The 117,217-nt window shown below is 37.1% G+C and overlaps 2 protein-coding genes across 3 annotated transcripts; both read left to right on the top strand.

The window, feature by feature from the left end:
* The first annotated feature begins 31,487 nt into the window (after window positions 1-31,487).
* LOC122142446 lies at window positions 31,488-54,375 on the top strand. Its single transcript, XM_042753214.1, has 3 exons — window positions 31,488-31,690; window positions 47,656-47,864; window positions 53,777-54,375. The coding sequence occupies exons 1-3, from the start codon at window positions 31,505-31,507 to the stop codon at window positions 54,060-54,062; spliced, it is 681 nt and encodes a 226-aa protein (XP_042609148.1). The 5' UTR covers window positions 31,488-31,504; the 3' UTR covers window positions 54,063-54,375.
* A 7,516-nt stretch (window positions 54,376-61,891) lies between these two features.
* On the top strand, window positions 61,892-93,095 carry LOC122142358 (cytosolic sulfotransferase 1-like). Of its 2 annotated transcripts, none has more exons than XR_006158565.1 (2): window positions 61,892-62,417; window positions 93,030-93,095. XR_006158565.1 is itself a non-coding variant. In XM_042752773.1 (2 exons), exons 1-2 carry the CDS (start codon window positions 62,234-62,236, stop codon window positions 66,011-66,013), a joined length of 345 nt encoding a protein of 114 aa, XP_042608707.1. In that variant the 5' UTR covers window positions 62,050-62,233; the 3' UTR covers window positions 66,014-67,234. The 2 variants fall into 2 exon arrangements, 1 of the variants encoding a protein (XP_042608707.1); XM_042752773.1 differs by lacking the exon at window positions 93,030-93,095 and adding an exon at window positions 65,853-67,234 and having other exon boundaries at window positions 62,050-62,417.
* Window positions 93,096-117,217: the final 24,122 nt, after the last annotated feature.

Genomic DNA, 117,217 nt, shown 5'->3' on the forward strand with positions numbered 1-117,217 from the left:
TTGACTGATTCGTTATTAGTGTTTCAGTAACACTTAAAAAGTTTACTTACTACTCCGCCCCAAAAGTAAATTTTGATAATTTATTACTTGCCCCCATGTCGTTCCGAGCCGTAAAAGCTTTTGCAAAACAATTTAAGAAATTTGGATGAAAACCGGGAAGCTCGTGACTGGTCCCAATGACTGCCCAGGTAAATTAATTCAATTCAAGTTTATTTGTATAGCACTTTTTACGATACAAATCATTTGCAAAGCAACTTTACAGAAAATTAAGTTTCTCTAACAAATATTTAGTAGTATGCTTATCAGTGATGACTGTCAGTTTATGTGCATACGGCAGAATCCCACTGTTTCACGAAAATCGCAATAAAAAGAGCGGAACAAACAGACGATTAACACTATTACACAGCAATTGATGCAATCAAACTTATAGCAAAATTGGTAGTTCTGTAAATGTTGTGCTCTGGTGTAGCATCCCAATCTTAGGTCCTCTGAGGGGTTGGCATCATCTTCTTCTTCAGGTGTTCTGTGATCCAGACTGGTCGGCCTGTGTACTTCCTAGCAAAACAGAGAAACAAATCGAGACATGGAAATTAGGGTAGCTGCTTTTTCCAGCCAAGTAAAATTAATTATGTTTAACCCAAGCTAAAGAATAATAATGTCCATTTGATCAGAGTATAACTGCAGGTCCAAAATTTGTAGATGCATTTTTTTTATTTGAATGCTTGGCCCAAAGAGGTGTGTGTGTTTTAATCTAGATTTAAACAGAGAAAGTGTGTTCTGAAGCCCGAACATTATCAGGAAGGGGCGGATTCGCCAGAGTTGTGGGAGGGCCAGATGCGAAAAAGCTCTACCTCCTTTAGTCAGGGAACTACACTTACTTTTTTCCACTGGTGGCACTTGTGCTACTAACTTTTTTTCAGTTACTGGCGCAAAACATGATTTGGCGCACAAATTATTTATAATAATTACTGGATAATATGAACATATGATGAAACTGTATTGCATACAGATGTGCTTTGTTTTACTTGCCATCTTTTAAACCACATGCCTTGTTCTATTTCTTACAGTACACACAGTGCATTGCTCCGTCTTGTAGCTGGGGTTAGAGGGGCCCTGGTGCAGGGTGTAACAGTGGGCCCTGTTTAAAAAATGGTTTAATTTGTACTGGTAGGTTCATTCTATTTATTTATTTGTGCTATATATACACAATGTTTACATTTAAGTTTGTTTTTGTTAATTTAAAATAGCACTGCATATTCTTCAATACATGTAAAATAAAATACACAATCAAACCAAAATGTATTCAGACACCTTCACCTTATCACAGTTTATTTGCTATAGTTTAGAAATTGGTAATACAATATGACAATAACTCAGAGTTAAACTGTGTCAGAACACAAAAATTCCTTTGATGAATGTTGGATAACTTTGATAAAAAGATATGTAATGGAATCAACCAAAACTTCAGGCAACTGTCAGTATGACAATATTTACACGACTATCAATACTTTGTTGAACAGTTACCAAGCAAGCAATGGTTCAGTCTGTGGTGTGAAAAGGTTGCATTAGCAATTAAAGTGAGAAGAAACACTTAAGTCAAAAACATGGTCAGGAGATCCCTAAATATTTTTTTTTTTTTTAATCATTTCATTGGTATGTCTACAGTATGAATAATTTTTGGGTATAATATTTCACAGATCACTGTATTTTGCCATACTCACTTACATAAATGAACTAGTGCCCTGCACACCACTAGTATAAAAACAATATAATCGAATCTATCTGATTTTTTGGATTGACTTTGATAAATTCTTGTTAACCTAGTAATTCAGTCAAGAGCAGTGAGTGATTTACTTTTCATTTTCATACATTAAAGACTCTGACAGCAGAGCTAGGTAAATTAGGCGCGGTCACCTTAAGAGACAAACGCATCCATTATAATGATACACATCCGATTTTTTTTGCAACTCTTTTCACTTTCATCTTAAGACAAACCACAGACTTTTTCGAACACACTTTTCCAAGACGGGTATTTCGACATATTTTTGTGTATGTATTTGTTGTCGGGACATAAGCAAGAAGACTTTGAGAGACGGCGTCTCTGCTTGCTCCCTGAACACCAGAACAACCGCGGTGGCTGAATTGAGCTCTTTCGCTTTTTCGCTCTTTTTTTTTTTCTGTTTATTTAAACTGCGATTTGTATTTGTTCGTTCAGGGTGCAGGAGGATGCGAACGTCCTGAGGAGAGCTCGGTTCAGTGTTGCTGTTCGCGGAGACCGCGGCTCCTCTCTCGTGCGCACCGACACAGCGCGAGTAACCACTGCTCAGTTCAGCTTTCCCCAGCATCGCGGGGCTGAAGCCAACTTATGTTGAATGCTCGGAGCACGTTATAAACGTATTTTTTTTCATGTTTTTCAATAAATGCTCATATTAAATCATAGCATAACCACATAAGTAGGTACAAAAACAATCAGTGATACATTTGCGATGCTAGAAAAATTTGGGTCGCAATGGCATTTCAAAAGGTCGCATATACAACCATTTTGGTCGCAGTGTAGTTCCCTGCCTTTAGTGGACTTTGCTATGCTAGGTACTATCAAAAGTCCAGCGTTTTGTGACCTTAGGGAGTGTGATGGATTGTAGCGTGGTAGAAGACTTGTTAGGTACACAGGAGCTAAACCATTAAGGGCCTTATAAGTAATAATATTTTGTAACTGATACGGAACTTAATAGGTAGCCAGTGCAGAGACTGTAAAATGGGGTAATATGATCATATTTTCTTGACCTGGTAAGGACTCTAGCTGCTGCATTTTTGGACTGCCTGTAGCTTGTTTTATTGAGGATGCAGGACAACCACCCAGCAGTGCATTACAATAGTCCAGTCTAGAGGTCATGAATGCATGAACTAGCTTTTCTGCATCAGAAACAGGTAACATGTTTCGTAGCTTGGCAATGTTTCTAAGATGGAAGAATGCTATTTTTGTAACATGGGAAATATGTTTTTCAAGAACAGACAGTTACTGTCTAATATAACACCCAGATTTTTGACAGTAAGGAAGTAACAGTACATCTGTTCTAATTGCAAATTGTAATCTACGAAGAGATTCTGTGTAATTTTTTTTTGGGTCCAATAAGTAATATCTCTGTCTTATCTGAATTTAATAGAAAAATTATTGGGTCATCCAATCTTTTACTTTTTTAACACAATCTGTTAGCTTAGATAATTTTGAAGTTTCACCTGGTCTCGTTGAGATATATAGTTGAGTATCATCAGCATAACAGTGGAAACTAATCCCGTATTTTCTAATGATATTACCAAGGGGCACATGTTTATACTGAAAAATAGCAGAGGACCTAGGTCAGATCCTTGTGGCACTCCATATTTTAACTGGTGATAAATGAGATGACTCCCCATTAAAATAAACAAAGTGGTAGCGATCGGACAGGTAGGATCTAAACCATCTTAAAGCCTACCCTTGAATACCTGTATAGTTTTGTAATCGATCTATGAGTATATTGTGATCTATGGTGTCGAACGCAGCACTAAGATCAAGTAAAACTAGCAATGAGATGCAGCCTTGGTCTGATGTAGAAGCAAGTCATTTTGTAATTTTAACAAGTGGAGTTTTTCTGTGCTATGATGGGGCCTGAAACCCGACTGAAATTCTTCATAGAGATCATTTTTTAGCAGGAATGAGCACAATTGAGCAGACACAACTTTTTCTAAAATTTTAGACATAAATGGAAGATTTGAAATGGGTCTGTAATGTGCCAGTTCACTAGGATCTAGTTGTGGTTTCTTAATAAGAGGCTTAATAACCGCCAGCTTGAATGGTTTTGGAACGTGACCTAAAGATAACGACGAGTTAATAATATTGAGAACGCGTTTTTTTTCTGCTACAGTTAACAACTCTTTCAGTAATTTAGTGGGTACAGGATCTAATAAACATGTTGTTGGTTTAGATGCAGTGATAAGTTTATTTAGCTCTTCCTGTCCTACAGTTGTAAAGCACTGCAGTTTATCTTTGGGTGTGATGGATAAAACTAAAGTATTAGATGCTGTAGAATCTACATTTGTTATTGTATTTCTGATGTTATATTTTTATCAGTGAAGAATTCATAAAGTCATTACTATTTAACTGTGAGGGAATATTTAGATCGGGTGGCGTCTGGTTATTTGTTAATCTAGCCACTGTGTTAAATAAAAACCTTGGATTGTTTTGGTTGTTTTCTATGAATTTGTGGATATGCTCGACCCTGGCAGTTTTTAGAGCCTGTCTATAGCTAGACATACTGTTTTTCCACGCAATTCTAAAAACTTCCAAGTTAGTTTTTCTCCTTTTGTGCTTAAGACTACGAGTTTCTTTCTTGAGAGAGTGGGTATTACTGTTGTACCATGGCACAGTACGTTTTTCTCTAACCTTTTTCAGTTTGATGTGGGCAACAGCTTCTAATGTATTTAGAGAAGACAGTGCCCATGTGGGCCAGTCCATTTTGTCTAGTTCATGTGTATTTATGGGTACACAGAGCAGTTGAGATAAATCAGGCAGGTTATTTGCGAATCTGTCTTTGGTGGCTGGAACAATAGTTCTGCCCAGATGATAACGCAAAGCCATATAGTTATTATCATCAATACGCAGAATGCACGATACAAGGAAATGGTCAGTAACATCATCACTTTGAGGTACGATATCTATATCAGTAAGATCGATTCCATGCAATATAATTAATTCTAGTGTATGATTAAAACGATGAGTTGGACCGGTGACATTTTGCTTTACTCCAAAACAGTTTAATAAGTCAGTAAAAACAAGTCCTAATGCATCATTTGTATTATCAACGTGAATGTTAAAATCTCCGAAAATTAGTGCTTTATCAACGGTAACCAACAGGTCTGAGAGGAAATCTCCAAATTCTTTTAGGAATTCTGTATACGGCCTTGGTGGTCTATACACAGTAGCCAGGGCAAGAGATACGATAGATTTCTTTTGCATATCTGACAGTGTAACATTAAGCAGAAGTATTTCGAATGATTTAAACCTGTATCCTGTTTTCTGGGTAACACTGAGCATATCACAGTATATTGTTGCAACGCGTCCCCCACGACCAGTCTGACGGGGCTCATGTTTATAACAGTAGTTTGGTGGAGTAGACTCATTAAGACCAATATAATCATTTGGTTTTAACCAGTTTTCAGGTCAAGCAGAGTACATCAAAACTATTATCTGTGATCATTTCATTTACAATAACTGCTTTGGGTGTGAGTGATCTAATGTTTATGAGCCCAAACTTTAGAAATAGTTTTTGTTCATTTATTGTACGTTTTTCTTGTTTAATCACGATAAGATTTTTTCTTGATCCTACATTAAATTTATATTTTGACCTCCCTATTCGGGGAACAGACACAGTCTTAATAGACTGGATAGCGCACGTACTTCTACAGGGTTCCAAACTGCGACTAAAACAGTCGCATTTGCGACCATAAATATTAATTTGCGAGTGACGTTTTTGCTGAGGTCGCCACTGGCGACTACCCGCCGAAATCTCCTCAGGATTTTAACGCTAAAAAAGTTTTCTCAGGCAGATGATTTGCTTCATTCTAGCAGCGCCCCCGTCTGTGATAAAACGAAACTCGGGCCGAAGGTTATACACACAACTAAACCGAGTGTGGACCTGCCGCGTGTACAACAGCTTTCAGCCGAGATCGGTCCATAGAGAAAAGCCGTCTGTCAGCCAGAAGTGTTTTGTAGAGTCTGCGCGGCTCTGGCCCATTATCTTCTCACCGATGCCGAGACTGAACCGACAGAGACGCATTTCAGCCAGAATCAGCCCGAGTGTTATTGCTATCTGGGTATATAATTACATGTTATAACTTAAAAATCTGAATGTAATGCCTTTTTTCCTAATTGTTTTGCGATCAAATCTTTTGTTATGTTCACGTATTAAACTTAGACGATGCGCATCAAAGTTTTAGTGGAAAAAGAGAGTTTCAGACAGTCCTGATCTCTGCCGCACATCAGTGCTGACGCACACAGTCTGATAAACGCAGCTCCGCTGTGCAGCAAGAGAGAAATGACGGAGACGTAAGAAAGTGCAGAAAATACAGCGTCTATTTCGTGCACAACTTGAACAAACTAGAACAGGTAAAGCTGCCAGCTGTGTGGATATTGGCAATATCGTTAACAATTCTCGTTTATAATAATTACTAATATGGCTTCCTTAAACAAGATCTTGGTCTGTGTTCTTTTAATGCGTGAACTTCATTACTTGAAGTGCAACTGCCGTCCAGTAATCGCAAAAAGCTCTGTGCTTTGTAACTTTTTAATAAAAAGTACCAGCTTTAAAATTATTCCGAATTCATAACGAAATTCAAACAATACAGTTTTGGCGCTCCTTAATGGGGCAGGCGCGGTCGCTTTAGCGCCTCAGTTCAAGGGCAAATGGACCCATTTAATCTTTCTCTTTACTAATATAGTACATAGTGAACATGAATTGACATCAAAAGGTAGGCTATTTTATAAGAGAGCCTACAGTACAACTTACTGAAATGTCTCATGTAGGAGGAGCCCAAGCTACACTCAGTGGCCAAGTGATGCTTATGATCCATGATACTGGAACAGACTCTGTGTAATGAACAATTCTTTGTGACTGTAGGTTTCAAGCTGGAAAAGTCATTTAGTTCCCACTTTAAGTGAACCTTAGTTTCCAGGTCATCTACAAGATGGATTAAAATGCTGATAAAGTCAAGAAAAGATGAGTCATAAACACATGACAGTATGATTGAAATGTTGAAATGTAAATAAATAAATAATAATAATCGTAAAATAAATAAAACACGTTTATTCTGTGGCACCTAAAAAAATAATTTGGCTCCTAAGTTTTTTTCTTATAGGAGCCAATGGCTCCTTACTCGATTTTTTTGTTTGGAGCCCTGCTTCTAACATTTAAGCGGTTAGAACAAAAGCCATCATAGCAGTTATTTGAGAATTGGCTTACTAGTCAAATGGAGTGTAGAGTCCTGGAGATGTTGTTCGAGAGGAGATCCGCTCCGACTCTGCTGGGGTGCAGGCCATCAGCGCGAAAAAGCCTAGGACGCTCCCAGAAAAGATTCCAATTATTAACAAAGAGCAGTTTCTGTTCTTTACACCATGACAATAACCATTCATTTAGAGCAAAAAGTCTACTGAACCTTTCGTGTCCTCGTCGATACGTGGGCAGTGGTCCTGACACGATGATCGTCGCCACGGTCGTCGTGCTGTGAACCGTCTCGATCAGTCTCCTGATCACTCTTCAGCGTCTCCTTCTGCCGCTGCGTGGTGTCGTTAACCCCGGTATGAAGCACGACTGCTCTGGGGCTCTCGTCGGCCTTCAGGATCGCGGGTATCTGCGCAGAAACATCAAGAACACGAGCACCAGGGAAACAGTGAGTGTGCACTTTACCTTCGGCTAACGTAGCAAGGACGTGTCGGACGATGGAGTCTCCGACGATCACAGCATCGCGTTCCATCTCGCGGAGGGGAGCGAAGCGGTTCCGTGTGGAGATCTCAAAGACCGGAGGGGGAGAAGTCGTCACCCAGGGCCTGGCTTGCGTCATCCGCTGCGGATGCACCCAGGGTCCGTGGTGTCCTGGCGCCGGAGTGAAGGACTGGGCAGATCGCGTCCTGGGTGCACTGGGCCTGTGCAGAGAAACACACGGGGTAGAGGTGGTGGGACTGTTAGTAGCACACTGCATACTTACCCTGGACTTGTGAGCATCAGCCCGGGAGGTTTCCAGCGCATCTCTCCGCTCTCTCAGCTGGGCCTGCCTCTGCTCCAGGACCCGAATCTGCTTCTTCATGGCCTCCAGCTCGAGCTGCACCGAATGCAGCTTGAACGTGTCATCACCTGCACTCAAAGGTAGACATACATCCGCCATTAAAGCAAGTAACAGTGAGTAAAGCAATTGTAATCTGTGTGAATAGAGTATTAGCAATGCACGCGGGTTTAGCGACAACCATGCTGGTGATGCTAATGGGCTATAAGCTACTAGCGGACTCGGGAAATCAAAATAAAACTAGTGATAAGGCGCTCTGATTGTTTTTGTTGTAGAATACGATAGAGGATATATTCACACGTTTCACGGTATCACGGTATTGTTGTTACAGCTCTGAAATGTGTTATTTTTAAATGACTGGGTAAAAAAAAGAATTTTTTTCCTGTTGGACACAATATATTTTGTTTTTGAGCAACATACAGAATATTCGAAACAGTGGAATTAGTTTATTTTTTGCTTTGATTTGTTTCCTAAAAAGAAAAAAATTAAGACTGACACCTTTATTTAACCTAAATCTGTAATTAAGGACAGTTATTTAATTTTAGTTATATAATTCATATACATAGCATTTATATCATTTCATATCATTTAGTTATATAATAATAATCATACACATAATTAGATTTAATAATAACCCAGATTGAAGCAAAAACAGAATGTTCTGACAAGCTTTGTGAAATTATACCACGTAAACTTTTCAGAAGCTCCCCTCAGAAACTCATTCATATAAACCCCCAAATCAATATTCACTATAAATATTCTGCCTGCTACAGTATTTTTCTCTGTGCGTCCATCTTCAGCGTCTCTGGTCTGTGTTAACGGGCGTTAACGGACTTCATATTTTCACATAAATGACATTTTGGAAAATGATTGCATTGCAGTTTGTGCAAGTCCAGAACAGTCAGTGTTACTCTCTACACTGCACTCAGTCTGAGGGATTCCTACTCTTTCAGTCATCGAGGAGACATGGAAAACCGCGCATACCGCAGGAACGATATAATGAAAAATATTAATGGTTTTGAAACCGTGACATTTTCATGCCTAGTGTCTCATTTGAACAGCTAAACAGTCCCTAAACAGCTTATACTACTGTCTCAGCTATTAAAATAGTTCAGTTTTGGATGTAATATCAAAGTGATTATTTTATTTATTTATTTATTTATTTTTTTTAAGTTAAAATATAAAAAAGAAAAACGCATTTTTCATCTTTTTGAAATATGAAATATGTTTGAGTTTTTTTTTTTTTTTTAAAGTAACGACCAAGGGGCCAGTGCTAGACAGTGAGCCTATGTTTGATCAATTTAGCCTTCTCAAATCATCACAATTTGCCTAAAATAAAACCTATAGATATAAAACAGTTCAAGCATATAACAATGTTTAAATGTTAGACCCAGTTAACTGTGCGCTATATCCAATAGTTTGTGCGGAGGCACTTCAGGACATGGAGACGCCAGCGTGATCACTTGCATTTTTTCAGTGGATACGCCATCATTTTTGCACATAAAGGTAAAAGTAATACATAATTCGTAACTGCAAAGGGTCTTTTATTTGTGTGCACTCACAATATCAACAAAACTTTGTGCTTTTATAAAATAAAGAAAACAATCACCATGCGCTTTCTGCATCTCATCTTTAACAGGAGTACAAAAATTAACCGAAACTCAGTGAAAACATGCCTCACAGACGTGATAAATATATCTATAGAAAGCTCTAAATGATTACTTAACGAAATAAAACAAGTCAAAAAAAAAACTTTCATTATAATCATAATCCATAAAGATGCACTTCTCTCAAAAGGCGCGTCTAATAAGATGGCGAGTCAGGATCAGCAACTTCATCCTTGCAACACAGACTCAGAAAACACTAGTTTATTGGTAAATAATTCAAATATCTCCTTACTATTTCCCCCTGTCATATTTATGGTAATTACTTTTGATGGTACTTTGCGGCAACCTTGAGCCTATTGCGTGTATTTGCACAGAGAACTGTTCAGCTGCGCTGCTGCTGGTGGGACAATAAACACTGTCGAGTCGCTCTTGACAGTCGCGGTAGCACGGTCTCGTGTTGTTTCCACCAGCGCAGCAAATTTTTTTTTCATCACTAATTAATGGATGTCTAAAATATAAAAGTAAGGAGAAGTCTAAAACAGGCGGGAGGCCCGGCCCGCGTCTAAACTATGACGTGAAAATTATCCCGAAGCCCGGCTCGAGGGGCGTAAAAAAGTTGGGGTCCGTCGGGCTCGGGCTGAAATGCCGGCTTCTAGTGTCTGTTGTTGAACCACAAGGAGACTTTTTTTTTCCTTGAACGGCTGGTCGCACTGGTGCGACTGCTGATTTTTTTTTTTTAGTCGCACCATTGAGAAATTAGGTCACGTGCGTCCAAATAAGGTCGCACTCTAGAGCCCTGAATAATAATAATTTTATATTATTATTCCTATGACAGTAAAAGCCATATATTGTAAAACAATTGCACTGTGTAATAAATGTTTTAATTTTTTTTTTTTTTTTTTTTTTTTTTTTTTTTTTTTAGGTATATTATTTTACCTAACTATACTGTAGGGAAATTGCAATACTTTTGTCCTTATTTCTACACTTGCAAGCAGGGCCTAAAACTAACTTTCACATCTGCCAGTGGCTGTTGACTTGAGAAAATTTACCAGTCATAAATATTTTTCCTTGCCATGAATCTGTTTTTGCAACTACTACAACAACTAAACATATTTAATAAAACAAAATAAAAAGCCATTTGAAATTAGAACAAACCACTGCATTTTAATCACGATACAAATAAAGACACAAAGATACAACCTGCATGAAACAAAAACAGGCTGAATGACTAGGCAAATTCACTCTCTGACAGCAGGTGGCGCTTATGGATCAGCAATGATAAGGGGGGAAAAATGCCATCAAAACTTTTAAGTCAGTTCCTTTGAGAAATACATTCATATAAACCCCCACCCCAATATTTACATTTTTCTTCCGAACAGTGAGCTTGCTGTGCCTGTACAGTATTTTCTCTGTGCATCTGTTAATTTTAGGCCATGCTTGCAAGAGATAAGCCCTTGAGCTTTTATTTTGGTGGAAACTTCAGTTGGAACTTTTATTTTGGTGGAAAACTCCAGCTTCTGTGAAAACAGGTTTACAAACATTACAGTATTTCATTAAATTAGTAAAGATTTGCCCATTGAAATGTTGAAAATTATGCAAATGTGCAAATTATGCATAACTGGTGGCCATTGCATTCCCAAACGGGCTAAACTCAGCACATTCAATAATGGAGTTCACTGCATTTACTGTGAATGGAGCCGCACTGAGACGCAGAAAATACAGAATCACGAGCTGATCGCGTGTGCTGCGCAATGTGCGCTCTTCACTTTGAAACAAGCAGCAACAGACTTGATAAGTCATAATAAGCTTTCGGTTTTAATTTGTTTTACGAATACTTGCCAAAGCAATGGCATGACACACAACATTAAATAACTTATGTTATAAGTATAAATATATCTTCGGTTTATTATGAAACTGTGGCGGGACAGATTAGACCCTCACAGCCTAGTTAATGAATGGGAAACACTGTCATAATTTAATGCTTGATTGACTGATTAAAAAGCTGTGTACAGGGTATATTTATTATGTATATATAAATACACACACATAAATTATATATTTAGAAAATATTTACATTTATATACATTTATATATTTATATTCTTATATTTTATATTATATATAAATATATTTAATATATAAACATAACATATTCTTCTTAAATATATACATGCATGTGTGTGTATTTATATATACATAATAAATATACACAGTATACACACATATATTATGTAAACAAAACTTTTATTTTGGATGTGATTAATCATTTGACAGCCCTAATATATATATATATATGTGTGTGTGTGTGTGTGTGTGTGTGTGTGTGTGTGTATATGTGTGAGTGTGTATGTATGTATGTATGTATGTATGTGTGTAAATCAGTCTGGCGAGCAAACTATAGAATTTACTAGCCAATGGCGATTTTATTGCCAAGGTGTGCATAGAGGGTTGTACAAACTAGGGCTGTGCAGTTAATCAAAATCGAATTGCAATCGCGATTAGAGACGTTGCGACGTCTGCCCCCCGTTTTTTGTATAATATTGTCATACGGTTGCTGTTCCAGTGAATAACGGTTTCCAATTCATTAGGTAAATTAGCTTATACACATATACTTGTACACTTTGTTTGACAATACATTTTTGCTTGTTGTGCCTTTGCTTGAGTACTTGGCTTCAATATTCAGATTTGCCAAAGTTTCATAGTTTAGCTTTTGTCAGTTAACCCTTTCTTGATCCCTTAACTATTCTGATCTTAAAAATTTGGTCAGTTAGCCATTCCCTGATTCATTTACATCACTATTTCGATTCTTGATTTCACAGTGCAGTTATGGTCAGATACGGTTACGGTTCATTCAGTAACATCACCATTGTGATCTGTGAAAACTTTCACAGTTCAGTACGGGTCAGCTGACCCTTCTCGGGGTCACTAACATCACTATTCTGATCTGTGAAAACTTTCACAGTTCAGTTTGGGTCAGCTGACCTTCCCAGGGTCACTAACATACCTATTCTGATCTGTGAAAACTTTCACAGTTCAGTTTGGGTCAGCTAACCCTTTCCTGAGCCACTAACTTAACTAATCTGATCTGTGAAAACTTTCACAATTAAGTATGGGTCAGCTGACCCATCCCAGGGTCACTAACATCACTATTCTGATCTGTGAAAACCTTCACAGTTCAGTTTGGTTTAGCTAACCCTTCCCAGGGTCACTAACATTACTATTCTGATCTGTGAAAACTTTCATAGTTCACTACAGGTCAGCTGACCCTTCCCTGGGTAATGTACATCACTATTCTGATCTGTTAAAACTTTCACAGTTAACCCTCTGAGGTCTAGGGTGTTTTGGGGGCCTGGAGAAGTTTTGACACCCCCTTTTTTTCAGTTGCTTATAAATAGATACATTGCTAAAGTCTGAAAACACTGTATTAAGTACAAACTGGACTACAATAATATGTAAATAGCATTTATGTACATGATTGTGTTTTTGAGAAAACAGCGTTTATGCATGGTTAGGAAAAAACTAAAATTTTGAAGTCACTGAAATAAGGTCATAAAACACCTAGAGAACATTTGTTCACAAGACTGTCAAACCTGGAGCTTGTAGCCTAGAATTTTTGCTTTAAAATTATGTGAAAATCATCTTGTTTACTCACTCACAGAAAACAATAGATTAATTTAAAATTTCTAAGACACTTTTTGTTTCAAAAGGGCATATGCGAGTAGGCGTCTACTATCATGAATATTTGTGTGATTCACACCTGAGAAGACAAAGACCCACATAATGAGCTGCATAATGAGCCGTTCAGTCAAGTATGTGACCGAGAGGGAAGAGTTACAAGAAAGAATGTGAGGACAAAATAAATGTATATATTTTCAGGTTTGTAGTATATTTAGAATATATTTAATTATCCCACAAAATAACTTGATTCACTTGCGAGGGCAGTTAAACAGTTTATTAGGAACAATCAAAGCTGACTTTCAAATCTGAATTTTTAGCATCATTACTCCAATCACACAATCTTTCAGAAATCATTCTAATATTCATATATTCTAAACAAAAAATCATTTATTATAAATATTATTATATTTTTTTTAATTAATTGAAAGAACAGCATCGTTTGTAACATGGTTATTGTATTTATCATCACTTGTGTGCTAAATAAAGTTTATATATATATATATATATATATATATATATATATATATATATATATATATATATATATATATATATATATATATATATATATATAAGGCCTGGGACGGTATTGAATTTTTCTTACCGCGGTTGAAAAGCAATAAATTCCCGCGGTATTGCGGTAAACCGCAACCCGCAAACCCCATTGCATGTTTATTTTCCATATTTTTACCTTCAGATTAGGCTACAGTCGTCGTCATCAAACAATCACTTAAACTATAACGACTTTTGCGCACACAGAGGCTAAGCAATTGAGCATAAGGAACACGTTTATTTAACATTTATTATTTCACATTTAGAATAAGAACATTTAGAACAGAAATTATGTCTGAAAAAAAAGTGCTGGCAAAACGAAAGGCGCTATGGTTTACATCCCGGCCTTCATATTTTTTGCTAGAAAAACTAGCATGTTCACTTTGTCAGGTTTAAGGGAGGCCCTGAAAGACGTAACGACGTTACCTGCAGCACTGAACACACGTTCTGAGGGAATGCTTGTAGCGCAAATGGTCATATATTTTCGGGCTACTTTGGAAAGCAGAGGGAATCGGACACTATTGTCCCGCCACCAGACAAGAGGGTCTGCGTGGGAATCCAGGGCTTCCTCCTGCAAATACCTTCTGATCTCTGTGTCTACACGAATTCTCTTGGGGGTCAGAGTAGATGTTTTTTCTTTTTTTTCCCCAAGTCAGTCAGCCAGATTCGTTTTTTTTTATTACTTATATAATATATGAATTATATTTAATATGATTTATATTTTATATTACATATTTGTACATGTTTCGCTATATTAATATTTATATAGATATTACGTGTGCGCTTTTTTGTCTCAGTGGTTAATGAAGGCTATTTAACGAAGGCATATAGAGTAATATAAATATGTAGACATATAGGCTAAATTAATATAAATATTTAAAAATCTATAATATATATAAATATTATTTATATTATATATTTTTACATATTTATATTTATTTAGCCTATATCTCGTGTGCGCTTTGGTCTCAGTGTGGTTCAAGGCTATAATTTAACGAATGCTATTTAATTTAACAAAGTGTCGCTACTCACAATATTGTGGTTGTTTTTTACTTATAAATAAGATAAATATAAATAATATTTATAAATAAGATAAATATAAATAATATTTATAAGTTAAAAAAACAATGACGGTATTGTGAGCAGCGACACTTTGTTAAATTAAATAGCATTCGTTAAATTATAGCCTTGAACCACACTGAGACCAAAGCGCACACGAGATATAGGCAAAGTTAATATAAATATGTAAAAATATATAATATAAATAATATTTATATATATTATAGATTTTTAAATATTTATATTAATTTAGCCTATATGTCTACATATTTATATATTATACATATAAATGCCATGTTTCGATGAAATAGTAGCTTAAATGCGCAATTGTCGGCTGCGCAACCACGTGAGAGACTTGTGTTAAGCAGAATAAGCACGTGCAATTAAAAACTGAGGTCCTGCGTTTTTGGCTTTCTCATGAGTCATCCGCCTGTATTTTATGCTTTAGTAAAATGAAATGAAATTCAATATATAGGCTACAAGACATTACACAGGTACTCTAGGCCTAATAGTCAATAGTCAGTTTTTTTTGTGCAGTGATGACGGTTACAGGTTTAGACCCGCGGTAGGCGTCATGTGACCGCGGTAATGCGGTAACCGTCCCAGGCCTAAAATATATATATATATATATATATATATATATATATATATATATATATATATATATATATATATATATATATATATATTTATATATATATATATATATACTGACTCCCAGCTTTTAAATGGTATAGTGTATATTGTTACACTTGGAGTAAGACTGGAGTAATGATGCTGAAAATTTAGCTTTGATCACAGGAATAAATTCAATTTTAAAATATATTCAAATAGAAAGCAGTTATTTTAAATAGAAAAAAATATTTCACAATATTACTGCTTTAGCAAATGCAACTTTCTGTATTTTGGATAAAATAAATGCAGGCTCATGTGTCATGTTAAAATATATAAATGAACATCACATACCTGCCATTTCCAAAATGTATATTGTTTATGTGCTTTGAAGGACATACTTTTTTGAAGAGACTTTGAAGAGATGGGAGTGTGTGCCTCGCTTGGTCTTAGCAGTGTTCCAGGTTCCTGAGTGTGCTGCTTATTTGCATTGGCTCGCTTTGCAACAGTTTATTTATCTGAAATAAAAAAGTAAGCATGCTTTTTACGCAAATAAACTGCATTATTAACATTATTGTGATGGTCACTGATACTATTAGTAATTTATAGAAAAAAAGAACACAATTACCACATAGCACATTTATTGTCAGTGATATTTGCAGCTTACTTGATACACTTTATTTATTCTTTTTTTTTATTTAAATTTTTTTTTTTTATTGCAAACACCAATGACAGGTATAACACATTAAAAATATTTACACCAGAGCTGTCTATGTTATAGAACATAAAAAAAAAAAAAAAAAAAACATCCTGGCATCGTGACACATTGAGATGATGTAAATGAAACTTCATAATGTTTCACCTGATTATACATTTAGTCAGGAATTATAGTTTGGAAAAAGTCTAACTAGTAAAATGTGTACAAGTTATATGAAAACTAATACAATAATAATAATAAAAAAGACTTACTCATGTTTATCTCTGCTGGGTCAAGCCGCTTCGTTCTTCTTTCTGAGGAAATCCAAATCTTATTCCTCTCAGCAGTCTTATTGAGGTGAATTATGTCTTATTCCTCTCAGCGCAAAGCGAACAGTAACATTTAAAAAAAGTGAAGTACAGTCTCGCTGCTTTGTTTGCTCTGATGAGGGCGGTTACCCGCCGCGAGCTTCACATGGATGCCTATAATAACAATAGCACGCTCGGTGCGTGGGCGTGGTTGCATTAAATATAATGAAGGGAGACGTGAAAGACGGACATCGCGTTGTTTTCATGTGGATTACTTTATCACAGAATATTTGTTTTTGGTAGCACTTGCTTAGTTTAAAAGTAGACATGTCAAGCTTATAGATATCTCTCTCATGTCTCTGTGTTGAGTATTCACTGAGTTACAGTTAATTTTAATGACTCGTTTCTAAATGAAGATCACTGCAGACCAAGGCTGCAGACAGCCCACTCTGTTTGTTTTCTTTATTTTATAAATGCACAAAGTTTTGTTGTTATCATGTGTGTATACAAATAAAAGTAGACCCTTTACAGATTAGTTTGATGTATTGCTTTTATCAGTATGATCAAAACTGAAAGTGTAATTTAAGTTATTTTCGGTCTTATCATGAGAATTTGCCTCAAAACACGTATCCGCGTTAGCCGACTTCAGAGGGTTAAGTATGGGTCAGCTGACCCATCCCAGGGTCAATAACATTACTATTCTGATCTGTGAAATCTTTCACAGTTCAGTTTGGGTTAGCCAACCCTTCCCAGGGTCACTAACATCACTATTCTGATCTGTAAAAACTTTCACAGTTCCCTACGGGTCAGCTGACCCTTCCCTGGGTAATGTACATCACTATTTTGATCTGTTAAAACTTTCACATTTAGTTTGGGTCAGCTGACCCTTCCCAGGGTCACTAACATCACTATTCTGATCTGTGAAAACTTTCACAGTTCACTACGGGTCAGCTGACCCTTTCCTGGGTCATGTACATCACTATTCTTATCTGTGAAAACTTTCACAGTTAACCCTCTGAAGTCGATTAACGCGTATACGCGTTATGAGGCATTTTCTCCTGATAACCCCGAAAAGAACTTAAATTACACTTTCAGTTTTGATCGTACAGATAAGAGCAATACATCAATTGAATCTGTAAAGGGCCTACTTTTTTTGTATACAGACATAATAACAACAAAACTTTGTGCATTTATAAAATAAAGAAAACACACAAGGTGTGCTGTCTGCAGCCTTTGTCTGTGCTGATCTTCATTTACAAATGTGTCATTAAAATGAACTGTAACTCAGTGAATACTCAACGAAGAGACATGAGAGAGATATCTATAGAAAGCCTGACATGTCTACTTTTAAACTAAGCAAGTGCTGCCGAAAACAAATATTCTGTGATAAAGTAATCCATATGAAAACAACGCGATGTCCGTTTTTCATGTCTCCCTTCATTATCTTCTAATGCGACCACGCCCCCGCGCTGAACGCGCTTTTGAGATGATGTTTCACTGAAGCGCGCGGCTTGAATATGCCCACACAACAGAAGACGCAGTGAGATTGTTCAAGTTTTTTTTTATTTTACTGTTTGCTTCGCGATGAGAGGAATAAGTCATAATTCACCCCAAAAAGATGTGATGTGGTTGAGGATTTGAGATTTGGATTTCCTCAGAAAAAAGAATGAAGCACTTTATCCAGCAGAGATCATAAACATGAGTAAGTCTCTTTTTATTTATTTATATACTTGTACTAGTTTTCACATAACGTGTAAACATTTTACTAGTTAGACTTTTTCCAAACTATAATTCCTGACTAAATGTATAATCAAGTGAAATATTATGAAGTTTCAATAACAATATACACTACTATACAATTCAAAAGCTTGATATAAATAATATAAATGTAACAAATAAATGTAACTTTAACAAATGTAACAAACAATGCTGTTCTTTCAATTTATCCCCCCTAAAAAACGAAAAAAAAAAAATTCTCAGCTCTTTTAAACATTATTAATAATAATAATAATAATAATAACAATAAATGTTTTTTGTAGAAAATAAGATTGTTAAAAGGATTTCTGAAGGATTGTGTGACTGGAGTAATGATTCAAAAAATTCAGTTTGAAAGTCAGCTTTGATTGTTCCTAATAAACTGTTTAACTGCACTCACAAGTGAATATTAAATTATGTTGTGGGACAGTTAAATCTATTCTAAATAAACTACAAACATAAATTGTATACATTTATTTGGTCCTCACATTCTTTCTTGTAACTCTTCCCCTCTCAGTCACACAGCTGACTGAAAGGCTCATTATGCAGCTCATTATGTGTGTCTTTGTCTTCTCAGGTGTGAATCACAATGATATTCATGATAGTTGATGCCTACTCGCATATGACTTTTACCAACAAAAAGTGTCTTAGAAAATTTAAATCAATACATTGTTTTCTGTGAGGGAGTAAACAAGATGATTTTCACATAATTTTGAAAGAAAAATTCTAGGCTACAAGCTCGAGTTCTCAAAAGTCCCGGGAACCAATGTTCTGTATGTGTTTTATTGCCTTATTCAAGTGATTTTACATTTTTAGTTTTTCACTAACCACGCATAACATTTTTTTTTCTCAAAGACACAATCATGTACATACATGCTGCTTACATATTATTATAGCCCAGTTTGTGCTGATTACAGTGAGATGAGACTTTAGCCATTTAGATATTTATAAGAAACTGAAAAAAGCACAAATGTCAGGGCATGACAAAACTTCTCCAGGCCCCAAAAATACCCTTAGACTCCAGAGGATTAAGTTTGGGTCAGCTGATCCTTCCCTGAGCCTCTAACTTAACTATTCTGATCTGTGAAAACTTTCACAGTTCACTACGGGTCAGCTGACCCTTCCCAGGATCACTAACATCACTAATCTAAACTGTGAAAACTTTCATATGTCTGTTTTGGTCAGCTGACCCTTCGCTGGGTCACTGACGTCACTGACATCACTGTTCTGATCTGTAAAAACTTCACAGTTAAGTATTGGTCAGCTGAGGTGGTAATATCCTGTTATGGGGTGTTTCACTGCAGCATGGACTGGAGCACTTGTCAGAATAGAAAAAATATGGATGGGGAAAAATACTGTCAAATTCTTTTGGAAAATCTGCTGCCTTCTGCCAGAAAGTTGTCAACGGGAAGAAGCTTTACCTTCCAACATGACAATGACCCAAAGCACACAGCATATACGGGCACCTTAAATGTGCAAAATAAAAATATAAAATGATCATAGTAATAACAATAATAATAATTAAATCTACAGCAATATATGCACGTGTGTGTGTGTGTGTATATATATATATATGTGTATGTAATTACAAAATTAAATTGTATTACAGAAGCTTAGAAAAATATTTACAAAACATAATGACATAAATTAACGCCGGCAGAACTTTTACACTTCACAGAAGAATAGCTACTCTTTATGGCCACGATAAATCAGAAAAATGAAGAAGATCAATTGCCTGTGCGTTGAAACAATTGTGCTCAACATTTTGTCCTATGCGCAAATGCACTGATGTACACTGATGCACACACAAATCATAAGTTATGACTGAAAATATATGCATATATATTAACATCGATATATATAAAAAAAAAAAAAAGTTTTCACAGATCCTCCGGCCTCGCGCGCGCACTCTCAGTCTTCAAACTGTCTTGCTTTCCCTCCCTCCTTCGCGCATATTAATCTAAATTGATATTACCATCAAAATCAATTGAGAATTGACACGATGATAGGTCGGAAGACCGAAGTTTCACGTGAAGCATTCAGAGATTTTTTTTCCCTGAATTATCGCTGGGTGTGAACTGTACTAAAATAACGTTGCCTTATCTTCTCTGAAAAGCGCACATCAAACTCACATAAACCACACTTTAAATAAAATAAAAAAACAAAACCAATCAAGAAATGAAATCTTTTCTGACACAAAACAAATCCTATGCCATAACCAAAATACAATCACAATCACACTCGCCCTCGCAATCCACCTTTTTCCTCAACGCTGAAGTAAGTCTATGGGTGAGACTTCCGTTTCATTAGCCGCTATAGGTAAATAACGAGGAGAATAACCACGTGCAGTAAACGGTAAAACTGTTTGCAGTACAAACCAGTGTGTTCTTAATTAAGATAACAGGTTAAAATAATATGATAGGACACATCAATTGTCAATATCAAGCAGCAAAACGAACTGTTTTATACAGCTAAAAATAGCTGGACGCAAATGAGACTTTTCTTTCTTCAGTGGAAAAGAAATTAAGTTTTTTGAGGAAAACATTTCAGGATTTTTTCTTCATGTAATGGACTTCAATGGCAACCAACTCAGTTGGTTGCTATTGTTTCCTCAAAAAACTTAATTTCATTTCCACTGAAGAAAGAAAGACATTGATATCTTGGATGTCATTGGGGGTGAGTAAATGATTAGGAAATTTTCATTTTGAGGTGAACTAATCCTTTAAGTTTAAAATAAAAATGTTTAAATGTAATATATTTTTCTCCTGGTCCTTATTTTAAATAGGTCATAAAAATATCAATAATTATCTATATCGACCGATATAAAACACTTATATCGTGATACAGTTTTCAGCCATATCGCCCAGCCCTAGATGTTACTGACTCGGTGAAACCGTTATCTGACCATAACTGCACTGTGAAATGTTTTCACAAATCGAAATAGTGATGTAAATGAATCAGGGAATGGTTAACTGATCAAATTTTTAAGATCAGAATAGTTAAGGGATCAAGAAAGGGGTAACTGATAAAAGCTAAACTATGAAACTTTGGCAAATCTGAATATTGAAGCCAACTACTCAAGCAAAGGCACAACAACCAAAACTTTATTGTCAAACAAAGTGTACAAGTATATGTGTGTATAAGCTAATTTACCTAATGAATTGGAAACCGTTATTCACTGGAACAGTAACCGTATGACAATATTATACAAAAAACGGGGGGCAGGGCAAGAGAAACACGGCCATGTGATAAAATGCTATTGTGAAAGTTTTCACAAATCAAGCTCGACCTAAAACAATGTTTTTGTTTTCCAGCAGTCTGCATGTTTATTGGTAATAGACGTTAAACATGAATAACGCCTTTCTTTCACATTCCTTACTGGCGGACTTACCATGGGGTTTACGGACAAGAGCTTTGCTGTGAAAAAATTCAAAGATCAAGCTGGTGAAGTTGACATCGGTTTCATTCCTCAAAGTGTCCAACTTTTGGAGCTATAGGCATTATAAAATTAAGAGTCGCTACGAAAAAATAACCCTGATTTTGGCCCTAAGGACAGCATCACCTGAATTCACAAATCATAGAGAATGATATTCAGTATATACATGTCTATGACAGCGCACTGCGTATTTATAGCCAAAAGAAATCTGAATATCAAACCGCAAACTGTCTTTACTGCGGTGCGTCACCGGACATATCAAGAGCTCCCTTATCGGTTCTGCTTTCAGTACTGGAGAATAAAAGATACATTCTTAGATGTTTTTATTAGTACATATACGTTATCTTGCACATTTTATCTCCCTAACAGATTCTAATTTGAAAGAAGTTTATAATGCATGTTCGCTATTCCCAAACCAGAAGACCGCACACACAGCCTGTGTCTCTGAATGCTTCTCATACTCGCTCCTCTCTGCTGTGTCTCACGGAGGAGCATTTAAACTCGTCGCACACACGCAGCCTCGTAATGCTTGGTTATACTCACGCGCGGTTCCACACCACACATTTCCACGAGTGCATCTGGCAAAAAAGATGAGGTTGATGCACGCGCGCTACCTGTGTCAACTCGAGCCTGGTTTGGCATTTAAAACAAGTGTAAATTCAGTCTAACTGCTTTGCTAATTTCACTTGGATGAAATGAAACATTCAGCATACTTGTTCTTAAAATCCCAAATGCTTAAAAATGAATAAATCAGCCTAAGTAACCTACGTGATGGATTCTATTTGTGGAATGTAATCTGTCAGATGGAAAACAATAGAACAACGGTAATTCCTATTGGAATAATGCCCAAAACACGCTAAAAATTTATTTTGTAATTGTTTTAATGGAAACCATAAGAATTTCTGTGATGTTTTTTTTTTTTTTTTTTTTTTCAGCAGGGTAACGATACTGCGCTGCATACTATTGACAATATTAAACTGAAGCTTGACTTTGTAAAATTAAAATCGCAAATCAAATCGCAATATCTGTCAAAAAAATCACAATTAGATATTTTCCCCAAACTGCAAAGCCCTAGTACAAACCGAACCATGAGTAAGATGAACCATTCCACCTCTAATCTGTTCTTATTATATTTGCTTCAGGGAAAAAAAATTATAAATGCTAATTTGTATTCTGTATTTTTTTCTGTTGTGGAAACATTTATGTTGTGTTTTAGGTTCATATGAGCAGAGCATTTAGTTACATCATAGTCACAACAACATGGCGTTTTCTTAAATATTTTATATTGTGCATCAGAGCTTATATTTTGCATCATATATAAGTATTTTTGAGGATATTGCTTTTACTTGACTATATTTACATATGTGATCTTGAAGGAATCCAAAAGATGTACTGAATTAAGTTAACATTAAACAATTCTTAACACTGTTAAACAATGTTAACATTTAACAATGCTAAAATATTTTAGGATTTAAAATTATTGCAAAGTTTAATCCTGTAAAGTATTGCAGTTAGTCTGTTGGCAGCATTAGGCATATCAATGAAAGACTAAATGTGCATTCAAACTGTTTATTCAGTTAAAACTTATAGGTTTGAGCAAAATTTTCTGTTGTAATTAGGGATCGACCGATATGCATTTTTCAGGGCCGATGCCGATACCGATTATTACAGATCAAGGAGACCGATAACCGATATTTTGAACCGATATGTGTCTAGTGTAAAAATGAAAATTAATGTCAAAATTAAGAATAAAAAGGCCTCTGACAAAGACTCTCTTTAAATTATTTTAACACATCTTTAATTCTGAGAACTGTTCATAATAACAGCATTAATATTAATAATAACAACAAACATAAAGTAGTGCTGGGAGCATCCATCAGCAGCATTCTGTAAACTAAGTAAAACTTGCATCCATCAGCAGCATCCTATAAAACAAAGTAAAACTTAAAGCAAATTTAAACAGCAACAAATGAACAAATAATGGAAAATAAATGTAATCTCTCTCTCTCTCTCTCTCTCTCTATATATATATAATGTATGTGTGTGTGTGTGTGTTATATTTAGCATTTTATTTGCAACCCAGAATTGCATTAAAATCACACACAACCCATATTGTAATAGTGTTTTTTTTTTTTTTTTTTTGATGTGTAAAATGTTTGTTTGACTGTTTATCACGGCGATACAAACTAGGAAGTATACAGGACAGCGTCATCCAGAAACGTGCAATGTGAGATTATTGACAATTTACGTTATTAGCATAGGGTTATTGGCAGGGTGCGATTTGTGAAATAAACAGAGGGGGGGATGCTTTTGAAAAATTTTATGAAATGTTTTTAGTACGACGGAAAATTGTATTTAGTGTGATCTCAGTTTAATAAAAAACATTGTAAGCCTACGTTAGGCCTATTAATTGTAATGATTTAATGTCCACGGTTATTCAAACAACAAATTACATCGAGAAAGCGAGCAAAGAACACAATGGAGCTTTTCGAAACTCCGAATCAGTTAAACCCATTGCATCGCAAAATGATTCACTGTTTCGATGCGCTTCAATCGGATCGCGTATCGCGAATCATTTGATTCAGATCTGGACGTCAGAGCGGGTTTGTATGATGTTTTCATCCCCACCGGGGATAAAAGTTATTCAGCAGAGGCAGGGATGCATAGACCAGAAGGGGGGAAATCCCCCCCATCCCCCCCGGCAAATCGTTATTAGTTATTAGTCAAATGAGAGAGCGCGGCCGCGGAGATAACTAAATCAGGAATAGGGAGCTCGCGTCGCGTCAGGGCGTCAGAGCTCGCGCTTGATGCCCTTTCAGCTCTTCAAAATTGCATAATGGTAATTCTGAATCTGTATGATAAATTATTTTGCAATCATGTTAGAATAAAGCAATATTTTTCCAAATATGCGCAATTTTTTTTACTAAGAGCCCTAACGGAACGGACGCTGTTCAGTGAAGCAACACAAAAAAAAAAAAACCGCAGCAGACGTGAGTGAATTCATTCGTGTTGATAATCTATTCACAATACAACGTTAAGTTGGCCGAATGGTGAGAGAAGTAGGTTTTAGTTTCACTATCTCAGCACTGATGTGATGATCCGTTAAAGCATATCACTGCAATGACGGACACTGACCGGGAATTCACAGTATAAATAACTGAACGGGGCTTGTCATCATAAATCGATTATATTTAGGTGTTTTGCAACTTCAGTGTAGTGATTTATTGAAACTTCAGGAACGTTTACTGCATTCTTACCTTCGAGAGATAACTTATTGAAGTGTGATGATGATCACTGAAGCAGCTCCTCCTGTGCTTTCGGTGTGAGAGCGGAACATTTTCCAGCCGCGCCCAGCCGTATTGATTGGCCAGCTCGTGACTCCCAACAAATCAGACGGACGATGGGCGGGGCTTAGTCTAGGCCACAGAGCGGTCGCGCTCTGACTGAGGTGGCTGAATCAGTGCCAGATCGCGCATTTCAAAATAAAATGGTTTTATTATCGGCAAATCGTTTTTGAAAATGGCCGATGCCGATAACAATAAAAATGCTTAATATCGGCGCCGATAATCGGCCACGCATAAAATCTCTACACCCATATTTAAAAACACAACACAAAACACAATACTTCAAAATTTTAATCCTTGAATAAAATAACTAAAAACTTTTTTTCATTAAATACCTTAATTTTATGAAGCTACAATACTATTTTTGTGCACAAAGAAAACAAAAATAATGACTTTATTCACCGATTTCTTCTCTTCCATGTCAGACTTCGACACTTTCACGGAGTTGCCAGTGTTGCCATGGCAATAAATTAATTTATAGCTTTGCAATGCTTTGACAAACCATAATTCTTTTGATAACTTTTCGTCATGATAGTCTGGACATGCCAAGTTTTGTGTGAATCAGCCTAGAACAAGTCAAGTCACCTTTATTTATATAGCTCTTTACACAATGCAAATTGTGTCAAAGCAGCTTTACAGTGTTAAACAGGAAAAAAGACTATAGAATGCAAAACGAATTTCAGTTCTGCTGTAAAGCAGCTCTAAAAAGACAAAAGTAAACAATACATTTTTTCAGTTAAAGTCTATTCATTTTTGATTCAGTAATGTCATCAGCCAGCTCAGTTCAGTTCTCTTCAAATAGTGTTTGTCCATTGAAGAATAGATTATCATAAAAATAAAGGCAGGCATACACGGTGCGATTTTGAAGGTCGGAACGTCGTGAGCCCTGGCACGTCACGATTGAGTTTACCCGAAAATCGTACGAAGGCAGTCACAAATGAAACGAATTTACTGCGATTTTACATACTCTGATGTAAGCATTACATTTCGTGCCATACTCGACATTAACGCCAGACAAGTAACATGATTCAAACATCAAAAACGTTAATCAAAAATAACTATGTAAACACCAAAACGCAAGTGTTATTCTGATTTTATTACATTTACAGTAAGTGGCGAATAGTGGATATAGCGACTGTATATAATGCATATACTGACAGAATAAGGTAGCGCTGCTGAGGAGAGGCTCACGCAGCCTCTCCAGGAGAAATCAAAACGCGCAAAGAAATTCAGCATCCTGAGGTAAAAATTCAAAATGGAAAGTTTTTTTTATATTTAAAATACAGTTAGTTAGGCAACATCACACAACGTTTTCACCATTAGACCTGTTTAATAGTTCTGTAAAACAGTTCAATAAGCAAATACAATAAATATTAGGTCACTTACATTTTAGGCGCGAAAACACAGTGCATCAAACAGCAACCAGCCAATTCATTGCTGATTGATTCTGTGTTTTGAACGAGATGGTTGACTCAGTTTCATTAGCCCATTTATGAACATCTGATGAATCTGCCATTTGAACAAATCATTTGAATGAACAACTCAATGACTCGGTCATTAAACGCTCACTACTGGCAAAAACAGATGAGAATATTGCTTAAGAATAAATCATGTTTGCAAAAAAAAAAAAAAAAAAAGAAACAAAGATGAAGGACATGGCTGAAAAGCAGAGAAAAGCATGGACTTTCTGTTCTTCATAAACAACTCGAGGTAAGTAGGCTACTTCTGAAGCTGAAAGGCAAATTTGGCACAATTCGGAATAACCAATAAAAAATAGAGCTGTATAATTAAACTAAAATTACTATATAGACTATTTATATACATAATGTCAATATTACATAATATCAACTTCAGATGGATCTCCAAATCGTCTCGTTCAACCACACATACCCCACAAATTTAAATGACAGCGACCGGGTTTTTTGTTTTTTTTTTGACATGTTTGAAAATTATCAGGAGGTCGGGAGGTGCTCGTGACGTTCTCGGATCGGCCCGTAATTATTGTCACATGGTATGAGCCGCGACCATGCAAGCATCTGCAATTTTCTCCCAAGAGAAAAAAAAAAACGCCTGAGAGCTCATACGACAGCAAAAATCGCACCGTGTACACCTGCCTTAAGACTTATTTTTGATCAGACTTAAAGCAAAGATTCAGATAAAACATACATTTGATTCTATCACACACAGTTGCAGAGCTCTTAGCTAAAATGTGGCACTATAATTTTCACAAAATGTGGTATGTTTATGTTCACACAATGTATGAATGAAAAGGTAGGCCATTCCGATTTAACGTTATAAGCTGCTACAACTTGATTGGCTGCTGGCGGCCATGTTTTTTCATGTCGCTGAGTCATAATAGAGGACATGGTGGTACATCCACTAAAGCAGCTGCTTACCAATTTTTCTATGTTTCTGGATCATACCGTTGAAGAGTTAGTGTTTTTTTTTTAGTTGTAGCGTGCCCTATTGGAGTAATTTGTTTAAATTTGGTATTCGTCCACTGTTAATTTTGTCAGCGAAAAGTATGAACAAAAAAGTTTGTTGACATTGAAAACATTGTTGACATTTTCCCATGACTTAAGTGAGATGACAATAAGGTCAATAAATGATAAACTGTAACTATATCAGCATGTAAAATTGTTGATGATAAAAGTCAAGACTAAAATGTATTTAAAAAATTAAAAACAAACCTATGCCAAAATTTATTTTCATTTATGTCTGAAAAAAGGAGACAAAATATTCAAATAAATTTCTCAAATGACAACATTTTTTTTAATTCTAATGTTGGGGAAAAAAAAAGTTTAACTATTATGCAGCATGACTAAAATGATCAGACATTTAGTCAACTAAAACTTGACAAAACAAAAACAGGACAAGGTTGACTAAATATGATAATAGCTAAAAAGTACATCTGAGACCAGGATTAAGAGTAATACTAATTTAAAAGACTAAGACTAAATTAAAAATGGCTGACAAAATTAACACTAGTCCACAGAATGTCCTGTGGTGTGATGGATGGTTCATTAAGTTTGCATTTTGCATTCAGCAGGTACTGGTCAATGCATATAAATATATATTATATATTTAATTAACTAATATCTTAGAAATATATTGATTTGCCATTGGCAAATTAAAAATTATTTTTACATAACTTTTCATCTCGCGATGATGCCTGCCAAGTTGTGTGCTAATCAGATCAACAGCCAAGGAGGAGTTTGAAAAAGTATATTTTTCAAATAATTCAAAATGGCAGAAAGGAGAGCGAGAATCAGGGATTCATATTTTGAAACTAGCATTTATGGTTGTGGAGATTAAAACCCAACAGTGACACAGAACACAACAGTGCTGCTTATAGCACTACCTAGGGTCAGACTGATGTTTGTCTATTCACCGGAGTAGTCGATGGGATTTCTGACCATCCCACCAAGTTTGGTATTTCTACGGATTACAATCTCTGGCGCCCAGATGGTTTAGTCCTGGGCGAACACTGACAGTGGGGCTCTGCAGTATCTCAGTTACACAGTTCATTTTCAGTACAAAAGTCTGCAGACATATAGTTCTCATCTATCCATACAGCTTTCGCTCTGATAGTTATATGCTCTGCCCAACAGGAGGTTGACCATTTTGGAGTTTATGAAAATTGCATGCAAATTCACAGGTCCGTTTTGCATCTGAAAACCCGAGATCTGACCTGAGCAGGATTGTGTCCAAAACTTTGATGATTATCTCTGACACAGCTCAGGTCTGATGTTAATTATTTAGTTATGTTAATAAATTAAAATAAATGTGCTTTTACTGAATGGACCCAAGAAGACCCGAATTCTTTTAAAATATGCCAATTTTCAATTATTCCTTTTGGATATTTAACAATATTTTATTATTTAAAAGAAAAAAATATTTATAATTCTTTAAGACAATGTTATCCCCCTTCTTCTCTGTCCATTATCCATGCTTCTGTGTGTAAAATTCTAAGCCCTCCAGGAAATTGGTGTACCTTTCACATAACCTGCACTATGCAATACTCAAGGCATTCAAGAGAATGAGTCTCAATATTAACATAAATATAAATTTTGAGATGCAACATAAAGCTTATGAGCGGTTTATCTATTTGGAATTGCTTACCCAAGTGGAAAAATTATATACTGTAGCCAAATATCAATTACCAGTTTGATGCCAAACAAATCAACTAAATCAAACCAACAAAAAAAAAAAATGTGTATATAAATACAGTGCCTTGCGAAAGTATTCGGCCCCCTTGAACTTTGCGACCTTTTGCCACATTTCAGGCTTCAAACATAAAGATATGAAACTGTAATTTTTTGTGAAGAATCAACAACAAGTGGGACACAATCATGAAGTGGAACGAAATTTATTGGATATTTCAAACTTTTTAACATAAAAAAAAATGAAAAATTGGGTGTGCAAAATTATTCAGCCCCTTAAGTCAATACTTTGTAGCGCCACCTTTTGCTGCGATTACAGCTGTAAGTCGCTTGGGGTATGTCTCTATCAGTTTTGCACATCGAGAGACTGAAATTTTTGCCCATTCCTCCTTGCAAAACAGCTCCGAGCTCAGTTAGGTTGGATGGAGAGCATTTGTGAACAGCAAGTTTTCAGTTCTTTCCACAGATTCTCGATTGGATTCAGGTCTGGACTTTGACTTGGCCATTCTAACACCTGGATATGTTTTATTTGGAACCATTCCATTGTAGATTTTGCTTTATGTTTTGGATCAGTCTTGTTGGAAGACAAATCTCCGTCCCAGTCTCAGGTCTTTTGCAGACTCCATCAGGTTTTCTTCCAGAATGGTCCTGTATTTGGCTCCATCCATCTTCCATCAATTTTAACCATCTTTCCTGTCCCTGCTGAAGAAAAGCAGGCCCAAACCATGATGCTGCCACCACCATGTTTGACAGTGGGGATGGTGTGTTCAGGGTGATGCAGCTATGTTGCTTTTACGCCAAACATAACGTTTTGCATTGTTGCCAAAAAGTTCGATTTGGTTTCATCTGACCCAGAGCACCTTCTTCTCCACATGTTTGGTGTGTCTCCCAGGTGGCTTGTGGCAAACTTTAAACGACACTTTTTATGGATATCTTTAAGAAATGGCTTTCTTCTTGCCACTCTCCATAAAGGCCAGATTTGTGCAGTATACGACTGATTGTTGTCCTATGGACAGAGTCTCCCACCTCAGCTGTAGATCTCTGCAGTTCATCCAGAGTGATCATGGGCCTCTTGGCTGCATCTCTGATCAGTCTTCTCCTTGTATGAGCTGAAAGTTTAGAGGGACGGCCAGGTCTTGGTAGATTTGGCAGTGGTCTGATACTCCTTCCATTTCAATATTATCGCTTGCACAGTGCTCCTTGGGATGTTTAAAGCTTGGGAAATCTTTTTGTATCCAAATCCGGGCTTTAAAACTTCTCCACAACAGTATCTCGGACCTGCCTGGTGTGTTCCTTGTTCTTCATGATGCTCTCTGCGCTTTAAACTGACCTCTGAGACTATCACAGTGCAGGTGCATTTATACGGAGGACTTGATTCCACACAGGTGGATTCTATTTATCATCATTAGTCATTTAGGTCAACACTGGATCATTCAGAGATCCTCACTGAACTTCTGGAGAGAGTTTGCTGCACTGAAAGTAAAGGGGCGAAATAATATTGCACGCCCAATTTTTCAATTTTTTATTTGTTAAAGTTTGAAATATCCAGTAAATTTCGTTCCACTTCATGATTGTGTCCCACTTGTTGTTGATTCTTCACAAAAAATTACAGTTTCATATCTTTATGTTTGAAGCCTGAAATGTGGCAAAAGGTCGCAAAGTTCAAGGGGCCGAATACTTTCGCAGGCAACTATATATATATATATATATATATATATATATATATATAATATATATATATATATATATATATATATATATATATATAATTTTTCTCTTCTTTTTTTTTCCTCTCATACAAAATAATTTGTGAAAATCCACAGAAAGCATATTTGTGTATAGCTAAAATGTATAGCTAACCTAAATGTTACAAAGAAAAATCAGAGAATGAATTTCATTGAAGATGGGCATACTGTTAAATTACACGTGCTGTGGTGTTTCTTGTTGCCTCTGATTTTGGTTTCTGACATAACCGTGTTTGAAAACATGACCACTTGCCACTGCAATCCAGGCTGTGTAGATGTTGCTGCTTTTACTTTGTCAGGTTTGAAAAAACTGCCATCAGTTGGACTCTGGTCTAATTTTATTGGGTCTGTGTCGGATCATTTTATTTATTTATTTATTTTATTCATTTACGAACCTCGAGTTTGGGTAGGAAGTGATTTAGGGCGACTTAGGGCAGGTACATATTTTAGGACCCAAGAAGACCCCTAGCATGCAGTGAACTTTGAAATAGTGGATTCATCATCGTCCTAGTAGATTTATGTGTTCGTCACCAAACAGATTTTTGATATATAAAATGGTTTAGCTATGGCGAGACAATAATTTTATGACAAAAAAGGGAAACATGAAATGTTATACTGTTTGCATACATTAAAATTAAACACAATCTGTATTAAGTTTTTGCCAAAAAACAGAAAAACTGAAATTATTTATTTAGTCAATTAGTTCAGCCCTATGTTGCTAGCATTTGATGGTGTAAATGTGTGTTTCAGCACTTTCAGAAGACATGCAATATATGCTACGGCTAATGCTAAACCCAGAGACCTGCAAAAGAGCTACAGCACAGCAGTTGCTCTCTCTGCCCTCTGTGTGTAAACGCAAGTGGAGACGACAGCTTTCCCTCTGCATCATTGAGAGCTTTCTGTCCTTATTCCACTGGAGTCAGGTAAGAATCACATTTATTATTCTGGGTTATTTGCTCCATAATAAGCTCAGTGACATGCTGTCCGTTACCACCAAAAATAGTTTCAACTCAAAAAAGTAGTAATGTACATATAGTATATAGTGAAAGTGTACTGGATAGTTTAAAAACTCCAGTGTAGTTTTTGTTGAAGCACTTACATAAAAAAATTATTAAAATGTTTCTGAGCTGTAAAGTTGTCCAAATCATGCTTTTCTGGGCAGATGAACATCTGATAAGGTGTTAAAGGGATAGTTCACCCAAAAATGAAAATTTGATGTTTATCTGCTTACTCCCAGGGCATCCAAGATGAAGGTGACTTTGTATCCTCAGTAGAACACAAATAATGATTTTGGAACTTCAGCCGTTGCAGTCTCTCAGTCATACAATGCTTGGCAATGGTAACATAATCTGTGAGAGTAAAAAAAAAAACATGCACAGACAAATCCAAATTAAACCCTGCGGCTCGTGATGATACATTGATGTGTAAAGACACAAAACGATCAGTCTGTGCAAGAAACTGAACAGTATTTATATATATATATTTTTTTTTTTTTTTTTACCTCTGATTCACACAATGTCCGAACTGTTACAACTCTTGTGAACATGCTTCACAGCAGCAGGCGTCTGAGGCATCCTCTTCTTCTTGCTTGCTTTATGGCGGATCACAGACTTATAAGTGCATTACCGCACCTATCTCTCAAGTGGACCATTGACATTCCTAATTGAGATTGTAGATAGAGTGTTAATGGTCCATTTGAGAAATAGGTGGCGGTAAGGCAAATTTTCTATTTATATAGTTTTGTTTATTTCGGTACGCTTTGCAAATTTTAACACAAATGACAATAAAGAGTCAAGGTTTAACATTTGTGTCCTCTGTGTGCAACGCCGTACTACACAGACATTAGTAATCAAACACATAGAGCATCGTAACAGACCAAATTAATAGATCACAAATCACCTACTCCATTGGTTTCCAAACCAAAGAACTTAAACTGACAAGAAGTGAAAGCCAATAGAACATTCCATTGCAACAGCAGCGCCCAGCAGCAGCCCTACTCTTTCGCCGTTTTGGGGTGAAATTGACTCGGCACTCCACTAGATTCTAGCTGTCGCTATGGCAAATATCAACTGCCTTGTTTAAAAAAACGTACATTAAAGCTGAAATACAGCCTGAACGATGACAACAATAACGTTCAATCACTAGACTAGTGATCATCAAATCCCTTTAACAGTTTATTTTACAATAATTTATTTTAAAGTCTTCCCTTTTTTCACAAAACATTTTGCTCTCTAGAAACCATGTCAGTTTTGGTTGAAGATATTTTAATTTCAATTGTTAACATTATAAACACTGATTTAATACTGACATATGAAATTAAATTAAAGAAAGAAAAATTATGAATGTTGGACAATAAATATATAACAGGAATATAACAGCTGGACAGTAAACTGTTTTTGCAGTATTGTATTATAGTAATGTCCGTAAAAGGAAGACTGTAAACTATATATATATATATATATATATATATATATATATATATATATATATATATATATATATATCAGAGATGTGATTTTTCCGTAGAAAAGAAACATCACGGGCAGAATGGTCCTAAGAGCGCTGCATGAGCTTGTGGCGCCATCTGCAGGACAGTTCAAAGCATTCAAATGATTCAAAGTGCCAAACGCGAGCAGAATAAGAACTGAAATGTTTTACTTGACCTGGTGACTTTTTATGAATGTCGGTGAGAATTTGAGATTGGTAGTGCTTAGGGGTGTAAATCGGATGGTTCGTCACGATACAATTCGATATCGATTCTCATACCCAGTGATACGATATTTGCCGATACCTCTAAAAATTCTACGATACGATTACGATTTGATTCGATACAGAAGTATATCGATATTTTGATATTATACATCTATTTTAAACAACCATCTACATTTTTATTAACTCACAAATGCAACCAAAATATATAAAATGTACATTTATCTGAAATTTTCACATTGTGTACCTCAATTGGGACATTCACAATAAAAAAATAGGCCTACACATTTTTTTTTTTTTTTTTAATAATAAATAAAAAAAATAAATAAAAAAAAAAAAAAAAAAACAATTCCGGCTGCTACTATGGGCTCAGTGCTAAAAATCTTTTCTACAGGTAACCAAATAATGAGAAATAGCAGAAAATAAATACAATACAACAAAGACAAGTTCAATAAACTTTAAAACAGTTAAATAAACTGCTTTTCAGGTTTTCAGCTCAGTCTAAAATACATTTTAAGGTATGGTAATGTAGTAATCAAATGTAAAATAACTGCATAGTCTTCACTGTATAAATTAAATATAGATGAATCATTTTTGATTTTACAAAGTTTATTTAGTCAGGAGCAGTGAGCACCTGTATTTTTCTTTGACAGCATTAGATTTATTATTAGTTTGCTTTCACTTTAAGAACCAAGCACAGATGTGTGCGCTGAAAACTTCTCGCACAGCGCTCGACTGTTCCACAAACAATCCCGAGCATTGTGTGCCTTTGAGCAGTCCTAATACCGAGTCTTGATCCCTGACTTTGAGCGAGAATGTACGCGTTGGCGGTAATGCATAGACGGACATTATGTGAAAATCTGGAAAGTGCCAAATAAGGTGCCTATTTATATTACAGATATCGATATTTTACGTGTGGCATCGATGCATCGTATCGTCAGACATTGTATCGATGTATCAATCCATATCAATGAATCATTACACCCCTAGTAGTGCTGTCATAAAATTCACAACGGTTGTGTTGTAATTATATAATAGGCTGTAGTGTGACGCGGTACGTGTCTGCTGTTACAGTACTGTTTTTAGTTGTGATTCACTGTTAGTGCTGCGCTTGGCTTGAGCCGCTTTTATTTGCATTTGGGAATGCAACATTCATCATTAGAAACATTTATTAATCTGTTGTTGTTTACAAAGAAGTTTCAGTGTCACATAATCCTTCAGAAATCATTCTAATATGCTGATTTGCTACTCAAGAAACATTTCTCATTATTATAAATGTTAGAAAAGGTTTTGCTGCTTAATATTTTGTGGAAACAATGATACCACTCAAACATTTGTATAAGATGTAAAAAAGAGAGAAATTAATAATTTTATTCATCATGCATGAAAGTGACAAAGTGAGTGAAGACATTTAAAATGATTTCTATTTAATAAATGCATTAAAAATTGAATTATTCAAATTTGAATTTTTTCAAATAAATGCTGTTCATTCAAATTCATATTCATCATAAAATCCTGAAAAATAAAGTGCATCATCATTTCCACACAAAATATGAAGCAGCACAATTGTTTTCAACATTGATAATAATCAGAAATGTTTCTTGAGAGTAAAATAAATTGTAATGATTTCTATAACGATGAAGAATATTCTGCTTTGCATCACAGGAATAACATTTTTTTTTTTCTCTCTCACTTTATTTTGATCAAATAAATTCAGCCTTGATGAGCAGAAGTTATTTCAAAATCATTGTTGTTTCCAAATTTTGGGCAGATACTTTAATAATAATAATAATTCTATATACTTTACTATAATATATTATAGTACTTTATTATAATATATTATTATATTGTTGTCATGATTACTAAATGCTGCTTTTGTTTTTTACAGGGCAGTATGTATTTTTACAATATAAGATATATTTTTTTAATAATAAGTGCTTGGGGCATGGTCAGATTTTCCTTCTTTTTTGTCTCTAGCTGATCACATGCACATGTACAATATACAGATGGTAGACAACCAAAATGGGTACTACCGCCGCGCGTACCTAACTGCAAGCCAGTCGCATGTTAAATTCATTCGCGAAACTACCGCCAGGTGGCGCAAAGGGACGGATTGCGAACTGAATGTAATTGTAAAATGAGATAAAAGGAGGAGGTAAAACAACAATAACATTTTGATATAACATTGTACCATCTTTAAAAACCATTAAAAAATGTACAGTGAGTTAATTTCAAAATGTAGGATAGTCTTAGGCTAAATTAAAAAAATTAAAAGAAGACCTTTACACAAAGGATCTTATGCTTGCTATTGTTATTAAACAGTCATTAAATATAAGGCCTATATATACGGATAAAAAGCTAAATGTTTTCATTTCGGTTCATTCTTGGTTTAAAAAAAATCCTTCAGGTTCCATTTGCAGATCGAAATGAGAACGGTCCAGCATTTAGCATTAATTATTATTAAATCTGTTATTATTCTTGATTTTTCAAACTGCTAACACTTTGCATTTTTGAATTATGCCTTTACTGTGTGACCAAAAATTGAGTATTTTCTGTTTCAGCTGTTTGATCGCGCTGGTGCCTCACGCACATTCATTGTAAACAGTAGCCGTTCACCGTACCATTCGCCGCGAGCAGCGGTCCACTTTGGCATATTTTTGCTAATTATGAATTATTATTATTTATTTTTTTCGTTGATACTGAAACATGCGTGAACTACAAAGCCTGTTTCACCTAATGAATAATAGTTAAGCTTGAAATAGGCAACATCACGAATATGGAAACGTATGGATTTCTCCCAAATGAGAGCCCAACCTTACCTTATGGTTCACTTTAAATTATTATTCATTTATTTTTTTTGTTTGTTTATAGCTAAGCCTATATTATTATATACTGCAATTTAATTTATCCATTAGAATTCAATATTTTAAATTCTTGTTCTATTCTGATAAATTTGTTAAATTTAAAGGATTTGTTGTAAAGTGAAGGGAACTAAAAATATCCTGTTGGCACATTATAACATTATTAGGCCAGCCATTATTATTTCTGAATGTAATAAAATGCAACTTATACATTACTTATATATATATTTTTTTCCTCTCACAAACTTAATTTATTTTTAGCCTGTTTAAAAATAAATAAATAAATAAAAAATGCAGCAAACGAAAATAGGCGATTAATCGGTTAAAATTTGTTGCTGTGGGTTAACAGTAATTATAATTATTATATAGTTAGGAACAGAGTCTGGGCCTAATCTAGGCTATCCAGGGTTTTTTATTTTTTTATTTTTATTGTATCTGAAAATGACTTTGTGCAGCACATTCACTTCGCACGCTCAACCTGCCTCGCGCGTTGCTCAGCTGTGGACGATTTCATAATGTTTAATATAAAGGTTGATGTCCCATTTTATACAGGAATTGCTCATTTAAAAAAAAAAAAAAAATCGAATTATATTGTTAGTCTAAATGAACTTGTTAACAATATAATTAGAACTAGCCTATTTAACATGCACTGTGACATTTTACCCTTTTTACTTATAAACTCCTTGAGATTTTAAAGTCTGTTTAATAGTATTGAAGTTCAAGTTTAAAAAAAAAAAGGATTAATATGCAAAATGTCAATATTCTCATATATTAGGCCTATATTTTAATTTATATTTAAGGATCCTTTAATAAAACAACATGCATTTTTGTTATTCGTTACCTGTCCTTTATTTCGACAGACAACTTCTTGGGAAAATATATTTGTCTGTACACTGATTAAGAAATTGTTGCGTGTTTTATAAATTATTTTCTTTATTTTAGTAAAACGTGAGGCACTGTATAATTTCGTTCCTATTATTTAGGCCTCATTAAAACAAGAAACGAATAAATTAAACCTGCACGATTTAGCTAAATCATTGAATGTCTAAAGAATGGACGGATTAATAAAACGTTCTCATTTTTAAACTCAAGTTCTCTCATTATAATCAACAAAATACACACGATGTATATAAGAGCTTCATTAATTGACAACTTCAGTGATTTTAAAGGGAGCCTTCTTTACTTGCTTTCATATAATTTAAGTAAAAAAATTAAATTGCAGCCGCATTTAAATGCAGGTGTGTAAATTTGTCTGCTTGCAAGATTTGCGCGGCGCGAGTCATGCTGAGTGCACGCGCAGCATTTATTCTTATTTGTTTTATCTTCATTACAACTCTTGTTTTGTTTTATTTTGGATAATTGCATGTAAAAAATAATTTACGTTGTAATGCATATGCAAAATGTGAATAATTATTCATATTCAAGTGTTTGTATGATAATTATTAATGCGCATGCAGGACAGGGAGGCGCCCTCTAGATCACTTGAATTTTTTCCTGATAATGAATAAACTTAAAATTGTGGTGTCTCACATACATGAGAAATATATCAGCAGAAAGCTTGAAATGTTTTTTTAAACGAATCAATTCAGAACGAAAGCATTATGTAATCTGTGAAGGTTGTATTTCTCTTTAAAGGCGAGTCCATGTGGATAAAGTCAGCACTGTGAATTTCATCTTGCAGTCGACAAGAAAAAAAATAATGTTTATTAATAAATAATTAAAATGTCTCCTTTTTTACAATTATTGGGCTACTTCTGCCTGTGCTTTGTGGCAAACTTAATGCATGTGCTTGAGCGCAGAATATATTAAGGCTCATTATGGATTATAGATGTAAATTTAATATAAACCTGCGATTAGTTGAATAATGACAAATGAACGGCTAGTAACTAGAAAAATCTTACGTGGGGGGCAGACCTATTAAATACCCTCTAGACATCTCTGTTAAAGCTTTTAAAGCATTTTATACGTGTTTGCATAAATTCTTCTTTCAGAACGGTCTGCAGTGGAGAGATGCTTTAACACTGTTTTTTCCTCTGAAACAGAAAAACGAAAATTTAAATAAAATTGATATTTTATGTTTTGAGAATGGCCAACCCTTCTCTGCAGATATTGTTGCTTCTGGTTTGTGCATTGTAAATACGCTACAAAAAAAATAATAATAATAATAATTATAATAATAATGTTTCCAAAAACTCCAAAAATGTTTTTGTCATGTCTGTAACGCATGTGTATTCCCAAATCTAAAAAAGCCTATAAAACATCATAGATGGATCATACTGATGTCTGGACTCTGTTTGGGATTTAGAAAAACATAAAGAGAATTCTGTGAGAATTTATATTTCATAGTCTAAAAAAATATTGTTTAGACGAAACAAAATAAAATTAACGCAACAGTTTGCGAATTTATTTTATTTATTTATTTATTTATTTATTTATTTATTTATTTATTTATTTATTTGAGTTAAGGCAACTACCTCTGAAATTAAGTTATAATAACCAATAAACTATATTGCGCTATACAGTAGTCAACATTTGAAGTGGATCAAAATCTTTCTTCAAAGTTGCCCTAAAACCAAAATGACGAGGCAATCGTCATATCTAAACCTGTTCTGCAAGTTTGATACCCTCATAAGACACTGTGCATATGAAAGACCAAGAGATTCACACCTTTATCTCGACCCCCACAAGCTATACAGAACTACCCCCCAACCCCCTCCAGCTGAACTGAATTTGGTCTGTTTTTTGGCTGTGAAGAACGGTGTGTTGTCATGTTACTGGGGTGAAACATGCCTGCACTCACAGCAGACCTACACTTTTGATTCATTATTTTCCCGCAGCCCATATTATAATTAACACTAGACCAAAATAATTACAAATTATCAATTGATAATTAATCATTATTTTACGAAAATCATTGCTATTTGTGAACGTGGCGTTTGCGGAAGGCTTTAAGACCAAGCGGAGTCCTCCGTCAGCTTCACAGCTCCGGGACTCGCGCTTCACAGCAGCAGTCCGCAAGTTTTGATTTAACTAAATCAATTTGAGCGAATACAACTTACTGATCATGAGCCCAACATTTAGCAAGACAGAAAAACATTCAGTCTACCTGAAGGAAGATGTATTTCATTGTAAGTTAATGCTGTTATATAGAGAGTTAAAATGGAGAGAGAAAGAGAGAGAGAGAGAGAGAGAGAGAGAGAGAGAGAGAGAGAAACCGTGTTGGCTATTCCTAAACTTGGACCTCATTATATTGAAGTACAAATCCAAACACCAGAAGCAACCTACACTCTCTCAGTGTTCTTTCATTGAAAAGTATGTTTTTGTTTATTCACAGGCTATATGGTTGAAATAATATTTTAGTTCAAAACTTTAAGTGCCATTGTTTTAAAAAAAAATGCTTTATTGGCTAACGTTTCACAGACCTTCAGTTGTTATGCTTTAAAATCCCATAACATTTGTAATTTCACAGTATTTTCACCTCCTAAATCACTAACCTTTAAAGTCACAATTCTATAAACGACAAAATTACTCATACCTAATTCACTTTTTTATTTTTTTATTTATTTATTTAATTAATTATTTTATTTTTTTATTTATTTATTTTTTATAATTGTAGCCTACATAAATAGGTGAAGCAAAACAAATATGAATAATATTTGGATCGTCCCTTATTTTTTCTCTTATTTTCTTAAAGAATAAACACTTATTATCTACAAGAATAAACATGATAACATATTATTAATTCATAGAAATAATTTAAGCAGTTAAAACCTGATAACATATTATTAATTCATAGAAATAATTTAAGCAATTAAAACCTGATAACATATTATCAATTCATAGAAATAATTTAAGCAATTAAAACCTTTTTTTTTTAAACTTGAACTTCAATACTATTAAACTGACTTTAAAATCTCAAAGAGTTTATAAGTTAAAAAGGGTAAAATGTCACAGTGCATGTTAAATAGTTCTAATTATATTGTTAACAAGTTCATTTAGACTAACAATATAATTAGATTTTTTTTTTTTTTTTTTAAATGAACAATTCCTGCATAAAATGGGACATCAACCTTTATATTAAACATTTTGAAATCGTCCACAGCTGAGCAACGCGCGAGGCAGGTTGAGCGTGCGAAGTGAATGTGCTGCACAAAGTCATTTTCAGATGCAATGAAAATAAATTAAAATAAAATACCCTGGATAGCCTAGATTAGGCCCAGACTCTGTTCCTAAGTATATAATAATTATAATTACTGTTAACCCACAGTAACAAATTTTAATGTATAAAATGCTTTAAAAGCTTTAACAGAGATGTCTAGAGGGTATTTAATAGGTCTGCCCCCCACGTAAGATTTTTCTAGTTACTAGTCCTTCATTTGTCATTATTCAACTAATCAGAGGTTTATATTAAATTTACATCTATAATCTATAATGAACCTTAATATATTCTGCGCTCAAGCACATGCATTAAGTTTGCCACAAAGCACAGGCAGAAGTAGCCCAATAATTGTAAAAAAGGAGACATTTTAATTATTTATTGATAAACAAATGTTTTCTTGTCGGCTGCAAGATGAAATTCACAGTGCTGACTTTATCCACATGGACGCGCCTTTAAAGAGAAATACAACCTTCACAGATTACATAATGCTTTCGTTTTGAATTGATTCGTTTGAAAGACATTTAAAGCTTTCTGTAGATATATTTCTCATGTATGTGAGACACCACAATTTTAAGTGATCTAGAGGGCGCCTCCCTGTCCTGCATGCGCATTAATAATTTTCGCACAAACACTTGAATATGAATAATAATTCACATTTTGCATATGCATTACAACGTAAATTATTTTTTACATGCAATTATCCAAAATAAAACCAAACAAGATTTGTAATGAAGATAAAACAAATAAGAATAAATGCTGCGCGTGCACTCAGCATGACTCGCGCTGCGCAAATCTTGCAAGCAGACAAATTTACACACCCGCATTTAAATGCGGCTGCAATTTTATTTTTTTACTTAAATTATATGAAAGCAAGTAAAGAAGGCTCCCTTTAAAATCACTGAAGTTGTCAATTAATGAAGCTCTTATTTACATTGTGTGTATTTTGTTGATTATAATGAGAGAACTTGAGTTTAAAAATGAGAACGTTTTATTAATCCGTCTATTCTTTAGACTTTCAATGATTTAGCTAAATCGTGCAGGTTTAATTTATTCATTTCTTGTTTTAATTAGGCTTCAATAATGGGAATGAAATTATACAGTGCCTCACGTTTTACTAAAACAAAGAAAATAATTTATAAAACACGCAACAATTTCTTAATCAGTGTACAGACAAATATATTTTCCCAAGAAGTTGTCTGTCAAAATAAAGGACAGGTAACGAATAACAAAAATGCATGTTGTTTTATTAAAGGAATTTTAAAATATAAATTAAAATATAGGCCTAATATATGAGAATATTGACATTTTGCATATAAATCCATGTAGCCAAGCTGACTAAAATAGGCTACCACTTTTAAAGCTCTGATGCAAAGTAAACCACAATTTATTTTGAATAATATAACACATAATTCATATTATATAAATAATACTGCACACCTATTAAATGTGTCAAATCTAAAATATGGTGTAATACTTTGTAGCTTAGAGAAAATATAAGCACAGGCACAGGCTTGACATTTATCCTGCTTGAATTCTAGTTCAAGCAGAGTTCTAAGAATTGCACATAACTTCATAATTACCAAACTTTCATCTGTGAATATTAAATGTTTTAACTATAGTGTTTTTCTTTCATTTTCCCTGACTGCAGCCGTCAAATGTAACACATCAGCGAGGCAAAGCTGTCGTCTATTTGCGAAAATGTGCTTTGATGCGCTTGTTTGAAAACTTGTAATTAAAGTGCCACTCAGCGGTCAAAAGCTGCAAATGCACTTTGCAGACGCCGCGGCGGCGGTACGAGCGGCGGTAGAAGCAACGTTTTGGATGTCCACCTACTGTATATTTCAGACCTAGTGGAGTAATAGTACGTAATAATATAGTAAGTAATTGTAAATGTATAAGGTTGCATAAGCTTATTACTTAGTGTCATATCCACATAAATCATTATTATGGTTTCTATGGCTAGGACCTGCAGTTCCTACAAGGATTTAAGTTAACTACTAGACTTAAAATCATTTAAGTTAACAGGTGCATAAAACAGCACTACGTCCCACTAGTGTTGTCACGGTACCGAAATTTCAGTATTCGGTACCGATACCAGTGAAAATCCACGGTTCTCGGTACCAATTCCGGTACCAAAGCAAAACACAAAAATATGCTAATAAAAAAAAAAAAACTTTTTATCACTAAAAATAAAACCAATGCCATTCTTTATACTTATTTACAATTGTGTTTAAAGTTTTTCTACAAGTAATATAATTATGAAAAACAGTAAACAAGTTTCATCCAAATTTAATTTGTCTTTTAATTAATGAGATTTAAACACATTTTATTTTTTGTTAAAAAAAGGGATTTGCTATTAAAATTAAAACATGAAAGAAATATTGTGTGATTTATTTCTTTAAAAAAAAAATTATAAATTTTTTCAACAGTAGTAGCAGTATCACATACATTCTACTAAATAATTGCAATATTACTAGCACAATGCCTTTATGTAAAAATTTTATTTTGACGGGTTGCAGTGTTTCCCACAGCCTTACACCCTAATTTTGGCGGCACTCCCCCGCCCCCATAATATACATATATATGCAAATTCATTTTCTGCCAGCAGGAGGTGCTTTAAGAGCAGTAGAGATACAGGATTCTCCGGTAACGCTGAGCTCACAAACGCTGCCTTGTCAAGCATTACATGCAAAATGAAATCGAAAATTTTCTAAATACAGTCGGTTTCCTTCTGAAATACAGTGATATAAAAACACCCAAATCGGTTTTTGATTTTTAAACGTGCAGTGCTCATGTTTATTCAGTGAAGTTAAAGCCTTTTGGAAAATCTATTTGTGGCGGTCAGTTTTGATATTGTAATAAATCAATGTGTGGGAAACCCTGGGTTGCAAGTGAATACCTTTAAATTGACACTGGTTTTACTCAAATGAAATGGTAAAATGCTTGTGAAGTGACTCAGAACAGTTCTTGTGATGTTTTTACGTCATGCGCTTCAGTCTATGTAGTAAACAAACCCGCACGTCTCTGCCATTCATTCATTCATTCATTCATTCATTCATTCATTCACACAAAGATGCGCAGAACATGCAGGATTCATATTTCAACCAACTTTTGCGCTTAACATTTACAGATACTGGTCCATATGGAGATTTGATTTGATTAATTTATGCTAACTTTGACAAATTCCGTGACTGTCCATATTAAAATGTAAGTTTAATTTTCATGACTGGATTTTAAGATTCCGTCCGCGTTTTCTGCTTCGCGGAAATCATAGCGCTGTATGCGTCAAGAACCGGGTTGACCGGGTACTCTGTACCACCGGTTCTTAAAGAAACCTGGTACCGTGACATTTTCATTTTTTTAGTACCGACTTGGTACCGAAGTACCGGGTCTTTTGACAACACTACGTCCCAAAAAAAAACAAAGAAAATATTTGCATCTGTCACACCAATTACCTTTCACAGTCTATTGCAAAACAATTAAATCCAATATTCTTACTGTCATACTGATAGTTTTTGCAGTGGATTGCCCAACATTGCATTCTTTTATTCCACTTTGACTTCACTTTCGTTATTATTCTGTCTATTTCTGTCTATCTGTCCTGTTATTCAGTTGGAATTTTCACCCCAAAATGGCGGCCGCGCTACCGAAGTGCCACCTAGTGGCTGTTACCCAAAAAGCATCAGAGTTTTGCCTCTTTGTCTTCTGTACTCTTTGCCCAAACTGGGGGGCGTGGCAAGTCTGAGGGATAGTGTACAGTCAGCAGATTATTTTGCAAAAGAAACCTCTGCAGGGTGATAAAGACTACATTGCGTAATTGTCCTGCTTATCATGCGGTAACTTGTCTGTTAAGTAAATAATTGAACGCAAAATATTGATTTGACATTTTAATTACCTCAACATGACTCACAGTACCCGCTTGAGCGCCCCTTTATCAGTTGTAGCAGTTGTGGTTGTATCAATAACAGACCACTAGATGGCGCGATTGAAGAATCAGAATTGTATGGCAGGGAGCCATGTAGAAATACAGTATAAATGAACGATGCATGGTTCTGCTCTAAGCATGTAAGTTACAAGTTTGTGAAAGGACTTCCAGTGCCAGGTAAATGTAAAGCAGATTATGAATATACTTAAGATTCACAAATATGGGGAAAACCGTCATGAAGCAGCTCTCTGACGGACTGGCAAGGATCGATCAAAGCCAACTCCCTGGGAAGTATAAGGTCTGGTGCTACCAGTTTACACTCTACAGGAGGGTAATGTGGCCCCTGAAAATGAGGTGAGAGATTCCCTCATCAACCATAAGTAAGATGGATGGAAAAGCCAACTCATTCATCCGAAAGTGGTTGGGGTTGCCACGGTGCCTATCTGAAACCGGTCTCTCTGGAAAAAAACATGCTGCAGCTGCCACTACAGTCCATACAGTTGGGCTACATGCAGGAAAAGACCAGGTTGGTTCTCGAGCTGAGGGAGTCCACAGACGAGTCAGTGAGGAACGCAAATGTTAAGGTTACTACCGGCCGCAAGTGGAATGCCCAAACTGAGGTCGATCAAGCTGACAGTCGACTACAACACCGGGAGATCATGGGCAGAGTTCAGGCAGGAAGAGCAGGGCTAGGATGGGGAGAGACGCCATGCTTTTGTTCCAAGTCCAATCGCAAGCAAAGGAAGGAGATGGTGGTAGCAGAGGTGACGAGGATGGAGGAAGATCGCTACAAAATCAAGGCCGTGTCGCAGGGTCGACAAGGAAGCTGGACAACCTGGGAGGGAATCATGAACCAGAACATCAGTTGGTCAGACGTGTGGAAGATCCCACAGGCAAGACTTAGCTTCCTCATCCGTTCAACCTACGACACGCTTCCCTGCCCTCGGAACCTCCAACAGTGGTTTGGGAATGAAGAATCCTGTGTACTCTGCAATGCCCCCAACGCAAGTCTCCAGCACATTTTGTCAGGCTGTAAGATCGTTCTCTCACAGGGACGCTACAGATGGCGCCACGATCAGGTCCTGAGAAAGCTAGCCGAAGTACTGGAGGAGTGTCGACAGGATAGCAAACAACCACCACCAGCAGAGGATCCCACCATCTTTGTGTCGGAAGGAGGGGTAAGGAGAAGCAACAGATCAAGAGAAACAGCAAGGCCCTTCTCCCCCAACCAGGAGTGGAATATGAGGGTCGACCTGGACAGGCAGCTCCGGTTCCCAACGGAGATAACCACCACCTCTCCGGCCAGACATAGTGGTGTGGTCAACCAAGGCAAGATCGATACACCTCATTGAGTTTACTGTACCACTGGAGGAGGGAAATCGAGTCAGCCTTCGAACGGAAGAAGGCCAGGTACTCAGAACTCGCTGCTGAGTGCCGGGAGGCTGGCTGGAAGACGAAACATCTACCCAGTGGAGGGTCGGATGCCGAGGTTTCCTTGGGTTGTCAACCATACGCCTCTTGAGGGAAGCAGGAGTGAACGGAGGGAGGTTAAGGAGGGCAACAAGGGATCTGGCAGAGGAGGCAGAGAAAGGTAGCTTTTAGCTCTGTCTGAGGAGGAAAGAAAGGTGTTGGGGGAAGAACACCTAACCCCAGACAACAGCTGCAGGGGGGGTGACAGGGAGACGTCCCTGTCACTGCTCCACCACCAGGAGATGTTCCAGAATTAAAGGAGCGAAATGTTAGTGAATGGTGGTTTCTGCAGCTGACCCATAAGCACTGGAGGAGGTGCGACAGGCAGCAATGCCCAGCAGGTGGTAACATCTTCCTATGCAATTACTACTTAAGATTCACAAATATCAAAACAATGTGTCTACACCAGACGCGAGCAGTCCGATGTGACCCAACAAATCATGACAGTAAACTGATGCCCCATTCTACGTATTTCTGATGAACTCCCAGTGCTCTGACACAAAGGACCATTTCAAATATTCAAATATAAGAGAATTGTGAAAAAAATTATTTCCTCAAAAATATTAAGCAGCACAAACGTTTAAAAAACATTGATAATAATCAGAAATGGTTACTGAGCAGCAAATCAACATATTAGAATGATTTCTGATGGATCATGTGACACTGAAGACTGGAGTAATGATGCTCAAAAATTCAGCTTTGATCACAGGAATACAGTAGCCTATGTGTTAAAACATTCAAATTATTTATTCAAATTAATTTAATTCATACAGGCCTACCTCATGTTGCACGTTTGCACTTTTTGAGAAAAGCAATGGCACAATAATAAAAAAAAATAAAAAAAAACCTTTTCAGGTCAATCCCTCACTTTTTCTAGTTATATAAGGTTAAAATATTTTGCCTTTAATTTTTTTTCCTCATATCGCAATATAATATCGATATCACCTGGACAGTGTAAAATATCGTGATATGAATTTTAGCTCATATCCCCCACCCCTAGTCAGGTTCTATTACATTCATTTCCCAGTGGATTCTACATTATTATGAACTGAAATTAATGCACTTGTTTCAGTTTGGCAAACAGTTTGTTTTAGCAGCAAGAAAGCCACTGTAAACGTAAAAGATTTCACCATGCATGCGCATGACAGAGCGCAACATAAATATGTATTTCTAATTTTATATAATTCTATTACAAGGTAAATTGAAGTCCAACATCAAATATATAATTGAAAATTAGCAGGAAATTGGATTATACCTCATGTCACCCTTAAATGAGCCTGAATCTTAGATTGGCCACCCTTTTCAAAAAAATCTAGACATGCCACTGTCTACAATTTATTTGATTTATCTGTGAATTAATCAACGTATTATTTACATTACATTATAATTTACATCATCCAGTCAGCCAGTGCTTTTGAAAAAATTATGGGATATTATAAAGTATTCTTTCAACGTGTATATCTTTTGACCGTTCTTTCTAAACTTTTTGATACTTATAAAGTGTGGTCATTTTGTATTTTAACTCATTTTTATTTGGTACTGTAGTCTTTCCTCTATACACTTCAATTGTAAAGTGAGTCAGTTAGTTTTTTATTATTGTTGTTGTTGTTTTATGTTTTTTAAATTATTTTCCTATTAGAAAATATATCAACCCTTTGTGTCATTGGATTAATTTAGTGGAAAATTATTCACAAGAGATTGTTTGTACAATGTGTGAACAGACCTTAAGAGCTCATTGAAGTATGTTTTGTTTTCCTCCAACAGTCCCTGCTTACAGCCGGATGGAATTTCATATCCTCTCTCAATCTGTTGTTTACCTCTGTTTATGAGACCTCATCAACCGGTACTCCTCCAAGAGAGAGGTGGGAGAGGGATGCAGACATAAGTAACATTTACTCCGACTCAGAAAGCCCCATTCCTGACTATGTGTTCCCTCCAGACGATCCTGAACACTCTCCTACATTCACCCACAGGTACAATGCACGCAAATGACACACTGTACATTTCTAAATTCTGGGTTAAAGTTTGTATTTGCATATTTGCCGTATCCCTGTCATTGAGTGGATGAAAGCAACACACAAGATATATGTTCTAGCATTCCGTATCCATGTATATTATCAGCTGTATTATAAAGTTTTTTTATTAACTGATTTATTAGACTATAAAAGAATTAAACACTCCATAACACTTTTCTTCACTCCAATTCACATTTTCTATCACCATTTGCCATTTTATCCTCAAACACTGAAACAACTTTATATTCCATGGGTTATAATAACTCCTGAGTTTTGCTCCATATGATGCGATTTCAAATTTTCCTTTCTCTTTGGAGTGTTACAAGCTCTTGGTGCATAAAGAAGATCTGTAAAGTTGCAAAGACTAAAGTCTCAAATAATATCCTCAAATCCAAAGAGATATTCTTTATGAAAGTTAAGAGTCAACCACACCCTCCTAAAACGGCTCATTCTAACATGCCCCCACGTCTACGTCACGATTTGGGAAGATTTACATAACGCCGCCCAAATGTTCATGCAAAGAAAGAAGGGGTAACTTTTATTCTCGCTGTTGCCGCCGGCACCATGTTGTGGAGACGCTGTGTGTTTCATTGTGAAAGTGAAATAACTTTGTCTGGCCTTCCAAAAGAGGACACAACTAGAAATCAGTGGTTAAGTTGCATTTACAAAACTGTTCCAAAACAGTTCAACCCAAATATTCAGATGTGTGCAGTGCATTTTACAGAGGACGAGGACTATTTCCTGAAAGAGTAGCCTACAATGCCAGTGTCTGTTTCTATAAAGTGGGGCCGTTCCAACTTTGCAAGGACAGTCTGGTGCTTCTCAGCCTGCAAGTACATTTAAATATTTAAAGAATTTGCCACTGATGATTCAAACGCGAGTTTTGAGCAGTGTAGAGTAGCGCTTATTGTTTGTCATTTTTCTGATCGCAAATGCAGACATGGTTTTATGTTTACACAGCGCAATACACAACACAGTGCATAAAAAAAAAAAAAAAAAACAGTATAAGTCATTATAATTATTAATTATGTGCTCACTGGATGCTACAAATGCCTTGTTTGTAATGGGTTTTATTGGTTTTGTCTCGTCGCGCCGGGGTACTCGGCATAACAGTATGTTAAGGGGCGTAACATTTCCATCACATGCTTGAGGAATTCGGCCAATCACAATGCACTGGATAGCTGGCCAATCAGCATACACCTCACTTTTCAGAACGATGAGCTTTGTAAAAATTGACACGTTTCACAGAGGCAGGGCATAGAGGAGCAACAATAACGTACAGTGTCGAAAATATTTTTTTTTTTAACCTTAAACAGCATAAACATATTGCATTACGCCAAATACACAAAATAATGTTATTTATAGCAATGTCATATGACCCCTTTAAAAATTCTAACAGTACATTAATTTTATTTATATATTTTTTTTAAACCAGATCCCCTCCGAACACATTTGTCTAGTATATAAAACCATTTAATGTACAGTAGATCTATGTCTGATGTCTGATATTGTTACCCAAAACCAGTTATCACTGCATTTTGTCTGGAATCCACCACATTCATTAACTGTTTCCTAAGAGCCACTCAGAGGCAGGGTAAGAGCAGGAAATAGGAGACAAAGTAATGGAAACCATGAGCAGATTTAATAAATAATCTTAGTTGTGTCTCTTTCAATGCAACACAAATAGCAGACTTTACCAAACTGCTTCATAACATCATCCCTGAAAAAAAAAAAAAAAAAAAATATATATATATATATATATATATATATAGTATATATATATATATATATATATATATATATATATATATATATATAAATATATATATGAAAATATAAATACAAAAAACATAATATGAATGTTTCATTTAATCCAAGTTAAATTAGCAAGCAGTTAGACTAAATTTTCATTTGCTTTAAACGCGGAGCCAGGCGCGAGTCGATGCAAGTTGCGCGTGTGCGTCAAGCCTCATCCATACTGCCAGATGCGCTCGTGGAGATTTGCGGTGCAGGGCCGTGCGCAAATATAACCGAGCATTATGAAACAGGATGTGTAAGAGCGGCAAATGTGAACGGCTCGTCCGTGACGCGGGATTCGCACTGCGTGAGAAAGAGAGGAGCGAGTATGAGTAGCATTCAGAGACATAGGCTGTGTGTGCGGTCTTCAGAATTGGGAATAGCAAGCATGCATTATAAACTTATTTCAAATTAATCTGTTGGGGAGATAAAATGTGTGAGATAACGTACATGTACAAACAAAACATCTAAGAATGTATCTTTTATTTTCCAGTACTGAAAACAGAACCGAAAGGGAGCTCGATATGCATTGTGAAGCAGCTCTTGCAAATTACCTTTTTTGTTCGTTGTCTGTCGTTTTGAAGCTTAAGTTACATAACGTTTTTCTTTAGTTTTAATTTGCCTAACTATTGATCTGACCCTGTAGACGCCATAATCCCACTCTCTCTCTCTCCTTCTTTCTGTTTGTTTTTTTTTTTAAATGGTGGGCATTTACGTAGTTGGCTAGAGCAGTGCTGATTGGGGAGAACGGAGGTGCGCTCACTCTATAGGTTAGTAAGACTATCACTCAAGGCTGGCAGTCATGCATATGCTCTGGTACAGAGTAATATCACATCCACATCGCAGGCTTTTGCAATTAGAAAACCGCAACGTCTCAAATCGCGATTGCGATTCGATTTCGATTAATCGCATCGCACAGCCCTATATCTAATGCAATAAAGCCACTTACTCTCTCTTTCTCTCTCTCTCTCTCTCGCTCCAAATTAAAGCAGTTCACAATGAAAGCATTTTGTTGCTATTTATTTTATATGAATTATATATATTGTATCCTAAATAGGGGTTGAATGACTTCAGATTTTTTAAGTCGACATTTATGTGATGAAAGTTGAGTCTCTAGGGCTCATCAAGTTGACATGGTCTCCGCTGACATTCAGGGCTGTAGAGGTCATCTCTAGGTGGTGATCCACCATCTGGTCTGAATATGGACTGGATCTGGGTGGCTACAGTGACCATCTGGTCTGGAAACAAACTGGATCTGGGTGGAAACAGTGACCTCGAAATAAGAGTGAAACAGACTAATATTAGTGTAGATTCCATTCTTCTTAACAATGTAACGAGTACATAGGGTTTTATGGGAAGTGTACCCGGTTTCAGTTGACCTAATTAATGCAGCCTAAAAATCCTTTATAGAAATGTGATAGTGTGTAATGTACATGCAAGGTTAAAGAGTTGGGTCTTTAATCTAGATTTAAACTTGACAGAGTGTGTCTGACTCCCGAAATGGCCAGAGTTTTGAAATCATTACAGTAATCTAAAGCATTACAATAATCTAACCTTGAGGTCATGAATGCATAAATTAACATTTCTGCATTTGACATTGAGAGCATAGGTTAGTTTTGCAAATTGGTATGTTTCGTCGGGCCGCAAAGAAATATAGAGCTGAGTATCATCAACACAGCAGTGAAAGCTAACACTATGTTTCCTGTTGATATCTCCCAAGGGTAACATGTAAAGTGGGAAAAGCAGCAGTCCTAGTACTGAGCCTTGTTGTACTCCATACTGTACTTGTGATCTATATGATACTTCTTCATTCACTGCTACGAATTGATGACAGTCAGATAAGAAAGATATAAACCATGCCAATGCAATTCCACTAATGTCAACATAATTTTGTAGTCTACTCAAAAGAATGTTGTGGTCGATAGTGTCAAAAATTTTTCTGTTCTGTTCAGAGAGTTTGTTCATCTAGCTTTCTGTAACAGGCCAGTGGTTGCTTTCTTAAGCTGCAAATGCAGATTGTTTTTCTTCAATATCAAATGCTTTCCCTAGTAAAAAAGTAATATATTTAAAATACATTTTTCATACTAAGTAGTTCAAATCTATTTACATATTTACTGATGTATTGCTTGAGACTTACTAATATAAAAGTTATAATTAAACTTTATTTGGAGTACTACTTGTGCACAATGCACATTTCTTAATATTAAGGCTAAAATGTGTTTTAATGTCACTACTGATGAGAATTGTATGATATTTGTCTTTATGTCGGTCTTTAAATGCAAGATATTTAAAGTGTACCTGAAGTATACTTCCAATAGTTCTACTTTAGCACAATCAAATATATTTCAGTGTCTTTAGTTGGACTTCATCACTGCTTCCACAGAATTAAAGTGCATAAAGTACAAAATTAGTTGTTACAATGTAGGTATATCAGTTTAGTATACTAAAAGTACAGTTGCAGGGTATTTTTATCAAGTACATAAATATGTAAATGTATTTAGTATGTTCTTAGCATGATATAAATATATTTCAAATCATTTTATTATATTTATTTTTCACTAGTGTAATTACTGATGTACAATCTATTTAAATTCTAAAATACTTTTTTCCTACAATCAGATTAGGAGAAGAGAACTGGTTTTACACAGGAGGAAAACTGATCATTTGAATTAGTTTATGGAGGTACTACAGGCTTTAAAATGCAAAGACCTCAGAATCCAAAATATAATATAGACGTTATTTTTACTTTATAATTATAACAGCAAGCAACAAAATGGCAATGCACCAGCAATCACCACCCTAGAAACGTCACAACAATCACAAAGCCAACACCCTTGGTACTAAATCAAAATAATTTCAAATCTTTCTGTCAGACTGTAATTTCGCAAATAGCGGAAATGAATCAGTGCTGTCGCGTCCTTCTCTCTCTCTCTCCTCTCTCTCTCTCTCTCTCTCTCTCTCTCTCTCTCTCTCTCTCTCTCTCTCTCTCTCTCTCTCTCTCTCTCTCTCTCTCTCTCTCTCTCTCTCTCTCTCTCTCTCTCTCTCTCTCTCTCTCTCTCTCTCTCTCTCTCTCTCTCTCTCTCTCTCTCTCTCACACACACACACACTTCCTTGTGTAGCTGTATGCAGGCTAGGCCAGTGGTTCTTAATCCTGGTCCTGGGGACCCTCACTCTGTACATTTTGTGTCTCCCTTATCTGATACACTAAGTTCAGTTCATGGAGCTCTCTCCTAACAAGCTGATGATCTCAATCAGGTGAGTCAAATAAGGGAAACATTGAAAATGTGCAGAGTGGGGGGCAGTCCTCAGTACCAGGATTAAGAACCACTGGGCTAGGCTATTGTGCAATGAAAATAACCCATAGCACCATCTAGTGTCCAAGTTGTATGTTTTCACATTTCGGCACACAATAGGCCAAAGTAGTAGAATGTACATAAATAAATAATACTTGTTGTTGTTAAAACACATCAATAAGCAGCATTACTATTCAGGAAAGACATTTATACCTTGTTTGTGTGGGGGACACTAAAGGACCTGGATGATGGATAGGGTGGTGCTGGCCCAAAAAAAGGTTGAGAATTACTGGTCTATATTTAGAATGTAAAATGGTTTGTGAAATATTACAGATTTTCAAATATATCAGATTATCAAAAATAAATCAGTTTAGGTGAATACAGTGATGCTTTGATTGGTGGAATTTTCTATACACTGCAGGGTCATAGAAAAATGTGATCAGGGAAAATGTGCTGTCATTTTATTCTACAGTCAGTGCAGTCATTTACAATAATTTATAATAGCTTTATGATTACTTTCATACAAAATAAGTCACATTCCCAGAAATGCTTGATATAGTATCCTTGAGGCTTTTTATGCTGATGGAATCCTTGATTCTGGTGTTCATAAAAAAGTGGAACCATGCACCTTAGCAACCAATTGCATCACTGTTATCAGTACTATACAGCATGCTAAGATCATGGTGGTGAGTTTTGCACAGACTAGCTTCACCCACATTTTCTTCAGAAAATGCAAAAATCAACTTTCTACATTTTTGATCTTCTGTTTTCTTTGTACAGTGTCCAGGAATGCATATCTGTTGGCAGTACTTCTACGCCACTGCCAAACACGCAGATCAATGACACACACACATCATTGCACAGCAAGTACACGCACTCTCCCTCCAGAATCCATTCCAGCAGCAGCTTGAGCCCGATTCATCACAGCTCCCAGCACAGTATCACAGACTCACCCTGCAGCCGAGAGAGAAGCTGGATCATTGCTGAACTGTCTGATAAAAGTAACTTTGAGCCGAAGAACTTGCTTAGTCTTTTTGATGAGGCCACCCTAGAAAGCAAGCCTTGAGTTGTGAATGCAACACTCTTATTAGTATATAGCCAATGTCTAATTTTAAATTGCCATCTAACCTTTTGTAAGGTAACGTTCCTTTATGTGGGGAAACATTTAAAGTCATTTAAACCTGGTTTGATTATAGGTTTTCTTGTTGTTTTTGTTTTTTTGCTGGTGCAAGTGTGACATAGTTTGCCAAGACTTGAGATACATGTATATCTTTGAGAAAATTATATCCTGTGTAAATTGTACAGAAATTTTGCAACATGTTTTTCAACAACTTGTTCAATGATTTGACACTCAATTAAAAGGCTGTATGGAAAAAGCATCAACACACCACTCCTAAGTTACTCTTTGCTATAATAAGTTTTATTGGTATTCGGCCGGGTTCACTACAGACAAGCAGATCAAATTTATATGATTCATAGACTTAAATTACTCTTTTCTTTTCTTTTTTTCCAATTCAAGTTTTCAAATATATTCCAAATAAAAGTTGCAGAATAACTTGCTCTTCCTGTGAAAGGCACACTGCTCTAACTTTAATATTTAGACTGTAAAATCTATCAACTTAATGTTACAATTAAAAGGAAAGTTTTTCAGATAAATAATTAGAGGGGAGAACTCAGAAGTAAAGAAGAATTAAATAAAATAATAAACAAACTAACTAAAATTTGAGCAAATACTCAAGCTCGGACAACAGCAATATGCATTTGGAGAAAAAAATGGCAAATTTATCCTATATTTTACCAGGATTAATCCCATTGAGATAAAAAAAACAAAAAAAATCTCTTCTACCAGGGAGTCCTGGCCAAAATTGCAGCACACAAAGGTTCACACACAAATATTTCAAGACAATACAAAAAAGTCCTGTCCAGCACTCAAAACGAACAAAATATATAAATGTTAAGTAAAACAAGAACATGATTCTTTCAAATAAGACACCAAAAGGTTTCTAAAAATATTTTAAGATGGGGGCATGTCTAGCATCAAAATACTCTGCATTTCATTCCATAATCTAGGTGCATAACAAGAAAAGGCAGTTTTACCAAACTCAGAGTATGATCTAGGCACAGTTAAAAGTAAGTTAAAGGACAATCTAGTTTTATAACTACCAGAACAATAAGATAAGAGACTGGATACGGTGACTTGGCAACACAATTAAAAGCAGCAAACTGAAAAAAAAAAATCAATCATTACATCTATTACAAATCAATCAGGCAATATAACTCAAAATGCCTCTGAAATTATTTATTTTGGTTATATTACTCAAAACTCTATACTACAGACCAGAATGCATCATTGGAAAAAGTGGAATCTTTGCTGTGGGATGTAACCATGCTGCAGGTATCACAAATGCAATCAGAACAATTAGAAAAACCGTTATGCGTTCAAGAAACACAAAAGCACTTTATCACATACCAAATAAAGGATCACCTTGTCCAGACAGTTTCCCAGCATAGTTCTACAAACAATTTTGTACATTGCTTTCACTCCTATTCTTTAAATTTATCTGTGAAATTTATGAAAAAAACTATACCTCAACATATAAATACTGCTCTTCTCTCATTACAAAACCAAACAGGCATTACAGCCAATGTTTCAGCTACTGTACAGTACCATTAGTTAATGTTGACTTGAAAATCATCAGCAAAGTAATGGCAGGTAGACTGGAATCTGTGAATCTTGTTACACCCCGATCAAACTAGAACAGTTCCTTTAACACAAACAGAACACCATTTTTCATTTTATTTCTAGATGCAGACAAATGCTTTTGATAGGGTAGAAAGGTCCTGGGCCATTTATACAATAAAGGCCTGTTCATGACGTTTAATCTTATTCAGTCAAAATACAATTTACCATATCATACTTTGAATATATACAGTTAAATGATGACATAAAAAAACATTAAAAAAAAAAAAAAAAACTTGTTCTGGTACTCTGAATTTTTTTTTTTATTATTATTCTCCCAAATACCCCACTATTAAATATTTAAAACCAAATAAAATAATTCACAAAAATATACATTCTTAATCTACAGAAAATTACAGAGTCACTTCAATTCAACAATGAGCTAACAACATAGGTACAGATCAAAATATTATCTGCCAAGAAGTTTGCAGCTACAGTATGTTTGTTCTGTCTTGCAATACCAAAATTCAAATGATTCAATACAGGATTATCCATAGAACACACAATACAACATACTGTACAATAAACTTCAGTGCATGGGTTACATAAAAAAAGATCATATCAATCAGTTAATCAATAAATGAATAAATGTGTCCACTTGTTCAATACTTTTTGTTGGAGGTCATAAGCAGGCTGTCAGACATTCTTTGGTTGTTACGCCCCATTTAGGGTAAAAGCGTAACATGAAAGAGAGTATGACACAGTAGAGTTCTTTTTGAAAAGCGAATGAGCAATATTTCAATGAGTATAACAATGATACAATACAATTAGGGAATTTAGCTTTGGGAGCCGACAAGGCCAAAATGACAAACAAAAACAGCTAATTCTTATATACCTCTACCTGCCCTAGTTCACAAAAGAAAATACAATTACTTCCATAGCTCCCTATCCAAAAACAATAAATAAAGGTTCCAACAAAAATGGCGTCGGACTCCCTACATCCCCAAAAGACTGTGTACAATTATTTACATTTATGAGAGCTAACAGATCCAAACAGGTGCAATCCAGAATAAGTCAATGAATGTGCGGTAGTTAGCAAACTAACAAACAAACAATCAATTTCTCACAGGCAAACACTCAAATGAACACACACAGGTACTATCACAGTCTTACTAGCACGGTATGAAACTAACTAGCAAATTCAAGCAGGGCAAACACAGTGAGTGAGCACAAGGATGATGTAGGAAGTGATGAAGGAGGTTTTAATAGGTAGCTAGGAGTCAGCTGACCAAACAGGGCATGACACCAATCAGACTGCAGGAGCCAATCAGTTTTCTTCCAGTACAGAAGACACACAAACACCTCCCAAAACAAAAGAAAACACAGAAATAGAACATTGGGGACGTAACAACCCCATACACAAGAATAAACAGGTTTCATGTTTAAGGACAAGTTCTTGACAGAGAATCAACAATAACATTATCCTTGCCTTTCTTATACTTGATGTGCAAGTACTGAAATTACGGTAGAAATTTTTCTGACGAAGTGAAACTTCTTTACAGTAGCATGGCAAAATTCACATTTGGTGAGGTTTAGAGTTAAATTAGGTTCTTGAAATCTAGTAAACACTTCTGAATGTCTTTACTGTCTTCAAATGACTTTATCAGGTCTCTGAATAATGCGCAACATCAAATATATTCCAAATAAAAACATTTCTGATGTAGTGAAATTTCTGTAGTATCCAGCCATGCCCGGGAAGCGTTGGAGTTCTCTCTTTGTCTGAGGTATGGGACAGTTAACAATGACAATGACTTTTGGCTTCTATTGGTCGTACATTACCCTGACTGACTTCCTTTCCTAAATGCCTAACAGTAGCATGGCAAAATTCACATTTGGCGAGGTTTAGGGTTAAATTAGCTTCTTGAAATCTAGTAAACACTTCTTGTAAATGTCTTTATTGTCTTCAAATGAGTTGATCAGGTCTCTGAGTAACACACAACATCCTCAAAATAGGCTTCACAATTATTCATATTGGACAGCACTTTACACATCAAACGCTGAAATGTTGCTGGAGCAATTTTAAGTCTGAAAGCTAATACCTTATACTATAGGAAGGCATCTGGAGTAGCAAATGCCGAAATCTCAGAGGCACGTAAATCTGTAAGTGACACTTGCCAATAAACCTTAAGTTAGTCTAACTTGGTAACAAACTTCTCCCAATTCTGTCAATACAATCTAATATTTTTGGAAGCAAATAGGAATCTGCTTTGGTGATCTGGTTAACCTTTCTGTAGTCTGTGCAGAAGCATGAGGACCCATCAGATTTAGGAACCATCGAGCACAGTGAGCACCAGGGACTAGAGCTACGCACAGCTAAACCATGATTCACAAGGTAGCCTGTTTCCTATTTCATTAACTCAAGTTTTACAAGGTTTACGCAATATACATTTTGCTTAATTGGACGATGATCAGGCAACATCAATATCATGCTTTAATACAGAAGTTACAGTTGACACGTCTGAGAAAAATTGAGAAAATTTTCCAATTAACTGTAACAACTCATTTTGAGATGACTCGGGTAAATGGGAGAGATTTGAACTTAAAGTTGCAAGGGTTACTAGATTTTTGTAAGCGAGCACCGGATGTGGCAGCACTGTCCCAACTAAGACCATCCACATATGGACAATCAGTAGACGAAAAACTACTTTCACAGGAACTGCTATAGTAGGAGAAGTTGAGGCACATCAGGCATTCTCAGAGTCTATGATTTCATGTTTAAGTGGCAAACACGAGACTTTCTCTGCCTCTCAGGAGTTTGTACAACTTAATCTGTATCAATTAGTTTCTCTTCTATTTCATATGGGCCTGCAAACTTTGCTTGCAGTGAGGCACCTGACAAAGGCAATAACACAAGCACTTTATCATCAACCTCAAATTAATGTTTGACAGACTTTTTGTCAAAATTATCCTTTATTTTGGACTGTGATGTGACGCCTTTTTAAAATTGTTTTCTATTGGCAGTGAGCATCTTGCATGCTGTTTATGTGCCCCGGGCACTTCGCGTTTTTGCAGGAGCACTCTGAAATTGAAAAAAAAGTAATTCTGAGCAGAAAAGCGCACAACGTCATTCGCGTTTCTTCCATTGTCCAATCAAATGAATGGAAAGGCGGGCCTTCCTTTATGCTGATGAAAGTTTGCAGTTGCTTGGACACTGCAATGATGGAGGAGAAACTTGTGGCTGTCACGGGTTACCCGGAGCTGTACATTTTTTTTTTTAAGTTTCTGCTAATATGACAGTTTAACAGCAAACTAGAGAGCGGGCTCGCACTACATGGACAGGACAGCTGCGGTGCGCCTCACGTTTTCAGACCTGAAAAACGAGTTCTGTTTGACCGGGGCCTAAAAAGGTCTTAAATTGGAACAAAGTCTTAATAATAATAATAATAATAATAATAATATCTTTCTCAATATTTTTAGTTAGTTTTTTTTTTTTTTTGCAATACAAATATCCTTAAATCAAGTTACATTTGAGATGCAAACTGAAGATATTAAGTTGTCAGCTCCAATAGCCTCATGGGCAGCGCACTGGGCATCCCGTGTTTGAGTCCAGGCTCACGGTCCTTTCCCAATCCTAACACCTCACCCCAACAAAAACACACAATTTTTTTTTTTTTTTTTTTTTTAAGAAGATATGAAGTCTTGTTTTGTAAGAAATTTATAAAATGAAGTGAGCTTATGCTTAAAACAAGAACAAATATTTGTTAATTATAATTATAATTATTCATCAAGTTTTTTCACACACCCTCCTCTCTCCTCTTAGCTCCCCTACATTATTATATAGTCCAAAACTTAATTGTCAATTTTCTAACACTTTACCCAATGTGTTGTGTGGGCTAAGTTTAAGGATGGTGTTTAGGGTGGACTGTCATGGTTTTATCATAATTTTGGACTTCAGTTATATCTGATCAAATGCGCATTATTATTCTTTAGCTTGGGTTAAACTAATTAATTTTACTTGGCTGGAACAGCAGCTACGCTAATTATGGGCCCTATCATACACCCAGTGCAATGCGACGCAAGGTGCAGCGCAAGTGTGTTTGCTAGTTTCAGTCCGGCGCCGTTCGCATTTTCCCATCCAGCGTCACGTCGTTTAATTAGCAAATTAATTTGCGCCCATTTGTGCGCCCATGGGCGTGCTGGTCTAAAAAAGTGGTGTGTTCAGGTGCATTTAAGGAGCTGAAAATAGACTGCAGCATAGACCAACTCAAACCTGGTCTAAAGTCTGGCGCAATGTTTTTTCTTTGTTATTTAATTAAAGAGCGTGTTAGTATAGGCAGGTCCACAACGCGCGTACGCGCTGCTCACAAAAAAAAGCCAAACACAAAAAAACACAAACAATAAAAATATTAAAAATTAAATGATTGCAATCCACAAAAAACAATTCAATGCAAATTAAATATAAAAATGCCTACATGTCATAATGGATAGTCATCGCATGTATCAGAATTAGGCTCGCACACGAGCAGCTCCGTTTCATCTAGGAGACGCGTTCTGTCTTTGCGCTTGGCAAATTCCACCGTGTAAATAGCAAATCTATCATGGCACGAGCACAACTGGAACTTAAAGGGAATGGAAGATGAGACACTGATTGGTTTATTGCACGTTACGCCCAAAAAACACCCATTAGTCATTAAGAGAATAGGGACAACCCGTTTAGACCATGCGCCCGGGCGCGCCAACCGTTTTTTCGTCGTTAAAATAGCAAAAGTGGATTTGGACATGCCCTGAGTGCACTTTGCGTTTAGATCGTTAAAATAGGGCCCAATGTCTCTATTTGTTTCTCTGTTGTGACACAGGATTTACATAAGCTCCAGTCTGGATCCAGAACACCTGAGAAGAGATGATGCCAGCCCCTCAGAGGACCTCAGATGATGCTAACCCAGAGACAACATACAGAACTACCAAATTTTGCTATAAGTTTGATTGCATAATTGCTGTTAATAGTGTTAATCGTCTGTTTGTTTACGTCTTTTATTGATTTTTCTGAACATTTTTGCCGTATGCACATAAACTGACAGTCACCACTGATAAGCTACTCCTAAATATTGTAGAAACTTAATTTTCTGTAAAGTTGCTTTAAAATGATTTTTATCGTAAAATGCGCTATACAAATAAACTTGAATTGAAAACTTGAATTGAATTATCAAGTCAGATAAAGTGTTAAACGCTCCAAATATTGAAGCCAATGTTCTACTAATGTTAAACAAATAGTTCACAAATGAAAATTACTGGACTGGGCATCATTACACTTTCAAGGTATGGACAAACAAACAAAACTGTTCTGCAAAAGAAAGTCATACAGGTTTGGAACATAAGGGTAAATGATGACATAATTTTAATTTTTGGGTGAACTATCTTTTTAACATGGTAATTCTCTGATAGCAGTAGGCTAGTGGATGTGTATATATTCAGAAGTATCTCATTAGGTAAAAGATGTTCATATGATTGTAGCTAATAAATTACTAGATGATACAAAGTCCAAAGGTTAGAAAATATAACATTTTTGTTGTTGTTTTTCTCAAAATGGGCAAGTCTAATGAATGAGTTTGTACAATATGTGTTTATGGTTGGTCTTGTTGGTTTCCTGTGAGGCTAAACTTTGAGGGCAATTTAACTTTTTTGACATTCCTCATAGCTAGTATCTGCTTAGCTCATAACTTAAACCTGCAGTACAAAGTTGACCCATGCCAGATGAGGGAGTGTCTGTAAGTGGACAGACACTCTTGATTTGCAGAGGGTATTTTCAAGTTTGTTAATATCGATCAGGACATTAAAACACCATAATTCCTTATTAGCCATGTGTGTCTCATAGTAGGAACATTATAATAATACAGCTGTGCATAATTCAAAAGGGAAATTATGTGAAATACTGCAAAAAAACAAAAAAAAAAACGTGTATATATACACGCCTATGGCCCAAGATATGCTGGGATAGGCTCTAGCATGGCCCCATAGGCATACATGGGATAAGCAGTTATAGAAAATGGTTGGATGGATGGATAACAAACAAGAAATATTTAGCGCTCACTAAATGACAGACACGTTTTTAAATCTGAAACGCATCCTGAATTTTTTTTTACTCACCACATTTTACTGAATATTAACTGCTTAGTTCAGTATACACAGAAATGTAGTTTTCTAAATGGTCACATAAATCAAGTATGATGAAAAAATGATCATGCTGAACTAATTTGGGCATTTCTTGCTAAGTTTTAACTGATTCTGATATTTTTAAGAGGAAATCTGATCTGTCCACTTTTTCCATTTAAAGTGATACTTGTCAGACACTCCCTTGCACTTAAGTTAAGATAACATCGCTGAAAGTTTGGAATTTAGCCCCGGCTGTCCATGAGTTATATAAGTGCTCTGCACCTCAGGAACTCATTACAGTAACACCCAAAGCAGAGTAGATAGAAATATAGCGACACAGTTAGAAAAAGGCTGAGAGAGGACACTGAAAAGAATAGGAGGATATTCCAGAGGACGTTTGTGTGGTGATGGAAAAGGAGCAGCTGAGCTATGAAGAAGCCATTAGGAGGGCAGGTGATGCTATTCATCGTTTTCCTCTAATAGATGTCCAGGGTGTCCCTCTCATGAGCACCATTGCTGAAACCTGGAAATCAGTTTCAGAATTCTGTCCTGACCCATCAGACCTACTCATCTCTACTTATCCCAAAGCAGGTAAAATACAGATTAAAAATAACTTGCTAATCATCCTAAGGTCAAGTGTTTTTTTTCATGTGCAGTTACTGTGTGACCAGACTACACTGTACAATGGAATGTTTACTTTGCACACCCTCTTGTGTTTGAGCAATAGATTTAAAGGAACAGTCCACCCAAAATTAAAATTCTGTCATTATTTACTCACTCTCATTGTGAATGACTTTCATCTCTTATTGGAATACAAATTTAAGTATCTGTTTTAGATTGGCTGATTATTTGTCCTGGCATACTGTAGCATCACATGAAAAACTAATGTTAAGTATGTTTTGTTGTGCATTTAATGTGAACATGATCGCATCACTTTAATATTAAGGATAAAACTATATCTGAATGTTGTCATGTCTCTAGTTCTGGTGATCTGTTGATGCTTAAACCATTTGGGGTAATGTTATCAACAGGGAGGTCTGCTGGAACTCACAGTCAGGGGTAATTTCCTGTGTTGTCTTTAGATGCTTTGGTTAAGCATTCATCTCTCAGGCTGTGTTTAAGGGCAACACATTTAAGGACTTCCCACTGAATGCTTAAAATACAACGTATGCCTGCCTTAGTTAGACTGGGTGGCTATTAAGTGAAATGTACTTATCTTAATAATTTTCTTTTCTTTCATAGCAAAACTAATCTCTATTGGGCAGACAATTTGGCCACCTTAGCAAAAACATTTCTTATACTAGACCTATACAGTGTACACACAAAAAGTTGTTATATCATGCAATTGCAACTTGTAACTTTAAGGTGCTATTTCTATTTTATTTGATCTTTAATGTAAGTAATATTTAATCATAGAGTCACCCAGAATAGTTCAACAAAATAAAAAATTAATCAATTAAACAGATAGTTTATGAAAAACAAGGTGTGTGTCATTGTGTACTGTCAATTACTGGCTACAGTACTGGCTTAAAGTATGTTATATTATGAAATTAAAGCATTTAAATTAAGATCTACTAAAAAAAAAATTAAAGAAGCATTTTATAGTAATCTAAACCTCTATGAAATACACATACACAGAATATATTTTAACTTAGTTATTTTGAATTTGTGCCCTACAATTTAGGAGGTGGGGGGGGGGGGTTAACATGTTAATTATGCGGTGGAGCATTGATGACTTATTTTTGCATAAAGAATGAAAATTTTATCACAAATCATAAATCATCATAAAATTGCATTTTTTATACAACACTTTATACAGTTCAGATTGTCAAAACTATATTAATATTAAAAATGTTAATGTTGCACAATTCATCAGTTTCTTCCTCGCCGAAAGGGAGTGCTTGCATGTTGGTTTCTGAAAGGAGTAGGTGGAACTTTGGGCACATAGCCAAGCTGGGTTCTCAGAACAACATGAGTGTCTGCAGGACCAAACTCTATGTTGTGTATTGCATTTCAAACATTGTACATTTTGTCCTTATAAAAGAGGTAAAAGTTGAGTAAAAGATGAGCAGTGCGTCCACACGCAGCGGCTTCTCTCTCTCCCTTCAGAACGGTGATTTCGTGTTTTTTCAATAATATGTAAATAGCATGTATGTACATGGTTGTGTTTTTGAGAAAACAACGTTAATCTGTGATTAGTGGAAAACTAAAATTTTGAAGTCACTGAAATAAGGTCATAAAACACCTAGAGAACATTTGTTCACAAGACTGTCAAACATGGACCTTGTAGCCTAGAATTTTTGCATTAAAATTTAAAAATTATCTTGTTTACTCGCTCAAAGAAAACAGTAGATTGATTTAAATTTTCTAAGATACTTTTTGTTTCGAAAGGGCATATGCGAGTAGGCGTGATTGACCATGAATATTAGTGTGATTCACACCTGAGAAGACAAAGGCTCAGCTGCATAATGAGCTGCATAATGAGCCTTTCAACCAGGTATGTGACCAAGAGGGAAGAGTTACAATAAAGAATGTTAGGACAAAATTAATGTATATATTTTCATGTTTGTAGTTTATTTAGAATATATTTAATTATCCCACAAAATAACTTGAGATTCACTTGCGAGTACAGTTAAACAATTTATTAGGAACAAGCTGACTTTCAAAGCTGAATTTTTAGCATCATTACTCCAGTCACACGATCCTTCAGAGATCATTCTAACATTCTGATTTGCTACTAAAAAAAATTGTTATTATTATTATATAATTTTTTGATTAATTGAAAGAACAGCAGCGTTTGTAACATGATTATTGTATTTATCATCACTTGTGTGCTAAATAAAAGTTTTAATTTCTACATATACTGACTCCCAGCTTTTGAATTGTATAGTGTATATTGTTACACTTGGAGTAAGACTGGAGTAATGATGCTGAAAATTTAGCTTTGATCACAGGAATAAATTAAATTTTAAAATATTTTCAAATAGAAAGCAGTTGTTTAAAATATCAAAGATATTTCACAAGCAAATGCAACTTTCTGTATTTTGGATCAAATAAATGCAGGCTTGGTCAGCAGAAGAGAATTCTTTACAAAAACATTAAAAATCTTACTGTTCAAAAGTTTTGACTGGTATTGTGTCATGTTGAAATATATAAATGAACATCACATACCTGGGACATACCTCATATTACTTTTATATCGTAAAAAAAAAAAAAAAAACATTCCTGGCATCGTGAAACATTGAGATGATGTTTCACTTGATTATACATTTAGTCAGGAATTATATTTTGGAAAAAGTCTAACTAGTAAAATGTGTACAAGTTATATGAAAACTAATAGAAGTGGATTAATAATAAAAAAGACTTACTCGTGTTTATAATCTCTGCTGGTTTAAGCTACTTCATTCTTCTTTCTGAGGTAATCCAAATCTTATTCCTCCCAGCACATCTTCTTGAGGTGAATTATGTACCGGTTTCATTCCTCTCAGCGCGAAGCGAACAGTAAAAAAAAAAAAAAACTCAAAGAACAGTCTCACTGTTTTGTTTGCTGTCATGTAGGCGGTTACCCGCTGCAAGCTTCACATTATCTATTAAAATATCAATAGCACGTTCAGCGCGTGGGCAGGGTCGCATTAGATATAATGAAGGGAGACGTGAAAGACTGGATATAGCGTTGTTTTCATATGTATTCTGGACTTTATCACAGAATTTTTTTTTTTTCGATAAGACTTGCTTAGTTTAAAAGTAGACATGTCAAGCTTTCTATAGATATCTCTCTCATGTCTCTGTGTTAAGTATTTGCTGAGTTACATTTTATTGACGCATTTCTAAATGAAGATCACGCAGAACCAAGACGGCAGACAGCGCACTCTGTTGTTTTCTTTATTTTATAAATGCACAAAGTTTTGTTGTTATTATGTGTGTATACAAATAAAAGTAGACCCTTTACAGATTCGATTGATGTATTGCTCTTATCTGTACTATCAAAACTGAAAGTGTAATTTAAGTTTGTTTCGGGGTTATCAGGAGAAGATGCCACAAAACGCGTATCCGCATACAGTCATGAGTTTCTGCTGGATGTCGGCAGAACCACAGCTGCGGGATCTCGGTCTGCTCCGGAAGCCTACACCATCACCGACCCCCACTACTGCATCTTGCCCACAGCGGAGTCGCCACAAGTGGCGTGAGAGGAAGCAGAAGAGGGGTAAGTGTGGAGGTATCCGGGCTAGGCTAACATTTTTGTGTTCACGGAACCATGGTTCAGCAACAGTGTTCCAGACTGCGCTATTCTTCTTGATCAGTTGACATGCTATCGAGCGGACAGTGCTCTCGTCGCGGGAGGTAAAACCCACGGCGGCGGGCTTTGTGTTTACATCAATGATGCGTGATGCCGCGATGCTGTTGTGGTCTGCAAACACTGCTTACCCATGGTGGAGTTATTAATTGTGCCCATTCTATCTACTGAGGGAATATACAGCCATACTGCACGTTGCTGTATACATCCCTCCCAGCTCCAACAACAACAACAGACGTGAGGCACTAAATGAACTGTACCAGCACATCAGTGAGCAGCAGACAGACAGCCCTCCCTGATGCTTTTCTCATGATAGCTGGGGATTTCAACCATGCAGACTTAAAGGGTGTTCCCAAAAATACACAAACACATTAACTTTCCAACACGAGTTAAAAACATTTTGGACTTTGTTAACACCACACAGAGAAGAGCATACAAGGCCCTCCCCACATCGGTGCCGCAGACCACATCACTGTCATGCTAATGCCTGCATACAGACCGCTCATTAAAGTCACCAAACCAGTTCACAAGCAAATTCAAGTGTGGCCGAAAGGGTCGTCAGAAGCTCTTCAAGACTGTTTTGACACCACTGACTGGAATATATTTAAGCAGGGGCCACATACAACAACACTACAGACCTCCAAGAGTACTCAGAGATGGTCACTGCCGACATCACCAAGCGTATTGATGATGTAATAGTCACAAAGACCATCACTGTCAGGGCCAGCCAGAAGCCGTGGATTAAAGGGGAGGTCTACAGACTCCTGAAGACGTGGAACACTGACTTTAGAGCTGGAGATGAGGTGAGCCCGAGGACAGCTAGGGCCATCCTATCCCGCGGCATCAGAGAGGCTAAGAGACAGTACTCCAGGAGGATAGACCATCGTTTCAGCGACAGCAGAGACACTCTGAGCCTGTGGCAGGGGATACAGACCATTACGGACTACAAACCCCCACCGCGGACAGCAACAACTCCCTGCTGAACGAGTAGAACACCTTCTTCGCTCCCTTTGAGGAACAAAACAGCACCACTGCACAGAAGACTTCACCTCCTCCCGGTGACCAGGTGATGCCGCTGACCCCAGACAGCGTGAGGAGATCCTTCAGCAGAATCAATGCATGCAAAGCTCCAAGTCCTGACAACATTCCTGGGCATGTACTGAGAGACTGTGCAGCGGAACTCACTGATGTCTTCACAGATATTTTCAACATCTCACTTAGTCAGGCTGTTGTTCCCACATGTTTCAAAGATACCACCATCATTCCAGTCCCGAAGAAGCCGTCTCCTTCCTGCTTCAATGACTACCATCCAGTTGCACTTACTCCTATTCTCATTATTTAACTTTATTTTTATTTTTCCTTATTGTTTTACATGCCCTTATTTGTATAGTTGTATTTTATATTTAATCTGTATCTTTCTGTATTTTTAGGCTCTACTGTTAGTGTTATCTGTATGCACCATGGGTCTGAGAATAACGCAATTTTAATTCTCTGTATGTATGTACTGTACATGTGGAAGAATTGACAATAAAGCAGACTTGACTTGACTTGACTTGATTTATGAAACCCCGTACTGGCACATTCGCTGTATGGGCAGAATGTCACCTGTATACCAGTGAACAGATAGTATAGTTGCGTTGTACGAGCCTTGTGTCAGTGTCGTCGTTTAATGCAGTACACGTTCATCTAATGAAGATGTAACAAAACTGGTGACAAGGATAAATGCTCTCATATCTTCTGCGAAACTCCTAGATGTAGTATTACTCAGCTAACAACGGCTGCATGTGATTGCGCGCGTTCGTTGTAAGCTAACAGGCAAAACAAATGCGAAGCCAATCGCACTGGCAGAATAGCGCAAACAGAGAAAAGAGACGACGGCTGCACATCACAAGCATGACACAATCCGGCGCGGGAGGAAAGAGTTGGCTACAAAAGAGTAAGTGGAAAAATACACTGACAAACAGACCAAAATGGCAGGTCTAGTGGGACAAATCGGACCATATGATGAAACTGTCAAGCAGTGGAGCTCTTATACTGAGCGGTTTGATTATTTTGTCAAAGCTAATGGAATAAGAGATGAGGTTTTAGTACCAACATTCCTCAGTGTAATGGGCAGCAAGACGTATAATCAAATGTGCAGCCTGGTCTAGCCCAATAAGTCTGGTGATTGCTTATTTAAGGACATTGCAGCATTGCTCCAAGAACAGTATGCACCAAAACCCCTCATCATTGCTGAAAGATTTCGGTTTCATAAACACAATCAGTTAAACGGAGAATCGATTGTACAATTAGTTGCCATATTGAAGTGATTGTCGGAACACTGCAGATTTGGCACAGCACTCAACTAAACAATTAGAGACAGATTCTTCTGTAGACTGCATAGTGAGGCAATTCAAAAACGATTCCTATGCGAAAGTAATCTTACATTAGAGCGAGTAATAGAAATCAGTGTATCCATGGAAATGGCAGCGAAAGAGGCGCAAGAGTTAAGCGTATCCAGTCAAGCTCACAAAGTATAAAGTGAGAAAATAAAACAGGATGGCAAGAAAGCATGTTACTGCTGTGGAAAGAATGGTCATCCGACACAGAAATGCTGGTACAAAGACAAAGACTGCAGAAACTGTGGAAGAAAAGGTCACATTGAACTTGCATGTCAAAACAAAAAGCTGACTGTAATTGAGAAAGTAAATCCAACTAAACATGTGGAACCAAGGAAAGGTTATATAGCAAATTAGCTCAAAAGGGAAATGTATATATTAAAGGGGTCATAAGGGGTCATCATTACAATTATTTATATGAGCTGCCAGTAGTAACTGTAGCAGAATTAAATTGCCATCATCTAATCTGTTCATCCAGCGAATATTTAGTGTAATTTCATATCAACTCTAAGAAAGGATATTTTCATGGCCACAGTAAACAACTCTCTTACAGTAGCCTAATAATGCATTAGAGCATGTAGCAAGGATCAAAATCGTAAAGGGACATTAATTTGTGAGGCAGAATCAGAAACTCATGTAATTTGTGTAAAGAGTTTTATTAACTAAACACTAACACAAACTTGTCTAACAAACAAACAAGCAATCACTCATACATGGAAAAGGGCAAATGAGACTTAATGGATGAAACCATCAGGAAAACCAGAGAATGAAGCTATGAAAAGACTCAGTTAACCACCTGAGTAAAACCATCAGCACCATTTATAACGGGGTCTATAGCTCATACTAAACCTCTTTTTCGCTTAGTTAAATGTACGATACTTGCATTGCCTTGCTCGTTGACGAGTGTCCAGATGCAGTCTCGGATGAAAGTTTTGATGGTTTCAAGGTTTTGGACTTGCGATCATATTCTTCCAGGTTTGAAGAGTGATGAATTCCAAAGATGTTCTGACTTAATGGTGATTGGGAGTTTCTTCCCAGTGGAAAGTGAAAAAGAACTAAGAGAGACATCTGCTGAGATCCTTGGATCTTTGGTGAATGGAAAGTCAAGGCCGATGCCTGGAAGGAACTTAGGGGTTGCAGAAGTGTTCTAGCTCACATCCTCCTCTTCCCAGAATCTAACAGAACCGCAGACTGAAGGCGGGTCACTGATGTGAGGCCTTTAAAATTTGAGAATATTCACACCTCTTAGGATGGAGAGTTTTACAGCCCTTTGTCTGAGAGCATGGTATTTTGCATATGGAACTCGATTAGGTGTTGATGAGAAATTACTAAAGATTCTTAGAACACTAATATATTGGCTATGTACCAATATATTATATACACTCTCATTTAGATCATCAGAAGACATATTCATAGATACTAAACATGGTAAGATTACATATAGGTAAGATTACATGAACGAGTGGTTCTATCATAAGTATGCATTAAACAGTATACAATATAAAAGACAATATACAAGAACAGTAACAACATACACAATGACCTGAAATATATGTGTGTTCATTCAAAGAAAGGTTTTCATATGAATTTATTAGAGAAGAGTCCATTGTGCTGTGCATTATGTGTCTTCCCTATGGAAAATTTAGTGAGAGGGAGAACTCTCAACATGCCCTTAGGTTGTAAAGGCCCAAGTTGCCATGGTATCTAGGGGCCTGGTGTCATTCCCAGACATGCTGGCACACAGTATGTTTATTGGGTGAGGCGTCTGTGATTATTTGTTAATCTAATGAATAATTGATTTGTTAAATCTAATGAACAGATGTGTCTGATTGGTCCAAATGCTACAGTTGTGCCAGGAATACTAAAAAGAAATGTGTAAATCAAGTGGAATATACAGAGGTACAAGAGAATGAATCCGATGAAAATGAGTTCTCACATGTTATGTCTGTGTCTTCAAATTCTGATGGCTACTGTGTAATGCCACGGCTGGATGGGGAGGCCGTCCCTATGCAAGTGGACACAGGTGCAGCTGTATTGCTTGTGGCAGAGTCAACTTGTCTAGAGAAGTGGCCACACCTCTGTCCCAGGGAAGCGAACCTGACCCTGAAATCATACACAGGAGAGCTTGTACCTCTTTCAGAGGTTGTGGATTGGACTGCAGAGCTGAGCAAACAGAAGGTAAAATTACCACTGTATATTGTGAAAGGTAGTAGTCACACAGCTCTAATGGGCCGAGCATGGCTAGAGAAAATAAAGTTAAACTGGCAGGAAGGCGACTTAGTAGCGAAAGAGTCTACTAGTTTGCAAAACATCCCAAGGAAGCATGCAGAGGTGTTCGGAGATGAACTGGGGAACATGAAAGATATTACGGTAAAGCTGGCCATTAAAACTGACAGTAAACCTAAGTGCCTAAAAGCGCGCCATGATCCTTATGCAATAAAGCCAAAGGTGGAAACAGAACTAAATCGCCTGGAGAAAACTGGAGTACTTAAATACTCAACACAGAGACATGAGAGATAGAGCTAAAGAAAGCTTGACATGTCTACTTTTAAACTGAGCTTATCGAAAACAAATATTCTGTGATAAAGTAATCCATTTGAATACAACGCAATGTCCAGTCTTTCACGTCTCCCTTCATTATATCTAATGCGCCCACACGCCGAGCGCGCTATCGATATTACAATTGTCTACGTGAAGCTCACGCCAGGTAAACGCCAACTTCACAGCAAACAAAGCAGCGAGACTGTAGATATAAGATATAAAAGTAATATGAGGTATGTGCCAGGTATGTGATGTTCATGTATATATTTCAACATGACACAATACCAGTCAAAACTTTTGAACAGTAAGATTTTTAATGCTTTTGTAAAGAATTATCTTCTGCTGACCAAGCCTGCATTTATTTGATCCAAAATACAGAAAGCTGCATTTGCTAAAGCAGTAATATTGTGAAATATTTTTTACATAGCTATTTTACATAACTGCTTTCTATTTGAATATATTTAAAAATTTAATTTATTGCTGTGATCAAAGATAAAATTTCAGCATCATTACTCCAGTCTTACTCCAAGTGAAACAGTATACACTATACCATTCAAAAGCTGGGAGTCAGTGTATATATAGAAATCAAAACTTTTATTTAGCACACAAGTGATTATAAATACAATAATCATGTTACAAACGATGCTGTTCTTTCAAGTAATCAAAAAAAGATATAATAATAATAATAATAAATGTTTTTTTTTTGAGTAGCAAATCATATAATGATGCTAAAAATTCAGCTTTGAATGTCAGCTTTGATTGTTCCTAATAAACTGTTTAACTTGCACTCGCAAGTGAATCTCAGGTTATTTTGTGGGATAATTAAATATATTCTAAATAAACTACAAACATAAAAATATATACATTTATTTTGTCCTCACATTCTTTATTGTAACTCTTCCCTCTTGGTCACACACCTGGCTGAAAGGCTCATTATGCAGCTTATTATGTGGGCCTTTGTCTTCTCAGGTGTGAATCACACAAATATTCATGGTCAATCACGCCTATTCACTTATGCCCTTTCGAAACAAAAAGTGTCTTACTTTTTTGTGCAGTGGCACAAACCGAGCAAGCCAAAACAAAACTGTGAATGTCACGAGCCATGCGTGGCCACCAGAATCGTTGCTTGACCAAAAAAATAGTTCGATTAACTCCTGGATGACAAGCCACGTTGGAACAATGCCCCCACTGAATGACGTCTGACCGTAATCCCTCCGGCACAAATAAGCGATTCGGTGGGCACCCGGGCGGAGGCGTTACCCCTTCTAAGGCCGTCTTGACCTTCGATTCGACCTCCCATGTGAGTGTGGAGTCGGAAGAGTCAGGTTTGATGTTTTTGGAACCCGGGTGCGGGCGTTTCGGAACGGTCAAAAATACGCGATAAAGAGTCAGGTTTGATGTTTTTGGAACCTGGGTGGTACGAGAGAGAAAAATCAAAACGACCGAAAAAAAGTGCCCACCGAACCTGCCTGGAGTTCAATCTTTTAGCGGTTCTGATATATTCTAGGTTCTTGTGATCGGTCCAGACAATAAAAGGTACCCCCGACCCTTCTAACCAGTGACGCCACTCTTCCAACGCTAACTTGACTGCCAACAACTCCCTATTACCAATGTCGTAGTTACGTTCGGCAGGCGATAAACGACGGGACAAAAACGCGCAGGGATGCATCTTGTCGTCTGTGGGAGAACGCTGGGACAGCACTGCTCCTACCCCCCACCTCTGATGCATCGACCTCCACCACGAACTGACGTAATGGATCAGGGGCTATAAGAATGGGGGCTGAAACGAAACGGCCTTTCAGTTTAGCAAACACAGCCTCAGCTGTGTCTGACCACCTGAACGTCGTTCTGGGGGAGGTCAAGGCAGTCAGAGGCGCGACTAGTTGGCTGAAGTTGCGAATAAAACGCCGGTAGAAGTTGGCAAATCCCAGAAACCTCTGTAGGGCCTTACGGGAATCTGGGCTTGGCCACTCCACCACAGCCTTAACCTTCTCAGGGTCCATCCGTATTCCCTCAGACGAAACGATGTACCCCTAGGAAAGGAACAGACTGTGCATGAAAAACGCATTTCTCCGCCTTGACAAAAAGCCCATTCTCTAGCAACCTCTGAAGTACTCGCCTGACATGTTGAACGTGTTCCTGGAGAGACAAAGAAAAAAATCTATATGTCATCCAGGTAAACATATATGAACTGATCTACCATGTCTCTCAACACATCATTGACGAGTGCCTGGAAGACCGCTGGGGAGTTGGAAAGCCCGAACGGCATAACCAAATATTCAAAGTGCCCCCTGGGGGTGTTGAACGCGGTCTTCCATTCATCCCCCTTCCGGATGCGAACCAAATGATATGCATTACGTAAATCCAATTTTGTGAAGATTGATGCTCCCTGCAACCTCTCGAAAGCTGAAGACATCAACGGCAAAGGATAAGTATTCTTGACCATGATGCTGTTCAACCCCTGGTAATCAATACAAGGTCGCAGAGAACCATCCTTCTTACCCACAAAAAAGAATCCCGCCCCCGCTGGAGAAGAGGAAGGCCGGATGAACTCGGTTGCTAGAGAATCAGAAATATATTTCTCCATAGCCTCCCTTTCTGGAACAGAAAGTGAATATAACTTGCCCTTAGGCGGAGACGTACCTGGCAGTAAGTCTATAGCACAGTCATAGAGACGATGCGGAGGAAGAGAAGCAGCCCGGGACTTACTGAACACTTCCTTCAGGTCGAGATACTCCGGTGGCACGTTGGACAGATTCACTGACTCCTCCTGCAACACAGAACAAGAAACAGACGGAACAGCAGACGAAAGACATGAGGCATAACATGGATTACTCCAGCTGGACACAGAGTTCTGACCCCACTCTATCCTGGGTCCGTGTTTAGCCAACCACGGATGACCCAGGACAATGGGGGCGTGAGGTGACCGGGTGAGGTAGAGTGAGGTCCTCTCCGTGTGGTTACCCGAGGTAATGAGTGTGATGAGTCCAGTGATGTGAGTAATACCCGGGAGTTCCTGTCCATTAAGAGCGTGGATAGTGATAGGGTGTTCCAGCGCTGTGATCGGGAGGTGAAGTTTGTGAGCCAAAGAAAAGTCCATCAAGTTACCCTCCGCTCCTGAATCCACCAGCGCCTGGCCGTTGAAGGAACTGCCTGCCCACTGGAGTCTCACCGGCAGGAGGGTGGTGTTCGAGGGTCTGGTCATGGAAAGGCCGCCCGACAGTATTCCCCCTCCTACCGCCGGGCTTGGTCTTTTAACGGACAGGTAGAAACAAAATGGCCGGCCTCTCCACAGTAGAGACACAGACCCCTCGAGCGACGATGTTCTCTTTCCTCCCGGGAGAGCCGAGCTCGACCCACCTGCATGGGTTCAGGATCGTTAGGGGGGCTGACCGTGTTCACTCTCCTGTAACCCGAGAACTCAGCGAAATCACCCACAGGAGCCTGGTATGGTCGAGTCTCTTTCTGTTGCAGACGTGCATCGACTCGTAGTGCAAGTTCGACCAGTCCATCAAGTGTCTTGGGTAGTTCCAACGTATAAATCTCCCTTTGAACACGGTCAGCCAACCCATGCAGGAACATGTCCCACTGCGCCTCCTCGTTCCATTTGCACTCGGCAGCCAACGTCCGAAACTCGATGGAATAGTCCGAAACCGAGTTGTTGTTCTGTCGGAGATCGGCCAGTTGGCGGGCTGCCTCGCGTCCGGCGACTCCGCAGTCGAACACGCGGCTCATCTCCTGCTTGAGTGCTTGGAACGAGGAGCAGCAGTTGTGTTGATTCTGCCACACCGCTGTTCCCCACAGAGCCGCACGTCCAGACAGCAGCGTCATAACTAGTGCCACCTTACTCTCCTCAGAAGAAAATGTCATGGGCTGCAGAGAGAAGTAAATTGAACACTTGGTTAAAAAGGCTCTGCACAAATTTGGTTCACCTAAATACCTCTCAGGCGTGGGAATGCGCGGCTCCAGCTGGTTAATGTTGGGATTCTCCGGGGAAACAAGCGGGGGCGGTGCTGGCGCAGTGGGACCTCTCAGACGTTGTAATTGAGTGGTGAGCTCGGACACCTGCGTTACCAGAGCCTGTATCGCCCGACCCGAGACTCCGATCTGTTCATCCTGATGATTCATGCGGGCGTGGTTACCGGCAAACATCTGTTCAAACCAGGCTGCACTCGCTGAATCCATGGTGAGGTCAGATGGTTCTGTCATGGCTCGAAAGAACAGTCAAGGATCCAATAGCAAGTGCCAGTAGTGTTTATTAACATCAAAGAACAGAGGTAGTGTAGGTCCAAAGACAGCAGACAAAGTCAATACTTGGCTCGGCAACGCAGGACTCAGGGGCAGACAGCTAGCAGGAAACCAGAACACGATCCTCCGAACAAGGCAGACATCCAACCGGACACCCGGAACTGGAGCAAGGGAAAAAGATGGCCAGTGCTGACCCGGGAACCTCCACAACCATCTGACAAAGACAAGACGGAGTGACAAACAATATATAGGACATTCTCATTCAAAACAGCTGGCGCTGATCAGCTCATCAGCGGAACACGAGCCGCGCTGATGAGCCGCACCCATTCAACCCATGTGCACCCACATAGTGAGGGCGAGTCAATGAATCCATGAACCGTGACAGAGGGAGATTGTGAGCACTTAGGAACATTCTCAGACGCTGCTGCTCCCAGCGCCGTCAAAATGTCCCTCCTCGAACACATCGGCCAAGCAGAAAAACTTATTGCCCAATGCCGATATTTGCAAAATGCCAAATATGCTGCGTAGCGCAAATCCGTGAATGAATGTTCCTAAGTGAGGTAAACTTCAACCGATTTCCTCTGCTCAGGGAGTAGGGAGCAATGAAAACTGTGTAGGGACCATGTCAATCGGAACACAGTTCATGCACGGAGCTTCTAACGAGCTGATTATCTGAATCAGGTGTGTTAACAAAGAGAGACATGCAAAATGTGCAGAGCTGGGGGGGCGCGAGGACTGGAATTGAGAACCGCTGGTATTGTCATTATAATCCATAATTATGTCCCCACTGGATGCAACAAATGTCTCGTTTATAATGGGTTTTAATGTTTTTGTATCAGCACTCTGGGACACAGGCATCACAGTATAGTAAGGGGCGTAACATTTCCGTCACACGCTTGGGTGTTCGGCCAATCAGAATACACTGAATAGCTGGCTAATCAGAGCACACCTCGCTTTTCAGACCGATGAGCTTTGTAAAAATCGACGTGTTTCAGAAAGGTGGGGCATAGAGGAGAAACAATAATGTACAGTGTGTGGAAAATAATGTGTTTTTTGAAACTTAAACCACATAAACCCATTTCATTACACCAAATACACAAAATAATGCTCCACTTAAAAACAACATACAAAACCTTTAATACTGTATGAAAGTATTTTTTTGGCCACAAAAATATCCTTTCTTAGAGTTGATATGAAATTACACTAAATGTTCACTGGACGAACAGATTAGTTGATGGCAATTTAATTCTGCTACAGTAACTACTGGCAGCTCATTTAAATAATTGTAATTAATCATAATTAATTGTTATTATTTATATACTGTACATTTCCCTTTTGAGCTAATTTGCTACACCATTAATCAAAGATCTTTTTGCTGGATTATCAGGCAGCCAGAAATTCAGTTAAATAGACTTAAGTCATGCTTACCTTCAAATGCATATAGATCCTATTTCCCAAGAGTGGTTGACCATCATGATACACAAGGGCCTTTATAGATATCAGCGACTACGTTTTGGGATAACTTTGGCTCCAGCATTGTTCCAGCATGCAATGGACAAGATCCTGAGTGGCTTGAATGGAGAACAGTGCTATCTCAGTGACCTGTTAATCACAGAAAAAGATGATGAGGATCATCTCAGGAACTTGAATACAACACTGCAGCAGCTAAAGGAGTATGGTCTCCGGGTAAAGAAAGACAAATGTAAATTCTTCCAACCCACCACTGAATATCTTGGCCAACAGGCTTTGTACCCTACATCATCTACTGAACAAGTCCAAACAATGGAAATGGTCCAACAGATGTGAGTAGTTCCTGTGGCTCAGTGGAAGAGCATTGCATTAGCACCACAAAAGGTTGTGGGTTTGATTCCCAGGGAACACATGTTAGGTTAAAAAATGTTAGCCTGAATGCACTGTAAGTCACTTTGGATAAAAGCATCTGCTAAATGCATAAATTTAAATGTAAATGTAGAAGGCAACCCTTCACTGCCGATACAGCTGGCATGTGATGCTTCACCGTATGGTGTTGGCACAGTACATTCACACATTATGCCATCCAGTGAAGAAAGGCCAATCGTGTTCGCGTCAAGGACCCTGAACTCAATAGAAAGCAAATACACTCAAATTGAAAGAGAAACATTAGCAATCGTATTTGGTTTCAAGAAATTTCACCAGTACTTGTTTGGGTGCAGATTTACTCTACTTACTGACCACAGACCAATTACCTCTATCTTTTGTCCCCGGGGCAGCTGTGGCCTAATGGTTAGAGAGTTGGACTTGAAACCCGGATGTCGCACGTTCGAGTCTTGGTGCTGGCAGGAGTTGTAGGTAGGAGGGAGTGAATGAACTGCGCTCTCTTCCACCCTCAGTACCCATGGCTGAAGTGCCCTTGAGCAAGGCACTGAACCACCAGTATGACATCAAGTACAGGAGATCTGAGCAGCACTGTAATGCACTGTCAAGGTTGCCTCTGCAGATACACCACCAGAAGGCAGTCAAGCTGACATCTTTTACTTTAACCTGTTAGCCAGCCCCCACCCATTATGGGACTCACAGCTGAAAGTGCCCTACCTAACTTAAAATTGTAACAGTTCCTTACTTCAGTATGTTACACACATAATTTTGGTGTCTTTGGAAAGAAGACCATTTGGGCTGTACTTTTGTTCAACCAGAGTTGATAATGCTCAAAAACATTAAAAGTTATAGACACTGAAGTGCCTTGAATTTTTTTTTTACCACACCGAATTTTTTTTTTTTTTTTTTTTTTTGATATAAAAATACATGAAATCAGTCCTGGAGCAATCTAGAAAAGTATTGGGGTGAAAATCAAATGTTTCATGAGTTTCTATTTCAAATCTAAAGGAGATACCATGAAAAAATGAGATTCCTGCAATCCCCCACCCCCACAAATATAAAAAATATTTACCTTTACCTTTAACTGTATTGAAGGGTTCTACAAACTGTTTTAGTCATTAAACATACCACTGCATATGTTTTCCAATTATAAAACACTAGACAGAAACTGAGACATTAAATAAGTGATTTATTTGAGCACTAGAAAATTACAATAAGAATAATTTGAGTAAGAAAAACAAGAAAAATAAAAAGATTTAACTTTGTATGCCAATTACAGAACATCCTGAGATTGCTAGAAATGCAGCATTTACTATGAATTACAATGAAAATACGTGCTGATGTGCTGATGGCCAGTTATAGAGATGGTAATCATATAAATGCGCCATAAAGTCAATAAATCACACTATTCATATAGATGGCGTTCACATTGATAGCCGTGATTACACAGTAATAGCGAGCTGATTTGCGTTAAAACAGATGGTAATCATGCATATACAGGCACTTTCAACATAAAACACACTCACACATATATAAAAAAAATGTCGAAAAATAAAAAAAAATAAAGAAAAAGGCGATCGCTAAGTTCCGCCTCCATCGGATGACAGGTGCGTCATAGAGCGCGTCACGAACCGTCACGAGAGAGCGCCAGAATTCAAATAAACAATCTTCCGCTCTTTCACTTTTTTATGGTGGATCGTCTCATTCTGTTTGTGACACTGTACGCTACAAAACCATGCCGTTTTTTTTTTACTACCAAGACGCAGTTTCTGAGCGTGAGTTATTCCATTACAGACACAAACAATTCTGTCCCTGAAGAACTGAAACGTAAACAAAGGAATTATCATCCATATTACAACGTTATTCCCAGATCGCAAACTAACATAGAATCAACGTTGAATCAACGTCTGCTTGCGATCTGGGTTGCTTCGTTGGATTAAACGTGCTCCATGAGATGTCGTTCAGTGGACCCTTACCTTTCTAACTAAACCGGGATTTACAGCTGTGGATGTGTTTATGACTCGTTATTACTACTAATCTTCAATATTCTGCGTTTTCATTCTTCATGTGTTGATGTGTACGTTACTGCTTACACAAATTTAGCAAATACATTCTTTATAAGCTTTCCATTGAAAAACAGCGATCTGTCGTCAAAGCTTGAGGCTTAGATCTTTATAATGATATATAGTTTGTCAAGATTAAATTTGTCCCGTTTCATTTAATCTATTCATAAATATTGACACGTGCAAACAAGGCGAGTTGAGGACACCGGTGTCTGGGTGCAGGCTCACAGGTTAAGGAAGTGCAAAGTGCACCTGTCACTGCAGCTCAAGTGAAACTATTCACAAGAACTGACCCAGTTTTCAAGTTTTTCAATTCAATTCAAGTTTATTTGTATAGCACTTTTTACGATACAAATCATTCCAAAGCAACTTTACAGAAAATTAAGTTTCTACAATATTTAGTAGTAGCTTATCAGTGATGACTGTCAGTTTATGTGGATATGGCAGAAATGTTCAGAAAAATCAATAAAAGACGTAAACAAACAGACCATTAACACTAACAGCAATTATGCAATCAAACTTATAGCAAAATGTGGTAGTTCTGTATGTTGTCTCTGGGTTAGCATCATCTGAGGTCCTCTGAGGGGCTGGCATCATCTCTTCTCTGGTGTTATGGATCCAGACTGGAGCTTGTGTAAATCCTAGAGACATTATTAGCGTAGCTAGTAAAAGTAAAGTAAAATTAATTAGTTTAACCCAAGCTAAAGAATAATAATGCGCATTTGATCAGATATAACTGCAGTTCAAAATTATGAGATGCATTATTTGAATGCTTGGCCAAAGAGGTGTGTTTTTTATCTAGATTTAAACAGAGGAAGTGTGTCTGAACCCCGAACATTATCAGGAAGGCTATTCCAGAGTTTGGGAGCCAAATGTGGGAAAAAGCTCTACCTCCTTTAGTGGACTTTGCTATCCTAGGTACTATCAAAAGTCCAGCGTTTTGTGACCTTAAGGAGCGTGATGGGTTGTAGCGTGGTAGAAGACTAGTTAGGTACGCAGGAGCTAAGCCATTAAGGGCCTTATAAGTAAGTGGGTGAATGACGGATAAGGATTTAAAATGTGAAAAAAAAATAAAACTGGCAAAAAAAATTAATTTTAGGACTTTCTATACTTATTAGAGTGTTGTGTATGTAATGCAATGATATTTACACATTTCAAGAATGTAATTAACCATTTTTTTTTGGTGAAACAGATCTTTTTCCCCATGAAAATGTCATTCCTGGGTAACGTAATGAATTTTTAAATTAATTACATTTCTACCATTGTTGGCATATACAAATTAACTGATCTCCATATTTGGAGCTCAACAAACAATTACTGCTCGGAAAACTACATTTTAATCATAATTAATATAATCAATTTGGGATTTCATATAGACACGGGCTCATTTTTGGCTGCTGCTAACTCAAAATTCAGAACCAAATAAAAAAAAAAACCTGGAAAAAGTTTAAAAATGTTTTCCAATTAAGACTTATTTTATCATTAACTCAACAAAAAAAAACTGAATTAAAAAAAAAAAAAAAAAACCTGAATTGTGTAATTTAACACACAAAATATGGGGTTAAATGAATTGCCCATGTCATTGTTAGCCGGAATGACATACTGTTAGACGGAATGACATTCTGCAATATCAGGATTACCATAAAAACCATCATCAGTATAATTTCTCTTTCCAACAGCTAAAACATTTAGGCTTATTTCAAATGAGTGTGAACCTATTTCGATTAATATTTCAAGTTTGCTTGTTACTGACACAATATTATTCCACTGAATCATCACCATAATACCTTGCTCTCTTTTTTGCAAGATACTCAGCCCTAGCTTCTGCATCTGTGTTTATCCTGGCTTTGAACCGTCTCTGCCTCTCTTTATTAGACAGAGGCATCTGGAAGAACAGAATTGACCTTAAAACACCAGAAGCTATACAAAAGTTTAAAATGGGTAACACTTTATAATAACGGCACGCTATTAATCATTAGTTAAACATTAGTAAACAGTTAATTTATCATTTATAAACATTAATAGACATTAATAAGCAGTTTATAAATACAGCTATAAATGCTTTATTCTTGATTTAAAAAAAGCATATCTATAATGTGTTTAATAATTGTATTTTCATCATACTTTAATTTCATACTTATAGATAGGCTTATAAATCAAGCATTAAGCATTTATAGCTGCACTTATAAAATTCTTATTAATGTTTAGTAATGCTTTATAAATGAATTAACTGTTTAATGATGCTTAACTAATGATTAATAACATGTAGTTAAGTATTACCAAATGTGGCTATATTAATAAAAATGATTACATTATTCATGATTTGACCATTAACATTACAAAAGTTCAATTCAATGATAAGTGAATGTGAATCATATGAAATCAAGATGAATTACAGCAAAAATACGGCAAAAAACAACACAATTATGTAAATAATGTTAATGTTAATAATGTAAACTATAATAACTATACCTAAAAGTTACAAATGTTAATTAAAAACTAGATTGTTATTGCCTATGTCATTCTGGATAACGGATGACATGTCCTGGCTAACAGAAGTTTTTGTTTGTATCCAAGAATGACATGTTTTATCCAGGAATGACAAAGTAAATATTTTCTTTATAATCAGGCACTAATTTAACCACCTATGGAAAACTACAACTTAGCCATCATCGCTTTAAGGTAATCTTTTAGATCAAATAGATAGTTTTTTAATATAAAAACATTATAAATAGTTTATCAGTGTTATCCAAAAGGACACATGATATTGCTACAAAGTGCATCAGTGACCGAAAAGGTCAAAATATCAACATTTTAAGAGACGTTTACTCACATTTGCACATGTTCTGGTGCTCCTTCAGGGTCTTCTTTTTGATACAATATTATGTCACATGACATACCACAATGCATTATGGTCTAAAATGGTCATTGGTGTCTGTTATCCAGGAATGACATTACAGAAATCACAATTTGGAGACAAAAGTCTTCTGTCATTAAAATGTAATTAAGCTTAGTATTATAACCATATTTGCAGGTATCGTTAAAACATCAATACAATTATGCCCAAGTAGATTTTAAATATTTTTATTTTTATTTTTAACATTTTTATTGTATTTTTGTATTAAGATTTTAAGCCGGGACAGTTACCCGGAATGACATTTTGGGACTTTTGAGCTCAATAGATCCTTAAAGATTAATTATTTATAATGAATTCTCACATGAGTAATTAAAGAAGGGAAAGTTGAGTCATTTAATGAAATCCATTTAAAAATGTATACATTTTTAATATTATGAATAAGCTTTGGACACCAGAATTGACACGCCACGTCATTGACCCAAGTAATAATATTTTGTAACTGATACGGAACTTAACAAGTACACAGACCATAAAATTGGGGTAATATGATCATATTTTCTTGACTCTTGCCCTGGTAAGGACTCTAGCCGCTGCATTTTGGACTACCTGTAGCTTGTTTATTGAGGATGCAGGACAACCACCTAGCAGTGCATTAGAATTGTCCAGTCTAGAGGTCATGAATGCATGAACTAGCTTTTCTGCATCAGAAACAGGTAACATGTTTCGTAGCTTAGTAATGTTTCTAAGATGGAAGAATGCTGTTTTTGTAACATGGGAAATATGATTTTCAAAAGACAAGTTACTGTCTAATATAAAACCCAGATTTTTGACAGTAGAGGAAGTAACAGTACATCCGTCTAATTGCAAATTGTAATCTATGAGATCCTGTGTAATGTTTTATGGTCCAGTAAGTAATATCTCTGTCTTATCTGAATTTAATAGGAGAAAATTATTGGTCATCCAATCTTTTACATTTTTAACACACTCTGTTAGCTTAGATCATTTTGAAGTTTCACCTGGTCTTGTTGAGCTATATAGTTGAGTATCATCAGCATAACTGTGGAAACTAATCCCGTATTTTCTAATGATATTACCAAGGGGCAACATGTATATTGAAAATAGCAGAGGACCTAGGACAAATCCTTGTGGCACTCCATATTTTACTGGTGATAAATGAGATGGGACTCCCCCATTTAAATAAACAAAGTGGTAGCCTTCGGACAGGTAGGATCTAAACCATCTTAAAGCCTGCCCTTGGATACCTGTATAGTTTTGCAATCTATCTATGAGTATGTCGTGATCTATGGTGTCGAACGCAGCACTAAGATCAAGTAAAACTAGCAATGAGATGCAGCCTTGGTCTGATTTGTCAAGTCATTTGTAATTTTAACAAGTGCAGTTTCTGTGCTATGATGGGGCCTGAAACCCGACTGAAATTCTTCATAGAGATCATTTTTTTTTGCAGGTAGGAGCACAATTGAGCAGACACAACTTTTTCTAAAAAATTTAGACATAAATGGAAGATTTGAAATGGGTCTGTAATTTGCCAGTTCACTAGGATCTAGTTGTGGTTTCTTAATAAGAGGCTTAATAACCGCCAGCTTGAATGGTTTTGGGTAGGGATGCACCGATCATGATTTTTCATGGCCGATTCCGATACCGATTTTTTACAAGCAAATTGGCCGATTCCGATACCGATTTCCAATTTTTTTCTTTCTTTAAGCAACAAACAAGAAAGAAGGAAAGTATGCATAAACAAGATGTTAATTTGGTATTAAATAGGCCAAACTAGCTTTTGACTATTGAAAACAATAACCGTAACTAGGGCTGGGCGATATATCAAATGATATGATCATGCGTATTTAGTCAGTAAAGCCGGTTCCCTGATTAGCGCTAATTAGCGAAGATGAATCGCCTTCGATAATGAACGCGATATTGCGTACCTTGTCAGTGAACTACGGCTCTGTCTATTAAATGCCGCTCCATTTGAAAGCAGGTGATGGCGATTTAGCGCTAATCAGGGAACCGGCTTTACTGACTAGATACGCATGATCATATCGTTCGATATATCGCCCAGCCCTAACCGTAACCATCTGAAATTAACGGCAGTAACTGCACAGTAAGTGGCCTACATTCAATAAAAACATAGATGGTACAGACATCAGCATTTAGCTTTTGTTTTTGAATTGGGTTAAAACTACACAAACTGGCCTTAAATGAAAAGATTAACTGTAACCATGTGAAATTAAAGGCAACAACTGCATAGTTCTTCAATCCAAACAACACAATCAACACACATTCAATAAGATGTTTCTTAATCAGCATTCAGTATTTGTTTTAGTTTTTAAATTTGGTTTTAAATTAAAAAAAAAGGCCTTTACCAGTGAGTAGTGTTTTCACGGTACCAAAATTTCAGTATTCGGTACCGATACCAGTGAAAATCCACGGTTCTCGGTACCAATTTCGGTACCAAAGCAATACACAAAAATATGCTAATTAAAAAAAAAAAAAAAACTTTTTATCACTTAAAATGAAACCAATGTCATTCTTTATACTTATTTACAATTGTGTTGTTTTTCTATAAGTAATATAATTATGAAAAACAGTAAACAAGTTTCACCCAAATTTAATTTGTCTTTTAATTAATGAAATTTAAACACATTTTATTTTTTGTTAAATAAAGGGGATTTGCTATTAAAATTAAAACATGGAAGAAATATTGTGTAATTTTTCTTTAAAAAATAAAGTTTTATTAATTGTTTTAACAGTAGTACCAGTATCACATACATTCTACTAAATAATAGTAATATTTCTAGCATAATGCCTTTATGTAAAAATGAACTTTTATTTTGACGGGTTTGCAGTGTTTCCCACAGCCTTACACTCCCCCGCCCCCATATATACATATATATGCAAATTCATTTTCTGCCAGCAGGAGGCGCTTTAAGAGCGGGAGAGATACAGGATTCTCCGGCGACAGCTGCAAAGCAGCGCTGAGCTCACAAACGCTGCCTTATCAAACAATACATTCAAAATGAAATGAAAATGAAATCGAAAATTTTCTAACTACAGTCGGTTTCTTTCTGAAATACAGTGATATAAAAAACACCCGCCGCATCAGTTTTGATTTTGAAAAGTGCAACGTCATGTTTATTCAATGAAGTCAAAGCCTTTTGGAAAATCTATTTGTGGCGGTCAGTTTTGATATTGTAATAAATCAATGTGTGGGAAACCCTGGGTTGCCGTGAATACCTTTAAATTGTGTCAATGTCCTCATTGAGACGGCAGATGCTGAAATTACTGCAAGCATCACGCGCTTCAGTCTATGTAGTAAACGTCTCTGCCATTCATTCATTCACACAGAGACGCGCAGAACATGCAGGATTCATATTTCAACCAACTTTTGCGGCTTAACATTTACAGATACTGGTCCATATGGAGATTTGATTTGATTATGCTAACTTTGACAAATTCCGTGACTATCCATATTAAAATGTAAGTTTCATTTTCATGACTGGATTTTGAGATTCCGTTCACGTTTTCTGCTTCGCGGAAATCATAGCGCTGTATGCGTCAAGAACCGGGTTTTGACCGGGGGTGACCGGGTACTGGAACCGAAATACTGGGTCTTTTGACAGCACTACAGCTGAGTGATTTTTGTGCCTGCTTTACAGACAGCTGAGTGAACTTTGTCCCTTCACAACACAACCAGTGAGACTAAATAAAAGTATGCTATATAAATAAATTATTCCAAAATGTTAAAATCAAATAATGTTGGTGCGAATAAAACAAAGATGCCAAAGTGTTTCATTCGTCCAATTTAAAAAAAAAAAAAAAAAAAAAATAGGGTAATGATTCACATCTATATTTTTTTTTACTTGAGCCAATGAAAAATAAATAACTATTGTCTCAAGTTAAAAAAATATAGATGTGATTCATTACCCTAAAATTTTTTAATTGGATGAATGAAACACTTTTTTTTGTGTGCTACAGAAGGTGATTTTTAAATCAAATTAAGTCAATGTAATTTTAAGGTAAAATAAAAATAATCATCCTATACAGAACTGACAGTTACTTCTGGCTTCTCAAACGTGTGTGCAAATTCTACTTTACAAAAAAAAAAAAAAAAAAAAAAAAACTTTTAGTCCTTTCCGTTTCTCATCCAACACATGAGAAGTTGAGCTAAACATCCCTTCACTGTATCTGCCAGGGGGCAAGGAAGTCGACCGGAAGTTGAAGTCGGCCGCGTGCCGCCATCTTGTAGCAGAACTTCACTTGCGTTAGCATCCCATTGACTCCCATTCATTTTGGCGTCACTTTGACAGCGAATAACTTTACATCTGAGGGTTGTTTAAAGACTCCATGTGTCCATTATTTATTTCTAAGATACACAACAATGTATAAAGGGCTCCATTACCTTCTATGTTACATTATGGCCCCGTAGAAGAAACAGTTTTTGTAAAAATAGGCTAACGATTGCGTCATAACCACTCGACTCTCTGTCGCACAGTAGAGAAATTACCGTACAGACAGGAGGAGAAGCTCGCAGGCAATCGGGGGGACGTCAAGAGATATATGGCGTACTGGCGTTACATTTTAAATACTATACAAATAATTAATCAGAATACTTACTCCTGCTCACTCACGCCAAATAACTCCCCGCGCAAGCTCGCCGTCTCTGCAAGATTAACGATGGCAGTTTGCACGCACAGCTACTAGAAGATTATACATCTGTCAGACAAGTTGCTGACGTCATCAAGCTTAGTTTTGAGTCTGCGCGTCAGAAATGGAAGTGCTAAAAATCGCTAAAAAATGGGCTTCACTTGTCTCTTTTTTTTTATTGAACAGGGACATAACAAACAAACTACAGTTTCATCTACAAAAACCAAAAAATAATATAATTGTAAACAGTAGACATAGAGCAAGTAAAGTAAAAAAGCAAGTAAAATAGACAAAAGTAAAACAAAATAATAACAAAATAAAAATAAAACATTTACAAAATAATTATAATAATTGAGCCAGGGGTAACATATCCTTTAGATAAATTAAAGAGAGATAGACATGCCTTGAGCCCCTTTTGTTTACATTATAAAAAAGCATAAATATTATACTTTGTGCATAATGTAACTGATTTTAAAGCTTTGGCATTGTTGGAAGAAGATATAGTACTCAAATAATATTTAAGGTCATTGCAAAAGACAATAAAAAGAGGTTTGACAGACAAAAATTTACACTTGTGTACAGAAAACTTGGCTAGAAAAATAAAAAGATTTACAAGAAAATACTTGTCTTTCAGATTTTTGTCTGAGTTATAAGAACCAAATAACACATCCTTAAACCCCATAGAAAAATTGACTAACAAGGAAGCACGTATAAATAGGCAAAATTTTTCCCAAAAAGTAGCTACATGAACACAATCCCAAAAAAGGTGAGGTATAGACTCGTCTTCCACTCCACAGAAGGAGCATAGGGGATCCAACTCTGGAAACATTTTTTTGATAAAAAGATTGACTGGGTAAAATCGGTGTAGCAACTTTGAATGATACCTCTTTAACCTTATTAGTGATTAGATATTTGTTGGACAGAGACCACACTTTCTTCCAAAGGAATATCATTAAAACAATTACTCCAATATGATATTATAGAAGGGACAGTAATAATATCATTCTGAAAAAGTTGTCTAATCTTTCTATTCCTAAGAGAGGGACTAGATAAAAAACAGATCTTCCCTATTACTGTCTCGCAAGGATGTAACCAGGAGGTAGAAGAAAGTAAAGAATCGCCTGAGTTTTTCAAAAGTGCAATAGCTCCACTGGGGATAGCATCCATCACTATGGCAAAGTCTCGTGGGGTGACTGGAATACAATATTTAGTTAAGAATTCAGAATAAGAAAACAAATGACCATTTGAATTTACAAGTTGAGAAACCAAAAGAATATTATTATTAAACCAATCTGAAAAGAAGAGTGTTTTATTTTTGTAACGGATATCATGGTTATTCCATATAAAATACCTGTGGGGGCTAAAATTATGTTTGTAAATCAAGTGCCAGGCCAGAAAGTACCTGCTTATGGAAATTTGACAATTTGATGGGCAATTTAGAAATATTATAATTACATACTAACAGAAAGGGAAGACCACCAACTTTAGAAAAAATATAATTGGGAATAGCATTCCATAAGGAATCAGAATCATTCAAGAACTGCCTCAACCAATTGATCTTAAACGTATTGTTTAAGGAAGCAAAATCAAGAAAGTTAAAACCGCCATGTTCAAAGCTATTTATGACAACAGATTTTTTGATGTAATGTCTTTTGTGTTTCCATAAAAAATCGAAAAGCATTCTATCAATCTCTACAGAAAATGTCTTATCCACATGCAAAGAAAGAGCAGGGTAGGTCAATCTAAAAATACCCTCCACTTTGGCAAGGAGAGCCCTTCCTCGTAAAGACAAGTCTCTTTGGAGCCAGGAATTAATTTTTTTCTTAGCTTTAGTAATTACTGGATCAAAGTTTAATTTTCCTCTTGTTTTAACATCTTTACAAATTGTAACACCCAAATAATTCACTTGAGACTTAACAGGAATATTGTGCAGGAATGGAGCAGAACAAAGATTTTTAAGGGAAGAAGTTCACATTTATCTAAATTTTAAAGAAAGGCCAGATGCTTTCGAGAACACTTTAATAAGATCAAGAGCGATAGGGATCTGCAAGTCGTTTTTTTAAAAAGAGTGTGGTATCATCAGCTAATTGAGTTATAATAATGTGTTTATCTGCTATATTAATCCCTAGTAATTGACTATGCAACAGGGAAGTAGTAAGGAGTTGAGCGGCTATCAAGAACAAATAAGGCGATAACGGGCAACCCTGGCGCACCCCTCTAAACATATTAAACCTTGGAGAAGTGCCAGATTTCAGATTAATTGAGCAGTTTCCATTTTTGTATAACGTACGGACAATTTTGCAAAAGAAATCACCAAAACCAAATTTATACAGGAATTGTAAAATAAATTCATGTTCAAGGGAGTCAAAGGCTTTATAAAAATCTAAAAAAAGAATAAAACTTTCATCCCTAATCAGTTCATCATAGTCCAACAAATCTAAAACAAGGCGTTATATTGTTAGCAATATGCCTCTTTGGGATGAAACCTGATTGAGTCTCGTCTATTATTGTACTCAAAACAGTTTTCAGTCTTTTGGCCAGTAACAAAGCTAAAATCTTATAATCACAGTTTAATAAGCAAATTGGACGCCAGTTATCAATCAAAAGAATGTCTTTCTTAGGTTTGGGTATTAAAGTAAGTAATCCCTGTGATAAAGTAGGTGGAAGTGTCTCAGACGCAATACTCTCCAAATAAGTTTCAAGAAAAAAAAGGTGCTAACTCTATAGCAAAATTTTTATACAATTCGGCTGTCAGCCCATCTGTGCCCGGAGACTTATTGTTCTTAAGAGCTTCAATAGACTCAATTATTTCATCAATAGATATATCCCTATCCCAGGTGCTCTTATCTGCATTAGATAATGTCCTAACATTTTTCAGAGATTGGAAAAAAGACAAAGCAGAGTCTTTGCAATATTTAGAGTCGTACAGATTTGAGTAGAAGTTTGCACAAAATGTGCCGATTTCCTTAGGATCAGAACTTATCTTACCGTTTACATTTAAAGAGTTAATAGTTAGATTTCTAAAATTATTCTTTTCCATTCTGAAAATATATGCACCGTACTTTGTTCTCCTTGCTCTAACCACCTTTTTCTAGAGCGAATAAAAGCGCACTCTGCCTTATTCTTATACATTGAATCTAACTGAGTTTGCAGATCAATGAATTCTGCCAATTCAGCTTCTGACAAACCAACCTGCATTTTACCAGAGAGAGTCATTATTTTGGAAATGACTGACTCCTCTTCAAGTCTTTTACGTTTAGCTAGAAGGCTGCCAAAATTCCTAGCACACTTGCTAGTTTCATGTTTAAGTAATTCCCAATTGAGGCTGAATTTATTTTCCTTATGTGCTTTGATCCAGTAATATCCAATCAAATATAAAATGTTTTTCCTTAATTGGTCATGTTTAAGTAAAGAAGAGTTAAGTTTCCAATAAGAGGCTCTAGGTTTTGAAGAAGAGATAAGCGAAGATAGAGGGGACTGAATAAGAGTTGCTTTATGATCAGTCATGGGTGAAGGGAGAATGCTAACAGAACATTTAAGTCCCTAACAGCTTGTGAAACAAGCCAGTAGTCTATTCGGGACTGTCTGGAACAATTTTTGTTACTCCAAGTATAGGACTTAGTATTCGGAAATGTTTCCCTCCAAATATCAATAATATCAAATTTATCCATTAAAATCTTTAATTTAGAATTAGCAGAGGCAGTCTGTTTAGGTGGCAGTCTATCGAGATTATTATCAGGTACAATATTAAAGTCCCCACCAATGAAAACTAAGGCATTTGGGTATGCATTAAGCCACAGCAGAATTTTCCCTTCTATCGCATCAATCAGTAGATCATTCTCATGAGAACTATTATACCCATAGATATTAATTAGTATTACCACAATGTTGTTTAAACAAATAACCAAAAGCAGAAAATGTCCATTCGGGTCGCTAAAGTAGTGCAAAACCTCCCCAGCAAAAAGGTTTTTCAAAGTCAGAACTCCAACTGAAAGCTCCGAACCGTGAGCCATCCAAACATCATTGTTCCACTGATTTTTCCAAAAGGAAGTGTCACTGGCAACGGAGTGGGACTCTTGAAAAAAACAAAAATCAGTTTTGAACGATTTGGCATATAAAAAACAAAGCCTTCCGTTTAGTGATGTCTCTTAGACCCCTGGCATTGAGAGAAATAACTGAAATAGACATACAAAAATAACTCTTAACAAAGAACAGCAAAAAAGGTTGAGGTTGACAACGCATAAGCAGCTGACTACAAAGTCAGGTCAAGTGTTGTAACAGCCATCAAAAGTCCTGCTCCATAACGAAAAGGAGCTCGAAAAGCTCTCTTGGAATGAGAAGAACAGTCTGAACAGGCTTACATAGGGTTAATTTCAGAGCCTTCAATAAATGCACGGTGACCGACAAAATGTGCCCTTTTCCCCTCCTTGCGGGCCTTTTCAATAGCCGCCATAGCAACCGCCTCCGTTCTCTGTCAAAGGCAGTGAGTGAGATCCTCAGTGAATCGAAAACCGTTCGCCCGCAGGAACTCTGACAATTTCGCCGCCCTCCACACACCATCTCTCATCACACGTGAGGAAAACTGAATAATGATCGCGCGCGGCTTTGAAATATTCGGAAGCCTCTTCCCAATGCGGTGGACAGTGTCAATTCTATCTGGAAGAGTTTTGCTCTCCTCTGGAAAGGTGGCCTGACAAATGCGGATAGATTCGGTTCTGACATTTTCATTTCCCTTTTCAGGTACTCCATGCAAACGCAGGTTCCAGCGGCGAGAGTATCTCTCCAAGTCAGCAATTCTTGTTTCGCAGAGCTCCATCTTCTTTTCTTCAGTATTTAGTCTAGCTTCTACATGGCCGACTTTCCCCTTAATATCATTCAACTCAGCAACAAAGTCCACCGTCTTTTTTAGCCCTTCAATTTTGAGAGCGTTTTCACCAATCATTTTCTCCAGGTCATCCGAGCGATTGTTTATCAGCTGTGAGAGAGTGGAAATCACGGTGTCATCTTCTGCTTTGCCTTTCTTTGAAGGGGGCTTACCTGGGCTCTCCGGGGGTGGAGTAGATAAGAGGATATCAGTGGGAGACGAATAGTTGTGGAAGCTCACATTCTCGGACACACGTAAAGCGCGAGACATTTCCTTTTCTTTTCTTTTGTCTGCAGAAGATTTCATCTTTACGTTATCGAGAGACAAATATGAAGTATTTATGTAATCAAATACACTGAACGAATTGTAATAGTGTACTTTGGCTGTTAAAAGATGATTTGTCAGCAGAGCTCGATAAAAGGCAAACTTAGCAGGACGCCATCTTGGAGGCCTCCGCTTCACTTGTCCTCAATTGAGTTTCAATGGGTTCGCTGTGTCCATTTCTTTACTGTCCTATGGTATCTGCTTGTGCAGCGCGAGGACCGCACGGGAACAGGAACAAGTACACCACGCAACTTCAGCGATCCGGGAAAGGGGCTCTTATTGTGTGCAGTAGCTGTTTCGCTTCCTGCTATCTTTGCCTCAGCAATAACTCTGCACTTTCCAGTGCCTGGAACGGCTGCCCTGTCCTGCGCACATATTTGAAATTACTTCCACACAAATGACATGATATCCAAATGATTACACTGTAGCTCTGTGCACGCCTAGCGCGCCTTCCGGAAAAAAGACCAACAACCTATTTTTGGCCGTGCAACCTTTGCATCCCTAGTTTTTGGGGATTTAGTGATCTCTAAAGAATACCGACTAGTTAATAATATTAAGAAGCGGTTTTTCCGTCCTACAGGGTAAACAAAACTCTTTCAGTAATTTAGGGGGTAAAGGATCTAAAAACAGGTTTAGATGCGATGAATAAGGTATTCAGCTCTTCCTGTCCTATCGTTGTAAACACTGACAGTTCTATTTGGGTGCTATGGATACCCAACTAAAAGTCTTAGACGCTGTTAGAATCTACATTTTGTTTATGTAATTTTTCTGATTGTTATCTATTGTTAGTCCGTGAATAAATTTCATTAAGTCTTGACTATGTAACTGTGAGGGAATATTTTAGATCGGTTGGCGTCTGGTTTATTAAACGATTCGTAATGACATGGACACCTTGGTTTTACATTTTTTTTTTTAGTTTTTTTTTTTTTTATTTTTATTTTTTAGCGTTATTTATACTATTGTTAATTGTGTGATTAGAGTTATTTTAGTATATTATTAATAATTTACCTTATTAAAAATTTTAATTCATTTCGTTAGAGGTTTGCTTCGCTAGGCCCCCTAGTGGGATCTGGCCCCTGGTTGAGAGCTATGGTTCTAATTTTGTATCTGGTGGTGAGGCACAACCTGGACTCAAGAGGATAGTAGAATCTTCATGCTGCACCACTGAAGGATGCTGAGTGTGTGCAAGAGAGCGCCAAAAAGCTGTCCGTATATCCATTTCTGGTCGATTTGTGCTCCTCCACCCATACCATCAGGTACCCATTAACAACTCAGTGCCATGTTGCATCTATCATCATCACATGTTTTGTGTTAAATGAAGTATATGGTCAATTGCACCTGTGTACATACAAACTTCATTTATATTTATGCTTCATTTAGGGCGTGAACTTAATTGAAACAGATGGAACCCAACGAGCGGTCATCAAAAACTCATCTGCCCATTCAACTAGTGCCCTAAGGACTCTGGGGAAATAAATGCAAGGTTTATAAATTAATTTAAACCAACTTAAAAAAAAAAAAAACTTCAAACACAGGGTCAAATTTGGGATTATTGTCACGTCTCCCTCCCCAACACAGAAGATAAAAAACAAAAGTAATTCTATTAACTCGGATTGTTCATAAAAGGCACTCATCCTTGTAATTTTAGAAAAACACCCGTGAACTGTAATCTGACCACTGAGTACTGCCAAATCATTTCCACGAGTACTCTGTTTTTCCAGGTCATGCATATGGCCCGTAATGCTAATGGTTAACCTTGTAAGCTACTTCCACTGTGGATCGCATGAACCTTACCCAGCCAGAGCCAGGACCTTGGGATGGATACATTCAGAGTTCATGAAGGGACAATGTGAGATAACTACATTATGTAAATATAAATTTACAAACAAATGAAAACTTCTGATCTCATCTTAATCACCTCAAGTCCTTCCAAATCTGTGTACTGACGTTTTTTCTTTGGGAAACAATACGCAAACATTTTGACAAACACGTCAGCGGTTTTCGTACATGGCAATGCAAAATATATAAACCCACTGACTTTCATTATCTGGACGAAAAAAATGTGAGACAGTGTTACATTTTTGGGTGAACCTATCCATCGACTAAACACAAGTATACAGCTCTTTTCATTGTTTCACCTTACTTGTTTTTCACTAACGTAGGAATGAAATAATGTTTAATCTGGAATCCTTGGTTATCCTGTCGGTCTTCTACATGTTTGTACAGTAGGTTGGGGCTCTTGGTATGACCATGTAAAGGTTACTGGAAGGAACACAAAGAAAGGAATATTTCCGCTACATACGCTATGAGGACATAACGGAGGGAGTTTTAGGACCACATTTTCATTTGGGCAACAATTTCCTAAAAGTTGATTTATTTCTTTATTTTTATGTCTGCTTCTCTGAGCTTTTTGTATCACTATTTTCCTTTCTTTTCCAAGAAGCCTTGTAGGGAGATGAAGAGGATAATGCAACTATCTGGACTGTCTGTTTTTCCTGAAGATGTCCCATAAAGGATTGTGGCAGTGACAGCCTTCCAAGGTGAGGAAAGACATCCAATGGCTAACTACTCTACATCCCAAAAAACTGTTGTTGATCGTCCATCGGTCTTCTGAGAAAAGGTAATAAAAACCATACTAAATAGCCTTATAGATGATTTTAGTTATATTTAAATATATATTTACATTTAACTTGTTTACTTGGTTTTAATTTTATTATATGTTTTATTATTTTTTGTTGGAATAATGTTAGGAAAACAGGAAGTCTTGCTCATAAGATCACAATTTGTCTGTTCGCCTTTGTAGATGTCTTGTTTTGTACTCAGAGTCCTTCTAAAATAAATTTAGCATATGTCGACATAAATAAGTTTCTATTATTTCTACTCAATAGTAAGGTATAAAAATTAAAGTTCTTTCATAGTAGGTATCTGTGAATGATGAGTTGTTATGGTAAGGCCCTATTGGATGCTTCGCATAGCGGCCTTAAGCTCATACAGAGTGTTGGGGTCTTGCGTCTCTATACTTCCTCGGAGTCAGCATCTATCCCTACAGATTTCCGTCTATGGGGTGTCAGGTACAAGGAGAGTTCGGCAGCCCAAATTGTAGCACAGTAATACCATGTGTCAGGTAAACCATTATACCAGTGTTTTTGGCACTGTGAGCAGGGGCGGGGGCGAGGTCATGCTTGAAAAACCAAATCTTCATCTCCTATAAAGCTTATTGCGAGCAGGGAGGAAGCATAGACTAGCGTTCATAATAATCTCCTGTGTATCGTAGGCTGCATTGACCCTATGCCTGATAAAACACGGTGGACCAACACTACACAGCTGACATGCTACCTTCAGCCACCATCACTGAATGTGGGTAATTAGTACTACTGGGACTTCAGGGAATTTTGGCTATTTCTTCCTTTCCCCAGTCTTCTTCTCAGGAATCTGGCACCTTGATTTCCGAATGTTCACAGCGCACAATTTGACTTTCATCCAATTAAAAAGTACTGCGGACACTGAGCATACTGTCCCAGTGCTGCTTACATCTGTCTTTTTTAGTTCTTAGCCAAGGTCATGCGACTTCTGGACGCTTTGTTTCTGTGTTCATAAAGCACACGTCCGGTGCTATGGTGTGTCTTCTTGGATGGTTCTACGGTTCAGACTCAGTCTCCCTTCTCCTTGTCTGCTTACAGCAGGTCCCCCAATGTATAGGGAATCGCGTTCCTTCTATTCACATCTTCCTCAGGCGTCCGGGTCACCTCTTCTCGTTGTGCAGCCTGTTGTTTTTGCCAACTTTTTCCTTCCTACAGACTCCACAATGAGGTGCCTTGCATACAGCCACTCTGGGAAACAGCATTATTCTGTTCATGTATCATCTTTCTGGTGTCTACTCCTCTCGCTTGAGGGTGATCAGGTCGGCATGTCTTACCCTGATTGCCTGTTTCTTTGAGTACATTGATACCAGTGCTGTTTTCAGGAGTTTTTAAAAGCTCTCAGGTACATCTTTTTGCAGGGTGTTTACGAGTTATTTATGTTGATTCAGATGATTATGGTTAATAGTCGTTTAGATGAAATCCTGTTTCATGATATAGCTTAATTTTTTGTGATGATAGGAATTTTGGGTTGGTTTCATGATGCTGCATGCCAAAATCATCAGTTTTAAACAATAAAAGACCCTTGAATATTTCAGTTGGTGTTTGCAATGAATAGTAAAATCAAATATATGAATAGTTTAATTTTTATCATTAAATTATAGGAAATAAGCAATCTTTTCACAATAGTGCTAATTTTTTTGAGAAGGACCTGTATACGAATTAGGCGTGTTTTTAAGGAACAATTATAAGTATAACTTAAATCCTGCTTATTAGTGTCTTGTTTAGCGCATACAGGAATATGAAATATTGATCGTTGTTAAAATAATTTATCTTGTAGATTAGCCTAAAACAATCGCCCATCTTTTGGCAGCCATAGAAAAAAGAAACAGCCTCTATAAATGAGAGTCATTTTGAACAAATATTACGATTTTAATTCATTGTTAGCTAATCCATATTCTAGCAGAATGTTAACATGTCGTCCATGCTTTAATGTTGTTCTGTCTTAGTGTTGTTGTTATGGACAATATTTAAAATATACGTTTAGCTGTCATTATGCGCAACACATTTTGAACACATGTCAATACGGACTCATAATCTTCATAGGACCTATGAATAAGAAATTGATTCTATATCTAAAATATTTTGGTTCATAATGAATCATTAAGCTGTGTTTGTTACACAGGAGAGGGTTTAGGTGATTTCTGGTTTTGTTAATCATTTCACTCAGCTATGTCAATCCCATGATGTTGTGTATGAAGAGACTATGCGGCAAACCAAATGAAAGATGTGGACATTTTCCGTTCCGCTTTATGCATTTTGACTCTCAATATAATTTGTGCAACAATTAAATATATTACAATATATTACTAGATTGTTTGTCTGATGTCATTAGGGTATAACAATTTACTCACCTGATGTCATGAGATTGGCATTTAAAAGTATGTGCCTTTTTATGTCATTTGAGTACAATTTTTAAATTTCAGTTATTTTTTCTAAAGTTAGTCTTTGTGCATTTTTTCGCGTGTATTATTAAGGTTGTGGATCTCAGACGTTAAGAATTTTGTATTGATTTATTATAGTCTTGAGTTATGTACAGGTAAATGGTATTTAACAGGATTGGTATCCTTAGAAGGTCATGGAAAATTTAATGAGTTTAATAGTTGTAGCATTGGATCGGTGAAGGGACAGGCTAGAAATAGATGTACCTATAGATGTTAGGTCTGCTAAGTGGTAATTCGTTTTGTTTATTGTGGTTTAATACTATTTCTTGAAAAGTGGTCTTATCAAGTCAAGTTGATCAGTAATCAATCCATAAGAAGATAAACCGACTGTCGATCAGTATACTATTGTGATTACTGTTTGTATGCCTTCCCTCCAATAATACATTGGTACGTTTTGAGTGCTTTCATAATTGAGTCTCGTGGCTATTTGTTATTCAGTTTAAATGCGATTAGTTGCCAGAAGGCTTATAATATATATTTTCTCGTTAAAAATGAACTGTTTGCCATCCATCATATTTCCAACCAACTGGTCGCTATGCTATGATTAAGCCAGTGTATGCTTGGACTGCATTTAATAAGTGAGCATAAAAAAAAAAACTGTAAGAATCTGACACATTTTGTTTTCTAGCTTAAATCTATAGTTTTCAACATTTAATCTAAATATGAAGTAAGAGCCAATCAAGAACTTAATAAAGGGCTAAACCTTAGCACATTTAACTATTATAGGACATAACCAGTATATAGTTTATGTCTTAATAAAGCTGTCTTTGTATAATTATGTGGTATTGTGGAAAAGCGCTATACGTGACTAAAATTTGACTTAACTTGTATTCATATAGGATGTGTCAGTAATGCCCCACTTTGCCTACATGTTAGTTCAGTGTATGAAGTAATATAGAATATAACACGTTTATATATGCCATATACACTATCGGAAACTAAAAATGACACGATTATTAATTAAAGAATGATGAGTACGCAATTCCATACTGTGATCTAGATTAATACCCCTTTGAGTCTGCACTCAACTAGTTTAAAAATTTTACTCACACCATTTTTTTGTACACTTGTTTACCACATATCGTGTGTCTATGCGTCTGATTAATGCTGAATGAAGAGTGGGGACTGGCTGGTGGATAGGTTTCTGCGGCCTCCTGGTACACAGTTTTGCGACTCGGCCTCTATGAGTAAATCATCTGTCATTCAGGCTATAGGGCAATTATGACTTTACAGTAGGTAGTGTCATCCAAAAAGTCAGTTCTACCACGACACGTACCCACGCCGTCGTAGTCTTGCAAAGTGTATTTGTAGCCTTTTGAGCGCCCTAGTGGGCATTATTAACCACAAGTTATCATAACAGCACCGCATCAGAGCCCCCTTTTTCGAAAATAGACGTCAAGCTTTGGCTCGCTGATGTGTTACATTTAATGGCTTCAGTCAGGGGAAAATGAAAGACAAACACTACAGTTAAAATATTTTAATATTTAAATATTCACAGAGTGAAAGTTTGGTACTTATGAAGTTATGTGCATTTCTTAGGACGAATTCAAGGATAAATGTCAAAGCCTGAGCCTGTGTTAATATTTTCTCTAAGCTACATGGTGTTTAACCATATTTTTAGATTTGACACATTTAAAAGGATTTGTGCAGTATTAGTTTATATTATATGAATTATGTGTTATATTATTCAAAAGAAATTGTGGTTTACTTTGCATCCCATGCATTAAAGTGGTAGCCTATTTTAGTGAGCTAGGCTACATGGTTTATATGCACAAAATGTCAATATTTTTCATATATATTAGGCCTATATTTTAATTTATATTTTAAAATTCCTTTAATAAAACAACATGCATTTTTTGTTATTAGATTTACCTGTCCTTTATTTTTTGACAGATAACTTCTTGGGCAAAAGACATTTGTCTGTACACTGATTTACGAAATTATTGTCAGTATTTATCAAACGTGAGGCACTGTATAATTATTCGCTCCAGATTTAGGCCTATTTAAACAAGATCGTATCTAAGTTTTAAAAACTCTGTATGATTTAGCTATAATCTTTGAAAATGACCCCTTTTAATGATGGTAGGTTATAAGTAATGTCCTCACGATTTAAACTAAAGGTCTCTCTTATAATCAACTTAATGAAGGGTCATTGCTAAATCTAACAAAATGCTAAAGTTGATTGTTTAAAGGCGTAGCCTTCTTTACTTGCTTTCACGGGTATGGGGTGGTAGCATATGGCTAACAAAAAAATAAAAGCCAGATTTTTCAGTAAACATTCAGTTATTTATGGTATTTAATCGATTTAAAATCAATATTCCAATAATGTGACAAAAGAAAATTTTTTGCATAATCAAGTTTTAATAATATAGTTTCTTTATCCTTCATTTACCAGTCAAATTTATAAACGACACAAGATTGAATGAAAAAAAATAAAACCTAAGTAATTGTTAATTACCTTTAATGCTGGAAAGACCCTTTATCTATATTTTATTATTATTGTTTTCTTGTTATATACCAGAATCCTCATGGCATCTATTTACCATCCACTCGGCGTGCTATAGAGTCTGTTCAGCATTCATAAAACTGGGCAGTTCTCTTAGTGCTCGTGAAAGCCGCACCGCGTAGTCAATAGTATTTTCTAGTCTATATTATATTACTCGCTATGCCGCTGGTTTAGGTTTTTTTTTCTGTGTTTTTTCCTCCTATCGGAACTTTATTAAACATCGAGCAGACACTGTCTGGTGTTACCATTTTTTCTTTTACACTTTTTTTGCTTTTGTTTTTTAACCGGGTACGTTGCACGTTGTCCAATGCTTGGCGCCCCGCTGGCGCTAACGTGTGTCTATCACACTACATAGTGTCAAATTTATGTTGAACGTAGTGTCAGTACATTCGTCATCCATAGCCATTGAGTGCCTCCAGTTGTTATCTTTCATTACAAATCTTATGTTGGTTTTATTTTGGATCATTTGCTTAGTACACCTCATTTCGTGTTACATGCCCACTGTGGCATACTGTTCATCTTCACTGTGTTTTGTCTCTGAACCATAGCTTTGTAGTGCACACTTCATTGCATGTGTCTGCACTGTGCCTTGAGGCATATCGGTATGGATTTTAGATTCATATAACCTGACTCATACCCCTATCTGCGTAGTGTGAATAATGCCCATGTGGAAAGGTCTTCGTCCACTACATCAATCTTCCGTGAGGGGCAGGACCATTGTTTAGAGTGTATAACCAGCCCTAACCGAAGTGTTGCCTTCAGTCAGTTTGATTCCCTTCCTAACTGCCGCCGATCACCCCCAGTCACTCATGATCCGCACACAGAGCCACTGCGCTTCCCACGTTCAGTCTCTGACCCACACAAGCTCTCCATGAACTACCTTTAACCCCACTCCAGCTGCACTGAATTTGGTCTGTTTTTTTGCCTGAGAGGAGCGGTTGTGTTGTCGATGTTACTGGGCTTAGAAATGTATGACTAGCAGCCCCCCCATCTCCCCTATTCTTCCTTATTACTTACTTTTTTCTCGCTTAGCCCCATCTTATTTTTCCCACGCCCATACTACCTCATCAACCCCCACGAATTATCACACTTGCTAATCATTGTTATTTGATGAGCGTGGCGTTCGGGTCGGAGGCTTTATGACACAGACTTCACCGCAGCGCTGGCTCTTGCTTCCCTTGACCCCCGACCTTAGCAAGGCAAGGCCACCCCTTCGATGTCTGCCTGCTAGGAAGCCGTCTTTCTTGGCTCAACAGTAATGCTGTTACATGGTAAGGTACCATGTCCTATGATGGTCACCGCTTTTCTGTCCTTAATTATCAGTGTTAAGTATACTTATCATATGCCAAAGAATGGCTCCATTCCTGTTTTTTGGTCATCTTTGCACTTCCCTTCCCAACTTCGGCATGAATCCCTATAACCTCCTAGTACTTTCCCTTCAAGGTGCCCCACCACACAAACTGTGACAAAAAATAAATCACCTTACCTGCACCCTTACGCGCTTACACACACTAACACATTTTTCCTATCCATCCTCTGTATTTTACTGCATGTTCACTTTCTTACAGATCATATCTTGCCCACTTTTTGAATGCAACATCCTTAGACCTGCTAACCACGCTGATAAAGAGTTAGAGCATATTCAATCCGTATTTTGTGTCCACGTGTCCCTCCCTACGCAATGCCAAGTTATTGCTTGCTGTCATGTCTGTTGCAAACTCGTTCTCAGCACATTCGTTGATACCTGACACCAGCTGACACCACTTTTTTCCAGTCCCAGTAATTCATACACGATCCACCCCAACCAACAACCTAATAGCTTTTTATTTTTAAGTAGACTCCACAGATGGCTTTGTATAGATTCACAATTTCATATCACCCTCAGATGGTACTGTACTGTTCTCATATTATAGCTTGTGTATACTTCAACAGCTAAGCTAATACTCCCCTCATCACGTCACAAGAACACGGATATGTACCTTTTGCATACTTTAATATCGTTGTTTTTAGATTAAAACTATGAAATAAGAAGGAAACAATAAACAATATGAATTGAGATTCACATTTAGTAGTATGGTAAAGAGGAATATCTCTTACAACTATTTTGTAATCTAGATTCCAAAGGGTTCTGCATTATCAGATAAAGAACAAACATTCATTGTCAGGACAGCATTTATCGCAGGTTCAACTTGTGTTGTATACGTCAAGGAGATCAACTCACTTCGAGGACTATGTGATGGATTTTGTCTTGAGTTAGCCCAATTGTACCAGAATGAATGAGGGTATGCCTCATGTTCTTTGTCCGAGGAGGGGATCTGATAGTTTTTGAATCACTTGGTTTGATCACCCCCCGCCCATTGCCGCGAACTGTTAAATGGACACTGGAATGTTTATTGACCGTAGATCGTAGGCACTTAAAGCTAAGTTGTACTCTGCATTACTTTGTGTGCGTATAAGACTAAGGGAGTGTTGTTTTAGATAGAGGAACATTCTGCCATGGCCTTGACGTACCTCCCATTCAGAAAAGCGTTCCACGACTATGGCGCGCAAGCCCGAGTCTATCAACTGCACGTCGAGATGGCCGCCAGTTCCCGGCGTTCTATGCACGGAGATGGCCGCCACAGCCCATGGCGGCTCCTTGCACTGAAGATGGCGCCAATCCAGAACATGATCCCTACGCCTTATACGCGTCATCGTAAAGGTACGACGGTCGCTTAGGTGGGTTGTTTATTATGTTGTGTGTTGTTTTTTTAGATGGTCGTGCATAGTTCCCTCAGAATGCATGCCACGGCTGATCTTTCCAGTGAGTCCAGAGTCAAGTCCCGTTGTAGCACTTCCGGATGTAGTCAGGGTCTATAGTCACCGTTGATCTTCGAGCCGTCAGAATCAAGTCACCGTTGACCTTCAGAAATATTGTCAGGGTCAAGTCACCGGTTATGGACCTTACGAAGTCCAGGTCACGTCACCGTTGACCTTCCAGAGTCAAGGAATCATAGCAACTGTAGATGATATCTTCCATGAGTCAAGTAAAGTGTCACCGCTGATCTTTCCAGCTGTCAGTTTGAATAAGGTCATTCCTGCCTCTAGATAGCTTACAGAGACTGCTGTCACGTCTCAGCCGGAGATACCAGTAGCCTCGTTCACATCTCAGCTGAACTTCCAGAGGCACTGAAATCCGCGGATATATGCTTTCTGATCATTCCAGAACCTCAGTCTACCTCCTGTCTGTCTTGTGTATGCGCCAAACAATGTTCTCTAAACCTTCAGTTGTAGTTGCTGTCATAGCGATGGGTTATTGCGTGTTATTGGAAAGCTGCTGCTGGATATTGTTTTTTTCGTTTTTTTTGTGGATGTGGGCGGGCTACTTCTGCAAGAACGCTTTGAGTGGAGTGTCAGTGGTAGTCAGTAGTTGTAAGAGGACTCACTGTCCTGTTCACCGTTGTTAGGCACGAGAGGTACATTCTCACATCGAACTCATCGGTACTTGTTATTTTTTTTTGCTTTTTAGCAGCCTGATCCTGTAATGGCCATGGAGGGACATCCATCCAATATCACTGCCTGCTCTCCTGTCACAGGTCACGGAGAGGCCATCCATGAACTCATGGGAACTTTATAGCATTCCTGATCCGCCGCCATCGGACATTGAGCCGACCTAGTAATCCTGTGTATGTATCTCTGTTGCAGTCCCGTATGATGGATGATCTGTGGTGGTCCTCTAAGCCGCCCTGGTAGGCGAATCTGTCTCATACTGCTCGGATCTGGCGGTTGGTCTCACTGCTCCCACCCCTGGTGGGCATTCTGACTCGTCTGCTTGGCTTATTTACGTTTGGTAGCAGTGGTTACATTATAGTCATCCCTGGTGAGCATCGGTTCACCTTGTCCTATTAGGCTTGTTTTTGGGGTGGTCCTCTGCTCTAGCCCTAGGTGGGCTTCTATACCGTCTGTCATTTCTTTTGCTCCTTTTGCTGTGTGGTCACTCTGTGTTTCACCCGGAGCGCTTCCTGCCGTCTTGTCGCTACTGCCTCGGTCTCTCGGTCCTAGGTCCACTTCTCACTGTGGACCTGGCTCATACTTCTTCCCTGTTCTCTACCTCTGACTCACCTCCCAACTCTGAACTTCTGGTCTACTCTCAGTCAGTTAGGAGCCTCTGGTAAGCATCCCTTTGGAGGTGGGTGATTGGCGGGGGCTATGACCTGAATGATTCTCATGATCTTTTTCGAGGATGTGGCTTTTTGCTTGTGTTGATGTTCACCTTAGTTTGATCATGCTCATTGCACGAACCTAACTGCGAACGGATAGTTTATATAGGATCTGGTATCTTCAACCACGAGGGGATCGCTGTCATTTGGATATGAGGTGTGTGGTATGAGGATATCATTCTGCAGTCCTGCTTGAACTGTTTTCTATATTGTATATATATATATATATCTATATATGATCTATCTATTATATATATATATATTATAATATATATTAGTGGGGGTCGCATTAGATCTATTTTTTTAAATTCTAGGTGTAATCTCACTTTTATTCTTGGAAGTAATCTGGTTAAATCTGGATTAAAATGGCTCATTTGAATTCTGCCAAAGGTCCATTCAAGAATGTTACGGTGCTACCCAAATCATGATATAAAGGTAAGTCTTTGAGATATGGGTTTCCCAAGCCAGGTGGCGCCTTAGATCATGGAGATATCTCACTGTTTACAACATTGGCGATCATCCCAAACTGCTTTTGAGGAAAGCTGTTCTACTATGAGAATTAGGTGCTGGAAATCCATGATGCTTCAATAAGATATGGATCTTGTGTTTAACTATACTGTTATTTCAGTTAAGCATGAATTTTGAAATGTCGGCCTACATAAAGAGACCGTGGATGATACCGTGTACTAGTCGATGTAAGCTTTGTGTCAGATCATGTCCAAAAGCTTTCTCCTTCTTCCACCAGTCATCATGCACGACAGACCTTCTTGTTCACGATTTTCGGGTGGATCATAAACTTGATCTCCTCGTGTCTGCACCATATGGCCTGTTATAAGAAAAAGTCTCTTGCCATTGGGACCGTTGTGACCCAGGCAATCCCCAATGATTTATGGGCAATGTGGGATAGACTTACACCATAGACAGCAGTGTGCTCAGCCGACGCAACTTCGCAGTGCGACACTTATCTAGCTGGCACTGGGCTACCTAACTTTGCTACATCTCCACTAGGTATTGTCTTCTTGGTGTCTCCTCGTATCTGATTCTGAGTCCTGATGATCCTATCAGTAGCAGGGGGTTCTTCTTGGTTTGTACTCAGGTGTTCTCTCCTCGGTGGATGCAAGAGCAGGTTCTTCTACCCTTCAACCAAACTCATCTTAGCGTTTGCCTACTACTATGCGACTCCCTCTCGTGCTCTGGGGAAGTACTCGGCTGTCTTAAATCGTGGACTAGAGCGTTCGGACAGAAACAGAAGCAATAAATATTAGGAGCGCTGTCTGTTCTCAACTAGGCAATCATCATAGAGCAAAATAATAGTGGTGCGTTAATCGTGGTGTAATGGTAATTAATAGGTTAAGTCATTATAATTAATGTTATTTAAAATTAACATAAACGAGTACTACCTAAAGCGAAGGCCATGTGAGGGTTAGTCTCCAGCTGGCATCGATGAGGTGTACAGTAACGCCGAGGGTAGTTATCGTTGTTGACAGAGGTCCCTGTAGATCGTCCCATTGTCAGTGTTATACACCTTGCTCTCTTACTCATCTTCTCATCTTTTGGTGGCTTTCTGTGGCGCCTCGCTGGTAATGTATTCTCCTCATGATAGTTCGCCTGCGCATGGTAGTTTGCTGTATAGATGGGTCACCTGTAGCTCGCCCTGGAGAACAAGATAGCGGAGCCTCATTCATCTTTCAACCACGCCTGTGGGCCGGCAGCTGGTGGCAATCCACTGAGCGAAGGAGATTAGTTAGCTTGGCTGATAGAGCTGTGCTGACGGGCTTGCCTCGTTTCACTCAAACATAGTAGTTTAGCATTGACTCTTCCCGCTTGCGCTTACATCAGTGCTTTTTGGCCTTGGCATCTTCCTGCTTTAGATAAAGGGATGCTTTGGCGTTTAGGTGGTACTTGAGACTACGGAAGAACTCTACAGTAAACTAATTCCACATTGCACAAAGTGCAAACAATCCTTAAGTCTTGTCGAGGTTTCCATTGGGAAGCTTCTTAAAAATAAATTTTCCCTGAAGCATAACCTGCATCCTGCATAGCTCCATCCATGTTAGCACATCACGTTTGATGGTGGTGAATTTCACAGTAGGGCATACACACAGGTTCGAACTCGCTTCTCCCCCCTAAAGTGCATCTTTGGCTAGGTTACATCCGCGCTAAACTATCAAGTGTGAAACTCATCCTAGCTGGCGTAGTATAGGCATTGTTCCCAACCCAACTTTGGGATAGATGAACAGCAATTATTTTTTTATCGCCTGCTAAGAGTCGTCCCATCCCAGTGCTAAACAGCACATTGACAACGATCAACGGCCCACCATCTAATACCACTATGCTCTTGCTATATTATATTATACTTATATAATAGATATTTATAGGTATTGAGAAATTATTTTAGGCAAGGATGGGCGTGATAATGTGAAGAAGGCCTAACTACTTCAAACATATATGGCTATGTATCAGCTCCGTATGCACGCCTGCTCGTTGTTGTAAAAAATATCATAAACATAAATCGACATTTTCCATAGAAGTACACCAATTGTTTTTCTTAATTTGCGCTATAAAAAAACCAAACTGAATATTGCTTTTCAATTGCTACAAGGCTGGACTATTTAATAAACTTGAAAACAGTAGTATTAAGCTTTTTGGTGGAGTGAAAAGGCGGGCTACATAATACATTCATATCTGGGGCCCATGCAGGGATAAAATCAAATTCATCAACGCAGTTTTGTTTTGTCGTGTCTCATCTGTGAGCATCTGCTTTGGGCATATACTGTATATCACCATTTTGTGGGTTTAAGCTGTTTGGCTGCATTCGTTCTTCTCTCACAGATCATTTGGTCCCCCACTACACCATGTTTGAACGCCATTACAAAATGTAGAAAGGAAATCTTGAGGAAGCAGTACACACAACTGTAGGGCACTATTGTGCTTGTAAGCCGGCATCTAAAGCAACTTGTAAAAAGCCTTCAAGGACAGTCCCAGAAGGAAATGTGTCGCACAAATGCTGCTAGGGCCCATTCCTGTACATTTTGCCACGGGACCCCCAATTCATACAAATCGCCTTTGATCTCAAGGGATGACCGTACCTCTGTTTGTGATAGTGTCACGCCTTTATCTGTGTAAACTGTATTCGAGACACTTGTTAAAAATATATCTCCTGAGATCCATGGGCTTGGTCATTTTGATTTCTATCACAGTTGTCTAGGAATTGTCTTCATTTTTACTTAAGCTTTAAGGCATAAAGAAAAGCTTTAAAGACTGGGGCTCTCTCCCACCCACTTTAACTCAAAACTTAAATTACTTTGAATTCCGAAACCTAAACTAAAAAAACAAAGATTGCTGAAATTGGCCGTTGCCTAGGTCCCATTTCTCTTATGGCCATGATGCAATTTTATTCTGCCATGGCTTTTGCTAAAGGGCTGAAATCCCATGACCAGGTTCTGTTTTTATAGATGAGACTTGTAATCTGATTTTTCAGGCAAAAGGCTGACTATTACTTCATCTTCTTTGATATTATTAGAACAGGCTCAGACTTAATTTCGGAGTTTGGATCATGCTTCATCTTTCTTAGATTTCTACTGAGGCGTTTGATTCACTTTGAGAAGCACCAATTATATTAATTCAATAGATAAGATTGGGTGTTCGGGGAATATGTTTGCAGAGTAATGTAAAAACTTTACAAAATGGAAGGTGCTTCGAAATTGGACTTAAATAAAAGAATGGCATTCTCACCAATGTTTAGTTATTAGTTCATTACAAGGTTGCTCACATTTCTATTTTGCATTGCTAGCTACTGTCATGCATTTGTAGTGTGAAGGCCATATTCAGGGTATCATTATAGCAGATTGAGAAATATGTATTAGTCAATTAGCAGATGACAGCCACCTTATTTTGAAGAGATGCTTCCCAAATCCCTATAGCAATTAATCATTATAATACTGTCTAACTTGAAGTGCGGGTCTTATCTAAAAGCCAATGCAACTATGTTAAATAATGTAATCATTCAAAAGACTGTACAGCCACCCATCATTTATAATTTTCCAGTTAAATGTAAATTCACATATTTTAGGCACTTTCCAGGTAACTAAAATCAAGTTAAAAGAGATGCTGGCTAGATTTTGACTTTGATTTATAATTCAAAGCTAAAGAAGATTTTAGTGCATGGTGCAGGGCTTCTGTGAAGTGAATCTTTACCCAGAATAAGGCCAGAGGGGCATCTCAGGCTTATGCCTTGCGCTCTCTGTGGAACTCAGGTGCTCGTCGATGGTGATGGAAATCATGTTTAATTTTGCTTTGAAGGCAAATCGTGATATATTTAAAGTCCATGTATTATTATGGATTGGATTTTCTTGGATTTCTCTTCTTTGAAGCACTTCAGTGAATTCCAGTTGGAGCAGATTTTTGTATAGTGTCAAACTGAGTCTAAAATTTATACCCAATTACTTATTTTTCCGATAGGCTATTCCTAAAGGAGCTGTTATACGCTTTAAAGAGGGACTCTGTTAGATCATCCGGCTTTGCTTTATATCGCTACTCCATATGGAGCTTGTAACAGCTCCATATGTGGTGTCTTATTGGAAGAATGTGGTTGATCATATTGATTGGAAAAAAGTAGAGCTTGTAACAGCTCCATATGTGATGTCTTATTGGAAGAATGTGGTTGATCATATTGATTGGAAAAAAGTATGGACTCTGTCTTCCAAATACATAATAACTAACAAGGTTAGAGAAATCTCATTAAAATATTTACACAGATTTTACCCAGCTAAAGTATTTTTTGAAAAGGTTTAAGTCAGACATAGATACAAACTGTTGTTTTTGTGGTGACCCTAATGAAAATGATGTACATATCGTTTGGGATTGTCCTCACACACACAGCTATTTTGGATTGAATTCTCTAATGTTATCAATCACAGTGTGCTCCAGGGTTTCTCTCTGCTTTTTAAGGATGTACTGTTCGGCTTCTTATACAAAAAGAGAAAATTAATGAATATTTTATTATTAACCTATTATTACTTCTTGCAAAATTTCATATTCACCTCAGTAAATTTACTCATCAAAATCCTTTATATATTGTTTTTGAAAAAGAAGTTCAACAGTACATTCAAACTATTTCATCTTCCAAAAATCTTAAGGCTTTTAAAACAGTTAATTTAATCTTTTTAATGTATTTAGCTAAAGCTTTAATTTTGTATTATTTATTTATTGTTACAAAAGTCTATAAATGGTGCTTTGCATGTAATGTCACCTCTTTATAAGCAATGTTGATATTCTCTGTACTTATATCTTTGGTACCTTGGCATTAATGTAAAAAAAGAAAGAAAAAAAGATGTTTAGGAAGACAACAGATAATGTAGATTAGAACAAGTGACTTTTCTTACATTTATTTGTGACTTTGAAATTATCTCACCTAGTTTGCTTCACAGATAATCCATTTTAAAAATGAACAAAATTGGATTTACATGTTTTTTTTTTCTCAGAAAATAAAGGGGAATCTCATTTTACCAGTAATTTTGACTTGCCTGCACATGTTTTAAAGCTTTTCACTGTTGACGTCCCATGCTAGTTAAGTGATACCTTAATTTGCTGTTGCTGTGAGATAGAGTTAAGAATCTCATAATTAAATCAATAATTTTGCTGTATCCTTACTTACTCCCAAAATATCAATAAAATCACAATTCCTTCTATAAAAATCTACCGAAGGACCCAGTGTTTTAGAAATTGGTACATTGTTAGTTAATAGGAGAAAGTAAATTAATTGATAAACTTCCAGCAAAAAGATGTTGGCACATGGGTGAAGTGGGTTGGATTCCAAGGAAATGCAGTTTGGTGATACTTGGCGCGCGCCCTCTATCAGCACAATAGGATGTCTACTTTTCTGTCCACAGGATGTTTGTTTTTGTTGAGAGGCCGGAGCATAGCGGGGGCTTACAAACGATCGGTAAGGAGTCCCGAGAATTCCTAGAGAATCCTACACCAGCTAAGCTTTTGAAATTATTGTTTTTGTTTTTGGTTTGTTTTTTTTGCTTTATTTTGTGGACTCCTGATCAGACACTATCCTTGGGCTGGTGGTATTCTCAGTTGTAAAGAGGTGACCCGTGCTGCACATCGTGGTAGTGCAGGATTTCACCATGCAAGGGGCTGTATCAGGTAGAGGTCCTCATGTTTGTCTAGCAAATATGATATATAAAACAGTGATGTGCTTCCTTTATCACCCCTTCACATAAAGGAATTGGCACCATTTGCAGTAGAGTGTGTGCTAACATTACTCCAGTGGCTACAGGAGTGTTAGAAAGAGGCAGCTGGGAGGCACTGGATGATTGACAGATGTAGGCCATCAACCAAGTACCTGTAGTTGTTCTTGATAGTGACAGAAAGTGCTGTGGGATCAGGCAGTGCTACTTGTACTTCCTCTCCCCTCAAAGCACACACTTTCATTTTATTTGTTTAGCAGGCGTAATGGTTTTTATACTTCTTATAGGCTGTTTTTCTTGCCCCTACACCAACCTCAAACCTGCCAGAGAAGGCTTCCTTAGTTTTGGTTCTTTTCTTTTTATGCTTTTTTTTATTGTACTGTTTGCACACAGGAGTGTCCTCATCAACCATGTTTATGTTGTAGTACCATGTCATTATACACATTTGTGTCTCATAAACCCTATATACGAGTACACACCCCCACCGGACAAGCTTTTACATGTTTTTTTCATCCCAGAAAAGCAGTGACTAAACACGACCACAAGTATTATGAATATCACATATATTGGACACCCGTATATAGGGGCCCATAGCGCCTGCTGTTTATTAGTTTGGTGCACTCACATGAAAACTTTAGCGCCATATAGTCTAGAGCAAAACCTATTTAGTCTAATAAGAATGTACTTTCTCATGATGTCTTGCCATGTTGAGGCGATCAAAAACCCAGTGAACCGCGAACCTAGGCGGACTGATACACAGGGGTCTCCAAGTCAGCTACTGGAGGGCGGGGTCCTGCAGAGTTAGCCCAACTTCCTGGAACACACCTGTCTGGAGTTTCTGTATGCTAGTAAGAGCTTGATAGCTGGTGTTTAATTAGGGTTGGAGCTAAAAAACTCTTGCATGTCCAAATACAGCATTGCTGTCTTGCGCTTGACCACTTTCCTACTTATTATGACATATTTCCTGTATTTGTGGTTCCAATGTTCAAGTTGCGGCATAATGACCACATCTTTTCTTTACGATGGGACACACTTTTCAGTGTTGTAAAAATGCAAAGTGTTTACAGAGCGTAAATTTTACTTTCACTACTTTGCAATTTAAAATCAACTACTAAAGGTGTGTTCAGACGTCCCTAAACAGATGACACATTTAATTTTGTGGTGTTTGATTAAGTGCTTTAAAAAGCAGTTGCAAAATGTTGACAAAATAATTATCACTAGGGATACACTGAAATTAAAAGTCTTGGCGAAGCGAAATCGAACAACATGAAAACACTGGGCAAAGGCAAATACCAGCTTTTTTTTTTTTTCACCATTGCATAAATTAACTAGGCAAAATGTGCTTTTACTGTTTTGTCTTGCTTTCAAAAAAAAAAAAAAAAAAAGTTATAAAACAACAATGTTAAACATTAACAACTGAAACATTTTTATAATTCTAGCAGACATTATACCAACAAAGCACAATTAACTTAAAATTAATAAGTTGGTAAAACAATATTTTTCGCCCATCAGATCCCCTTCTTGAATCCAGGCATGTATTTTACTAGGTCTTGCTGAGAAGAAACTTCATTGAAAACATTAGGAAATATTACAGATCCTAATTGAACCACTATGTGTGATGTTATAATAAATGTATTGTAACAATCAGCCCTACGGCTGGTCTACACAATTAAACAAGATCTGTTTAAAATGTTTAGATGTTGGGTGAGCGAGTTAAAAGACTCAAGTGATGGCTTACATAAAAATAGGTGTATTTACACAAAACATAACAACAGAACTAAACTGTATACAGAGACTAGTCAGACTGCTAAAAGAGCTTTCGTTCATCCCTTAAAACAGTCCAACAGCAATCAGTGGTAATAGTCCAAAGGTGTCCAACCTGTGTATAGTACAATCGGTTAAATGTGTTTTCCACAGTTGCAAGTGCAAAATAGTCTGGTTGGTAAGTAAATCCACAAGATGTTCTTTCTCAACACAGGCAATAAAAAATAGCGACCTGCTCCTGGGTGAGGTGTCAGGCATTATCTAGGCACACTACTCTTTAAGGAGAGGCTACTGTAGCGTATCAGACTGAACCAGACAAATTAAAGATTCGACAGGACCATGGTGAAAACCACGAGCGGAGCGAATTCCTCAGAAAGCAAACAGGTCTGTTGGAAAATTAATCTAGTGCAACAAGTCAGAAGAAGGTCCACTACTCGTTCACAGAACAGCTTTCAACATTAACACCATTAAACATTATTGACAATTTCAAGTCGGAAAAGAGATTGTCAACTTTGGGGAAAGTAATCAAGATTGATGGTCAAAGAGATGCAAAGCTCTGACCATCAAGTAAACCATGAGGAGTAAACAAGATCGTTGGAGTTGACTTCCCCCACTAGCAGAACCCAGACCTGAATTCCTAAGGGGACCTTTTAACATCTGGCTCACAGAACATTCTTATGTCAGAAAGAAAGCAGAGAAACCTATCTTTTCCGTGAACACAAAAAAAGATTCTAAACGTATAAATCAGTCCTTGCTTAACTCATTCATTTTGAAACCCACCATGTGACTATCACGTTTCTAATCAATTATTGTGTATGTCTTTTTAATAACTAGTGAATAGCTTAAGATTCATATTCATTTCTAGTATGTGTGTGTTCGAATCTTCTTGCAAATAATTTCTGGCATCCGTTTATGGTTCAAAGGATCATATTTTACATAGGATCAGTTCAAATTTCCTGCAAGAGCAGGAAAATCGGACACAGTGATTGATAAGATAAAATATGATTTATGAATGGGTAGGACAAACATCGTTAACACCCGAGCAAAGACAATATCTGAATTGGTCAAGACAACATTTGAGGTATGGCCAAAAGGCCAGTTTAAATACAAGGACACCATCAAATTTGCTTTAGTTGGCTTTTAGATGATGCTTTTAGTCATCCACCTTTTAGAGTTCTTTGAGCGCCGTTCCAGCGTGCTTCGGCATGCCCGCCTGACTGTATTAGCCATGATGAGAAGACACACCACTAGTCTCGTCAAACCTTGCTGTTTTACTTTAGTTCTTTTCTTTTCGTTGAATGTTTGTGTTCTGAGTTAAGTTTTGTAAAAAAAAACAAAACGCCGTTGTCTCCGAGTCTGAATCGCGGCCGTCTGAAACTTAAACCAGCCCACAACTCGTGCGCTCGTCAGCCAACGCCCAACCAGGGCTTACCAAGACATCACGTCAACGACTACTGAACTTCCAGCAATCAGCAACCTCGGGAACCCCCTTTTCAACGAAACGAAGGGAACCCATTTTTCACAGAGCATCACAAGTAAAGTACCTCCAGACTAAATTGAAAACTGGTGTATCTAATAAATTTTAACCTCATTGAGGAAATCAAATGCGAGAGTAAGTAAGTGATTGATGGTGGTTTCTGTTCATGCAATTTCAAGTATTGCTGTAAAATTGGGATTTCCACATTTCATTATCTTTTAAACCCATTTTCCTACCCAACTTTCTATCTTCCTGCACTGGTGTGAAGTGTGAGGCGTGTGCATATGTGTTAGATTAGTTCATATGTCTTAGATTATCTATAAAGCCTTATTCAGATTGAAAAGAGAAGAATCTGTGTGTTTTTTGACTTAAAAGTTAATGTCTTAAAACTGCCGATCTGTTAATGTGCTAATTAATAGTGTTTTCACTATATTTGGATATTAATATCCATTGCAGAGTAAATTGTGCAAGGCTCGTTCCACGAATCGTGGCCGTGCTACAGTGATCAGCCGTGAAACAGGGATTCTGTTCAAAATTCCCTGAAATCTTAAATGATCCCTTTGAGATAAATTGACTGTTTCCCTTACACTACTTCCTGCTAACTGTCATGGTGATTGCTCACATACATGAGAGTCTCAGTTCTACAAGGCAAACGCTACATTTAAAAGGAGTAAAAGGACAAGGAACATGTAAAACCTATTAAAACTCTGATACACCAATATACTGCTTTATACAGAGTCGGCTAAACAATGTCCCTTAGGCATGTCAGATAGACCCCCCCCCAGCCTACGGTGGTGAGGGAAAGAATGTCCATACCATCCAGGATTTGCCACACTTTATTCCTTATTGTAGGTTACCTCCTGTGTGCATAAATTGTCCTTTGAAGAAATTACTTAACACAGGCCTTCCCACCTAGGAACATGGTAAATGGAGGGAGGCATAAGTACACTTAAGAGAGGAGGGACTCAAACCAGACTGGTAAATGGGAAGGTAGCGCTGATCCTCCCTGGTATACATTAGGCGCACACGCTCCTCCGGAGGAAGGATTGATGATGATGATGGTGATGATGATGATGTTATTGATGGTGATAATGCTGCGCGCATTTTATTGATGGTGATAATTCATCGCGAAAAATGGCGGTTCCGTGATGATGTTGGCCCTCACTGTCCCTAACTCTCCTGCCTCGGAAGTGATGGCAATCATCCACAAAAACTGCCAGACGTCCCTCCGGATGGATTGGCACCAGTGACTTCATAACCCTCAAAGAGTCCTTTACCGTCCGTGTGCTTCTTAGGAGCGGGAGGATTGAGGATGGAAGCGGCATAATAGTAGGGGCAATATGCTACAGGAGGACGGGTAGGCATATAGCTGTTGATGGGCTCTTGCAGTCGGGTTGTTTGGAGGTCAAGAAGTGATGAAGCCTCAGTGAAGAATGGTTGGTGTCATCAGCTTGGGCCCTCCAGGAAGTTCTCTTTGGAAAATGGTACACCCGGGAGTAGATGGTTCTGGTTTCAGGTTCTGTTCCTGATGGTGGTTTTCCGTGTCAACTACAGATGAAGAAGGGTTAGGCTGAGCTGTAGACAGGTTGAGGGCCTCTGGGCTGGTGATTGCTGATGAGTGAACAGAGTAAGCTGGAATCTCTGTTCCAGTTTTTCTCCATGTTTGTCCTCCTCAATAAGCAATCCTTCACTCTTTCTCCAGTGTCTATAGCACAGTTCTGACATATTCCTCCATTTCCGGCATCTCATGTCCACAGCCTCTTTAAAACCTCTCAGTTAAAAATTACCTTTCCACAAATCATAAAGAATTTCTCAGTGTTAAAACAATTTCTTTAAGACAACAAGCTCTTTTTTTTAATGTTCACAACCAATTTCTGTTCCTCATTATGAAAAACTCAAGGAGTTTGATACAGGTACTTAGTATAAGGAGCAGTGTAAGTAAAAGCATTTTGTTGTGTTTTTATACGCCAATGTCTTTTCTATCACCAACTAAACCATTCAGTAAGCAATATCCTGTACGGGCCACCAATATGTATACAGTCAGCTTATCGTCGGAGTCTACACAATTTAAAACACAAGAATTGTTTAACATGTTTTAGGTTGGGTGAGCAGATTCAAGAAATCAAGATGGCTGAAATTAAAACAACAATAGTTGTATTTACACAAAAACAATGACACAGAAACTTAAAAACGACACGGTAGACATTGAGAATGAGTCAACTGCTAATAAAGCGTCTTTTTATTATATATTTAATCCATCTAAAAACCATAGAACGGTACTCTCAAAGCCTTGACACCACACGAAATAACATGTAGGAATGTTAATTTCAAAATCACACATGGGTCCCTAGATAATACTAAAACCCATGCGAAGAATGCTCCTTTATATGGCGAGGCTACTGCCTGCTACCTGTCATGTGATCGCTCAGTTCTTAAAGAAAACACACACATTTAAAAGGAGTAAAAATAGACAAGGAAATATGTAAAACCTATTAAAACTCTGATACACCAATATACTGCTTTATACAGAGTGGTAAAACATGTCCCTTATGTGGCACTGTCTTAACAGAGTATTAACAGAGCTATTGTAATGATAGTATCATTATTATAATGTTACTTTTTATTTATTTTATAGAACAACAGAAAATAACAATACTAACATTTTATAAATGTTGATGGAGTTCTCGCTCTTTTATTTTGGCGGAAACGTGAAGTAAAACAACACCACATCACTTTTACATCAAATCAAAAAAATAAATGACTCTCAAAACGAATACGTAGCATGTACGTATCGCATTGTCACATGCCTTGTAACAAAATCATAAAAATGTGACTGAGCAACTAACGGTAACACTGGTTCAGCGCAGATTTTCCTCACGCTTTGGTCTTTGAACCCTGGTAACAAGCAGATCTACTGCGAGTTCATTCAGCACTGTCAGAATACATGCAATTCGTGCGTGTTTTAGAAAACATAACATTCTGCTGTTTATTTACTAATTGTTTATGGCCATTTTGCGATTTCATCATCATACAGTAACTAGCAACAATCACCTCTTCTTCTTCTCATCGAAGACATGCGATGCAGTACTAAACAGTCTCTCGCTGTCGGTGCTCTTTTTGTGTCTTTATTGGACAGTTTTAAAGGGGTCATATGATGTTGGTTAAAAAAAAACATTATTTGGTGTAATTTAATGTGAGGTATTCTAAAGAAACAATAAAAAGTTACACTGCTCTGTTGCATTCAGCGTGACAGCGCTTACGTGCTTATAAAACCGATGTGAAGGATGATGTTTTATGTTAATGAAAGTACAAACACTATATAATAAATAATATTTTAGCATCAGATACGTCGGGAATATGGAAACATTTGGATTCTTGCCGAATGAGAGAGGTAGGCATCAGCTTCACCTTAAATTAATTTGTTTTTGGATTGACGTTTTTATATGACTTATGTTTTTTTTCCACTCTCAAAACGCAATCTTATACAAGTGATTTTTTTTTTTTTAAAATGCAGCAAACATTTTTAAATATCTCAAAAATACTTTGATGTCTTTAAAGTGTTGATAGATTTTTTTGTTAGTTTTTTGTTTTTTTTTGTAGCCTAAATTTTGCCAAAATCTAGAAAAGATGATGCTGTATTGGATGACTAAGCGCAGCAGGTTATTGGCTAACGTTACCTGATCTCTCTTTTTTCCTTTTCTTTTTGAGTAAAGAAAATGCTCTACTTTATTATTATTATTATTATTATTATTATTATTATTATTATTAGGCAAATTATAGGCAAAGAATAAAACAAAACAAAAAAAAAAATTATTAACCAGTATTTCTTCCACCCGAACCGGTTTCAGAACGGTAATAATATCAGAGGAACGCAGGAACAGAAAAGTTAAAATATAGATTCTGCTCGGAGTGAACCGATGGATTTTTTTTTTCTTCTTCGCTTTTCAAGCCCTACTCTACACTGCTCAAAACTCACGTTTGAATAAACGTGGCAAATCCTTTGAATATGAAAATTTACTTACGGCTGTGAGTTAGCACTCTGATATTGGGTTGAACGTTCTGGAAAAAATGTTTTTAAAA

Source organism: Cyprinus carpio, chromosome B25 (assembly GCF_018340385.1).
Source record: "Cyprinus carpio isolate SPL01 chromosome B25, ASM1834038v1, whole genome shotgun sequence".
NCBI classification, from domain to species: domain Eukaryota; kingdom Metazoa; phylum Chordata; class Actinopteri; order Cypriniformes; family Cyprinidae; genus Cyprinus; species Cyprinus carpio.

Bases quoted from the DNA above. Each gene is read 5' to 3' on its own strand.
- LOC122142446 (XM_042753214.1), top strand. From the start codon at position 31,505: ATGTGTGTTTCAGCACTTTCAGAAGACATGCAATATATGCTACGGCTA. The intron at 31,691-47,655 runs GTAAGAATCACA...TTCCTCCAACAG, and splicing joins CCTTATTCCACTGGAGTCAG to TCCCTGCTTACAGCCGGATG. The intron at 47,865-53,776 runs GTACAATGCACG...TTCTTTGTACAG, and splicing joins TCTCCTACATTCACCCACAG to TGTCCAGGAATGCATATCTG.
- LOC122142358 (XM_042752773.1), top strand. From the start codon at position 62,234: ATGGAAAAGGAGCAGCTGAGCTATGAAGAAGCCATTAGGAGGGCAGGT. The intron at 62,418-65,852 runs GTAAAATACAGA...CGGGGTTATCAG, and splicing joins CTCTACTTATCCCAAAGCAG to GAGAAGATGCCACAAAACGC.